This window comes from Chlorocebus sabaeus, chromosome 14 (assembly GCF_047675955.1).
Source record: "Chlorocebus sabaeus isolate Y175 chromosome 14, mChlSab1.0.hap1, whole genome shotgun sequence".
In the NCBI taxonomy this organism is placed as follows: domain Eukaryota; kingdom Metazoa; phylum Chordata; class Mammalia; order Primates; family Cercopithecidae; genus Chlorocebus; species Chlorocebus sabaeus.
In genome coordinates this window covers 53,123,973-53,268,151 of record NC_132917.1, presented here as the reverse complement: position 1 = coordinate 53,268,151, position 144,179 = coordinate 53,123,973, and positions in this window count along the sequence as shown.

Here is a 144,179-nt window from a genome sequence, read left to right as displayed (position 1 = left end):
ATACTTATTTAAAATGATTGTGTTTTCTCCCTATCCCAGAGCTTCTTATAGGGTTTGCCATGGCATGCTAAGATAATGGTCTCCTAAGCCCTTAGGAAGGCTGGGGTGACTGGAACTCCCAGGCAGCTGTCTCTGGAGGGAGCAGTTTTATCTAAGGCTTCTTAGAGGGTGGCCCGGAGCAGTGTCTGCTAGCACACTCCCCATGTGTGTTCGGGGTGGCGAAGGTACTTATCCAGCTTAACTTCTGTACCAGGGCATGCTCACCTCCTCATCTCCTCCAGCAGCCTGCTGCAGGGCATTTTGCTGCTCAGTATGCATAAGAAGTCTGGGCACTACTGAAGGATCTCTTGTTCTAGGTGTCTGAAGAGCACTGGCCAAGCATATAGGTTAAGGTGATGCCAGTGGGGTAGTGGTGGGGCTGGCAGGCTAGATGGAGGTTCCTTGTGACTGCACCTCCAGACAGGAATCAAGAAGCTCTTTCTTGTCAAATATCAGATACTTCTGTCCATCCATGGATGGGCCCTTTTACTTATGTCCAAGCTAGCTACGGGGTTTTGTTCTCTAATATATGTATTCTAAAAATCAAGGCTTCCTCATTATTTTGAAATCCTTGATATGAAAAGTTCATTTGCATTTAAAATGTCTTCATGTTATCACAAGAAATTGAATAGTTATATTTGTCAATGGAAGAGCTCTTAAATTCCTTAAATATAATTTCAGCTGTTGTAAATTTTTGAATGGTTGCATAAAAAGGTTTTCTTTCTTTTTTTTTTTTTAATTGCCTACTAGTAAGAACAGTTTCTCATTGATGGTGTCCATCAAGAATTTATGGAGATCATCATTAAAATGTCTTGAACAGGAATTTAATAAAACCATCTTAATTCTAACCGTGCATACCACTTTTTTATATCACATTTTTAATGGCTAAATGGCTTCATTAAAAAAATGTTGAAATATTTTAAGAGAAGTTTTATAAAAATTCTACATTTAACTCCTTCCCTAACTGTTCACATTTTATTTTTCTTATAACGGTGTAAGGAAATGGTATTGACTTTTTAATGAAATACCAGATAGAGGTCCCTTGGTCCCTTTAGGTTTACTTCTGGCTCTTGCACAAATATTATATTTTCTGTATGTTCTCCCCTACCCGGTCAATCAACTTGGAGATTTATTTTGCCAAGGTTGAGGATGTGCTCAGGAAACAGAAACAAACCACAGGAACATCTGTGATTTATGCTTTTTCCAAAGAGGGTCTGGGGACTTCCGTATTTCGAGGGGAAAGAGTGGACATTAGGGGAAAGAGGAAAGAAAAAAAGTAGGAGAGTAGATAAAAAAGGCAAGCAGTTGCATTCTTTTGATATTTTGATCTGTGTTCACTGAATCTACATTTTACATGTAAGTGGAAGGGGTAGAGTAATAGTCAGTCACTCATTTGTCTCACGTTCAGTGAATCTGCATTTTTACTTAAGATAAAGTAAACATAGAGAAGAGGAAGCAGTCAAATATGCATTCATTTTAGGTGGGTGGAGGGATGACTTTTGATCCTATCTGTCCCATACCGTTTCCTGGCTTCTGGGGTGTCCTAGTGTCTTCCCTGCAGATCTCCCAGTATTTTCAGCTCACGGGGCAACAGAGGTTGTGGTGGAACCACTGGGGAACTCTCAAGCTGAGGAAACAGCAGGAGAGGTCTAGGTTCTTTTATTTAAAACAATTATGGTAAGATACACATAACATAAAATTTACCATCTTATCCATTTTTAAGTATACATTTCAGGAGTGTTCAGTACATTCACATAGTTGTACAACGCATTTCTGGAACTCTTTTCGTCTTGCAAAACTGAAACTATATCCGTTAAACAACTCCTGATTCTCCCCTTACCCCAGCCCCTGGAAATCAACATTTTACTTTTTGTCTCTATGAATTTGACTCTTCTAAGTATTTCATATGAGTGGAATAATAATAGCATTTGTCTTTTGTGACTGTCTGATTTCGCTTAGCACAACGTCCTCAAGGTTCATTCATGTTGTAGCATATGTCAGAATTTCTTTCCTTTAAAGGCTGAATAATGTTTCATGGTATGTATATACCACATATTTATCCATTGTCTGTCAATGGACACTTGGTTGACTTTCACCTTTTGGCTATTATGAATAATGTTGTTATGAATACAGGTGTAAAATATTTCTTTTAGACACTGTTTTCATTTGTTTTGGTTATATACCCAGAAGTAGAATTGATAGATCATATAATTCCATTTTAATGTTTTTGAGAAACCACCATTATGTTTTTTCCACCATTCTACATTTCTTCTGATAGTTCACAAGAGTTCAAATTTCTCCACCCCACATCCTTGCCAACACTTGTTATTTTCTTTTCTTTTCTTTTCTTTTCTTTTCTTTTTCTTTTTTTTTTATAGTAGCTGTCCTAATGAGTGTGAGGTAGTCTCTGTGTTCTTTAATATGAATGCTCAGGAGTGCAGTTGCTAGGTAGTATGGTAGTCGCAAATTTAGTTTTAAAAAATAAACTACCAAACTTTTCCAGAGTGCTTGTACTGCTTTACATTCTCACCAGCAATGTGTAAGTGATCCAGTTCTTCACATCCTTACTAGCATAAGGTGCTATCACTAACTTTTAATTTTAGCCATTCTGAGTTATGTAGTGACATTTCATTGTGGTTTCAGTTTGCATTTCTCTTAGGGTAGGTGTTGAGTTTCTTGTCATGTGTTTGTCAACTGTATATCCCCTTTGGTGAAATACCTTTTCTTGTCTTGTCTTTTGCCTATTTTCTAATTGAATGTTGAGAATGTTCTTTATATATCGTATATAGCAGCCTTTTCTTAGATATATAGCTTGCACATATTTTCTCCCACACTGTACCTCGTCTGTTCATTCTCTTTCCAGTGTGTTTTACGAGTGAGTGTTTTCCATTTTGATGAAATTCAACTTATCAACTTTTTAAAAATAGTTTTTGCATTTGGTGTTAGATATAGAACTTTTGCTTAGCACTAGATCCTGAACATTTCCTCATACGTTTTTACTAAAAGTGCTATAGTAGTACTTTATTCATTAAGCCTGTGATCCATTTGAATTAATTTTTATATATAGGGTGAAACTTAGATTAAAATTTTTTTTTTTTTTTTTTTTTTTGAGATGGAGTCTCACTCTGTCACCCAGGCTACAGTGCAGTGGTGCAATCTCGGCTCACTACAAGCTCTGCCTCTCAGGTTCACACCATTCTCCTGCCTCAGCCTCCTGAGTAGCTGGGACTACAGGCGCCCGCCACCTTGCCCAGCTAATTTTTTGTATTTTTAGTGGAGACGAGGTTTCACCGTGTTAGCCAGGATGCTGTCTATCTCCTCACCTTGTAATCCGCCCACCTCGGCCTCCCAAAGTGCTGGGATTACAGGTGTGAGCCACCGTGCCTGGCCTAGATTAAATTTTTTCTTCTTCTAGATGTCCAATTGCTCCAGCACCATTTATTGAAAAGGATGTATTTCCTCAATAGAATTGCTTTGGCACCTTTGTCAACAATCAGTTGGATATATTTGTGTGGGTCTATTTCTGTGTTTTCTATTTTGCTCCATTGATCTACATGTCTCTCTCTCTGACAATACCTCACAGTCATGGTTACTGTAGCTATAAAAGTCTTGAAATCTGGTAAATGAATTCCTCCCACTTTAATGTTCTTTTTCAAAATTGTTTTAGCCATTTCAGTTCCTTTGCCTTTCCATATACCTTTTAGAATCATATTGTCTATATTTACAAAAAAAATCTTGCTGAGATTTTGAGAGGAATTGCTTTACACTGGCATGTCAATTTTGGGAAAATGGACATCTTTATGATGCTCAGTCTCTTCGTTCATGAACACACTGTGTCTTTATATTTATTTAGATATTTTTTGACTTGTTTCATCAGGGTTTAGCAGTTTTCAGCATACAAGTCCTGTAGTTAGATTTACACCTAAGTATTTGTTTATTATTTTTAGTGACTGTGAGTGGTATTATATTTTAAATTTCATTTTCCATGTGTTCATTGTTAGTATGTATAAAAGCAATTGAGTTTTGTATGATTATTCTGTATCCTGTGATTTTCCTGAATTCATTAGTTTTAGGAAATTTTTAAAATGTTTAGTAGATTCCTTGGAATTCTCTGTATAGATAATCATGTCATTTGCAAATATGAAAAGTTTTCTTTCTTTCTTTCCAATCTGTACACCTTTTATTTCTTTTTTGTTTTTTTTTTTGACTTAATATAATGGTTAGAATTTCCAGTACTACAGTGAAGAAGAGTGGTGAGAGCAGACATTCTTACATTGTTCTTCATCTTAGGAGGAAAGCAGTCAGTCTAGCACCATTAAGGATAATGTTTGTTGTAAATGCTCTTCTTCTTTCCTGGGGAAATGAGGTTCCCCTCTACTCCTATTTTTTAGTTTTTATTATAAATGGGTAGTGAATTTTGTGTAATAATTTTTCTTCATTAGTTGATATGATCATTGTGATTTTTTTGTCTTTAGCTTGTTTGCATGGTAGATTACATTGATTAGTTTTCACATATTGAGTCAGCCTTGCATTCCTGGTATAAACTCCATTGGGTTATAATATATAATTCTTTTTATATTTTGCTACATTCTGTTTGCCAATGTTATGTTAAGAGTTTTGGCATCTAAATCCATGAGGGATATTGGCCTGAAGTTTTCTTTTTTTGGTATTGTCTTACTCTGATCTCGATAAAAGGGTCATGCTAACTTCCTAAGAGAGATTGAGAAGTGTTATTATCTCTTCTAGGTTCTGAAAGAGATTGTGTAAAATCTTACTTAAACATTTGGTAGAATTTTCTAGTGAAAACATCTGGGCCTGGAGATTCCTTTTTTGTAAATATTTGGATTATGAATTCAATTTTCTCAAAAGTTACAGGGTTATTCAGATATCTCTTTCATATTGGGTATGTTGTGGTAGGTTGTGTTTTTAAAGGAATTGGTTCGTTTCATCTAAGTTGCAAAACTTATGCACATAGAATTGTTTGTAGTGTTCCCTTAGTTCCTTTAGACGTTCTTTTTGATGTCTGGTTGTCTGCAGGGTCTATAGTTATATCCCATTTCACTTCTGATACTGGAAATTTGTGTTTTCTCTTTTTTTCTTTGTCAGTGTTACTAGAGGTTTACCAATTTTACTGTTCTTTTCAAGAAATAAACGATTTTTCTTTTCCTATTGATTTTCTGTGTCCAATTTAGTCGATTTATGCCCTTATCTTATCTTTATTATATTTTTCTTCCTGTTTACTTTGGATTTATTTTACTCTTCTCTTCTGTTTTCAGGCTTTTAGGTTGTTGATTTGAGACTTTTTGTTTTCTAATATGTGCACTTAGTTTATTAATTTGGCTCTCAATACTGCTTTAACAAACTTTGATATGTTATATTTTCATTCAGTTCAAAGAATTTTTTCAGTTTCTTTGAGACTTCCTTTTCACTTATGGATTATTTATAAATATGCTGTTTAGTTTTCAAGTATTTCAAGATTTTTTCTGTTATATTTCTTTTGTTTATTTTTCATTTGATTTTATTGCACCAATCAACACAATTTGCATAAATTCAATTTAAAAAAATATGTTGAAGTTTGTTTTATGGCCCTGTATATGGTTTATCTTGGGCCATGGTCATGAGAAAATAATGTGTATTCTGCTTTTGCTGGGCACAGTGTTCTATAAATGTTGATTAGATACAGTTGGTTGGTGGTGTTGTTGAGATCTTCTATATCCTTGCTAATTATCTGTCTGGCTGTTCTTTTAGATGCTGGGACAGGGATGTTATCTCCAACTAAAACTGTGGATTTGTCTGCTTTTCCTTTTGGTGCTGTCAGTTTTTACTTTACATATTTTACAGCTGTCTTGTTTGATACATACTTAAATTTAAGATTGCTGTGTCTTCTTGATGGTTTGACATTTTTATTATATAATAGCTCACTCTGTCAGGTAATTTTCTGTGCTTTAAAGTCTACTTTATCTGATGTTAATATAGCCATTTGTGCTTACCTTTGGTTAATGGTACATCTTTTTCCATTCTTTCATTTTTGACCTGTCTATACAATTAAATTGGAAGTGAATTTCCACAGAACTCCATAGCATTTAGTGAGTTTGTTTTTGTTTAATCTACTTTGTCAATCCCTGTCTATTAATTGGTATATTTAGACCATTTATATTTAATGTAATTATTGATATGTTAGGATTTAAGTATGTTGTTTTAATTTTTGTTTTCAGACTGTTTTTTATTTTTGGCTTCTCTCTTTCCTTTTACATGTCTTCATGTGATTACTTGAACCTTTTTTTAGAATTTCACTTTGGTTTATCTATAGAGTTTTTGAGTTATATATCTCTTTATACAGCTATTTTTGTGGTTGCTCTGGGCTTAACTATATATAGATAGATAGTAGTTGTGGTAGTTTGTATTTTTATAATTTTATATTTATATAATATTTATATAATTATAATTATATAATTTATGATAAACTTATATTTTATATTTATATATTTATTTTATATTTATATAAATATAACATTTTATATTTATATTTTATGTTTATATAAATTTTATATTTATATAAAATTAATGTAAATTTATCAGAGTCTACTGGTGCCACTATTTTACCAGCTCATACAGAAACTGTACTGCCTTTACTGCCCTTTATATCATTTCTTCTTGTTTATAATTTAATTGAATTCTAAATATTTCCTTTCAGATATTTAGGAGCACATCAGATAGTGTTATAAGTTTTGTTTCAACTGTCAAATATAATTCAGAACTCAAGAAGAGAAGGAAATTTAATTGTGTTTACACAGAGTTTTGCTTACCATTGTTTTAATTTTCTATTGTTGTAATAAATCTTCACAAACTTGAATACAATAGCACAATTTTATTATCTTGTAGCTCTACAGGCCAAAAGTCTGAAATAAATTTATCGGGTTGAAAACTGAAGTATTGGCAGAGCTGTGTTTTTTTCTGAAGGCTCCTGGGGAGAATATGTTATGTTTTTCAACGTTTAGAGGCCATTTGCATTTCTGGTCTTATGGCCCATTTCTTAATCTTTGGAGCCAGAATCATAACATCTTTAAATCTCTTTCTCTAACTCTTTACTTCCATTGTCACATCTTCTTATATGACTCTGACCTTGCTGCTTTCCTCTTATTAATATGCTGTGATTATAACCAGCACACTTCAATAATCCAGGATAATCTCCCTGTTTCAAAAAGCTTAACTTAATCATGTGTGCAATGTCCTTGCTGTCATATAAGGTAACATATTTACTGGTTTCAGGGATTAGCATGTGGATATCTGTTTTTGGGGAAAGGGGTCATTATTCCATCTGCCACAGTTCCTTCTCTGACCCCCATGATGATTTATGTCTATCCATATCCAAAATACATTCATCCCACCCTAGCATCCACCACAGTCTCAACCTATCACATAACCTATTGAAAGTTCAAATTGTCATCTAAATCTCATCAGTTCAGAAGCCCCAAACCTCACCATCTAAATCATTTCAATCAGGTATGGATGAGACTCTAAGTGTGATTCATTTTGTAGAAATTTCTTTCTATATGTGGACCTCTGAAATTAGGAAACAAATTTTCTGCTCCGAAAATACAATGGTGGGACATGCATATAATACCAATTGTAGAGATTCCTGCTAAAAAAAAAAAAAAAAAGGGGAGGAAATGGAAGGGGAAAAGGAACGAGAGACACAAGCAATTTTGAAATCCAAAAGGACAAACACTGTTTGTTTTCAAGGCCTGGCAATAATCATCTGTGTCTCTGAACTCTGTGGGCCATTATTCTCTCTACACACTGATACTCAAAGATTCCCTTCTGGTTTTCTACCTGTTTAGAGAACTTCCTTTAGTCATTCTTTTAGGGCAGGTCTGCTGCCAACAAATCCTTAGTCTTCCTTCATCTAAGAATGTCTTGATTTCCCCTTAATTTCCAAAGGAAATTTTTGCTGTGTACAGAATTCTGAGTTGACAGTTCTTTTCTTTCAGTACTTGAAAAATCTGCCATTTTCTCTGGCCCTCATGATTTCTGTGATAAATATACTATTAATTTCATTGTTTTCCTCTTTTAGGTAAAGTTTTGTTTCTCTCTCTCTTCTTTTAAAGGTTTTTGTTTGGTTGGTTTGTTGGTTTTTTTTGTCTTTTGTTTTCAAAACCTTCACCAACATGTTTCCCGGTGTGGATTTCTTTAACTGTATTCTGTTTGAAGTTCAATTTCTTGAATTAATCTTCTTGAATCTCTAGGCTTATGTTGTTTGCCAAATTTGAGAAGTTTTATTTCTTCAAGTACTTTTTCAATCCTGCCTTACTTCTCCTCTTCTTCTGGAACTCTGATAAAAGGAATGCTACATATTTTGGTGTAGTCTCCCAGGTCTCTGAGGCCTTATTCACTTTTTAAGTGTATTTTCTCTCTGTTGTTCAAAATAAGTAATTTTTATTAATCTATCTTCTAGCTTATTGATACTTTTGTCCTCACCATTTGCTATTGAGGCTATCCATTGATGTTTTTTGTTTTTGATTGTATTTTTCAGTTCTAAAATTTTCATTTGTTTTTTATAGCTTGTTTATTTGTTCTATTTCCTTGCTGAGACTTTCATTTGTTTCAAGTATGTTTATAATTGCTCACTGAAGCATTTTTATGATGGTTGCTTTAAAATGTTTTTTAGATAATTCTAACTTTTCTTTCATGTTGGTATTAGGATTCTTTTTTTAAAAAAATTTGGTTTAAGATCTTCTTGGTCGTTGGTATAATGAGTGATATTCAGTTTAATCTTGTACATTTTAGGTATTTGTTATGAGATTCTGGATTTTATTTAAATAATCTGTTTCAGCATTGTTCCAACAGGGGAAGGGGGGCACTGTCTCATTATTGTTGAGTGAAGAAGTCATCCAGCCATTCTGTTTGGCCTTCACTGGCACTCACTTGAGGGAACTCTTTGTTCTTTTTGGGTGTGAGTGGGATTCTGGATCTCTGTGTGACTGCCACTGACATTGCAGGAGGAGAGTGCTTCTTATTACTTGGAAGGAATGAAAGTCTTGACCTTCTCCTTGGTTTTCTTTGATTGTACCCTGGGAAACCAGGAGAGTTTGGTGGTGGTTGGGGTACCTTGTTACAGCCTGGTGAGGGTGAAGGTCTAGGGTTCCTGCTTAGCCTTCACTTTCATTATCCCAGTTATAATGTTGGAGGGTCCCTCATAGCCTCATGAGGATTGAAGTCTAGGCTCCCCACTTGGTCTTTGTTGATGTGGTTGGAATTAGGGCCATAGTTTATTTCTGTTGTATTTGGCTGTAGTAGAGTGGTTATTCTCTAGAATTTTTTTAAAAAAAATCTTCCTAGATTGTCTTTTTCTCTCCATTCTTTGGTTAAATAGAGTAGGCTTTTGTTGTGGGTTTTGTTTGTTTGTATGTTTGTATGTATTTTTTGGTGTGTGCCTATTGATATTTCTGGGTTATCAGCTTCAGGTCTGTGAAATATGAGAAAAAGTGAAAACCCAGGAAACTTTCTGGTATGTTGTTTGGATCCTGACCTTCTTCTCTTTTTCGCTTTACTTTTTAGAGTTTACCTGTGTGTGATGTATAATATGTGGAATTTTAGCTGCACACAGCAGAAGAAATAGGGAACAATATGTCTATTCTATCTCCCCAGAAGAAAAACACCTCTAGGTGATTCTGGAGAAGCACTGTTTAGAATCTCAGGTTGTGCTATCCAGCTGATTATCCTATTACTATGTTTTGACTTTTCTAGGTCTAGTTGTTTATGTGGATATTATATGAAAATATTGTTATATTGTTTAATGCCTTAAAACTCTGAATAACCCAATGTAAATAGCCCCAATTAAATTTGTATGGTCTCCTAATAAGTGAGGTAGATAATCTGCCTGAGTCTCAATAATGTAACTTATAAATTGGGCCCTTGAGGCCACTTAAGCTTCTGGTTTCTCAAATCTTACAGGAACAATTAGATGACATACTCCATCATCGATGGTTGCATATTCTTTAGGCCTTTAACAGAATCATCTTACATCTGTTGATGTCAGAAAATCTTGAGTTGGTCAGTAGTTTTATATAATTCTACCAGAAGATTTTATCACACTTTAAATCACATGTAGACTATTCATATATGCTCTTAACTATGACAAAGATCATTGGATTGAAATTCTTATACTCTTTAAAGACCAAATTTCTTTTTTTTTTTTTTTTAAATTAGGAACTAGTATATAAATTGAAGTATTACAAAAACCTGGGTGATTTATTTCTGTTTGCTACAATGGACAAAGCTGGATCTGGCTAGAAATGTGGATTTGTGAGTCTCAATCATTTTGACATGACAGGGTTTTGAATGAGCTCGTTCAAATCATTGAATTATAGAAATCATTGAAATGCTTTTATAAAAAGTGTGTTTCCATATCTTTATCTCTAGAAATAATAAAAATGGAGCCCACTTTCATTCTAATTCCAAAGCCAAGATAGGGAGTTTACTTCTAAGAATTCAAAATCCTTGAAAGCCTGTTTTTTTGTAATTGCCTTCTTTGATATATTGCTCTCTCAATTCAGTGGGGTTTGGAGAAGATTTCATCTCAAATTTGGGAGATTTGGAAGTTGAATTCAATTTAGTTTCTGATAACCTTCAAATATACTTATTGCCCCAGCAATCCTTTTTTACTCCAATTCCATAGAAGGCTCTGGATCATTTGTGATACTTTTTTATCATTTTACTTGGAAGCTTAGAGTGTCAGCACCTGCATCATCTCTGCATCATCTGCCAACTTCTGAATTTCCACAGATAAGCCTGAAAGTTCAGTCCTACAGTTCTCTTGCAAGTTGATAGTATGAAAGCCATTTAATTGATTTTGTTTTGTCCTTCTCTTCTGGCAAATTTCAACTCTAACTTGTTTCCCCTAAGCCCAGTTAGAAACTTTAGTGCTGGCCAGTAAGTCGGCAGGTAGATATCTACGAATCTTAATTTATTTTCATTTTACTTGCAATTCAGTCTCTCACGTTATGATTTGTATTTCCATCCCTTGTTCCTGAGTTGAGGTTTATCCCATCTCTATGCATTTTGTTTCCTAAGACAAGAGTACTAGTTTTAGACCTGCTACCCTGTTTTTCTCTAGCCACAACCCAGATGATGGGTGTGGATACATCTCCCTGATGATATCCATCTGGTGCCTCAACTCCTGATTTTGTCTATCCCTGGATGCCAGTGGGTCTGTGTGCTACAACCACCTGCCGGGACCCTGCCTTTTCCTTTGAAACACTGCAGGCTCCATGATATCTTGAAAATGAGTGAGCTTTCTACGCCCTTTGAACATTTCCTAACTCTTACTTCTGGGCACATTTTACTCTCACAGTTGAGTTTCATCCAACATTGAATTTTAAATTTCAGGAAGATGGAGAAAACTTTGCAAAGAAACCTAACCTAAAGATAGCCAAATCAACTCTATTGATTTTCTATATACTAAGCTCTCTTTTTAAAAACTTTTAGTGGCCTAACTATAACACATTCTTATGATACAGAAGCTCTGATGTCCTGTGTGGTCCTATACCAATGCTCATCTCATAAATTGTTTATCCACATTTTGGATCTGGAGTTTGAGATTGTAATTTTCATTTCTGACAGTCACAGTGTTTTTTACTCAGGAGGTCATAGAGTATAAATCAATACAGATCCAGTTCTGGAGTCAGACTGCCTGAATTGAAACTTGCCTCCATCATTTATTAAAAGTGTGAATTTGGGCAAGTGGATTAATCATCCTAAGCATGTTTTATTATTATAAACCGGGAAATACGCTAATAGTGGCATTTATATCATAGATTTTTCATGAAGATTAAATGAAATACTGTATATAAAAAGTACATAGCCCAGTTCTTGCCATATAGCAATTTCTCAATAAATAATTTTAAAAATTATATGTAGCAAAAATTCAAATATGTAATTCTGACTAAGCATATCCCTACCAATTAATCTTATCATCAGTTAATGTTTGATTAGACCTATATTTAGCAAATGACTAAATAGGCCTGTTTTGAATAGTTAACCCCACACAGGAAGGATAGTCCTTTATAAACAATGAGGCTATTTATTGGTTACAAATTCCACATAGAGTCTCACTTCCAAAACTAAGCATAGATGTGGTTCTCAGAGTTCATTGCCAGGGAAAGTAATATAAATGCAAATTCTTGGACCCCACTCCTGACGTACTGAACTAGAAGCTCTGGGGGTGAGGTCCAGCAACCTGTCCTTTAACAAGCGCTGCAGGAGATTCTGATGCACACTGAAGTTTGAGAACCACCGTTAGATTAAGATTTGAACCACTATAATGCATTTCTTGTTTTGGGGCTGTTGCTTCTGTGTTGACTGTTCTTCCTGCTGTCATGTTCATCAGATGCCTTTAGCTGGTCAGAAACCTAAAAGGCTCAACGTAGAATTAAATGATTGTGTCAGATTTAGGGGAAAACTACTTTTTTAAGGGTTTTCTTATAAGGAAGAAAAATCTAAAGGGAGAAATAACCAACAGCTGAATCAAGTAGTCACATCTCCTGTGAAGAATCACTGGAATTGTCTTGATTATTTCATTTGATTATTTGCTTTTCTGTTCAATAGCAGCGACCAAGGCCTTGGGATCTTTATTTTCTTTTCTTGGAAATAATCCCAAAGAAACCAGGACTTGTTAGTGTCTGTGACTGCCTTGTCGATCGTTATTTTAAGGAGCCTCTGAATTTAATCTTGGTATAATCTTTTTTTTTTTCCTGTTGATGTTTCAATGCTTATTTCAACACATGAATAAATTTGGAGTGACTGATTAAAAGCATTATGGGCTTCTTAAAAGCATTTTGAGCTTCTTAAAAGCATTTTGGGTATAATCTTGGCAGTTGTAAATACAATTTCACTTATTCTGAGCAGCTAATTTCTGGATAAACAGTAATTCAGTTACTAAAAGCTATCCTTGTTGTATTTCCCATTTTTCTAAGCATTTAAAGTGAATCAAAAACATTATGTAGAATTGAGAAAGAAAATACTGAACATTATATAAATTTAGTACATGAGTGCCCAAAAAATAGCATGTCCTTTACGTTTACTTATATGGGGATACTAACATATTTGAAAACCCAAGGAGAGAAATAGGTTTAGGGCAGATAAAATGTGTGACACTAGCATGGAGTTTGGGTAAGTTGTTTAATATACCAAACCTCGGCTTCTTTATGTTCAAAATGAAGACAATAAGGGCATTTTTGAAGTTGCTGAGGTGTAAGTAACAGAATATAGGTAAAGTATCTGGCATAAAGTAAGAGAGCCAAAAAAATGTTGTCACTACATCTGATGCATTTTCAACATATGTAGTTTTGATTTGCATTTACTACTCTTTCTAATTAATAAGGCTATTTATATACATACCATTTATGATTCCTTGTTTGTCTTTCAATTTTCCTATGAGATATATAAAATAGATCTCTATTCATTTTTTTTTAAACAGAAAAAAATGTTTTAATGACCAGCTTATTACCAGGTCTAACACTGGTTCATAAAACTTTAGAATCAGATATCTAGACATTACTGATTTTGGAGGCCATCAAATTCAAGCTCTCCTTTAACAAATAAACAAACAGTCAGGGCCCTGACAGTGGAAATGTGATATCCAAGACCTCATAGCTAGTTGTTGGCCTGATGTTACCTGTTCCCTGCAAGTTGGTAACCTGCTAGATGGCAGGGAGAAATACATCATTTTAAATGCACAAAACTCTCTAGCTTGGCATATGAGGCCTCTGCTTACTTCTAGCTTCATCTTCATCACTTCCTGCCTCATACTTCATGATTCTGCAGTATGCATTATACCAATGCTTTTCCTTATGCATAGCTCTGCTGATGTTGTCTTTCCCTAAAAGACCCTTATCACTGTTTCCTATTTTCTTTTTCTTTTTTTGAGATAGAGTCTCGCTCTGTTGCCCAGGCTGGAGTGCAGTGGGGGGATCTGCAAGCTCCGCCTCCCAGGTTCACGCCATTCTCCTGCCTCAACCTTCCGAGTAGCTGGGACTACAGGCGCCTGTCACCACGCCCTGAAAATTATTCGTATTTTATTATTATTATTATTATTATTTTTAGTAGAGACAGGGTTTCACCATGTTAACCAGGATGGTCTCGATCTCCTGACCTCGTGATTCGCCTGCCTTGGCCTCCCAAAGTGTTGGGATTACAGACATGAGCCACCACGCCCAGGCTCTTTCCTATTTTCAATTCATTAATTCTAACTTTGAATCACAGGAGTCTTTGAAACTCTCACAATCCTATGTCTTTCGCACTCAAATATACCCCCCAAACCTGCTTTGCTTCCACATACTTTTGTCATAACTCTGTCTATATTCTATCACAATGATGGATTGATATGTCTGTCTCACTTACCATATTATAAAACTCTTCAGTGCTGGGAATATGTCTTATTTATTTTTCTATTTTCAGTATCCAATATAGGTCTGGAGCATTTTATAGGTTCAGCAAATGCTTGTTGCACTGAACTGTTGTTTGGTTTCTGTGAATTGCCTTTTGGATTGTCTTTACTTACATGTCATTGTGATCTTCTCTAGTCTAATGCTTTCAGACTTGAATGAACATGGATCAAGGTTTATTTATACAAGTAGCTACAAAAATGGACCTAAGTTTTCCAGCTTTGCCACCTAAAAGTTATGCAAATACAGAAAACTTAGAATATTTCAGGGCCTTGGTTTCTTTCTAATTTTTCTTGTTGTAAAAAATAACAGGTAAAAATGCACAAAACATAGATTTATCCTTCACATATCGATATAATGCAAATGTGCCTGTCTCCTTCTCTTCCCTGTCTCCACCACTGAGTCTGATGAATAGAGCATTGCTAGCACACAGAAGGTACCTTTCTGTGCCTTCCTGATCACAACCCCTCTCTCCACACTAAAGGTAACCTGGATTCTGACTTTTATGATAATGAAGTTTTTGTTTTTCTTTATACTTTTACTATCTAAGTATATATTCTTAAGAATTTCAGATCGGTTTTGCCTATTTCTATACTTCATATAAATGAAGACATACATTGGGAATCATCCTCTATATGGCTGATATATAGAAATATAATTGATTTTTTATTATGCTAAAAGTATGACATAAAATTCAGTGTTTTAATAATTTTTTAAGTATACAGTTCAGTAGTGATAAGCGTATATACATTGCTATAAAACAGATCTCTGGAACTTTTTTATCTTACAAATCTATAACTTTCTACCCATTAAACAATAGCTCCCCTTTCCCTCTCTCCTCCCAGGCTCTGGTAACCACTCATATTTTCTGTTTCTATGAATATGACCACTTTAGATATATCAGACAAGTGTAATCACACTGTATTTGTCTTTTTGTGACTGGTTTATTTCATTTAGCATAATTTCCTCAAGGTTCATCCATACTGTAGCATGTGTCAGAATTTCTTTCCTTTCTAAGGCTGAGTAATATTCCACTGTATGCATAGGCCACATTTTGTTTATTTACTTATCCATCAATGGACATTGGGTTACTTCTACCTCTTTGCTATTGTGAATAGTGCTGCTATGAACATGGGTGTGCAGATCTCTCCTTGAGATCCTGCTTTCAATTATTTTGGATATATATTCAAAAGTTAGTTTGCTGGGTCATATGGCAGTTTTATTTTTAATTTTTTGAGAAACACCTCTATGTTTTTTATAAAGGTTGCATCATTTTGTGACACTCTCAACGGTGCACAGTGGTTCCAATTTTTCTGAATCCTTGTCAATTCTTGTTATTTTCTGTTTCTTTGATAGTAGTTATCCTAATCAGCAATATCTCACCGTGGTTTCAATTTGCATGTCTCTGGTGATAGTGATATTTAACATCTTTTGATATGCTTGCTCATTTGTATATCTATATTTGGTTTTTATATATTTATTTTGTATCCAGTCACCTTTCAAAATTCACATATAAAATTCAATATTCTTTGTTGATTTATTTGGAACACACACATACTTTTATAATTTGTGAGTAGTACTAGTTTTATTTCTAATTCTCTTAATTTTTTTCTTGCCCCACTTCTTTGACTAGAAATTCACCATTGACTTAGGACTTTTTTATGTTCATAAATATTTTTACCATCTTCCAGGAAAATGCAGATTCATTAAATCTCTTTAAGCCTTTTTATCTCCTGTCTAAAACATGCTATTATTTTTTACATTGCTGAATTCTCTAAGAGTGTGTTGTTTGGAGACCTTGAATGATGCTGTCTTCTCCTAGAAAACACCTGTCAGGTGACTCTGGGTACCAGTAATGTAGGATCATGTTAACCTATTTCAAGTTTTAAGATTATTCTGTGCCAGTTAGATGAATTGAAAATGGGCATGACCTCAAAGTCTTAATCTGATTACATCTACAAATACCTTATTTGCAGACAAGGGTCACATTTTAAGGCACTGGGGGTTAGGACTTCAGTATATCTTTTTGAGGGGCACAATTCAACCCTTAACACTTAGTAAACATTCTTTGTCAGCATTTATTTAATATTTTAATAAATATTTGTTGAACTCATTACTGCTCAAAAATCCCTCTTTTATGGGGCATGCATTCCAGTGGGCAGGGGCAGCAATAGGAAGAAGCGAGTACAAAATATTACATATTTGCTGTAGGTAAAAGAAACACTTGTAGCCACTGTTCAGTTAAAAAGAGATTTAGCACTTCCAACCAAATGGAGGCCTGTAGCAACAGGGATGTCATAAGCCTCAACTGAAGATAGCATCCCAGCTGCTGTGTGGCAGGTCATCTGGGGCTCCTCAAGTGCTTCTTTCCTCATGCCTCCCTGGATAACAGACTGCAGTAGTTCAGACAAGAAAAGGATATATTCCAAGGATTACTGTTAATTTACTAGTGAGATGACATAGAGCTCTGTGGTCCCCAAACATATAAACTTTAATTATGTTGTTTGTGTGGTGTAGTTTTGTGCTTTCTGCAAGTGTGGGTGTTATGGATCACAATAGCCCTGGCTACTTATTTATTGATTTGTCTGATGATCTACTTGCTAGCAATTAGAGTGGGGTGAAGTAAACTATTAGTTAGATTTCAGGCTGCAGAGAAAGCTAGTATTGGCTGAATTATTTTTTTCGAATTTGGGCTTGATGGGCTTTGTATATAGACAGAAGAGATGCTGAAGAAAACTAGGGGAGATTTGAGGTCACGTGAATCATTTGAAGAACAGAGCGCCAGGGCAGCTGTTTCTAATTTGGAGTCTGCAGCCCCTTTGTGGTCTCTCAATCTGTTTCAAAAGGTTTGTGAGGTCAAGACTATTTTCGTTATAATATGAATATGTTATTTGCCATTTTTGCTATACTGATATTTGCACTGATGGTTCAAAAGCAATGGTAAAACTGCTGGCACCTTAACATAAATCAAGGCTGTGGCATCAAACTGTATTCATTACCGCCATACACACACACAATTGAAAGGAAAAGTGACTGTCCTTGATGAAGCAGCAAAATATTTGTTTCATTAAATTTTGATCCTTGAGTGCATGTCTTTTTAATACCTTGCATTAAAAATGACACGTGCCGCATAAAGCCCTCCTGTTGTATGTCAATGTACGATAGTTGTCCTGAGAAAAAGCATTTGTGTGATTGCTTCAGTTGCAAGCTGAACTAGTCACTTATTTATAAAACACCATTTTTACTTGAAACAATTACAGGTAAACTGTGGTTATGCAGATTTGTACATTTGGTCAACAGTCATTTTTGTGAAAATGAATGAAGTGAGTCTGTTTTTTCAACAATAAACAATTCACAGCAATTATTGCCAGTGATAAACTTTAAGACTTCAACTAAATATTAGAATTTTGGAAAACTTGTATTTGCCACTGTGACAGTTCCCCAATAGTTAAAGATTCATTTGGTGAGATTAGTGGTAATATAAATGAATGTGATTTTTAAATAGTATTTGGTAAAAGGCATCAACATTTAGAAGATCTATGTAACTCAGTAAACTAATGTTTTCTCAATGACCAAAGCATGATAGTACAAAACCATGCATCAGAATATACATGATTTAAATGTCAGAGTATGAGAAGTTCATTGATAATGGTTCCAAATTTCGCATTGCAACTCAACGGAGAAACTACCACTTGTCAAGTCTGGATGTTGTTTTGTCCCATATTGTTTTGTCCCACTGAACCCATGCCTGGAATTGCCCCAAAAACAGAGGCAGGGAAGTTCCCACAAGGGAATACCCCAAACTAACCCCAGATGCGGACTGTTGGGATTCCAAAGAAATCAGCACTAAATGCCAGGGTGATCAGTTCAAAGCATTTATTAGGGGAACTTCCTTGTAGAGTGCTGTAGCAATCCTTGAGCTGGATGGTGAGAGAAAAGGGTGTTCTGCCTAGGTATGTCCACAGTGAGGGGATCAGGGGATAGAATTTATATGAGGGCTTAAAGAATTTGACTCAGGGCTGGAGCCAGTTTCTTTCAGTGTTTTGGACAAGCTAGATACTGTTATCAGTGCCTAGGAATGTTCAAGGCCCTGGTTTGGGTTCCAGCCTGCTGGGAAAATATCTGCAGCTGGCTGGGTCACAGAGCTGTCATGATACTCTGTGATTTTCAGTTAAGGCACAGAAAGAAAGTGGGGGAACTGGGAGGCCCTATAGATATAGGATTAAAAAGTAAAATCCACAGTTATTTGAAAAGACTATTAAAATAACCTCCCTTCTCCAACTTCACGTTTGTGTAAGGAGAAACTTTCTTCATATCCTTCAACCGAAAGAACATAGTGAGAATCCAGTAGTTTTCTATCAAGTCTACTATTAAAAATATTTGGAAATTAAAGAAAATTTGCAAAAAAAATCTAATGAAAGGGGTATCATGGAGGCCATTTGAAAATAAGATCCTGTTCACTGGCAGAGAACATGGTGAAGGGGAGCAAATTTCATCTAGATTTTCCAAATGACTGCAAATATCCATAAAGATTTCCTACAAGGTTGTAACACCTATTTTCAGATAGAGGTTTCTTTTAGGACTCCTTCACAGCCAGCTAAAAGATTCTCAGTTTTTATCAACTAGGTAGCACCATCTCAAATATTCAAGAAAATTTGACTTTCATTCTTTTCCCTCAGGAGTTTTGATTTTGTGTTTAACCACCTTCCAAGTAGGGTTAATTATTATTTATGGCTGGAAGATTTTTTAGATGAAGAATTCTTAGAATATTTCATGAGTTTTAGACAGATCTACCATGCTTTTCTTTCTTGACTATGTAAAAATGAGATAAATGGAATGTGAGCTAGTCCTACCTTAAAGTTGAAGTATTAATAAGATGACAACCAGCACACAGAGAATGAATATCACAATTCTATTCACAAAGCCACAGTTCTTAAGAGTCTATATCTGGATCATTATTTAAATTCTTCCCATGGTCATTTTGACAGCTTCCTGATATATTAAGCTATATATTTCTGTGGCCAACTTTTATGCTTCCATAGAAAGAGACTTGGAGAGTCTGGGCTTGGTGGCTCATGTCTGTAATCCCAGTACTTTGGGAGACCGAGGAGGGCAGAACACTGAGGTCAGGAGTTTGAGGCCAGCCTGGCCAAATGGTGAAACTTTGTTTCTACTAAAATACAAAAATTAGAGGGCACGGTGGTGCACACCTATAAACCCCAGCAATTCGGGAGGCTGAGGCAGAAGAATTGCTTGAATCGGGAGGCAGAGGTTGCAGTGAGCTGAGATCGTCCCAATGCACTCCAGCCTGGGCAACAGAGTGAGACTACTCTCAATAAATAAATAAATAAATAAATAAATAAATAAATAAAATAAAATAAAATAAAATAAAATAAAATAAAAAATAAAAGAAGAAGAAAGAAACTTGAAGAAAATTTGAAAATTAGAATTGAAAAATACAATTAGCGTATGAGTAAAATTTTGGTGCAAATAAGCAGAGAGTATTTCTATTGTCCACAGTTTTCTTTCTTGAAATTTGAAATAGAAGCCTGGGGAAGTATAAAGATATGAAAATACAAAGTTAACCATTCAGGTTTTATTATTTGAGAAAATTAAGACTACCAACCTAATCATGTACTTATCAGTACATATTACTGAAATTTTTACCTACCTCCAGTTTAAACTGTAGACTAAAAAAATTCCTACTTTTAACACCTGAATTTTTGGGGATCTGTATCTGCAAGACCTCTCAAGAGACCTCACATAATAGTTTCTAGTCCTTAAATCGTCAGTTGTTTCAAATGCCTAAATGTTGTATAAAGCCTTCATGGAATGACCCTTACCTCCAACCAGTGCCTTCTTTCCCCATTTCTCCATTATTGTAGCCACAATGAACTCACTAATATTTTTATAAACATGCCATTTTTTTTCTTTATATAAACACCCGGTTTATATATACTGCTCTGTATGCCCCAATAGCCCTTCATTTTTTTAGCTCCTAGCCAACATCTAATCATTTTTCAAAACAATAGTAATAACATATAGTGCTTACTGTGAACAACGTACTGTTCTAAGCACCCTTGCATATTTTAGTTCATTTAATACTTACAATTACTCTATGAGGTGGATACTATATTGACCCCATTTTAAAGAAGAAAAAACAGCCACAGAGAGCTTAAATGACTAGTCCAAGATCACCCAGCTTGTAAATGGTGGAGTCATGATATGAACCCAGGCTGTCTGGCTATAGAGTCCACACTTTTTTAAAAAACTTTTAAGTTCAGGGGTACATGTCAGGTTTGCTACGTAGGTAAACTTGTATCATTGGGGTTTGTTATATAGATTATGTCATCACCCAGGTATTAAGTCTAGTACCCATTAGTTATTTTTCCTGATCTTCTTCCTCATCCAACTCTCCACCCTCCAGTAGGCCCCACTGTGTGGTGTTCCCTTCTGTGTGTCTATGTGTTTTCCTTATTTAGCTCCCACTTGTAAGTGAGACCATGTGGTATTTAGTTTTCTGTTCTTCTGTTAGTTTGCTAAGGAGAATGGCCTCCAGCTTCATTCATGTTCCTGCAAAGGGCATGATGGCATTCTTTTTTATGGCTGCATAGTATTCTATGGTGTGTATGTACAATATTTTCTTTATCCAGTCTGTTATTGATGGGCTTTTAGGTTGATTCTATGTCTTTGCTATTGGGAATAGTGCTGGAGTGAACATACATGTGCGTGTCTCTTTATGATAGAATGATTTATATTCCTTTGGGTATATACCCAGTAATGGGATTGCTGGATTGAATGGCAGTTCTGCTTTTAACTCTTTGAGGAATCATAATACTGCTTTCCACAATGGTTGAACTAATTTACTCCCACCAACAGTGTGTAATCATTCCTTTTTCTCTGCAATCTTGCCAGCACCTATTATTTTTTGACTTTTTAATACTAGCTGTTCTGACTGGTGTGAGATGATATCTCATTGTGGTTTTGATTTGCATTTCTCTAATGATCAGTGATGTTGGTCTTTTTTTCATATGCTTTTTGGTTGCATGTATATCTTATTTTGAAAGGTGTGTGTTCCTGTCCTTTACCCTTTTTTAAATGGGCCTATTTATTTTTTCCTGTAAATTTAAGTTCCATATAGATGCTGGATATTAGACCTTTGTTGGATCCATGGTTTGCCAAATTTTCCTTCCATTCTGTAGTTTGTCTGTTTACTCTGCTGATAGTTTCCTTTGCTTTGCAGGAGCTCTTAAGTTTAATTAGATCCCATTTGTCAATTTTTGCTTTTGCTGTAATCAGTTTTTGTGTTTTCATCATGAGATCTTTGTCTATTTTTATGTCCAGAATGGTACTGCCTAGGTTGTCTTCCAGGGTTTTAATTGTTTTAGGTTTTACATTTTAGTCTTTAATCCATCATGATTTGATTTTTATATATGGTATAAGGAAGGGGTCTGGTTTTAATTTTCTGCATATGACAAATCATTTATCCCAGCACCATTTATTGAATAGTGAGTCTTTTTCTCATTGCTTGTTTTTGTTAGCTTTGTCAAAGACCAGATGGTTGTAGGTGCACGGCCCTATTTCTGAGCCCTCTATTCTGTTCAATTGGTCTATGCATCTGTTTTTGCACCAGTACCATGCTGTTTTGGTTACCACAGCCCTGTAGTATAGTTTGAAGTCAGTCAGTGTGATGCCTCCAGCTTTGTTCTTTTTGCTTAGAATTGTCTTGGCTGTTTGGACTCTTTTTTGGTTTCACATTTGTTTTAAAACAGTTTTTTTTCTAGTTCTCTGAAGAATGTCGTAGGTAGTTTGATAGGCATAGCATTGTGTGAGATGGTATCTCATTGTGGTTTTGATTTACATTTCTCTAATGATTAGTGATGTTGAACTTTTTTTCATACGCTTATTGGTTGCGTATATGTCTTATTTTGAAAGATGTCTGTTCATGTCCTTTGCCCTTTTTTACCCAATCTATAAATTGCTTTGGGGATTATGGCCATTTTAATGACATTGATTCTTCCTATCCATGAGCATGGAATGTGTTTCCATTTGTTTGTGTCATCTATGATTTCCTTGAGCAATGTTTTGTAGTCCTCCTTGTGGGGATCTTTCGCCTCTCTGGTTAGCTGTATTCCTAAGTATTTGATTCTTCTTGTGGCAATTGTGAATGGGATTGTGTTCTTTTTTATTTATTTATTTATTATTATTATACTTTAAGTTGTAGGGTACATGTGCATAACGTGCAGGTTTGTTACATATGTATACTTGTGCCATGTTGGTGTGCTGCACCCATCAACTCGTCATTTACATCAGGTATAACTCCCAATGCAATCCCTCCCCCCTCCCCCCTCCCCATGATAGGCCCCGGTGTGTGATGTTCCCCTTCCCGAGTCCAAGTGATCTCATTGTTCAGTTCCCACCTATGAGTGAGAACATGCGGTGTTTGGTTTTCTGTTCTGGTGATAGTTTGCTAAGAATGATGGTTTCCAGCTGCATCCATATCCCTACAAAGGACACAAACTCATCCTTTTTTATGGCTGCATAGTATTCCATGGTTTATATGTGCCACATTTTCTTAATCCAATCTGTCACTGATGGACATTTGGGTTGATTCCAAGTCTTTGCTATTGTGAATAGTGCTGCAATAAACATACGTGTGCATGTGTCTTTATAGCAGCATAATTTATAATCCTTTGGGTATATACCCAGTAATGGGATGGCTGGGTCATATGGTACATCTAGTTCTAGATCCTTGAGGAATCGCCATACTGTTTTCCATAATGGTTGAACTAGTTTACAATCCCACCAACAGTGTAAAAGTGTTCCTATTTCTCCACATCCTCTCCAGCACCTGTTGTTTCCTGACTTTTTAATGATTGCCATTCTAACTGGTGTGAGATGGTATCTCATTGTGGTTTTGATTTGCATTTCTCTGATGGCCAGTGATGATGAGCATTTTTTCATGTGTCTGTTGGCTGTATGAATGTCTTCTTTTGAGAAATGTCTGTTCATATCCTTTGCCCACTTTTTGATGGGGTTGTTTGTTTTTTTCTTGTAAATTTGTTTGAGTTCTTTGTAGGTTCTGGATATTAGCCCTTTGTCAGATGAGTAGATTGCAAAAATTTTCTCCCATTCTGTAGGTTGCCTGTTCACTCTGATGGTAGTTTCTTTTGCTGTGCAGAAGCTCTTTAGTTTAATGAGATCCCATTTGTCAATTTTGGCTTTTGCTGCCGTTGCTTTTGGTGTTTTAGACATGAAGTCTTTGCCCATGCCTATGTCCTGAATGGTACTACCTAGGTTTTCCTCTAGGATTTTTATGGTATTAGGTCTAACATTTAAGTCTCTAATCCATCTTGAATTAATTTTCGTATAAGGAGTAAGGAAAGGATCCAGTTTCAGCTTTCTACTTATGGCTAGCCAATTTTCCCAGCACCATTTATTAAATAGGGAATCGGGATTGTGTTCTTGATTTGGCTCTCAGTTTGACTGTTGTTGGTGTATAGGAATGCTAGTGATTTTTGTACATTGATTTTGTATCCTGATTATTTGCTGAAGGTGTTTATCAGCTTAAGGAGATTTTGGGCTGAGACTATGGGGTTTTCTAGATAAAATTCACCCTTTCATATTAAAAACTCTCAATGAACTAGGTATTGATGAAATATACCTCACACTAATAAGAGCCATCTATGGCAAACCCACAGTTAACATCATACTGAGTGGGTAAAAGCTGGACGCATTCCTCCTGAAAACTGGCATAAGATGAGGATGCCCTCTCTTATCACTCCTATTCAATGTAGTATTGGAAGTCCTGGCCAGAGCAATCAGGCAAGAGAAAGAAATAAAAGGCATGCAAATAGGAAGAGAGGAAGTTGAATTATCCTTGTTTGCAGATGACATGATTTTATATCTAGAAAGCACACTTTTCATTGTATGTAATCCTGTCATCTTTAGGCACAAAAATAATTTTATCTTTGTTCCTGGTTTATACCTTGGTTATAGCACTTATCACATTGCTGCTATGGTATGTTTTCACTCTTGTTTCCCTTACAAGTAGACCATGAAACTGTCAAGAGCAGGAACTGGGTTTTATTCAACTTTGTACCCTCAGCAGATTATCTGGAGGAATGCATATTGAATAAATAAATTGACCAATTTGGTAAAAAACTCAAATGAAACATAAAGTACTAAATATGTTTCTTCTACTTTAAAGCTCTAGATACTTGTCATGGATTGACTGTCTTTCAGCAAAACATTACTTATATGACCTGGGTAGATTTATTAGGAGAACCAAAGACAATTGGACATCCATTATAATTTATGAATATTAGAATAATAGGGCTGGAAGCAGCCTAGTATAGCAGAATGTCTACCACCCTTCAAGCCCAGTGAAGTGACTTGCCTAAAGTCAGAGATTTGTAGCAGGGTAGGAATAAAAACCCAGTCCTCTTGATCCCCAGACTGAATTTTCTAGCAGAAACTGTAAAACTTCTTCTTTAAACTCTATAGTTTCAAGTTAGGTTAGTATTCTCAGTTCCGTGCTTGGGGCATGTTTGAGTTCTACACTGAATGCAGTATGTGAATTTTTAGAAAATAGTTCTGAAAGATTCAATGTTTCTTTACAGGTCAAAGCTGCTTTGTTTGGTTTTTTCTTTCTGTCAAAAAAGTTTCAAATTTACAAATGAATTCCTTTTCGATTACACAGAAGTGCTTTCATGCTATCTCATTAAAGATGAATATTTATTCCTTTAAATTTTAAATGTAACTGGAGGATGAGCTGCCAGAAACCTGAAATGCTGTTACAGAAGCAGATTTCTTTAAGTTCAGAGTAAAATAGAAAATGTTACCTTTTTTTTTTCCCCCAGAAAAAGGCTTTTATTCAAGTTACCAGTTATAATTAATTTTATTAAGGTCTTCACTAATGGGGATACTCTTGGTAACTAAAACATTTCAATAAGAATGTTAAAGAGTAAAAGGAAAACTGATGGTGATAAGAGGGAAAAGCCTGTGAGAGCTTTCTGCCAATGCTAAAAGAAAAAGTATTGGAATGAACTGTAAACTTAATAAGAGCATAGATTAGAAGATATTATTTAAAAAGCTATAATTACTTCCTGTCTTTGATGCCATGGTCAATGTAGTGGCTACAGTGGTTCAGTGTAACTTGACTGGAATTAGCAAAGGTATGGTTTAAAGTAACTGAAATATTAAAGTGCTGTTAAAGTATAGATGAGGATTTGCAGCCACTCACTCCTACCACTTTAAATGATTCAAAAGGCTTAATCTTCAAAATCTGGTAGGTTTTGATGCAATGTGAGGACTGCTTCTCTAAGCGTCTGATGTCAGAAGAGTATTCGGATTTCTTTAAAAAAGTCAGTAAATATTAAATCAAAGAAGATAATAAAGTCAATTGCAATGTAAATTCCCAATTTCTATGTATGTATGCTTATATTTCGGTTTCAGTGACGTGTTACCTCTTCTGTTCTCCTCAACAAAATGTTTTCAGTTCCAAGTGTAAGAGGAGGTAAAATGCTTCCTTTCATGTTCATTAAAATAACACCTTTGTTTAAAGAGACGACCATTCCAATGGAAATCCAACTGTTTAAATGAGACTTGGAGTAGACAAGACCGTCTTTCTTTCACTTAAATTCCTTAATCCAGAGAATTTTTAAAAAAGCTTCCTTCACCCTCGCTCTTTAGTTTCAATTTCCCAAGGCAGATAAAATTGGAGTCCCCTTTGGGGAAAATTTTGTCTATGTTCAGCAAATTTTGTCTACATTCAGCGGAAAGTCTGTTATAGAAATTCTTACCCCGGGCTATTTGGACAAATCAAGAGTGTATTTTAGTGCACTCCCATTGCCTACGGACAAGAGATGACATTCTCAAAAATGTTTTGAAAGTTGGTATTTGAAGGAAGGTTTGGGATTTTCTGTGTGTAGAGTATTCTGTAAAAAGGCATATATCTTCTTGCTGATTTAGATTAAAGATCTACAGCAGGCAGAAATAAGGGATAGTTAGAGATATTCTTGTAGAAACACAACAGATAATAGGCAAAAGTGAGCGAATCTTACTGACTGGATAAATAATTCAAGTAAATCTCATTTGTATTTATTGAGTGCTTTCAATTCAAGCATTGAATTAGGTACTTTAACCCTAAATGGTATGAACGGGGCCCCAGGAATATGAGAACCAAAATAGGAAATAGCAATGTAGGATCCAAGAGAAGAGAAAAAAGAATTTGGGAACCAAAATAGGAATAAATATATGGGAATAACAACAACAACAAATAAGTGAGGAGAATAAAAAATTAGGAGTTAAAGATTGATTTTTGTACCACTTCTTTCACCATCCATGTGCCCTCAGACTTCTCTGTGAGTTATGTATAGTCATACTTAATCTACTGATATCTTGGGATTGTGGTAAGGATAATAGATACAGAAATATCCTGAAAAATTAATGTTGGAATATAAATATAAGATAATACTCTTTTTATCCCTTTCCCATCTCAACTCACACACCCTAAAGCAGGATCACTTACTCCTCTTGCTGCCTTCCTAACACATAATATGCTTTTCTTTTTTTGTAGAAACAGGGTCTTCCTGTGTTGTTCCAGGCTGGTCTTGTAATCATGGCCTCAAATAATCCTCCTACCTTGGCCTCGCAAAGTGCTGGGATTACAGATGTGAGCCACTGTGCCCAGCCAATAATATTCTTAATTATTATTTGTTAGCTATCCTTTTTTCTTTACCTTTCAGTAATTTGAAGAACATGAAGTTTAGATCCCATTTCCAGAAACCCTTTGTGCAACCAAAGATTTCCAATGGCTACATAATGGTCACTACAACTTTATTCCAGAGAAACAGTATTCTGACAGGATTTGAGCTGTCAAAGCAAAAGTAAATAGCACTCAAGAGCAAGCAAGTTTCATTAAATTCATTTCTGTAGTGGAGATGGACGTGTCTCCTAAGCTTTATTTGCACTATGCCGATCTATTTCAGCACACGATAAATGTGCTCAATATTTCAGCGGTTTCAGTCTCTTAAACCTTGTATCATTGCTTCAGGCTGCCCTTGTTGTTTAATCAAAGCCACAGACTAAAGTCACTGCTGTAATACAGTCAGATGAAGCAGTAAAAGTAAAGAAGGCTGTTATAAGAAAAGGATAGAAGAGGTAACCCAAGGTGCTTTTTTATAGTCCAAAGCTAGATGGTTTCTTACTGATCTGATATGAAGTAGGATCTGTTTTTCACCTTTGAATTTCTTCATTTCTTCAGAGTTTTATGCATTTAAGCAATGTGGAATTATCCAGAATTTTTTTTTTTTTTTTTTTTTTTTTAAATACAGAGTCTCATGCTGTCACCCAGGCTGGAGCACAGTGGCGCAATCTCGGCTCACTGCAACCTCCGCCTCCCGGGTTCAAGCAATTCTCCAGCCTCAGCCTCCCAAGTAGCTGGGACTACAGGCGTATGCCACCATGCCTGGCTAATTTTTATATTTTTAGTAGAGACAGGGTTACACCATACTGGCCAGGCTGGTCTCGAGCTCCTGATCTCGTGATCTGCCCGGCTTGGCTTCTCAAAGTGCTAGGATCATAGGTGTGAGGCACCATGCCCATCCTTTTTTTTTTTTTTTTTTTTTTTAAATAAGAAATTTGAAAAGAAGAATGGAGGAAAAAAACATGCTCAAAAGATTTCTGTATATATCCTCTTATCAACAGAAACAAGCCCTTTCTCATAAGGCAGCATAAAGTCAAAGTATCCAGGCAAGTAGATTCTTTATAAGAACAAAAGTAGAAAGTAAAAGGGAGAGGAAGAAATACATCACCACTACCAGATGAAAAGAAAGTAAATGTTACTCTTTATAATAAGTAGTCTCCTTCTAATTGTTTATAGATTTCTCTTGAATGAAATTCTAAGATAAAAGACAAATATATACAAAAGCTAAATGCTTAGAATGAATTATGTGAATTCTAGGTGCAGGGGTTTGAGAAGACTAGAAAGGAAGGCTGGAAAGTGAAAATTCTGATTGTCTTAACTAATTCAAATAGATTGCAGTGCAGCCCTGTCCTTATGCACTTCCTCGTTATTAACACCTTCCATTAATTCTGTTCAGAACTAAAATAGCACAGCCACTGCACACTGGTACCATAGAATGAATTTGGAAAAAGAATATATAACATAGTAGACTGGAAGTATCAGTGGTCTTATAGGAAGATCAGGTTGTCAGTTTACTTTTTTCATGTAATCTCTTCTTTAAATTCAAATTTCTTTATCTGTAAAGTGGGAATGAAAGCTCTTTACTTTTCTTAATGCAGGAAACTTGTTCAGATGATGTCTTCAGGACAATAACTTCAATCTCTATGATATATTCTGTGTCTAAATCTGGATAAAAGGCCATTTTTTATTAGGCTAAACTTAAATCAAATACAGAAAAAACGTTTTCCCTGTCCATAACTTGAGTAGAACTCAAGCTAGCCATCCTAACTGAAATAAAAATTGTAAATTTTCTGAGTTTTTAGTCATCTGGCCTCTGTGGCTGCTGCAGGATTCATCATTAATTATACACTTATGAAAGACAAGTCTTGAAGTCATCAATTCCCAGACGTTTTGCAGGTAAGACATAGTTGGACATTGTTTTAAAAAGTATCAATTAAACATTTTCTCATTTGTTTATAATTCCTTGATATATCCTGAGCTATATGAAACTTTGGAAAATCACAATGATGAATTACTATTCTCATTAGATGTGTGCCCCACTCTAACAGGATATCATTAGCCTGTTGTTTATCAAATGAATATGGACAAGGTATTCAAAAAAGTCTAGTCCAAGCTCAACAATTAATAAATAAAATTGTATACCCTTTTACTTTAACCATTTGACGAATGTACTATTTTGGCTGCTGTAATTTTTACTGTAGTATTTTCTTCTGGTAATTTAGTGTTTTAGTATCATCTCCTTAATGGTTAATAGTTGATATTTTTGAATTGAGGCAGGATTCTCACCTTTACTTTCTCATTAAATGATACATTCTGCTTCATTTTAGTTTTCCCTTGGTTCCGGATTTTATTGCCAAGTGATCAAATTTTATAAAGAAGAGTGACAAATTCAAAGGGATAACCATTTCTTTTGATGAATTTAAGTAGGAGAGATTCACTTTTGCAAGATTTGATCCTTTACATTTTAAACTTTCAACCTAGAATGTTGGAAACAGAAGGATGGCAACTCTTAACCCAGCTAAGTAGTGCTGGCATGGAAATGGAGAGGCGGGGCTGTGTGGTTCAGGATGGCCATTTCCTCCTTCACCCATGTCCTTGGTTCTTTTTACTTATTTTTTAGGATGGTTTTATTGCCAGTCTATAGTGATATAGAATAGATTCCTTTTGCCTTTTACTTATCACACAAAAAATAATTCCCAGAAAATAATTGATACATTATTGTTAAAAACTATGATTCTTCCTTCTGTCTTCCTTACTGACCTAGAACTCTTTATATATCTTTAAAAGGAAAACAATTCATCATGGCTTACACTTTTTACTGATTATTAGTGCTTGCAACCATTTCCATGTTAGAAAATACATGTAGATGTTAATTCACTTTTTTTTTTTGAATTAGGGTTTTGCTCTGTTGCCCAGGCTAGAGTGCAATGGCAGGATCATAGTTCCCTGTAACCCTGAACTCCTGGGCTCAAGTGATCTTCCTGTCTCAGCCTTGAGTAGCTGGGACTACAGGCATGCACCACCATCTTAGGCTAATTAAAAAAATTTCTTCGTAGTGATAGGGTCTTGCCATGGTGCCTGGGCTGGTCTTGAACTCCTGGTCTCAAGTGATCCTCCCTCCTCAGCCTCCCACAGTGCTGGGATTACAGGTATGGGTCACTGTGCCTAGCCAGTTCACTGTTTTTTTTTTTTAAAATAAAAACATACAGCCATATACATTGCACTGGTACTTGTTTTTGTTCAGGCAATATTTCAGAAATATTTCTTCCAGTTAATGTATATAAATAAATGCACCATAACACAGCCACACAGCTGTTAAAAGATAGTTGTTTCTAATTTTTCCTGTTAACAAAATGTTCAGTGATAATATTTTATATGCATCTTTGTTACTGGGTTGAGTAATATTAAGAAACAGATTACTACATGTAGAAATAAACGGTCAAGGATATGAACATTTTAAATTGTGTTAGGTAATGCCACATTGTTTAGAGAAGAAATTATTAATTTACATGCCTACTGATAGTGAATGAGATTTTATCAGTCACATTTTTTTTTTTTGATCTGATAGGACAGAGATAATGTATTATTGTTGTCTTAATTTGCCTTTCCATGATTACCAATGAGTTTGAGAATCTTTCTCTTTTTTATTTCTTTGGCATACTATCCTTTCATAAACTTTGCCCGTCTTTTCTAGTCAATTATCAGTTTTCTTGATTTAGGGAAGTTCTAACCATGGTTGGTATCAGCCTACCACTTGTTTTTAATTTTGCAAATAATATCCTTTAAATGTCAAATACTCTGTCCTTTCCTGGAGTTAATTTTCATGTATGACATTAGCGGTATAGGTGTGTGTAGTATTTTTCAAATGTGATTACTATTAAGTTTGCTATGCTTTATCCCACAGATTGATTCTAAAAACTAAAATTCAGTAAGCAGGTTTTACAATATTATAATTACATAAGTGTTGTTTACTTCAAAATCAAGTAGTATGTTTGGGCTTTTAAGAAAATGTAATCCGTAAACACTAACCCATGCCACTCAAGAGGACATGTTGCTAGTATCAAGAACAAATGGATTCTTTATGTCTCTTTTAAAATAATACTGCAACCCCTGCTAAAAAATCATACATTTTAGTTTGCTTCATATGTAGACCATTAATTTATCTTACAGCTTTTTGTATTTTTTTGGCATTTTAAACTATTTCTCATTTGAAAATATTACTCTGGTTATCAGTATAGAAAGGAAGGTCAGTGGTCAAAGTTAAAACAAACTTAACTTTGAGATATCTGACTTTAATTTCTATATGTCTATTCATAGGACTCAATCAATAGATGTATATGAAATATTCATGTATTAAGACATTGAAGATTTCAGATCTGAGTACACAGGGAACCAGCATGGTTAAAAGCAGGATCTGTGGTCATTCTTGGTCAAATTTCAAGAACTTCTCTTTACTACTAGGTCTTCTACATGTGAGTACATCATCAGTAACTTCTGAAATTCTGTATTCAGGTAGAAACCAAATAAATCTCGCATTGCTATTGAAAGGTGAGTTCCACAGATACAGAGACCCACAGAAGAATGGTGTAGGGACAATGGAGGCAGATTGGAGTTATGCTGCCACAAGCCAATATATACCAAGGATTGCTGGCAACCACCATACCTAGGCCAGAGGCGTTGAGCAGACTCTCCTGCTGTGCTTCAAAGTAGGAGCCAACCCTATGGATACCTTGATTTCAGACTTCTGACCTCCTGAACTTGACAATAAATTTCTGTGGTTTTAAGCCAAGAAATGAAAACAAAAAAAATTATAAAAATAAAAAGAGAGAAAGTTGAGTTCTAAATTGAGTGGGATCCACAGAAGCCATTCGTTTCTTAATGGGGCATGAGGGAAAGGCATTGAGAAATGTACATCCTCTCCAGGTGGCTCAGAGAAATGAGGAGGTTTTTGAAAAAGCCATTACATTTCTGAAAAGCCCTGTTACCAACACAGCAATGTAACTCTTAAGTGACACAGAATAATGTACAGTAAGGCCGTTCAAAATCAGACAATTGCCACAGTTAGAGTTATTTTAAGATATTGATATTCCTTTATTTTTTTCAACACAGCATTATGTTTAAAATGATAGATTACTTGTTTAGAACAGGGGCAGGTGGGAAGAGAAATGGGAATGCCAGCTTTAGAGCATAAATTAGCAGAAATGTACTTCTAAAAGTTCTTCCCTGAAAGATGAAATAAACTAACATGCTTCTTGGGCTCATTTGCTCCAATTTTCTCCTCTAATTTCCTGTTACTGAAAGGTCTACTAACCCTTTGTACTGCCTGTGGATTGTGGATCCTCACCAATACCCTAACACAACGGTCAGCAGCTCATCTCATTTACATCTCTCTCTTGCTTAGAACAAGCAACACAAACAAAACAAAAAACAAACCCTGAATTGAAATTCATGCTCTTTTAGATGAGTTGAGGATCCTATGCCATGTTGTCCATGCCAGAAATCTATACATAGAGCCATGGTTTTAATGTCTCCTAAGAATAAAGCATGGATTCTTGGCTTAATATTTGGTAGGCTATAACTCAGCATGATTGTTATCATCCTCTGTTAAGGAAATCTGCAAACCATGCTGAGGCTGGGCAAACTTGAATGGCAGTCATAAAAATTATATTTTACAAAGTGGGAATGGTTGTCATGGTTGTCTAAGTTTATGTGCTCGTTAAGTCCTGGAAAAGCTACCAATTACCACTTTGCTCTGTCCTTGGAGGTAGGACCAAATTAGTAATCTAGGGGAGGAGTAGATAGGGTTGGTAATGTACTTTAATTAATACAGTTCATTTCAGCATGTCCTTTGAGTTTAAATACTTGGGAGTGGCTGTGGTTGACATTACACAGCAACAGGAATGAAAATATTTTCTGTAAAAAATTAATGTCTGAGATTATTAAACTAGTTTTTTTTTTTTTTAATGAGAGAAATGTGTGCTCTTTCACAGATACCACTGTTGAGCGCTTTAAGAACAGTATGAACAATGGAGTGAATTGTCAAATTTTTATAAATTGACATTTAGGAGTACTTTTGATTTAAGAGTGACAATCGAAAGGTGGTTAATGACATGTTAGGAAAAACAGAGACTCTTATATATATATATATATATATATATATATATATATATATATGTATATTTTTAGACAGAGTCTTGCTTTGTCGCCCAGGCTAGAGTGCAGTGGTGCAGTCTCCGCTCACGGCAACTTCTGCCTCCCAGGTTCAAGTGATTCTTCTGCCTCAGCCTCCCGAGTAGCTGGGACTACAGGCGCCCGCCACCACACCCAGCTAATTTTTGTATTTTTAGTAGAGATGGGGTTTCACCATATTGGCCAGGCTGGTCTCGAACTCCTGACCTCATGATCCACCCGCCTTGGCCTCCCAAAGTGCTAGGATTACAGGCGTGAGCCACCATGCCCTATACTACACAGAATTGTGGCTATAAAAAAGAAAACGACTTCAAATTATAAAACAAATTATGTTATTTTCAGATATCCTCTAAAGAAAAAATAAGCAAGCATTGGAATTATTACATTAGAAAAACTGAAAACCAATTTGTGAAAATTAAAGCAACCAATTGCTATGTATTTCTGTCTCCAACTTCCACCCAGATACAGATATCCTCATCTTTAACAGTGTAACAAAATTTATTTAGCCCCAAATAATTAAATATTATTGTAGATGTTTACAAAATATATGGTAATTGTCTTTCTTCTTTTTTTTAATCCAACACATGCTGCACTTCAACCCAGGATGTAGTATTTCACTACGTAAAAGAAAAATAACAGATGCTTCCAAGGAACTGGTTGGTTAGATCTGCCTGGAGCAAAAGCTGTTACTCAGAAACCCCAAACATATTTTCTCATGTAAAATACGACCTCTAGATCAAGGAAAGATAGCCCTCAGGATGACTTATTAATACGGTAAAATTTTGTATTATGAAAAAATGGTCCTGGATTGGAATGCAGTGGGTTCTATTTTTCTGACGACTAGATGACATGAGGTGGGACAAGTCGGTACATACATCAGAGTTCTGTTCTTTGAAAGGAAAATAATAATCCTAAACTCCTGTCAATGACAGCATTAAGAACAAATAAGATTAGGAAGACACAGATCTTGCCTTGAACACCCAGGTGTTCCAATCTTCTGGCACTTATTGTGGCCTTTTATTGTTAATTATGTTTCTATGTGTTTAGTTGTCAAAAGTTATAGAGTTAAGTAAAGGATCTTTTCTTCCCCCTAAAAGACTCATAATTATATCAAGGAAATAAAATATGTGGCTACCAAAAAAAGAAAAAAAAGATTGTTTGCATTGGAGCTTATGTATGTCACCTTATTTCCTGGTTTCTGGTCTTGAACTCCTTCCTTGTTTGAGTCTAATTTTTATCTATTTACTGGTTGTATACAAACTAGGTAAGTTACTTAACTCCTCTGAACAGTTGTTTCTTATAAAATGGAGTTTACAAGGTGTCCTTTACTAGGGAGATGCATTTGGTAAACTGTACAGCATTTTAGAAAAGCAAGATGTTGTTGCTGAACTTTGATATTAATTCCTGTCTCCAAGGCCTTTGACTGAGTTTCTTTTTCATTCTCAATATTCAGCTTTAATATCTATCTCTCTAAAATGAGTCCTTCAGTTTTTTAGGCCAGACTTTGATAATTTGTTCTAAATTGAGATCACACCATGAATATTGTGCCTGCCTAGTAAGTCGCCAGTCTCGTCAGGGTAGGGTCTATATTTGTTCACTCCTATTTTCTACCTTGTTGTCATTCAACAAATATATATTATCTGATAATTCTAAAGAGTGCATTGAGTTATTTGATAATATCAAAATAACAAAATTACTTCTATATACGATCCAAATGTCCTCAAAGGTGCTTATTTAGTGTTCAACACTTAAATTCATTATTAACATTTTCTTGCACATTGATATGGTTTGACTGTGTCCCTACCCAAATCTCATCTTGAATAGTCATTACCATAATCCCTACATGTTGTGGGAGGGGACGTAATTGAATCAAGGGGGTAGTTACCCCCATACAGTTCTCATGAGTGAATTCTCATGAGATCTGATGGTTTTATAAGGCACTTTTCCACCTTTGCTCAGCACTTCTCTCTCCTGCTGCCATGTGAAGAAGGACATGTTTACTTCCCCTTCTACCACGATTGTAAGTTTCCTGTGGTCTCCCCAGCCATGCAGAACTGTGAGTCAGTTAACCCTCTTTGGTTTATAAATTACCCAGTCTTGGGTATTTTTTCATAGCAGGATGAGAACGGACTAATACACACACACACACACATCTGTGTGTGTGTGTATGTGTGTGTGTGTGTATATATATATATAAAAAATTTGATCACATATATTAAAGTACTTCTTGGATTGATTTTTTTTTGAGGTAGTATTACAGGACAAAAGCCATGTATATTTTTGTGACTTTTGCTATATCTTACTAACTTGTTTATATATATTTTCATTCTGATTAAGTGATCAACACTTTTAACTTGAATCTACTAATAATGAAACTAAAGGAAAAGAATGAAAGATTATATTTCAATAAGGATAATTGGAAACATAGGTATATGCCATGCCCGACAAGTGGTCATATTAGGACTAAATCACAGGCAAATGAGAGGCAGATACGTAGACTACATGGCCAGCAGCATTTTCTTTCTCCTTTATTTGCTGGCAGAGTGTGCTTGGCTGAGCCTGCCTTCCACAACAGAGACTGAACATGCAAGAAACTTGGTTTCCCAGGCTCATCAGCAAGCAAGGCATAAACACAGGACCCAGTCTCCAATCCTGAGGATATTTATTCTGGTGGATTCTAGAAAAGGAAATCTTAGAACTGCTGTGTTTGGTCATCTCTGTAGGTTGCCCTACTCATTGTGGGTTGTGTGACTTTTCCTCTGGGTTTGTGAAGTATGCAGCCCGTGTGGTCACATACAGTGGCTACGGGCTTCTCCCCCTGTTAGAGACTTGTGAAGTAGCTGACCTACTAGACTTTGGACCTGGTGGTTCATTGGGTTGATTCTTAGAGCAATGGCAGTCATCTTGTGATCATGACGAAACAAATTTTCAAATGAAAGCAACACTCTGAGAATGACAAAGTACAAAGACAGAGAAAGAGAGTTCTTCAGACCCTTGATTATGTTATTCAGCTCCAAATTAACCAACTCTGGACCAACCTCTTTCCAAAGTTTTGTTCAGTGACGTAGTAAATTCCCTTATCCTTTAAGACCCATATTGTTATAGCTTTTGTTACTTATCACAGAAACACTTCAACTGGCACAGTAGGTAATTCATCTTTGGACTTTCTCCCCCAGCTAAGTTACTATTTGTCTTATATATAATTATAATATAGCATTGTTTAGTACCAGCCATTGGCATGGCTCAAAACCCTTTTTATTTGGAATTGGTTTTATGTATTTGAAGTGAGAGGGTGGTAGCACTGGTAGCACTTGAAAATATTGCAAAATGAATTTCAAGTCTTGTGAAAGATATATTCTAATTTGTTTTTACAGAAGGCAGCTTTGGTCCAAATTTGACTTTACAGGATTCATTTTTCTTTCTGGAGGTGCATACCATGCCACTAGAGCTGATGACAAAGATACATTTGATATTTTAAAATCTTCTTTTCAACTCCCACATGAACTTGTTCCAGCTCTGTGAGGTCAAGAGCTTCTTTCACTTGCTCTTCCCATCGGGTAATGTCTTCATTAATCAGAGCAGCTCTGACTGTGTGTGATGGCAGGTCAAAACCAAGCTGATTTTCTTATTTTTCTTCCTCCCACATTATTTTTCAAACAAAATTGGATCTAATAATTTTGTAAAGAGTTTAAACTACTTTAACTTAGTTTTTAACTTTGCAGAAATAAACAGGAACTTACACCTGCAGACCCTGAAGTTGACTGTGACAATACAGCACAATTAGTAGAACCAATCATCTCCTAATTGTTATAAAACACTTAGGTTTATGTAATAATGACAAAGTTATCTTTGTTTAGTTATCTGTTTTTTTGTATCAGTGTTAAAAACTTAGTTAAGTATAGATTTGTTACTCAGTTTTTTTTTTTTAACGTTTACTCCAAATTGTGTTGGGTTGAGTTACACTAAATAGGCAGGAATTATCTGACCTTTAATAATAATCCTTACTGAAATATAATCTTTCATTATCTGAAGTCAGTGTTCTCTCTACCTAGAAATATTCTCTGCACGAGGTCTAGTTATAATTTCCTACTCATTCTTCATGACTCAACCTAAATTGTTGACTTTTAGATGAAGTTTCTACTTATCTTCTCTTTTCCTGCAGTCTAAGATAGTACTATATCTAGCATAGTAGTAGCAAATTGTATATGCTCAACAAAAGCTAGTTTCTCTCCTCTTTCCAGACTGTACCCTTGTTAAGGGTGTATATATGGTCTTATTCATTGGTATTTAGTAGATACTTTATAAATATTTGTTGACTGAATTAATAAAAAATGGCCCTGTGTACATCTACTTTGAATTTCCATAACAAATTATGCAAAGTCACTACAAGGAAACAAAACAACTGTCATGTCCTGTTGTACATACACTATCCTCTGAATTCAGGCAACACTATATGGGTGGAGATCATCTTCCGAATTGGTGGAGTGTGGACCTTGTTGAACTTGCTTTCCCTTAAAAACAAAGAAAATACCAGCAAAACTAAAGGCAACCATTTCAGAGCTCTAGAAATTAACCAAAGGCACAGAACAAACTGAAAAGGAAAACAATGCACTGAATATCGAATAAAAAAAACCCAGTAGGGTCTTTGATTTTTTTTTTTTTTTTTTTTGAGACAGAGTCTTGCTCTGTCACCCAGGCTGGAGTGCAGTGGCATGATCTTGGCTCACTGCAAGCTCCGCCTCTCAGGTTCATGCCGTTCTCCTGCCTCTGCCTCCCCAGTAGCTGGGACTATAGATGCCTGCCACCATGCCCGGCTAATTTTTTTGTATTTTTAGTAGAGATGGGGTTTCACGGTGTTAGCCAGGATGGTCTCTGTCTCCTGACTTCATGATCTGCCCGCCTCAGCCTCCCACAGTGCTGGGCTTACAGGCATGAGCCACTGCACCCGGCCAGTCTTTGATGTTTTAACTTGACACTATTCTTATCTCCTCTTTCCTAGCTCAGTGGCATGGTAGTTGCTGGTAGTCTTGTAACCAAGAAGGACTGACAATTTTTGGAGCTCCATTAAACGTTCTTACTCCAAAGCACAGTAGATATTTTGTCCAAAATATGCAACTTTATAGAAAATCTCTGTTCCTGGATATTATAGCTATTTGATCTGACTGAAACCTCAGCTTAGTAAAAATGCCCTACCTTCCAGGCATTACTGAAAAAAGTAGCAGTTCTTTGCCTTGTGGCTGAATTTCAGTTGGGGTGCACAAGAGCCTAAGTGGAAATTTAAAAGGATTGTATACTAAGACCAAGTAGAATTTAGCCCAGGAATGCAAGGTTGGTTTAACATAAGAAAATCACCACATAAACAGAATAAAGGATGAAATGTACATGATCATCTCAATATATAAAAAAGAACAGTTGATGAAACAGTATCCTTTCTTTATTAAAAACAATGAACTAGATATAGAAGGTATCTGATACAGGACATCTGGGAAAACCTACAGTTAACATCATACATAATGTTGAAAGCCTGAAGGTCTTCCCCACTAGGATAAGGAAGGAGACAAAAACACTTGTGCTCATCACCTCTATTCAATATTGTACTGTAGGTTCTAGCCAGGATGTTTGGCAACAAAGGAAATAAAAGGCATCTATATTGGAAAAGAAGAAGTAAAACTATTTCTGTTTACAAATGACATGATTTTGTATATAGAAAATCCTGGGGAACCCACTAACAAACTGTTTGGACTAATTAACAAGTTCAGTAAAGTTGCAGAATATAAGATCAATAAAATTAATAAAATTGATTTTATTTTCACATACTATTGACAAAGAATCTGAAAAAATTAAGTAACCAATTCCATTTGTAATAGCATCAAGAATCATAAAATAGTTGGGAAAAAATTTAACAATATAATGGCAGGACTTATATACTAAAAACTACAAAACATTGTTAGAATAATTTTTAAAAGATCTGAAAGAATGGAAAGATATCCCCGTTCATGAGTTGGTACACTTAATGTTGTCAACATGGCAATACTCCCATAATTGACCTACACATTCAATATAAAATCTCTATCAAAATATTGCCTGTCATTTTTTGCAGATATTGCCAAGTCAATCCTAAAATTCGCATAGTATGCGAGACGCCCAGAGTAACCAAAAAATCTTGAAAAGGAAAAGCTACTAGAGGACTCACACTCCCTGATTTCAAAACAATTCAATGGAGAAAGAATTACCTTTCTAAGAAATAGTGTTAGACAACTGAATATCTGTATGCAAAAGAATAAAGCTGGATCTCTATCTCATACCGTAGAAAAAATTAACTTCAGTGGATCAAAGTCTTAAATATAAGAGCTAAACCTATAAAACTTTTCAATAAAAACATAGGAGTAAATTTTTATGATCTTAGGTTGAACAATGGTTTCTTAAGATATGACACCAAAAGCACAAGTAACAGAGGAAAAATATTTAAATTTCCTACCTCCAATTAAACATTTTGGGTTATAAGTATATAATCAAGAAAGTAAAAAGTAGACCCACAGAATGGGAGAATATATTTGCAAACATATATCTGATAAGAGACTTGCATGCAGAATATATCAATAACTGTAACTCAGTGATGAAAAGACATTCTGGTTAAAAACTTGGTAAACAATACAAATAGCTATTTTTCACCAAAAATACAAATGGCTTATAAGCACATGATAAGGTGATCAGCATCATTAATCATTAGAAAAATGCAAATCAAAACCTTGAGACATCACGTTATAATCAAAGAGGCAGAAAAATAACAAGTGTTAGTAGACATATGGAGAAAATGGAACCCTCTTCATTGCTGTTGGAAATGGAAAATGGAAAACAGCCTGTCAGTTCTTGAAACTGTTAAACGTAGAGTTAACCTATGATCTAGCAATTCTACTCCTAGGTACATTCTCAAGAGAAAAGAATAAATATCTCTACAAAAAAACCAACATAAAAATATTTTTAGTATTATTCATAGTAGCCATAAGGTGAAATCAGCCAAATTGTACATTGTTTTATGAGCAGATAAACAAAATAGGGTATATCTATATGATGAAAAAATTATTTAGCCATAATAAGGAAAAGAATTACTCATAGAAGATACAAAATGGATTAATCTTAAAATAAAAATAGTGCTCTAAATTTAGATTGTGGTTATGGTGGCCCAACTCTGTATATATACAAAAAACCACTAATTCATACACTTTAAGTGGGTGAAATTTTTAGTGTGTGAATTCTCTCAATAAAACTGATAACATCTTTGTGTTATAATAGAGGGTTGTTTCATTTCAGCAGTGGCAATAGAGACAGCGACTTCTACCTTCACTTTGAGACTTTGTGAATCCCAAAGCAATGTAGCTGAAAAATCATTGCAGTGTAGTTTTACAGGATTTACCCCTTATGGTTCAGATATTAGTTCGTAGCAGAAGGAATGTCAGTCTCTCAGTTTATAAGGTTGTCTTCACTCTGAACATCGATTGATAATGCTTTTTTGTTCATAGCCTCGGACTTTAGAAAATGGTAAATTATGCAGAAAACTAATTTATATCAAAAAACTTGTAAAAATAGATGGAGCCCTCCCTTTTTTTCTGTAAGCACTTTAAGAATAAATTTTTTTGACAAAGTATTTCCAGGTTCTGATTTCTTTACAATGTCTGGATGGATATAATAAAAGGAAGAAAGGAAGTCTTCCATTTACTCGTTATTTACTTATTTATTCAAGAAATGTTTATGAAATACATCCCAGGCATTGTGCTAGGTTTTGAGAAAGCAGAGAACACTGTGTGAACTGAGACTTCAAGGATTCCTTAATCTAGTGTTGTCTCAGCAAGATAGACTTCTTAAACGCTCACTGCTAAGTTAAACAACAAGAAACTAGTGAACCTTTTTGGTCACTCTCCTTAAATCATGTTTCCCAGGATTCTTAGCAGTTCACACTATATTTTGTAATTGTCTAGTGATGAGGCACAATTTAATCACCTGGGTTAACGACTCTCTTAAAAACTCCCAAACTCCTCAGGATGTAATACAGAAAAACCATCAGAGATAACATTACCTTTTAAACTATGAAGTGAAAATAACCAGTCCAGATCTTTGGAACTAGAAATACTGAATCCTTTGTGAGAAGTAAGTTACTATAGGTAGCAGATATTCTGCCTTCACCTCTGTATAATAAATTCAAGGGTTTTTGACTTATGCTTCTTGGTTGTTTTCCATGTAAAGGTGGTATGCTGGCAAATTTGTGATAAATATCATACATGTAATACATTCTGTCACAATTTTTCAACCTCAAAAAGTCATCAAAGTTTCTTTTCTTTTCCTTTTTTTTTTTTTTGGGGGGGGGGATACAGTTTCACTCTTGTTGCCTGGGCTGGAGTGCAATGGTGTGATCTCTGCTCACTGCAACCTTCATCTCCCAGGTTCAAGGGATCCTCCTGCCTCAGCCTCCTGAGTAGCTGGGATTACAGGCATGTGCCACCACACCTGGCTAATTTTTGTATTTTTAGTAGAAATGGTGTTTCTCCATGTTGGTCAGGCTGGTCTTGAACTCCCAATCTCAAGTGATCCACCTGCCTTGGCCTCCCAAAGTGCTGGGATTACAAGCGTGAGCCACCACACCTGGCAAAGTTTCTTTATTACATAAAATATTGAGTAGAAACATTTTACACAACATGAGTTAGGCATAAAGAATAACGAACACCTATGTGTGTCCCACCCATTTTAAGAAGAACATTAGCGTTAACTTTAAAGTCCTTTGTGCACTCTCCTTGAAGCCTATCTTCTTCCCAGAGGCAGCCTCAATCCTAAATTTGTATTTATTTTGTTTGCTTTTCTTATAGTTTTATTTTCATTTCTCTCCAAAGAAGAGAATGTAGTTTTGCCTGGTTTTGAGCTTTATAGAAATGGAGTCATTCTGTTTGTATTCTTTTGTATTTCCATTTTTTAAAGAGCTCAAGTTTATGTTTGTAAAAATCATCTGTATGATTGTAGGTAGCTCTAGTTTGTTAAATTTTATTGCTCTATAACATTCTTATGCATGAATATGATAAAGAAAATTTATCTTTTTTACTTATGACTGACATTTGGGTTGTTTATACAATGGGATTGTTTTGAAAAATGTGCTAAATTTCTTATTTATGACTTCTGGGCTTGGAAATACACAGTTTCCTATGCCATGAGTGAAACAACTGGTAGACATCTATTTAGTAGATAGCAACACTTTTTTTCCTACATAGTTCTATCAAGTTACATTTCCACAAGCAGTGTTTCTAGGCCTCCATATTCTCTCCAATAAATGCTTACTTTTCCAGGTGTGAATTTATTTTTTTCAGTCCAATGAGCACGTAGTGGCAACTCATTTGGGTTTTAATAGTGTTTCACTGATTCTTACTGAGGTCTAGTGCCTTTTCATATGCCTATTGCCTGTTTGTGTTCATTCTTTCATGAAGGGCATGCCCAAGACTTTTGTCTACATTTTTAAGTTGTCTTTCTTTTTCTCAATGATTTGTAGGACTTCTCTGTGTATTCTGTATATGAGCTCTTTGTTGATGGTGAGTGCGAATATCTTCTACTCAGTAACTATTGTTTGTCATTGCTAGAAGTTATTTTAATTTTTTTAAAAATTTACTGGTCATTGTCTTCATCTTTTTATATTTATTCATATTTTTCATCATTTAAAAACATACTAATATTTATTTCATATTCTATGTTTGATAGTTATGATATAAACAAATTTTGAATCTGTTTGTGCTGTTGTTTCTGTTGTCTTTCCCTCAAGATTCCTTGTTTCCTTGCATTTTTTATGATTTTTGAGTTTAAGCTCATTTTTTACAGCTTTACCTTTGTCTTTTGAGATTTCTTTTTGGAAGTGGATTTCTACAAAGAAGATTTGCACCATTTCTATCACTTTTCTACTCCTGCGATCACTGTAAGTTAAGGTAGCATCAATTCAGGTTGTAAACCCATGGGAAGACTACTTTGAGGTAAAAAATATTCAATACCAAGTCTCTTTTAGGTTTTCGTTACATTCCATGGTGGAGTAGGTTTATTTCTAATCAATATTAAATGAAGCCATATGTTGCCTTGGCTTTTTGAGAATGTTCGAATGTATTAAAATTCCTATTTGGACAGATCCTGCACTTTATTTCCTGTCTTCTGTTTTTTGTGATGCTATGAAAACTCAAGTTCACCCAGTTTGGCCTATGCCCTCAAGGGAGAAACCAACTTTAGTTATTTGTCTTATTTTTCTAGGTTCTTCAAAGTATTCCTTATTTTCTTGTCAGGTTAATAATTCATAAAGGAAGACTGTAAAACTATTTTTATGTAGTATACATGTTTTTTTTTTCATCAGGATAGTCAGGGTTTCTGCTCTGCCTTGTTACATGAAAGAGACAGAATACCCTACATATACTTCACAACACCATTGTGAAATCAATTTCTACTTGGCTACTCCCATTTATTACACATTAACAATGGTCCTTATGAGTAGGATGACCATTAACTTTGTTACCCTAACTGAGACACTTCTGAGAGTGAAAGAAGGCACACTTAACAATTATGTAGGAATCACAGGCATAATGTGGAATTATTGTAGACAAGCAAAAATTAATATTATTCTACTTATTGGTAGAGGTCATATAATGGGATCATGGATGAATTGATTTTCTCATCTGTTTGTCTATGCAGAATATATTTAGTTGATCATCTTGACAAGATAGGAGGTCTTCCTAGTAGAGGTGATAAAATGTAATTAATTTAGAGTTGGGGAGGTTCCAAGATAGCCAAATAGAAACAGCTCCAGTCTGCAGCTCCCAGCGTGAGCCATGCAGAAGACGGGTGATTTCTGCATTTCCAACTGAGGTACCAGGTTCATCTCACTGGGGCTTGTCAGACAGTGGGTGCAGCCCACAGAGCAGGGTGGGGCATCGCCTCACCCAGGAAGCGCAAGGGGTCGGGGAATTCCCTTTCCTAGCAAAGGAAAGCTGTGACAGACTGTACCTGGATAATCAGGACACTCCCACCCTAATACTGCACTTTTCCAACGGCCTTAGCAAATGGCATACCAGGAGATTATATCCCGTGCCTGACTCCAAGGGTCCCATGCGCACAGAACCTCACTCACTGCTAGCACAGCAGTCTGAGATCAAACTGCAAGGTGACAGCGAGGCTGGGGAAGGGGCGTCCACCATTGCTGAGACTTGAGTAGGTAAACAAAGCAGCCGGGAAGCTCGAACTGGGTGGAGCCCACCGCAGCTCAAGGAGCCCTGCCTGCCTGCTTCTATAGACTCTACCTCTGGGGGCAGGGCATAGCTGATCAAAAGACAGCAGAAACTTCTGCAGACTTACATGTTCCTGTCTGACAGTTTTGAAGAGAGTAGTGGTTCTCCCAGCATGGAGTTTGAAATCTGAGAACGCACAGACTGCCTCAAGTGGGTTCCTGACTGGGAGTATCCTAACTGGGAGACACCTCCCAGTAGGGACTGACTGACAATTCATACAGGCCGGCGCACCTTTGAGACGAAGTTTGCAGAGGAAGGATCAGGCAGCAACGTTCTGCAACATTTCCTGTTCTGCAGCCTCTGCTGGTGATACCCAGGAAAACAGGGTCTGGAGTGGACCTCCAGCAAGCTCCAATAGACCTGTAGCTGCAGGTCCTGACTGTTAGAAGGAAAACTCGCATACAGAAAGGACATCCACAACAAAACCCCATCGGTACGTCACCGTCATAAAAGACCAAAGGTAGATAAAACCACAAAGATGGGGAAAAACCAGAGCAGAAAAGCTGAAAATTCTAAAAATCAGAGTGCCTCTACTCCTCCAAAGGAATGCAGCTCCTCACCAGCAACAGAACAAAGCTGGACGGAGAATGGCTTTGACGAGTTGAGAGAAGAAGGCTTCAGACGATCGGTAATAACAAACTTCTCTGAGCTAAAGGAGGACGTTCAAACCCATTGCAAAGAAGCTGAAAACCTTGAAAAAAGATTAGATGAATGGCTAACTAGAATAAACAGCACAGAGAAGACCTTAAATGACCTGATGGAGCTGAAAACCATGGCACGAGAACTACGTGACACATGCACAAGCTTCAGTAGCCGATTTGATCAAGTGGAAGAAAGGGTATCAGTGATTGAAGATCAAATGAATGAAATGAAGTGAGAAGAGAAGTTTAGAGAAAAAAGAGTAAAAAGAAATGAACAAAGCCTCCAAGAAATATGGGACTATGTGAAAAGACCAAATCTACATCCGATTGGTTCACCTGAAAGTGATGGAGAGAATGGAACCAAGTTGGAAAACACTCTTCAGGATATTATCCAGGAGAATTTCCTCAACTTAGCAAGGCAGGTAAGCATTCAAATTCAGGAAATACAGAGAATGCCACAAAAATACTCCTTAAGAAGAGCAACTCCAAGACACGTAATTGTCAGATTCGCCAAAGTTGAAATGAAGGAAAAAATGTTAAGGGCAGCCAGAGAGAAAAGTTGGGTTACCCACAAAGGGAAGCTCATTAGAATAACAGCGAATCTCTCGGCAGAAACTCTACAAGCCAGAAGAGAGTGGGGGCCATGTTCAACATTCTTAAAGAAAAGAATTTTCAACCCAGAATTTCATACCCAGCCAAACTAAGCATCATCAGTGAAGGAGAAATAAAATCCTTTACAGACAAACAAAGCTGAGAGATTTTGTCACCACCAGGCCTGCCTTACAAGAGCTCCTGAAGGAAGCACTGAACATGGAAAGGAACAATCGGTAGCAGCCACTGCAAAAACATGCCAAATTGTAAAGACCATAGATGCTAGTAAGAAATTGTATCAACTAACGAGCACAATAAACCAGCTATCATAACAATGACAGGATAAAATTCACACATAACAATATCAACTTTAAATGTAAATGGGCTAAATGCCCCAACTAAAAGACACAGATTGGCAAATTGGATAGAGTGAAGACTCATCAGTGTGCTGTATTCAGGAGACTCATCTCACGTGCAGAGACACACATAGGCTCCAAACAAAGGGAGGGAGGAAGACCTGCCAAGCAAATGGAAAACAAAAAAAAAGCAGGGGTTGCAATCCTAGTCTCCGATAAAACTGACTCTAAACTAACAAAGATCAAAAGAGACAAAGAAGGCCATTACATAATGGTAAAGGGATCAATTCAAGAAGAAGAGCTAACCATCCTAAATATATATGCACCCAATACAGGAGCACCCAGATTCATAAAGCAAGTCCTTAGAGACCTACAAAGAGACTTAGACTCCCACTCTCTACCATCAGAGAATACCATAAACACTTCTACACAAATAAACTAGAAAATCAAGAAGAAATGGATAAATTCTAGTACACATACACCCTCCCAAGACTAAACCAGGAAGAAGTGGAATCCCTGAACAGACCAATAACAGGTTCTGAAATTGAGACAATAATTAATAGCCTACTAACTGAAAAAAGTACAGGACCAGATGGATTCACAGTTGAATTCTGCCAGAGGTAAAAGGAAGAGCTGGTACCATTCCTTCTGAAACTGTTCCAATCAATAGAAAAAGAGGGAATCCTCCCTAATTCATTTAATGAGGCCAACATCATCCTGATACCAAAGCCTGGCAGAGACACAACAAAAAAATAGAGAATTTTAGACCAATATCCCTGATGAACATTGATGCAAAAATCCTCAATAAGATACTGGCAAACCGACTCTGGCAGCACAGCAAAAAGCTTATCCACCACAATCAAGTTGGCTTCATCCCTTGGATGCATGGCTGGTTCAACATATGCAAATCAATAAATGTAATCCATCATATAAACATAGCCAAAGACAAAAACCACATGATTATCTCAAGAGATGCAGAAAAGGCCTTTGACAAAATTCAACAGACCTTCATGCTAAAAACGCTCAATAAACTAGGTATTGAAGGTATGTATCTCAAAATAATAAGAGCTATTTATGACAAACCCACAGCCAATATCATACAGAATGGGCAAAAACTGGAAGCATTCCCTTTGAAAACTGGCACAAGACAGGGATGCCCTCTCTCACCACTCCTATTCAACATAGTGTTGGAAGTTCTGGCCAGGGCAATCAGGCAGGAGAAATAAATAAAGGGTATTCAATTAGCAAAAGAGGAAGTCAAATTGTCCCTGTTTGCAGATGACATGATTTTATATTTAGAAAACCCTATCGTCTCAGTCCAAAATCTCCTTAAGCTGATAGGCAACTTCAGCAAAGTCTCAGGATACAAAATCAATGTGCAAAAATCACAAGCATTCTTATACACCAGTAACAGACAAACAGAGAGCCAAATCATGAATGAACTCCCATTCACAATTGTTGCAAAGAGAATAAAATACCTAGGAATTCAATTTACAAGGGATGTGAAGGCCCTTTTCAAGGAGTACTACAAACTACTGCTCAGTGAAATAAAAGAGGACACAAACAAATGGAAGAACATACTATGCTCATGGATAGGAAGAATCAATATTGTGAAAATGGACCTACTGCCCAAGGTAATTTATAGATTCAATGCCATCCCCATTAAGCTACCAATGACTTTCTTCACATAATTGGAAAAAAACTGCCTTAAAGTTCATATGGAACCAAAAAAGACCCCGCATTGCCAGGACAATGCTAAGCCAAAAGAACAAAGCTGGAGGCATCATGCTACCTGACTTCAAACTACACTACAAGGCTACAGTAACCAAAACAGTATGGTACTGGCACCAAAACAGAGATATAGACCAATGGAACAACAGAGCCCTCAGAAATAATACCACACATCTACATCCATCTGATCTTTGACAAACCTGACAAAAACAAGAAATGGGGAAAAGATTCCCTATTTAATAAATGGTGCTGGGAAAACTGGCTAGCCATACGTAGAAAGCTGAAACTGGATCCCTTCCTTACACCTTATACAAAAATTAATTCAAGATGGATTAAAGACTTAAATGTCAGATCTAAAACCATAAAAACCCTAGAAAAAAACCTAGGTAATACCATTCAGGTCATAGGCATGGACAAGGACTTCATGACTAAAACACCAAAAGCAATGGCAACAAAAGCCAAAATGGACAAATGGGATCTAATTAAACTAAAGAGCTTCTGCACAGCAAAAGAAACTACCATCAGAGTGAACAGGCAACCTATAGCATGGGAGAAAAGTTTTACAATCTACCCATCTAACAAAAGATTAATATCCAGAATCTACAAAGAACTTAAACAAATTTACAAGAAAAAAAACCCCATCAAAATTGGGCAAAAGATATGATCAGACACTTCTCAAAAGAAGACATTTATGCAGCCAACAGACACATGAAAAAATGCTCATCATCACTGGCCATCAGAGAAATGCAAATCAAAACCACAATCAGATACCATCTCACACCAGTTAGAATGGTGATCATTAAAAAGTCAGGAAACAACAGGTGCTGGAGAGGATGTGGAGAAATAGGAACACTTTTACAATGTTGGTGGAATTGTAAACTAGTTCAACCATTGTGGAAGACAGTGTGGCGATTCCTCAAGGATCTAGAACTAGAAATACCATTTGACCCAGTAATCCCATTACTGGGTATATACCCAAAGGATTATAAATCATGCTGCTATAAAGACACATGCACACGTATGTTTATTGCAGCACTATTCACAATAGCAAAGACTTGGAACCAACCCAAATCCATCAGTGATAGACTGGATTAAGAAAATGTGGCACATATACACCATGGAATACTATGCAGCCATACAAAAGGATGAGTTCATGTCCTTTGTAGGGACATGGATGAAGCTGGAAACCATCATTCTGAGCAAACTATTGCAAGGACAGTAAACCAAACACTCCATGTTCTCACTCATAGGTGGGAATTGAACAATGAGAACAGTTGGACACAGGGTGGGGAATATCACACACCAGGGCCTGTCGTTGGCTGAAGGGAGTGGAGAGGGATAGCATTAGGAGATATACCTAATGTAAATGACGAGTTAATGGGTGCAGGACACCAACATGGCACATTAATACATATGTAACAATCCTGCAGGTTGTGCACATGTACCCTAGAACTTAAAGTATAATAATAAAATAATTTAGAGTTATACTTGGTTTACATCCTGATTTTGCTATTTACTTCCTATTTTTCCTTGGGTGAATTATTGAATTTTTCTGAGGTTTACTTTTCATGTATGTCATGTTTATATAATATGGGGGGAGTAAGCTATCTCACGGTGTTGTCATGAAGTTTATGTAACATGCTTGATAGAGTAATTCACACACTGTCAATAATAGTAGTTGTTAATAATGCAATCATGAATTCTTTACAAGATGACTTAGTGACTCAATATTCAATATTATACTTTTGGACCTTGAAGGTAATGCACAGCAAAAGACTCAGGAACTGTGAATGAGACATAAGAAAGAAGATGTAAATGTAAACAAAGAGTTTAAAGTGAGGCTTGTGATCAATATTGTTAGTTAAGACACATGTGTAGAGTAATTATAAAGCTTTTTGATTTCTGTAATAAAAACTGCCCAATTATGGGAAGTCATTTCTCTTCTGTAGATCATTGCTTTATAAGCTATTGTTGAGCTTGAATGTTATAGTCTTAAGGCACTATATATTTTCAGTTTAAAAAATGGTACCTTCATCAAGCTGTTGATCTAATTTACACATATGTTCACAGAATTCTGACTATTTATTGCATTTCTTAAACTTAGATAAAGCAAGTACTCTGAGAAACTTGTAGCACATATTCAGGGCCCTTGATTTTGAGGAATCCTTTGTTTGCTTCAGGATAGAATAAAAGCATATGAATTCCCAGAAGAGGCTAACATCAAGCCTTTCGATATGGCTCAAAGCTGTAATTTGATACCTTATGTCAGAGTTGTGTGATTCTTAAATTTTTAATTTAATTTAACATTTTTATTTCCAAAGGTTGTTGGGGAACAGGTAGTGTTTGGTTACGTAAGTTCTTTAGTGGTGATTTGTGAGATTTTGGTGTACCCATCACCAAGCAGTATACACTGCACCCTATTTGTAGTCTTTTATCCCTCACCTACTTCCCACTGTTTCACTCTGTGTCCCCAGAATCCATTGTGTCATTCTTATGCCTTTGCATCCTCATAGCTTTGCTCCCACTTATGAGTGAGAACATACGATGTTGGTTTTCCATTCCTGAGTTACTTCACTTAGAATAATAATCCCCAGTCTCAACCAGGTTGCTGTGAATGCCATTAATTCATTCCTTTTTATGGCTGAGTAGTATTCCACAGTACATATATACCACAGTTTCTTTATCCATTCGTTGATTGATGGACATTTGGGTTTGTTCCACATTTTCACAATTGTGAATTGTGTTGCCATAAACATGCATGTGCAAGTATCTTTTTCGCATAATGACTTCTTTTCCTTCAGGTACATATGCAGTAGTTGGGTTACTAGATCAAATGGTAGTTCTACTTTTAGTTATTTAAGGAATCTCCACACTGTTTTCTATAGTGGTTGTACTAGTTTCTATTCACACCAGCAGTGTAGAAGTGTTTCTTGTTCACTGCATCCACTCTAACGTCTATTATTTTTTGATTTTTTGATTATGGCCATTCTAGCAGGAATAAGGTGGTACTGCATTGTGATTTTAATTTGCATTTCCCTGATCATTAGTGATGTTGAGCATTTTTTCATATGTTTGTTGGCCATTTGTATATCTTCTTTTGAAAATTGTCTGTTCATGTCCTTAGCCCACTTTTTGATGGAATTGTTTTTTTTTTTTCCTTGTTGATTTGTTTGAGTTCATTGTAGGTTCTGGATATTAGTCCTTTGTCAGATGTATAGATTGTGAAGATTTTTTTCCCACTCTGTGGGTTGTCTGTTTACTCTGCTAACTTTCTTTTTACCATGCAAAAGCTCTTTAGTTTAATTAAGTCCCAGGAATTTATCTTTGTTTTTGTTGCATTTGCTTTTGGGTTCTTTGTCACGAAATCCTTGAATAAGCCAATGTCTAGAAGGGTTTCCAATGTTATCTTCTAGAATTTTATAGTTTCAGATCTTAGATTTAAGTCTTTAATCCATCTTGAGTTGATTTTTGTATAAGGTGAAAGATGAGAATCCAGTTTCATTCTTCTAACTATGGTTAGCCAATTATCCCAGCACCATTTGTTGAATAGGGTGTCCTTTCCCCACTTTACGTTTCTGTTTGCTTTGCCAAAGATCAGGGAGCTGTAAGTATTTGGGTTTATTTCTGGGTTCTCTATTCTGTTCCATTAGTCTATGTGCCCATTTTTATACCAGTACCATGCTGTTTTGGTGACTATGGCCTTATAGTATAGTTTGAAATCAAGTAATATGATGCCTCCAGATTTGTTCCTTTTGCTTAGTCTTGCTTTGGCTATATGGGCTCCTTTTCAGTTCCATATGAATTTTAGAATTTTTTTTTTAATTCTGTGAAGAATGATGGTGATATTTTGATGGGAATTGTGTTGAATTTGTAGATTGCTTTTGGCAGCATGGTCATTTTTACAATATCGATTCTACCCATTCATGATTTTCTATTTGTGTATTTCTATTTGTGTCATCTATGATTTCTTTAAGCAGTGTTTTGTAGTTTTCCTTGTAGAGGTCTTTCACCTCCTTGGTTAGGTATATTCCTAAGTATGTTTTTTGCAGCTATTGTAAAAGGGGTTGATTTCTTGATTTGATTCTCACATTGGTCATTGTTGGTGTATAGAAGTACTACTGATTTGTATATATTAATTTTGTATCCAGAAACTTTGCTGAATTCTTTTATGAAGAGTTGTGCAATTTAATATTTAGGAGTGTTTATACTACTGTTATTGTTTGTCTACTTTTTTTGGAAAGAAATATATATTTTCTGAACACTATTATAAAAATGGTAACATAAAATTTAAAATAAATTTTATTGGCTAATAGATTAACATATTTCTATTTTTAAAATATTTGCAGCCTTTTACACTCCCATTTGTAATCTTTCGATGATGTAATTACAGGGTAGATATAGTTTTGCATTTCATTCTGTTGACATAGTATAATTTTTAATGGCCATATGGCCATTTCTCTGCTGTGAGAGGAGCTTTATTGTTAAAGGTATCTCATCTTCACCACCCAAAAACATCATGTGCTATTTCAGGGGACAACTAGACTTAGACTTTCAACAACTGCCTTGCATTGAAACAGAAATGATTGAAACTAATCCTGTCATAAATATCTGTAAAAAAAAAACCACATTATATTGCTCTCACATACACAGATGACAAGACGAAGCAATGCTAAATGACTCTCCCAAGGAACAAAAATCCCTACTTTGCAACCCAGTGTACTTTGGATACATAACATGTTTCTGGGTATCTCTGCCTCAGAAATCAAGATAAACAAAACTCACTTTATTTTTAAAATTATTATTATTTAAAATGGCAAGCTAGTTCCTTCTAGCTTAAGACATAATGTAATTCAGAATGACAATAGGGGAGGAGAAATGGTTTGCCTTTCCTATGCTGTTTCCTATCCTAACTGGCAGTGTTTAATGCCAGAAGCATCTAGGAAAGGCTTAAAGCTCCATCATTACACACTCAGTTGTCCAATCTTACATAACAGTAATGGCTGGGTATGTGGTTATAATAATTTTTTTAAAGCCAGTAATCAATGCATGAAACCTGAGGCTGTGAAACAGCTTTTTTTCTCAGTAACCACCCTTTTGAGTTAGTAGTTGAGAGCAAACCTAGTCTATGTGGTTTTCACCTGCTCTTCTCCATCTACCTCCTGTATCAATATGATTTTGTCTTTCACTCACCTCTCAAACACACTGTTCAAATTTGTACTGAAAGCCTGGTTAGTATTTTTAGGATTTTGCTAAGTTGTTTGACTCAGTAGTATCTAGTGGGTACAATAAGGCCCTTGCTATAATTACTATGCCTTGCGTTATAAAGAAAGGTTCCCATTTCCTGACTTTAAATTTAACCTAATTCCTTATTTATTTCATATAAAACAAACAAGTAGAAAAGCTTAATAAATTTCCGATTTGTCATTCTGAAATTTTGAACTTTTCATCATGGTGGTTTTCATGCCACCAATAATTTAATGTTGATGATTAAACAACCTTTACAGTTGGCCCTCCATAACCACAGATTCTGCATCTATGTCTTCAACCAGCTGTGGATCATAAATATTATAAGGAAAAAATAAAAATTAAAAATTCAACAAAAAATAATGCAAATAAAAAACCAATACAGTGTAACAAACATCTACACAGCATTTACATTGTATTAGGTATTATAAGTAACCTAGAGATGATTTAAAGTAGATGGGAGGATGTGCATAGGTTACATGTAAATACTGTGCCATTTTATATAAGGGATGTGAGCATCCAGGGATTTTCATATCCTTAGGAGTCCTGAAAGCAATCTCCTATGGATACCAAGTGATGACTGTAGTTTATTAAATCATCTATCACTTTAGTTTTTCAAAAAACTATACATTTATCTATCAGGTATCTATATCTGCATAGCAAATCACCCCAAAAACTCAGTATTTTAAAACAATGGCTATTCTATTGGCGGGCAATTTGGGTTGGGTCAGCTGGTGGTTCTTCTTGTCTGGGCCTTATTTGGCTGGCCTCAGCTGGTCTGGCTCATGAGTTTGAGTTCAACTTTTGGGCGACTGGGGCTCACTGGTTTTTATCATACCTCAGTTTGGATGGCTGGGATAACTGAAGCACTCTCCGTGGAGTGTCCTATTCTCCAGCAAGCTAGTTGGATCTGTTCTCCTGGTGACCAGTTTGCATGAGTGAGAAACAAATGGGAGAATAGAAACTATACAGCTTCTTGAGGCTGAAGAGACCCACAGCTCACCAGAATGGCATAAAGAGTACTTTAAACTGAAACCATTTGAAATAAAGCAGATGTAGAAAGAAGCCTTTTCTGAGATTTCCTTGTCTTGTTAAGGACAGTGTTTCTTAGGGTGAAGCTGTTATAAATCTACTCTCTGGAAAAGCTTCTAGCCGGGATGGAGACTAACCATGCACTTTGATGAAAAATTGCATGAACAAACTTTATTAAAAGCTTACATTTTTTTCCCCATAGAAGCCCTATCTCTCCCTTCTTCTCCTTCTAAGCTGATCTATAACCCTCAATCACCTACCTCCATTCTTCCTATTTGGGGAGCCACTCTTTATCAAGTATACCCACTTGCCTCCATGGCCTAGGCTATGATTTTTTTGCAGAGGCTGTGTTGGAGCTTTGCTGGTGGTGAGGATTCCAGATGGGCTGATTCTTGTGTTCCAAGGGACACAAGTGAGCACACAGCAACTCCACCTCTAAAGGGGGCATGGTCACTGGTAGTGGCAATGGGACCCAACCAGGACAGTCCTTGGGCCCCTGGAGGGCCTTAAATAAACATCACGGTAGCCAGGCAGTAATTGCCACAGGCATTGAGTGAGACCCAGTACCATGCTGGCTTCCGGTGTGAACCAGTGCATCCCAGATGTGGTGGCCATGGGGACAGACTCTTTCTGCTTGATGAAAGGAGAGGGAAGAGAACTTGGTACCAGTTCAGCCACAGTAAAATAAAGCACCAAGCAGACTCCTAAAGTCCCTGATTTCAGGCCTTAGTTCCTGGACAGCATTTCTAGGCCTGCCCTGGGTCAGAAGGGAACTCACTTCCCCGAATGGAAAGAACAGGCCTGGCAGGATTCAGCACCTGCTGATTAAAGAGCCCTCGGGCCTTGAATAAACATTAGCGGTAGCGAGGTAGTAGTTGCCATGGACCTGGGGCAGTGGTGGCACAGGGGAGAGATACCTTTTGCTTGAGGAAAGTGGAGGGAAGTGTAGAAAGGGCTTTGTCTTGGAACTTGGGTACTAGCTCAGCCACAGTAAAGTAAAGCACCAAGTAAATTCCTAAAGTTCCTGATTCCAAGTCCTGGCTCCCAGACAGCATTTCTAGATGCACCCTGAGACACAAGAGAATCTTGTTCCCTGAAGGGAGAGACCCAGGCCTGGTAGGGTTCACCACCTGCTGAGTAATAAGCCCTTGAGCCTTGAATAAACATCAGTAGTAGCCAGGCAAGTTATCACAGGCCTTGTTGAGACTGAGTACTGTTCTGGCTTCAGGTGTGACCCAGCACAGTTCCAGTGGTGGTGGCCATGATAGTGTTTGCATCATTCTTCCCCTAATGTCAGGCAGTTCAGCATGGAGGGAGAGATTCTCTTTGTTTGGGGTGAAGTCAGGGATGAGAACAAGAGACTCAGCCAGGCAATCCAAAGAGTTCTCCCAGACATTACCCAAGATCACCAAGTCAGTATCTCTACGAGTCTGTAAGAGTCACAGTTATTGGGGTTTGCGGTGACTTCTAATGCAGATATTGCTATAGTGGCCAAAGACTTAGGTCTCAACACTCAATTCCTTATGAATACTTGGAAAGTCTTCTCAAGGAGGATGGGTATCAACAATTTCAGACTGCAAAGATTAGAATAAATACCCAACTTTTCAATGCTTAGACATCAGTGAACATTCACAAGCATCAAGACCATCCTGGAAAACATACCTCACCAAATGAGCTAAATAAGGCACCACTGACAAATCCCAGAGTAACAGAGATATGTGACCTGTTAGAAACAGTGTTCAGCAGTTTGAGGAAGCTGAGTGAAATTGAAGATCACCTATAGAAGGAATTCTGAATCCTATCAGATAAATTTAACAGGAAATGGAAATAAATTTTAAAAATCAAGCAGAAATTCTGGAGCTAAAAAATTCAATTAAAAATTTACATCACAGTCTCTCAAAAGAAGAATTAAGCAGAAGGAAGAATCAGTGAGCTTGCAGACAGCTATTTGAAAATACACAGTCAAACAAAAAAAACAATAAAAAACAAAGCATGCATGCAAGATCTAGAAAGCCTCAAAACGGCAAATCTAAGAATTATTGGCCTTAAAGAGAAGGTAGAGAGATCAGGGTAGAAAGCTTATTCAAAGAGGTAATAACAGAGAACTTTCCAAATCTAGAGAAAGACATCAATATTAAAGTACAAGAACATTATAGAACACCAAGCAGATTTAACCTAAATAAGACTACCACAAGACATTAAATAATCAAACTTCCAAAGGTTAGGGATAGAGAAAAGATCCTAAAAGCAGCAAGAGAAAAGACCCAAATAACATACAATGGAGATTCAATATATCTGGCAGCAGACTTCTCAGTGGAAACCTTACAGGCCAGGAGAGAGTGACATGACATATTTAAAGTTCTGAAGGAAAAAATAATCCTTATCACAGAATATTGTGTCCAGCAAAAGTATCATTTCAACATGAAGGAGAGGTAAAGTCTTTCCCAGGCAAACAAAGGCTGAAGGATATCATGAATAGTAGACTTGTTCTACAAAAAATGCCAAACAAAGTTCTTCAATCTCAAAGGAACATATATTAATGAGCAATAAAAAGTAATCTGAAGGTATAAAACTCACTGGTAATAGTAAGTACATAGACAAATACAGAATATTGTAATACTATAATTGTGGTGCATAAACTACTCATATCTTGAGCATGTAGACTAAATAAAAAACCTATCAAAAATAATAACTATGACTTTTTAATACATAGACAATATAATAACATATAAGTAGAAACAACAAAAAGTTAAAAAGTAGAAGAGATAAAGTTAAAATATAGGGTTTTTATTAGTTTTCTCTTTGCTTGTTTGTTGGTTTGGTTTGCAAAAAATAATATGTTATAAAATGTTATTTGCAAGCCTCATGGTAACTTCATGTCAGAAAACTTACAACAGATACACCAAAAATAAAATCAAGAAATGAAAACATACCACCAGAGAAAATCACTTTCACAAAAAGGAAGACAGGAAGGAAGAGAAGATCACAAAACAACCAGAAAACACATGCAAAAATGGCAAGAGTAAGTCCTTACTTATCGATAGTAACATCAAATGTAAATGAACTAAACTATCCAATCAAAAGGCATAGAGTGGCTCAATAGTTAAAAAAAAATAAAATAGACCCAAATACCTGCTGCCTACAAGAAACACACTTCACCTATAAAGATACACATAGACTAAAAATAAAGTGATGGAAAAACACACTACATGCCAATGGAAACAAAAAAGAGCACGAATAGCCATACTTAGATAAAATATATTTCAAGACAAAAACCATAAAAAGAGATGAAGAACACCATTTTGTAATGATAAAATGTATTTCAAGACAAAAACCATAAAAAGAGACAAGGCCATTATATAATGGTAGAGGGGTCAGTTCAGCAAGACAATGTAACAGTTGTAAATATATATGCACTCAACACTGCAGCACTCAGATATACAAGGCAAATATTAGAGCTAAAGAGAGTGATAGACCTCAATATAATAATAGCTGGTACCTCAACACACCACTTTCAGCATTGGACAGATCTTCCAGACAGAAAACCAGTGAAGAACCATCAGACTTAATCTGCCCTATAGACCAAATGGACCGAATAGATATTTATTGAACATTTCATCCAATGGCTGCAGAATACACATTCTTCTTTCTCAAAAGAAAACCTACAAATGGCTAATAAATATATAAAAAATGTTCAATGTCACTAATTATCCAAAAAATGCAAATCAAAACCACAATGAGATTATTTCTCATCCCAGTTAAAATGGTTACTTTTAGATGACTTGATGACTATATGTCAAGGTGATGAACTTTTGGAGATGAATTTCCCAGGTGTTCTTTGAGCTTCTTGTATTTGGATGTCTAGATCCCTAGAAAGGCTGGAGAAGTTTTCTTCGATTATTCCCTCAAATGTGTTTTCCAAACTTTTGGATTTCTCTACTTCCTTGGAAGCACCAATTATTCTTAGGTTTGAATGCTTAACAGAGTTTCAAACTTCTTGAAGGCTTTGTTCATTTTTTAAAATTCTTTTTTCTTTGTTTTTGATGGATTGGGTTAATTTGAAAGCCTTGTCTTCAAGCTCTGAAGTTCCATCTTCTGCTTGTTTGATTCTATTGCTGAGATTTTCCAGTGCATTTTATATTTCTGTGTGTCTTTGGTTTCCAAAAGTTGTGATTTTTAAAAAATGTATGCTATCTGTTTCACTGAAGATTTTTCCTTTCATATCCTGTATCATGTTTTTTATTTCTTTAAGTTGGACTTTACCTTTCTCTGGTGCTGCCTTGATTAGCTTAATAATCTACCTTCTGAATTATTTTTCTGACAATTCAGAGATTTCATCTTAGTTTGGATTCTTCCTGGTGAGCTGGTGTGATCTTTTAGGGCTGTTAAAAAACCTTGTTTTGTCATATTAACAGAATTGTGTTTCTGGTTCCTTCTCATTTAGGTAGAGTATGTCAGAGGGAAGTTCTGGGACTCAAGAGCTCCTGTTCAGATTCTTTTGTCCCAAGGGGTGCTCCCTTGATGTGGTGTTCTTCTCTTTCCCCTAGGGATGGGTCTTCCTGAGACCCAAACTGCTATGATTGTTTTGCTCTTGGGTCTAGTCACCCAGTGGAGCTACCAGGCTTCTGGCTGATATTGGGGAGTGTCTGGTCTGCAAAGAGTCCTGCGATGTGATCTACCTTCAAGTATTTCAGCTGTGGATACCAGCACCTGCTCCAGTGGAGGTAGCAGAGGAGTGAAGTGGACTTTGTAAGGGTCCTTGGTTGTATTTTTGTTTAGTGTGCTGGTGTTGTGTTGGTTGGCCTCCAGCCCGGTGGTGGTGCTTTCAAGAGTGCCTCAGCTGTGGTATGATAGGGAGGATGCAAACTTGCCCTAGGAATAGCTGGCCAAGTATTCAAGTTTCTCAGGTGGTGGGCAGGGCCATAGAGCTCCAAAGAGATTATGACCTTTGTCTTCGGCAACCAGGGTGGATAGAGAAAGACCACCAGGTGGGGGCAGAGATTGACATGTCTGAGCTCAGACTCTCCTTGGGGAGGGCTTGCTGCAGCTGCTGTGGGGGATGGGGGTGTGGTTTCCAGGCCAATGGAGTTATGTTCCCAGGGGTATTATGGCTGCCTCCACTGAGGCATACAGGTTGCCAGGGAAGTGGTGGAAAGCCAGCAGTCACAGGACTCATCCTGCTCCCACACAGCTTGCGGTCCCAAAGGCCGATCTCACTCCCACTACGCCCCGCTCAACAGCACCAAGTCTATTTCCAGGCAGCCAGTGACCAAGCCTGAGAACTCCCCTCAGACCACCAGCCTCCCTGCTGAGAGAGCCAGCTGACTCAGAGTTTTTCAGCATGTCAGGGAGCCTGCAGTGACAATCCAGTTCCTTCAAAGGGTCGGTGGATTCTCTCAGCTTTTCCGGTATGTTCCTGCAGTAGTTCTTGGAGCAAAATTCATGATGTGATTCTCTACACACTGCTCTGTCTGTCCAAGCCTTAGAGCTGCAAGCTAGTCCTGCTTCCCATCTACCATCTTAATCCTTATGTCTCAGAATGGTTATTTTTAAAAAGACAAAAAATAACAAATGCTGACAAGGATGCAGAGAAAGTGGAATGCCCATATGGTGTTAGTGGGAATATACAGTAGGACAGCCATTATGGAAAACAGTATGGAGGTTCCTTAAAAATTAAAAATAGAAATGTCATACGATCTAGCAATCCCACTACTGGCATTTATTCAAATAAAAGGAAATCAGTATATTGAAGAGATACCTGCACTCACATATTCACTGCAACACAATTCGCAGTAGTCAAAATATGAATCAACTTAAGTGTTCATCAACAGATGAATGGATACAGGAAATGTGGTACATATACCTAATGAAATACTCTTCAGCCATAAAACAGAAAAAAATTCTGTCGTTCTCAGCAACATGAATATCTTGGAGTACATTCTGTTAAGTGTCAGGTACAGAAAGATAAAGGCTGCATGGTCTCTCTTATATGTGGGAACTAAAAAAGTGAAGCTCATAAAAGCAGAAAATAGAAGTGTGGTTATTAGGGCCAAGGGAGAGGATGTGGAAATACTGCTGGTTAACTGATACAAAGTTATACTTACATGTATATTTATTCCTCCCATATGTGAGGACTATAAATGGGAGGAATATGTGTGTGTGTGTGTGTGTGTGTGATATAAATATTTCTCTCCATATATATATGGAATGAGTTCTTGTTTTCTATAGCACACTATATGGTGACTGTAGTTAACAATAATTTATTGTGTATTTTCAAATAGGAGAAGAGAGAATTTTGAATGTTCCCAACACAAAGATATGGTAAATATTTGAGGTGATGACTATATTAATCATCCTGATTTAATCATTACACATTATATATATATACACACACATATATGTATCAAAATATCACTCTGAACCCCATGAATATATACAATTGTTATAAGCCAATTAAAAATGAAGAAAATTAAGTCAGTCTGCATATACTAACATGCAATAAGACAAAGGTCTAATATGTAAATAAATGTAAATATGTGTATATCAAAATACCTTTAGTATGATTAGATACATCAGAAAATCTGTTAGTTATAACTTTTTCTTGAATACATTATTCTTAGAGCTATCTCTAGGCTTTCTATAAATTATTGCCATTCATCATTATCCCAGATATCCTCTTTGCCTGGATCCTGAGTCATATTTCTTATTTCCTGGATCTTAAGTTTTTACATTTATTACTTTATTTTACATTTTTGGGTGCAATATGTTCTTCAACAGCTTTTCAAGAAATAATTAGAGAAAACGTATTCTTGACAAGCTTTCGTAATTGTAAATGTTTTTATTTTTGTTCACATTCAATAGTTTGATTTGGGATAGAAATACATTGGGAATATTTTTTTCCTCATAATTTGGAAGTTATTTTTCTATTGTCTTCTAGCTTCCAGTGTTGTTGCTGAATCTTTTTCTGCCATTACAATTTCGAATCTTCTGTGTGCACCCTTTAACTTATCTCTAGAAACTACTATTCTTTATTCCTGGTGTCTTGATATTTCATGACTACATACCCTAATCTAGTTCTTTTAAAATCATGGTTTTTTTTTTGGTTATGCTGTGGGTCCTTCCAATCTGTAAATTAATGACATTAGGTTCTGTGAAACTTTCTTGAATTACTTGACAAATTTGTCCTGTTTATTTCCTGTTCTTTCTGTAAAAGTTCTATTCAAAGGTTGAACCACTTTGCAAGATCATCCTATGCTCATATTTTTTCTTTATTATTTCTAAACACTCTTGTCCTCATTTATTGGAGATTTTCTCAGTGTTATATTAAACTTTTCTTAATATTTTTTGTAATTATCTTTCATCATGTTTTTTCATATTTTTCAAGGCTTTCTTACTGTCTTTGTGTCTCTGAATCTTCTTTTTCTGCCTTTTTCTCATTTAATAACATTTCGTTCTTTCCTTTTTGGCTATAACAATTATAGATTTTAAAAAGTTTTATTCTTCTGCCTTCATTATTTCTGTGTCATCCACATTCTTATTTTTGTTTTCTTTTGGTTTGTTTTTCTTTGGCCTCTGCTTTATGTGAGAGGTGTGCATCAAATCCTTTCATGATCTTTTTCTCCATTTATATGTAGGATTGAAGGCTGAATGTTTGGGAAGTGTGCATTTGGGAAGTCTCAGTGCTTGGGAAGGATCAGACATTTCTTATGAGTGGGGTAGGTCGGGGTAACCAGGCTATTTTGTTAAGAGATCTTCACATTTTAATCTCAATCTCTTTTCTTTTGCTTAAGTCAGTTTCCTTAGAGAAGACCCCTCAACCTGTTTTCCGAGGTGGTATGAATCTAGGATTCATAGGGGTCAGGGAAGTGTAGTGTTCACTGTACCAAATTCAGACTTATGATTATTTACCCTATTTTCAGGAAGGGACCTCAGCTACACTAATTTTCCCACAGTTCAGAGACTCTTTCATTTAGTCTCTCCAGAACACAGCATTGAAACATTCATATTATTATTTTTAAAACCAGAGATGGCTGGGTGCGGTGGCTCATGCCTGTAATTCCAGAACTTTGGGAGGCCGCGGGGGGCGGATCATGAGGTCAGGGGATTGAGACCATCCTGGCTAACACGGTGAAACCCCATCTCTACTAAAAATACAAAAAATTAGCCGGGTGTGGTGGCAGGTGCCTGTAGTTCCAGCTAATCGAGAGGCTGAGGCATGAGAATGGTGTGAACCTGGGAGGTGGAGCTTGCAGAGAGCGGAGATTGTGCCACTGCACTCCAGCCTAGGTGACAGAGCGAGACTCTGTCTCAAAAACAAAAACAAAACAAAACAAAAAACCACCAAGAAAACCAAAAACCAAAAACCAAAAAAAAAACCCAAAACCCCAGAGATACCTTTCTGGTGTGAGGATTTCAAAGAGACGTTGCATGCATAAAGTTTTCATGCAAAATATTGAGGTCAACTGCATGGAGCAAGTATATTTTTAGGGACATTTTTCCCAATTAGCCCAATTATGAGCTCTAGTTTTATGGTTTTGACATTTGAACAATAACAGAGGCTCTAAATTTAGATTATGCAGAGCCTATCACTTTTGAATCTGGCAAAATGTAAATACAATACTACCTATTATATGACATTTATTTTATATAAGGGCTCATTTACATGTGAAGTAGAAATCAAAGCAATCTACCAACATATGTATGTGTACTGCCATTATCAGATTCTCAGTTGGGGGAGCTTATTACAAGAGTGAGTCTCGGTGTGAATATATGAATGGGAGACTTATATATAGGTAATCCAGATGAATTTGGACCAAGATGAGATGAGCAGTCTGACTGAAATGCAGAGGAGATGCATGCTTTGATCTCCACTGGCTGGGCCCCAGGCACAAATCCATCCATTTTCTAAGTGGGTAGTGGTCTGGTCAGGTTGAGGAAGACATTGCTACATTTTTATTACCTTTTAATTATGAGCAGACTTGAGAAGAACACACTAGAGATGTTACTAGTTTACTTCAAATTATTTATTTGACTGAATTTTGTTAGGATCTAATATATTTTGATAAAGATTAACAATAATTTGGTACTAATTTTAATTTGGATCTGCGTGTTGTTATTGGTTAATTGATTGAATTTTGAAGTAACAGATGTGTTCTAGGTTATTGAGCAGCTTGCTTTACTGAAGGTCCACTTTGGAACATCCTGAGAAGCACACTCAAGTTAATAATGGGATATTAATGAAGTCTTATAGTGACTTTAATGATAAGGTGAGCAGGATAACACTTTGGGCAGTAATATGATCTGAAAATACAATATTTGTTCTGAGCCAGCTCAGTCAGGTCCAACTAGCCATCCACTGTATTTAGGAATCTAAGTTATTAGGAGTCAGGGTGAGGCTGGGACCTATTAGGAGAGATATTATAAAACAGACTAATGAGGAAGATCATGATTGAAGCTACAAATGCATAACAAATATACATATAATCAAGCACGTTAAATATTTCACTGACAAGATTAATTCAGCATTGCTTGGCCCATCTCATACACAGTATGTTTGGCCTGCATTACTAGGTGGTTTTTCACATTTCTTTCATCTGTTTTTTATTCAATTGTAAACACCATCTTAATCCTAAAGAACCAGAGTGTTATGAAAAGATATCAATCATTTACCAAAGGTGAAGTTCACAGTGTACCTCTTTCAAGTGCTGGCTTTCCAAGAAGAGATAAGATTCCCATTAAAGTAAGTTGTAGAGGAGCTTTGTCAAGTGTTAGTGTTACTATATTCACTATCTGATGAAAAGAAAGCATTTGTACACTAGGTCGTAAACTGATACAGAAACTTCCTTTGCAGTGGGATGTGTTTCCAGGTTCCTCTCTATGGCAATTTATGGCAGTGTGAGTTGTTAAGAACACTTGGTGTGGTTTAATTCTGAAAGGATTAAATGAGACTTTTTAATACATGCCCCTTGATTTGGGGTATCAGTATCCAGGTTAAAGTTTGGGACTTGGATGGGTTTGACTCTTTGCAAAGGCAGATTTGGCGTATTAATAATAAGACCAAGAAATATTTATAAGAGCTTGACAGTATGAAGTGCTATTATTATCAGGCAACTGTAATGGAAGGATTTTTAGGGTAGATGCAAAAGATTTCTTAGGCCTACTCTATTGTTTGAGTAAAATTCAGGTTGCCAATTTGGTCTGGCTCTTTAGGTCATTAAATTTGTGTAAATCAAATCTTCAGACCAAGATAAAGTGACATTGTCAGAAATTTTAGAAAATTTACTCGTTAAAATGCTTTATTTCCTCTTAACTGCTCCTGCAATATGAAGATGATATGGATAGTACAAGAATTTTTATACATTAACAAATTGACCTTCTTACGAAAACCAAAGACACAACCAAAAAGGAAAACAAAAGGCAAAATCCCTGATGAACATAGGTGCAGAAATCCTCCACAAAATACTAGCAAACAAAATTCAACAACACATAAAAAAAAAGTCATTCACTGTGATCAAGTAGGATGCATCCCAGGGATGCAATCTATAGACTCCATGCAACCCCTATCAAAATACCAATGATGTTCTTCATATAAATGGAAAAAATAATCCTAAAACTTATATAGAGCCACAGAAGACTCAGAATAGCCAAAGCCATCCTGATCAGAAAGAACAAAACTAAAGGAATCACATTACAGCTGACTCCAAATTTTACTACAGAGCTAGAGTAACCAAAACAGCATGGTACTGACATAAAAACAGATATATAGACCAGTGAAACAGATTAAAGAACCCAGAAATAAAGCCATGCATCTACAGTCAACTCATTTTCAACAATGGCACTAAGAACATACATCTGGGAAAGGACATGCTCTTTAATAAATGGTGCTGGGAAAACTGGATGTCCATATACAGAATGGTAAAACCAGACCCTTGTCTCTCACCATATACCAAAATCAAATCAAAATGGACTAAAGACTTAAATTTAGGACTTGAAACTATGAAATTACTAGAAGAAAACATGGGGGAAATGCTACAGGACATTGGTCTGGATGAAGATTTTTAGGTAGGATCTCAAAAGCACAGTCAAGAAAAGAAAAAAAAAATAGATGAATGGGATTACAACAAGCTAAAAAGCTTCTGTACAACAAAGGAAATAATTAACAAAGTGAAAATACAACCTACAGAATGAGGCAAAATACTTGCAAACTGTTCATTTAACAAAGGATTAATAACCAGAATAAATAAAGAACTCAAACAAGTCAACAACAACAATAACAACAACAACAAAAATCTAACTTAAATACAGGCAAAAACCTGAATAAACGTTTCTGAAAAGAAGACATACAAATGGCCAAAAGGTATATGAAAAAATGCTTAACATCACTAATCACCAGGAACATGCAAATCAAGACCACATTGAGATATTATCTCACCCTAGTTAAATGGGTATTATTAAAAAGACAAAAAATAAATGCTGGCAAGGATGACAAGGAAGAAGAACATTTATACACTGTTGGTGGGAAAGTAAAGTAGTACAGTCGTTATAGAAAATGTGGCAGCTCTTTAGAAAACAAAAAATAGAACTATCATGGGATCCAGCAATCTTACTGCTGGTTGTATATCCAAAAGAAGGGAAAACAGTATATCAAAGAGCTATCTGCATTCCCATGTTTATTGCAGCACTACTCACGATGGCCAAGATGTTGAAATGTCTATCAACAAATGAACAGATTTTAAAAATGTGGTATATACACACAATGGAATATTATTCAGCCATTAAAAGAATAAAATCCTGTCATTTGCAGCAACATGGGTGGAACTGAAAGTCATTATGTTAAGTAAAATAACCACACAGTAAAACAAGTATTGCATGTTCTTATTAAATGTGGGAGCTGAAGAAGTGGATCTCATGCGGGTAGAGAGTAGACTGGTAGCTACCAGAGGCTGAGAGGGGCAAAGGGGAGTGGGCGATGAAGAGAATTTGGTTAATGGGTACAAAAATACGTTAGATAGAATAAATAAGTTCTAGTATTTTATAGTACAGTAGGGAGACTGTAGTTAACACTCATTTATTATATTTTTTCACAGCAGCTAGAAGAGAAGAATTACAATGTTCTCAACACAAAGATAAATGTTTGAGGTGATAGATATTCCAGTTACCCTGATTTGATCATTATACCCTGCATACCTGTATCAAATATAATATGTACCCCCAAAATATGTACAATTATGATATATCAATTAAAAAATAATGGACCTTTCTCCCAATCTGATCTGTGAGATGGTTCAGTATAATAGAAACAGAAACAGGCGATCCTTTTGTTATTGCAATAAAACCACCTTTCCTTTAAGGATGGTGCTCTGTGAATGTAGAGATTAAACATACTATCACTTGATAATAGTCATATCAATTTACCTTAGAATATTAAACACATCTGTAAGTTTAGGGGAGGTCTCAAGGACCTAAACTTGTCATAATTCTTACAGTATTTTCTACATCATCTACTTGACAAACCAGGCATAGGAAATGATAGTCCTTAGCAATTTTTGTAAAATTAGAGGTAAATCAATATTTCTTACCTGATTTATTATCTTCTTTGCTTATTTCAGACGTACACCACATGAACAAGATGTGGAAGAACCACCTGAGGAGAAATCAGGCTATTATCTGGGGCTTGCTGCAGATATTCAACATTTTAAAAATACAGATAAACTCTAGACCAGGCTTCCAGGTGAAACTCCCAGGAGAGCACCTAAGGGAAATATTATGTCTTTGATTATTGGGAAACTGGGAATTAGATAACTTTAGACTCTACTCTGGTTCCAGAATCATACCAATTTGGTTTAATACAGAGATCAGAAACTGAGAGTGCCACTGTTTGCTACAGGAATACCTTACCTTCATTTTACAACCAAGAAATCAGCTACTACCATTCCCATCAAGAAAACTCTCATGGTCTCTCTCTCTCTCCACATGTCCTAGTTCCAAATGCAATTTTCGTAACAGTATATGGGATAGGCAGAATCTAATTCATATCTGGAACCTAAACTTCATGAATGTGTTTAAATGTTCCTAAGTTTTCTATTCTACGCAGTCTAGAAGATTGGCATAGATGCTGAACAAACCTGACTATTGGATTGGGCGTCCTTTATCATTTTACAATTTTAAACTATGAGATTATATTAGTTATTTAAAAAATTAAATAAAAATTCAAACATCCTGACGAGTGTCTACTACTGGCTGTGATAAAGTGCTCTACTGCTAAACCTAGCCCTACCACCGTCAACAATTATAAGATTGGACAAAATCTCTGAAACAAGTGTTTCAAAGGCAGTGCAGGACTTTGAGCCTTGTGAGAATATAATCCCATGAGTCCAACTTCTGCCTGGGTCACTTTTTTGGATTATGGCACAGGGAAGTGGAGTACAAACAGCAGTAACTTATCAAGGAACTAAAAGTCTGCACTGAATCTTCCAGGCCTTTAGGAAAGAAATCATATTAAAATTATACAGAGTCCTTCAGAAAATAGAAAAATAGAAATTAGAAAAGAAGAACACATTTTGAGAGATCAACTTAACCCTAGTGTCTACCAATAATACAACAGAGCATTGCAAGACAAGAAAATTATAAACCCATTTTCTCATTTATATATGCAAAAACTCATAATATATTAGCACATTGAATGGATAATGCATCCTTACCAAGAGGGTTTAATCTAATGAATGCAAGATTGGTTTAATATTTGAAAACTAATTAATAAAATTTACCACATTGAAAGACTGTAGGAGTAAAATCATGTGATCATCTCAATAGATTCACAAAAGATAATCGCTTGACAAAATTCAACACCAATTCATAATAAAAACACATACACACACACTGAAAAGTAGGAATAGAAGGAAACTTAATGAAGGACATTTATGAAAATCCTATGACTAATATACTTACTGAAGACCAAATGATTTCCCCTAAGTTCAGGAAAAAAGCAAGGATGTGTGGTCTCCTCATTTTGATTCCATATTTTTTGAAGGTTCTAGCCAATACAAAAAGCAAAATATAGAAGAGGCATCAAGATTGGAAAGAAGAAAGTAAAATTGTCTCTATTCACAAAAAAGTGAGCTAAAAAAATAAAATAGACAACATTAAATTGTATTTGTATACTATGGTTATCTTATTCCTTATTCTACTAGAATATAAGTTTCACAAATGAAAAAGAAGTAAACATTAATTCCATTTACAATAGCAAGAAAAATGTAATACTTAGGGATAAATTAAAGATGTACAAAACCTTTACAATAAAATTATGAATTTTTGAGATAAATATCGAAATAAGTAGAAAGTTACACGATATTTATGGTGTGGAAAAAATCTGTAGTGTTAAGATGTTAATTATCTACAAACTAATTTCTAGATTTAATGCAATCTCAATCAAAATCTCAGCAGATGTTTTGTTGCTGAGATGGACAAATCAATTCTAAAATTTATTTCTAAATGCACAAAACTAGAATATCTAAAACTATTTTAAGAAAACAAAGTTTAAGAATCATAATTCTATTCTCTTTCTATCAGATAAGCTTTTTCAGATTCCACATATGAGTGAGATCATGCTGTATTTGTCCATCTGTGCTGGGCTTATTTTACTTAATATAATGTCTTCTAGGTTCATCCATGTTGTTGCAAATAAAAGCCCTTTTTTATTTTATAACATTCTAGTAGAGGGTGGAATATATATATTTTTTGTGAATCTTTTTATAACTGAATAGCATTTCATTATGTATATGTACTACATATTAAAATTCCATTCATCTGTTGATAGACACTTAGGTTGATTCCATATCTTGGCTATTGTGAATAGTGCTGCAATAAATATGGGAGTGCAGATATCTCTTTTACATACTGATTTTATTTCCTTTGAATATATCCTCAGTGGTGGGGTTGTTGGATCATGTGGTAGTTCTATTTTTTACTAATATGTAATAGTTATACATATTTTTGGGGAACTTGTGATTTGATATATGTATACAATGTGTAATGATCAAATCAGGGTAATAGGATATTAATCACCTCAAACATTTATTTTTTCTTTGTGTGGGGAACATTACAATTCTTCTCTTCTAGCTATTTTGAAATATACAATAAATTATTGTTTACTATAGTCTGGCTATTGTACTATCAAATATTAGAACTTATTTCTTCTGTCTAGCTATATTTTTGTATCCATTAACCAACTTCTCTTCATCTTCCATTTCCTCCTTCCATTCTCAGCCTCCAGTAACCACCATTCCACTCTCTACCTGCACAACATCCACATTTTTAGCTCTCACATGTGAGAGCATGCAATCTTTATCTTTCTGTGTCTAGCTTATTTCACTTAACATAATGATTTCCAGTTCCATTCATGTTGCTGAAAATGACAGGATTTCATTCTTTTTATGGCTGAATAATATTCCAGTGGGTACATACCACATTTAAAAAATCCATTTGTTCATTGATAGAAAATCTCATATTTTGGCTTGTGAATTGTGCTGCAATAAACATTGGAGTGCAGATATCTCTTCAATAAACTGATTTCCTTTCTTTAGGATATATATGCATTAGTTCTATTTTTAATTTTTTTGAGAAATCACCATAACGTTGTTTATAATGGCTATACTAATTTACTTTCTCACTGACATCCTTGCCAGCATTTGTTGTTATGTCTTTTTGTAACAGTAATTCTAACTGGGGTAAGGTGATATTCCATTTGGTTTTGATTTGCCTTTCCCTGATGATTAGTGATGCTGTGTATTTTTTTCATATCCCTGTAGATTATTTGTATGTCTTATTTTAAGAAATGTTCACACACCCTCCCAAGACTGAGCCAGGAAGAAAATGAACTGCTGAAAAAACCAATAACAAGCTCTGCAACTGAATCTGTAATAAATAGCCTGCCACCCCCAAAAAACCCAGGACCAGACAGATTTGTAGCCAAATTCTGCTAGATTTACAAAGGAGACCTGGTACTATTCCTACTGAGACTATTCAAAAAAATTGAGGAGGGACTTCTCCTAACTCATTTTATGAGGCCAGCGTCATCTTGATACCAAAACCTGGCACAACAACAACAAGAATAAAACTCCAGACCAATATCCTCAATGAACATAGATGCAAAAATCCTCAGCAAAATACTGGCAAATGGAATCCAACAGCACATTAAAAAGTTTATCCACCACAATCAAGTAGATTTTATCCTTGGGATGCAAAGTTGGTTAAATATACACAAAAGTAAATGTGATTCCTCACATAAACAGCACTAAAGACAAAAACTGCATGATTATTTCAATAGATGCAGAAAAGGTTTTTGATAAAATTGAACAATGCTTCATATTAAAAATAAACAACCTCAATAAAGTAGGTATCGAGAGAACATACCTCAAAATAATAAGAGCCATCTATGACAAACCCACAGCCAGCAACATACTGAATGGCCAGAAGCTGGAAGCATTCTCCTTGAAAACGTACACAAGACAAGGATGTCCTCTCTTACCACTTTTATTCAACATATTACTGAAAGTCCTGGCCAGAGCAATGAGGCAAGAGAAAGAAATAAAGGGCATCCAAATAGGAAGAGAGGAAGTTAAACTATCCCTGTTTGCAGATGACATAATTTTATATCTGGAAAGCCTCATAATCTTGGCCCCAAATCTCCTTATGCTGATAAAAAACTTCAGCAAACTCTCAGTATACAAAATCAATGTACAAAAATCACTAGCATTCCTGTACACCAACAACAGTAAAGCTGAAAGTCAAATCAGAAATGCAGTCCTATTCGCAATTGCCACAAGAAGAATAAAATACCTAGGAATACAAGTAACCAGTAAGTTGAAAGATCTCTACAGGGAGAACTACAAAACCCTACTTAAAGAAATCAGAGATGACACAAAGAAATGGAAAAAGATTTCATGCTTATAGATAGGAAGAATCGATATTGTTAAAATGGCCATTCTGCCCAAAGCAATTTATGGATTCCTATCAAACTGCCAATGATATTCTTCTAGAAAAAAGTATTCTAAAATTCATATGAAACGAAAAAGAGCCCAAATAGCCAAGGCAATTCTTTTCTTCTTTCTTTCTCTTTCTTTCTTTCTTCCTTTCTTCCTTTCTTTCTTTCTTTCTTTCTTTCTTTCTTTCTTTCTTTCTTTCTTTCTTTCTTTCTTTCTTTCTTTCTTTCTTCTTTCTTTTTTTTTTTTTTTTTTTTTTTTTTTGAGATGGAGTCTCACTCTGTTACCCAGGCTGGAGTGCAGTGGCGTGATCTCGGCTCACTGCAAGCTCCGCCTCCTGGATTCATGCCATTCTCCTGCCTTAGCCTCCTGAGTTGCTGGGACTACAGGCATCCACCACTATGCCTAGCTATTTTTTTTGTATTTTTAGTAGAGACGGGGTTTCACTGTGTTAGCCAGGATGGTCTTCATCTCCTAACCTCGTGATCCACCTGTCTTGGCCTCCCAAAGTGCTGGGATTATAGGTGTGAGCCATTGTGCCCAGCCTAGCCAAGGCAATTCTAAGCAAAAAGAACAGAGCTGGAGGCATCACACTACCTGACTTCAAACTATACCACATGACTACAGTAATCAAAACAGCATGGTACTGGTACAAAAACAGACACATAGATCAATGGAACAGAATAGAGGGCCCAGAAATAGGACCATGCACCTACAATCACCTGATCTTCAACAAAGCTGACAAATCAAGCAACAGGGAATGGACTTCCTGTTCAATAAGTGGTGCTGAGACAACTGGCTAGCCATATGTAGAAAATTGGAACTGAACCTCTTCCTTATACCATATAAAAAGTTAACTAGAGATGGATTAAAGACTTAAATGTAAAACCCAAAACTATAAAAACCGTGGAAGATAAACTATACAATACTATCCTGGACATAGGAACAAACAGATTTCTGAGGAAGACACCAAAAGTAATTGCAACAAAAGCAAAAATTGACAGATGGCATATAAGTAAACTAAGAGCTCTGCACGGCTAAAGAAACTATCAACAGAGTAAACATACAACCTACAGAATGGGAGAAAACTTTTGCAAACTATGCATCTGACAAAAGTCTAATATCCAGCATTTATAAAAAACATACAACAACTTATAAGCAAAAACCCAACCCCATTAGAAAGTAGGCAAAGGACATGAAGAGACATTTTCAAAAGGAAACACACATGTAGCCAACATGTGTGTTTGAAAAAAGAGCTTAACATATGAAAAAAAGCTTAACATCACTGATCATTAGAGAAATGCAAATCAAAACAACAGTGATACACCATCTCACACCAGCCAGAATGGCTATTACTAAAAGTAAAAAAATAGGTTCTGGTGAAGTAGTGGAGAAAAAGGAATACTTATACACTGTTGGTAGGAGTGTAAACTTGTTCAACCATTGTGGAAAGCCAGGTGGCAATTCCTCCAAAGGCCTAAAAACAGAACTACAATTTGACCTAATAATCCTTTGGGTATATAAGCTGCTGCCAAACTAATTTCCAAAACGTGTAATCCTTGAGCAGATCAATAACAAGCTCCAAGGCTGAATCAGTTTCCAAAATGTGGAAACTAGTCTGGCGGTATCTTATATATCTAAAGGAATATAAATTATTCTGTCATAAAGACACATGCACACAAATGTCCATTGCAGCACTATTCACAATAGCAAAGACATAGAATCAACCGAACTGCCCATCAATGGTTGACTGGATAAAGAAAATGTGGTACCTATATACCATAGAATGCCACGCAACCATAAAAAAGAATGAGATCATGTCCCTCCTAAGGGATGGAGCTGGAGGCTTTTCTCCTTGGCAAACTAATGCAGGAACAGAAAAACAAATACTGCCTGTTTTCATTTATAATTGAGAGCTAAATGATGAGAACATACGGACACATAGAGGGAAACAACAGACACTGGGATCTAGCGGAGGGTGGAAAATGACAGGAGGGAGGGGATCAGGAAAAGTAACTATTGTGTATTGGACTTAATACCTGGGTGATGAAATAATTTATACAACAAACACCCCGTGACGCGAGTTTACCTTAACTTAAAATAAAAGTTTTCAAAAAGAAAAGTCTAGTTAGATCTAGCCCATTGAAAAAAAATCAGATTATTTGTTTTTTGAGAGAAGGGGAAGTAGGATGGGAAGAGGTTGGTCAATGGGTATAAAGTCAGAGTTACATAGGAGAAATAAATTCTGCTGTTCCATTGCATAGTAGGGTGACAATACAATGAAAATGTACTGTACGTTTCAAAATAGATAAAGAGAAGATTTTGAATGTTTTTACCACAAAGAAATGACAAGTTTTTGGGGTGGTGGTTATGCTAATTACCTTGATTTGATCATTACACAATGTATAAATGTATCAAAACATCACACTGTACCCCATAAATATGTACAATTATGTGTCAATTAAAAATATAAATTTTTAAGAGACTAAGAGAAACAAAACAAAACACCAAAGTTTGAATATTTTCACTACCTTATTTTAGATTGTTACAAAGTTATAATAAGCAAGATGGTATTGATTTAAAAACAAATATATTACTGAAATCTGTTCCAGTGACAAACATAGAATCTTGAATTTGTGCTATAATGACTTTTTACAAAGCCATCAAATTCCGTGAAGGAAAGGACAATTTTTCGACAAATAGTGAGGGGACAACTGGATATCCATATGGAAAAAACGCCACAATTCCTATATCATAGCATTTATAAGAATTAATTTGATATGAATCATAAACCTAAACATGAAGTGCAAAACTCTAAGGGTTATAAAATAAAACATGGAAGAATATTTGATGACCTAGAAATTCTCTTGACAGTACTCAGAAAGCACTCACCTTATAAGACAAAAGTAATAAATTGAACTTTATCAACATTGAACAGTTTTGCTCATCAAAAGACATCATTAAGGAAATGTACACGAAAGCCACAGATTAACATAAAACATCTACAATATAGAAATGTAAAAAATAATTTTTTTTTTTTTTGAGACGGAGTCTCGCTTTGTCCCCCACGCTGTAGGGCAGTGGCGCGATCTCAGTTCACTGCAAGGTCTGCTTCCCGGGTTCACGCCATTCTCCTGCCTCAGCTTCCCGAGTAGCTGGGACTACAGGCGCCGGCCACCACACCCAGCTAATTTTTTTATATTTTTAGTAGAGACAGGGTTTCACCGTGTTAGCCAGGATGGTCTCAATCTCCTGACCTCGTGATCCACCCGCCTCGACTTCCCAAAGTGCTGGGATTACAGGCGTGAGCCACCGCACCTGACCAAAAAATAATTTTTATTTTGATTACATAGACAATTTATAATTTAATAACAAAAATATTTCCAATCCTCCTAAAATATTTCCTTATCCATCCTAAAAAATGGATAAAAGATTTGAATAGACTCTTCACCAAGAAAGCTAAGCAAATGGCCAATTAGTCCATGAAAAAGGGTTTAGCATTATTGATCATGAGAGAAATCCAAACTAAAATCACTATGACATATCACTACACACTGAAGCACACTAATGTTGAGATGGCTAACAGCAGCATAAAAGACCATGCCAAATGTTGGGGAGTATATGGAGCAACAAGAACTCTTAAACATTGTAGGTCTAAAATGAAAACAAAACAAAATAGAACACATTTTGGAAACGAGTTTAGCAGCTTCTTATAAAGTTAACGATACTCACTGTATGCCCTAGCAATCCACTTTTAAGTACTTAAGCAAGAAAAGCAAAAGTATATCCTCACAAATAGAGCTGTGCAAAGGAAATGCACCTAATATCCGTATTGGAAAGGAAGAAGTAAAACTATTTGTTTGCAGATGATATGATATTATAGACAGAGTATACTAAAACCTCACTAAAAATCTATTAGAACTAATAAACAAGTTTAGCAAGGTTGTGAGCTAAAACATCAAGATGCAAAAATCAACTATTTTTATGTACTAGCAGTGAACAATCTGAAAATGAAATGAAAATATTCTATTTACAATATTATAAAATGGAATGAAATGCTTAGGAATACATTTAACAAAAGAAGTTTAAGGCTTATACTTTCAGTACTACCACACATTGTTGAAAGGAATTTTTAGAGATCCAAATAGATAGAAAGAAATCCATGTTGAAAAAGTGGAAGACTTAAATTTTATAAGATGGCAATATTTTTCTACAGATTCAATGGAACATAATCAAATCCCAGCTGCTGTTTTGGGGGACAGAAATTGACAAGGCAATCCAAAATTTGTGTGGAAACTGACAGGACTGAGAATAGCCAAAGCAATCTTGAAAAAGAAGAACAAAGTTGGAGTACTCATGTTTTATGATTTCAACACTTATTGTAAAGTTACAGTAATCAACATAGTGTGACACTAGAATAATTATAGGCACATAGGTTAACAGAATAGAATTGAGAGTCCAGAAATAAACCTTTATGTTTTTAGTCAACTAATTTCAACAAAGGTACCCATATCATTCACTGGGGGAAAGAATCGTATTAAGTGATTCTGTGAAACGGGTTATCCACAGGCAGAAGAATTTAGTTGGCTGCCTCAACCCATACACACAAATGAACTCAAAATGGGTCACCAGCTTAAATGTAAGGATCAAAAGAATAAAACCTTTAGAAGAAAAGAGGAGTAAATATTTATAAGCTTCAGTTAGGAAATGGTTTCTTAATTATGACACCAAAAATACAAACAACAACAACAGTAATATAGATAAACTGGATTCACCAAAATTAATAACTTTTTTGCTTAAATGCTATTAAGAAGGTAAAAAGATAGCCCATAGACTATGCAATTTCCAAATCATATATTTGATATGGGATTTTTGTACAGAATGTATAAAGAACTCTTACAACACAATAATGAAAAGGTAAGTAACCCGATTAAAAGTGGGCAAAGGATCTGAATAGATACCTTTTCAAAGACCATGTGCACATGGCTAACAGACATGAAAAGATGCTCAATATCATTAGTCATTAGGGAAAGTGCAAATGAAAACCATGATAAGATACAATTTCATGCCCAGTAGGGTGGCTGTAATAAAAAAGACAGACAATAACAAGATTATGGATAAATTGGTACCATTTTACTTTGCTGGTGGGAATGTGAAATGGTGCAGCCACTTTGGAAAAGAGTATGGTGGTTCCTAAAAATGTTAAACTTAAGGTTACCTTATGACCTAGTAGTTCCGCTTTTAGGTATCTTTTCAAGAGAAATAAGAAAATAGTTCCACAGAAAAACTTGTATACTGCTTGGCTGATGGGTGCTCCAAAATCTCACAAATCACCACAAAAGAACTTTCTCAAGTGACTAAACACCACCTGTTCCTCAATAACCTATGGAAATAAAAAATTTTTAAAAAAATTTTTAAAGAGAAAACCCTGCAGGCAATTGTTCATAGCAGCAATATTCAGAATAGTCAAAACTTGGAACACAGAATATTCTATATTTGAGGAAGAATAGACAAATAAAATGTGTTATATCCAGATAATGGAATATTACATGATCATAAAAAGGAATGAAGTAGTGATACATGCTATAACCTGGGGGAACCTTGAAAACATTTTGCTAAGTGAAATAAACCAATCACAAAAGATTACATATTATATGATTACATTTATATTAGGTATTCAAAATAGGTAAAGCTGTAGAGACAGAAAGTAGATTAGTGGTTACAAGGACCCAGAGCAGTGGGAATGTGGTGGGGGTATTGGGGAAGAGAATGGGAATTGACTGCTAATAGGTATGAGGCTTGTTTTGGAAGAGTGAAATGTTCTTCTAAACTTGATTATGGTGATGATTGCACAACTCTGAATATGCTGAAAACCACTGGATTGCACACTGGGTGCAAATTCCCCATTAAATGGATGAATTGTATGCTGTGTTACTTTTATTTAATAAAGCTATTAAAAAAGAAAGAATGACCACTTACCTTTATTCAAAATAGCCCCAAACTAGAAAGAAAATCTACCAATAGGACAATAGGTAAAATAATTGTGGAATATTCAGTGAATTCTACTGACTAATAACAATGAATGTACTACTGATACAAGCAATGGCGTGGATGAATTTCAAAAACATGGTAAGTGAAGAAATGTAGACGCATAAGAATACATGCTAAAACAGGCAAAGCTAGCCATTGGTGTAAGAAATCAGAACCCCAGCAGGGGTTGAGTGAAAGGGTATACTAAGGAACTTTCTGGGTTGAAGAGTTCTGTACTTTGAAAGAGATTTGGGTTACACATATGTTTACATTTTTAAAAACTGCCTGAACTATCCTGTTAAACTCTGTGCATTTCACTGTTTGGAAATAACTCAATAAAATATCCCATAACATTAAACAATGAAATATTACTTTTAATGAGAAAAGAGGATTTAATCTCTGTTAAGGGGAATTCTATAGGACACTAGATTTTAGAGCACTTCATGTCTTAGAAAGTTTTTTTTTTCCCAACCAATAAATAATAGAAGGAAAAAGGACTGTGTAGAGCAATAATAACTTTAAGATTTGCCTAGAATGCTTTTTAATTTTTTTTTTTTTTTTTTTTAGACAAGGTCTCACTCTGTTGCTCAGGCTAGAGTGCAGTGGTGCAATCTCAGCTCACTGCAGTCTCTGCCCCCTGGAGTTCAAGCAATTCTCCCACCTCAGCCTCCTGAGTAGCTGGGACTATAGTCTCATGCCACACCTGGCTAATTTTTATTTTTATTTTTTGGCAGAGATGGGGTTTCACCATGTTGTCCAGGCTGGTCTCAAACTTCTGACCTCCAGTGATTTGCCCGCCTTAGCCTCCCAAAGGGCTGGGATTATAGCCGTGAGCCACTGTGTCCAGCCACTTTTTAAGTTTTTTATTTTTTAACATATAATTTTCATTTATCTTATGACATGTGGATTTAGTGTTGAACTCAATTTTTAAAAGCCTTGAAATCAATACAGAAATTTATTGCCTTCAGTATTCTATTAGCCTGATTTTGGGGATGCACTGCAGATGTCAGAAATATAATGAAATGACTAGCAAGGATTATCAGAAATTTAAAAACCTCGACTCAGAATTTTAGGTGAAATAATTTTTGTATGTGATCCAAAGCACCTTTGCTTTGCACACTCATTCATGTATTGATTTTGTAAATATTTACTGTGTGCCTATTTTGTGCTGGATAAAGTTCTAGGAACTGCAAGTATGCTTCTAAACAAGAGAACAAAAAATACTTCTCTGTATAAAACTAACATTCTAGAACAAAATAGCCATTGCGTATAGATACATTTTTATAGTAGCTTGGACAAAAATAATACAGACTATTGGACGTTATTGAAATCTTAGCGACGTCAGGATAGGCCTCACTTGAATGATATTTAAGCAAACATTCGAGAAGTGACACATTTGAATATTTAGGGAAAGGCATCCAGGCAGAGGAAGCCAGACCTGAAAAGCCCCGAGATGGAAGCGTGCCAGGTATTTTTAAGAAACAGTAAGGAGGCTAATGTGGTTGTAGCAGAGTGAACAAGTGGATAAAATGGTAGGAGATTAAGGTGAAGGTGAATTCTGGGAGAAAGGGGTAAATATCATTCGGTGCCTAGTGGAATAAAATTTCCTTTAGTTTTTACTCTGAATGTAATGGGGAGCCATAGGACATGCTCTGACTGACATTGTCCTAGGATCACTTGTCCTCTTGATTACTGTTGAGAGGCAATGCCAGAAGCAAGGAGACCAATTAAGAGGCTATTGCAATACAGAGAGAGGCTGTTGGTGTGGTCCCAGGTGGTAGTAATTGAGGTGAGGCGAAACGGTCTGATTGTGTAGACGGCAGGTGGAGCAGGTCTGTTGTTAGTGGGTGGTGATGGCAGTGATGAGGAGACTGAAGTCATATTTCGGACACACTAAAACGGACATCCAAGTGTATTTCCAGGAAGTAGTTTGATATATCAGTATGGAAGCCTGGGGAGGAGTCTGGATTACAGATATACATTGGTATTATTGTTTACTCACAGTAATATGGCATGTAATTGGGTGAAATCAGCAATGGAGAAAGTACAGAGAAAGACGAGCAGTTTCTCTCCTTGGGAAGAGAATGGAGCACCTTGTTGATGTTAAAGGAAGAGCTTTAGCATTTCACCATTCAATGTTTTCTGTAGTTTTGTCATTGCAGGTATCCATGATCAGGTTAAGGAAGTTCTTGCTAGGAAATTAGACTAATTTTTTTTAAAATTATCGATTTGATATGGTTTGACTCTGTGTCCCCATTTAAATCTCATCGTGATGTGAAGTCCCCAGGTGTGGAGGGAGGGAGATGATTGGATTATGGGGGTGATTTCCCCATGCTGCTCTCCTAATAGTGAGTGAGTTCTCACGAGATCTGTTGGTTGTATAAGCGTTTGGAAGTTCCTCCTCCCCTCTTCTCTTTCTCCTGCCACCTTGAGAGGAAGGCGTTTCTCCTTTGCCTTCCGTCATGATTGTAGGTTTCCTGAGGTCTCTCCAGCCTTTCAGAAGTGAGTCAATTAAACCTCTTTTAATTACCCAGTCGGACTAATATACAATTGACGCTTAGTTTTTATGAAATAGTTGTTCTGTACCTATTAAGATAATTATATGTTTTTTTATTTAATCTGTTATTTGATTTTTTTTTTTTTTTAATTAAACCAACCTTACATTTCCTGGGATAAACCTAACTTGGTTAGGATATATTATCTTCTTTATGTAATGCTGAATTAGTTTTGCTAATATTTGGTTCAGGATTTTGCACCGGTGTTGATAATGATTTAAAATAGGCCTGTAATGTTCCCTTTTGTATTGTTCTTGTTGGATTTGGCATAAAAATTATTTTAATCTGGTAAAGTGAGTAGGGGAGTGTTTCCCCTGGAACAGTTTTGTGAAAGCTTGAAACTTTTTGTATCTTCAATGCTGGTTGAACTTGCCGGTAAACCTCCCTGAGCCTAAAGTTGTCTTCATGAAAACATTTTATACTGCTGATTCAATTTTTTTTAATACTTACATTTTAAGACTATTTAGATTTTCCATTCCTTATTGAGTTAATTTTGGCAAGTGATATTTTTATGGGAATGAGCCCATTTTGTTTAAATTTTCAGTGTAGTTGTTAATAAAATTATTTTACCACATTTTATATGCCTGCAGCGTCTGTAGTATGTCCCCCTTTTCATTCCATATATTATTTTTCTTTTACTTGATTGACCTTGCCAGAATCTTGTCATTCCTAGCAGTCTCTTCACAGAACTTTCAGCTTTTATTCCTCTATACTATTTTTATTTTCTACTTAATTGACTTCCACTTATTTCTCTTTATTTTCTAGTATCTTTGGGTGTATTTTATTATTTTTTCTAACTTTTTAAGAGGGATGCTTAGTTCGTTGATTTTTATCTTTTTTTTAAACCAATATATTTATTTATGACAACATTTTCTTTCTGATTATTGCTTTCGAAATATCCAAAAATTCTATTAGGCAGCTTCTTGTTCTATTCCTTTCATAATATTTTCTATTTTCTGTTATTTCTTCTTTAACCTATTTTTGAAGTTTCAAAACACAGGGATGTCTGATTATCTTCTTGTTATTGTATTTTCAAATTAGTGCACTGTGGTTTAAAATGTTACTGTAGATCTTAATCCTTTAACGTTTTTGAGACTCCTTATTGGTCCTTGTGTAGTCAATACCCATACACATTCCAGGTGTGCACAAAAAGAATGCATGTTTGAAATATTTGGAGTGGAATTTTCATTTGTTCATTAGCTCAATTTTAATAATATTGCTCAAGTAAACTATTCTCACTGATATTTTGTCAGCCTGTTCTATTGTCAAATACATGTGTTATAATCTTCTATCATGATTTACCTATTTATTGTTTCAGTTCTATAAATATTCTGTTTTGATATATCTTGAGAGTGTTGTTTGTTTAAACTTTTTATTTCCACTAAGTTCAAAGAGGTAGGTTGTAATTTTTAAAGGAATTATCCATTTCATTTGGGTTGTCAAATTCATTTGACTTAGAGTTATTAAAAGTGGATTTTGTAATTAAAAGGAATTCTTCATGTTTAAAGATAATTTTCCCTTTTGCCATCATTTAAACATTTCTTCTATCTATGCTTTACTTTGTAAATTATGTTTTCTGGTCACTTATTACACTGATTTTTTTAAGATAGTTTTTTTTTAACCTTACTAATATCTAATTTTATTTACCTTGTTTGACTAGCTTTTTTGAGTTGATAATTTGTGTACTTTTATTTTTCCATTTTTATTGATACAAGAATCTAAGACTGTGAATTTTCATCTGATCACTGCTTTTTTTTTCTATATAGAAATTCTGCAATTGTAATTTGAATTTTCCTGCTGACCTAAGCATTGTTTAATAAAAAGCTTCTGAATTTCCGGATGAAAGGACTGCTTTAAAGACAATTTTTATTATTTATTTTTAATTTTATTTCATGATCACCAGATAAAATATATTTTTTGTTTCTATGGCATGTAATTTAATGTTTATACATGTTTGAAAAGAGGATGCATTCTTTGTTACAGGGTGCAAAGAAAACTTCACAAATCATACATTATTAATCATTTTGTTCCCTTAACCTTCTTATAACATGACGATGGTGTTAGTGTCTCTTATTTATCAGTCTGTTACTATCTTCTTGCATTTATGTTGCTTATTTGGTATGTATATTCATACATAATCTTTTTATGTTTTCATTGTGGACTGTGGCCTTTAGCATTCTAAAGTATCTTTCTGTGTCTCATTAATTGTTTTGGGGCCAGAATTGGACTTCCTTTGTTAATATTAAAATCACAACCTCTGTTTTCTTATTTTTTTTCCTTTTGCCAAGTACATCTTTATCCATTCTTTAGTTTTAGCTTTGCAAAATCATATTGATTGAGATGTTTTTTATGCACAGAGTAGTGTTGGATTTTTCTTTGTTAGCCATTCTAAAATATTTAAATAGGAGAGTAAAGAATTTACATTTATTGATATGATTGCTGTCTTGAGCCTTACCCCGTCATACTATTCTATGTAATATTTAATTTGTTTTTCAATTTTTAAATTTTTTTGATATGTGTTTGGTATTTAGGAAGGTATGTAGTTTTTATATACTGCTTTTCTTTATATTAATATTTTTGTATTGCTTTTAGACCCTTTTCCTCTTTAGGATTCTACTAATTGGTTTGCCTTCTTAAATAATTTCCTTCTGCTACCTCATATTAGTCAAGTGGAAATAGTTAGCTTGTTCTACTTCTTTCTTTTACTGTTAGACTTCGTTATTTCTCCTTTTCCTGTACAGATATCATTTACATGGCATTCTTCTTCCTATATTATGCCTTTGTTTTGGTATTACAGTTACAATTAAATGTTGTAATGTTCTTCATTAATTGTTTTACAGAAGTGTCCCCAGTAATATTGTGGCTGGGTAAAGATTGTTCCAGGGAAGCTTTGTTAACACAATAATCTTTTAGTTATTGTATGCTTAGTTTTACAGTTGGACAGCTTGCTTTGATATAAAATTCTTGATTCACACTGTCTTCCCTTGCATTTAAAAAATACTGCTACATTATTAGCTTTAAAAATATACATATATGCTGCTGGCAGCATGATCTTTAAAGAAATTTGTAGGTGACACAATCATTTTACTAAGAAGTTTAGAGGATTAAAAAATTCATGTTTAAAGTCTAAGGGTTTATAATATGCCGTAAAGTTGACCATCGTTGTTCATTTTCTCAAGTATATGGTGAACTCTTACTAAATTGATTCATGCTTTTTCATTTCTGGGAAGGTTTATTTGGATATAATTTAAAATACTCTGTTCTATCCCTTTGTTTTTCTTCATAGGAAGACCTAACTGTATGTATGTTGTATCGTTTTGCCTTTCTTCTATATTTGTCTCTTTCTTGCCTCTATGTTTATATCATTTTGTATTCTAAGGTTCCTTTTATTTTTATCCCCTGTATCTCTTACCATACCTTCAATTTTTAATCTATTATCCCTTGGGCATTTTGTAGTTTTTGAGACAGAGTCTTGCTATGTCACCGAGGCTGGAGTGCAGTGACATGATCTTGGCTCACTACAACCTCTACCTCCTGGGCTCAAGCAATTCTTCCACCTCAGCCTCCTGAGTAGCTAAGACTACAAACACGTGCCATCGCACCTGGCTAATTTTTGTATTTTTTTGTAGAGACTGGGTTTCACCATCTTGGCCAGGCTAGCCTGGAACTTCTGGGCTCAAGTGATCCGCCCACCTTGGCCTCCCAAAGTACTGAGGTTACAGGTGTAAGCCACTGCTCCTGGCCTTTTTAATGTTTTTAGTTTTGAGCTGATTTTATCTTTTTCTTCAATTTCTTTCTGGCATTTGATCATCTCTTTTGTCACACCTTCCTATTTTTTGTCTGTTTCTATTTGAGCTTTTTAATTTGAGATTTGTGATTTTTTAATCACATAATGCAATCATTGATTTATTTATTTGCTTTTCGTTGGAGAAGGTTTTACTCGTGTGTGTGTGTGTTAACAATAGTCTGGGTCATTTTTTTTCCACATCCAAGAATGTCTTGGAAGGTGACCTTAACTCCTTGCAACACTGTTTCTGAAATTATATCAAGTTGATATAGATTTGAAATGTTAACAGTATCAGGACTTTGTTATTGCTTGATATACAACAACTGATTTATGGACTATACCTCAGCTGGTGGAATGTTAAATTGACACACAGACCCTGCTAGGCTACATGACTTAGGACTGTACAAAAAACCAGTGAAGAACATAGTTAGCAGATGTTCTTTGTGGAGCTGGTCCACCCATGTAAACATTATCTCTTGCAACCAACTGTGTCCATCTAGGGCTGGAGTCTAGAAGCTGTACCTAGGGTTTTAGAATACTTCTTGATGAAAATGCCAATTATTTTCTGCTACATTTCCTGAACTATATTCCTTCAAAAGGTACATAAACTTGGTGCTTGCTTGGTTAAACCTATTTTTTCTGTGAATTTTATTTTCAAATATTGTTGACAATTATGCCTGGAATATTTCTAGAACCTCAAACATTTTCATTCTTTTTTTCTCATATTAGTCTTGCATGGATGTTATATGTCCTTTTGTTGTTATGCATGATGTTTTATTTTCCAGGACCAGCAAAAACAGCTGTTTCTCTAGTAGGTTATTAAGAGTTTGGGTAGCTCTGACTGGAAAAAACACAGAGTATTATTTTTCTGCTTTCACACCACAACAATCAACACAGAAGACTTTTGTGACCAAATATGTATGGCTTTTTTCCCCCATATGCAAGCAAGCAATCAGTTCTGCAGTGGACACCAGCTGGGTCTCCTCCAGTTCAATTCTGACACTGTACCTATAGATAGTGTCTGATCCCACAGATTGAGGGCTCAGTCCCATAAGACTGCCCCTGCCCACACCTTCAGATATCAGTTGTAAGTCCAGGACTCCAGAATTTCTGATGGACCGGCTTCAACTTGGGATTCCCATGACCCCTCTTTGGGTTCAATTAATTTGCTAGAGTGATGGTTAGAACTCAGGATAACATTTGCTTACATTTTATTGGATTATCATAAAGGATACTACAAAAAATATAGATGGAAATATGCCTTTCTGGGGAACTGCCATCCTCCAGGAACCTCCACATGCTCAGCTCTCCAGAAGCTCTCCATACTCTTGCTCATTTGGGCCTTTTATGGAGACTTCATAAGATAGGTATGATTGAAGCATGAACAACCGTATAGAAGTATGATTAGATAAAAAGAGTATGAGCTAATAGTAACAGACTGAATGAGAAAACCCAGCAAGGCTTCTTGGCCTCTCTGTGCAGCATTCCTTCTTCCAGGCTATGAGGCAGGGCCCCTTCTGAAATGGGGGTCTTTTAACCTACAATCAGACAAGGTAGGTTAGCGAATTTCTTCATGGCCAACTCCAAGACTGAAAGGTGGGGTAAGATTTCTCCTTTGGGGGAAAAAAGGAGCAGGGGAAAAGAGGTCAGGAGAAGGTCAGAGAGAAAGAAAGACAGAGACAGAGATTCTGTTTTCTGAGGCCTTCTCTTGAGGCCTAAAGCACTCCAACATTATAACAAGGGCTATGAGCCAGGAACCATGAGTGAAAACCTACATATATATGTTTATTTATATATATGTATTTTATATAATTATAATATTTTATACAATTATATAAAATAATTGTATAAAATATAATTATAAATATATAATTATTTTATATAATTATACATTTTATATATTTTATATAGACATATGTCTTTCTCACATATATATCTATATAAAATGATATATATATACACATCTGTCATAATACCACAGTAGTACTTAGTTTGTTATTTCCAAGGTTTAGTTCAAGTTACCTCTTTGCTGTGTTCCAGATACTATGGCTGTATAACCCAGGGGTCCCCAACTCCCAGGCCGCGGACCAGTATGGTTCATTGCCTGTTAGGAACCAGCTGCAAAGCAGAAGGTGAGCAGCTGGTGAGTGAGCATTATCGCCTGAGCTCTGCCTTCTGTCAGATCAGTGGCAGCATTAAATTCTCACAGGAGCCCGAACCCTACTGTGAACTGTGCATGCGAGGGATCTCAGTTGGGTGCTCCTTACGAGAATCCAATGCCTGATGATCTGAGGTGGAACAGTTTCATCCCCAAACCGTCTGCACTCCTCCTCCTGGTACATGGAAAAATTGTCTTCCGTGAAACCGATCCCTAATGCCAAAAAGGTTGAGAACTGCTGGCATAACCAACACCCTCTGAATTCAGTGACTGAAGACACTGACAACATTTATTTTGCTCGTGAAACTGCAGTTTAGGCAAGGCTCAGTGGAGACAGCTCATTTCTGGTGCACTTTGTCATCTGGGGCACCTCAAACCTAAGGGGCTGGAATAATCTAAAGCAAGCTTGTCCAACCTGTGGGCTGCATGCAGCCCAGGATGGCTTCGAATGCAGCCCAACACAAAGTCGTAAACTTTCTTAATTTAAATATGAGGGGTTTTTTGGTGATTTTTTTTCTTTAGCTTATCAGCTATTGTCAGTATTGGTGTATTTTATGTGTGGCCCAAGACGATTGTTCTTCCAATGTGGCCCAGAAAAGCCAAAAGATTGGATACCCTGATCTAAAGTCTTGCTCACTTACCATGTCTAGTGTTTGATGATAACTATTGAAAGAGGTCTCAGATCCTCCCTATGTGGGTCTCTTTTTATAGTTTTTCTGTATGGGCTAGTTGAGATTTTCTCAGAGATTGGTGAGTTCTAACAGCAAGCATCCCAAAAGCAAGAGACAGGTGGAAACTTAATAATCTTTTATGACTTAGTCTTGGAAGTTATACAGCATCACTTACAATACATTTTATTCAATGAAGCAGTCATAAAATTACACCTAGGTTCAAGGAGAGGAGAAATAGACTATACCTCTTGACAGGAAGTGGCAAAGGTCTAGAAAAGCATGTGGGACTGGAAATATTGATTTGGTTATTTTGGGGAAAATACGAGAGGAAGACAATTTTAGAATTAAAAGAACAAAGGACCAAGCTGGGCAGGTAACCAACTGGCACTTCAAATGAATGACAAGTTAGGGAACTCACATCTCAGAATAGATGGCAAGATACGATGAGAAACAGGAAAATAGGAGAGAAATGAAAGATTCTGAAATCTACAAGTATTCAATGTTCTGCAGGTGTTCATTTTTTTTTTTTAAATAACCTCCCTGTGTGAACATACTTTTTGTATATTTTTAAATATATTTTTGTATATTTTTAATATATGATATAATATATTTTTATATATTTTAAAATATACAATATAATTTTGTATAATATGTATATTTAAAAATATACAAACAGATTACCAATTTTAGATAAACAAGTTTATAGAGTAAAAATGCAAGCATAAAATTTATAAAGTTAAAGCATTTTTACTTTATTTAATTAGTGGGATGATATTGTTACCAGCAGCAAATCTACACGAGTCTGCGGCAACTTCAGTTCTTGCCTCCTCAGAAGAAAGAGTTTGACTTCGGGGCACAAGGCAGAAGGAGAGATGGGGAAGTTTTAGAGCAAGAGTGAAAGTTTATTGAAAAGCTTTAGAGCAGGAATGAAAGGAAGCAAAGTGCACTTGGAAGAGGACCAAGTGGGCGACTTGAGAGATCAAGTGCACGGTTTGACTGACTTGGGGTTTTATAGATGGGGGTGTTTCTGGGGTCTTGCATCTTTTCTCCCCTGATTCTTCCCTTGGGGTGGGCATCTGCCGGTGCAGTGGGCTGCTATCACGTGGGAGAGGGAGTATGTGCAGCAGGTTTACTAGAGTTGTACACATGCTCACTTGAAGTGTTCTTCTCTTCCTTGTAGAATGTCATACCCAGTTAAACTTCACCATTTTGCCTGTTGATGTGCATGTTTGAGTCCAGTTGCCCAGCTCCTTAGTTCTTATTGGGAGGCTGCTGATCATGTTTCAGGTGTTTTTTATCTATTGAGAGCTGCTGTTCCCTGGTGCCAGCTGTGACTAATTATTATTTTAGCTGACAGTTAACATCTACCTGATCATCTCTTGATGATTGCCTGGCATTCCTGGTGTGTGTTGGTGGAGGGAGGGGGACAGCACTGTCCTGCCCTGCTCGTGCTGAACTAGCTACTCATTGTACCCATATCATTTTAGTCTTTGAATAATATGTGTGTAATTAAATTATAGCTGCCTGAAGCCATAGGTCACATCTCATATGTATTTTTTTTTCTCTTGTTCCTTCTATGCTTCTACTTTAGAAAACATCAACTATTATAGATCATCAAAAAAGGCAACTGTCATATGGTGGCATTGTCAGACAATTGAACTTTTTGGCTGGAATATGCATTTCAAATTATGTAGAGATCTTTCAGCAAAGACTTTAGCTTTTGGTCAAATGCTTGAGTATTTCAATGAGCCTATCACCCTTGAAAATAGAAAGACTGAATACTCCTTAGAATAAATGGTGGATGATTTTCAGTCTTTGGTTTTATTCAGCTTTGTAAAATTTCACATTCTATTGAAATATTTGGTTACCCTTAAAAATATATGCAGTGGTGCATCGTTATCTATTTTCCTCAGCAGTGAAAAAAGCAACTATTAAGAAAAATACGAAATGATCTTATATTGAGTTATTTATATTGTTTTGATCCTTTTAAGAAAAGCGTAGTTTTATCCTCTATATTAAAAAAAAAATCATACCATTTTAGAATACTTCGGTTCCGACTATGAAATATTTTGAATGTATTACTGAGATATACTACTTAATGAAGTCACATAAAATAGAATTATTTTTATCTAGTTTTGTCGTAAATATTTTTTCTTTAATTTTAAAAGTGCATATGAGTACCTTTCCGCTTAAGAGTCAGCATAAACCAGTGTTGATCAGCAGTCACGTATTCATGCTCATTTCTTTGTAGAGTCCACTGAAACGTCATATGCTCAGTGGCTTCAATTTGTTTTTGCATCTGTCCTATTTCCTTTAACACTGAATTGAGAGCAGTTGACTGAAACTTGTCTTTGAAAGGGCTGCATCATTCAGGAGAAACTTTTAAATTCTCTTAGTAATGTTCTTCTTTGCTGTATATTCCATAGATGATGTTGATCAGTTCTGGTGCCAATGCATTTTTTCTCCATCTATGTTGCAACTCATAGGTTTTCAGCATTAAAGAAAACAGGTACCTGGCATATCTCCCTTGTATAAGAATAATATCTTTGTCAATAACAGATTCATATTCTGAGCATCAGCAATTTTATTGAACTCCAAATTAAAATGTCTTCTGGAACACCCATGTGACAGTAATTGTCTCCCCTCATTGTTTGTATGGCATAATTTCCTGCTGTAACAAATTACTGCAAACTTTGTGGCTTAAGACAGCACACACTGATTCTTTTACAGAGGCCAGAATTCCAGAATCAGTTCTACTGGGCCAAAATTAAGGTGTCACCAAGGAGTTGGCTGTTTCCAGAGCTCTCTAGTAGAATCAATTTCTTTGCTTTTTCCAGCTTCTAGAGCTCATGGCTTGCATTCCTTGGCTGGTAGCCCCTTCCTCCATTTTCAAAGGCAGCAGTCTAGCATTTTGCTTCAAAGTCACATTTCCTCCTTCTGTGTCAAATCTCCCTTTGCCACCCTCTCTGAAGAACACATGTGATTACATTCAGGGCCCACCCAGATAATTTAGCATAATCTCCACATCTCAAGAGCATTAATTAATCACATGTCCAAAGTCCCTTTTGCAATATAAGGTTACATTTAGAAATTCAAGGGATTAGGACTTGAATACATTTGAGGGCCATTATTTAGTCTGCCATATATAATTATATTGTGGGATATTTTAATAGATTACTTAATGTTGATATTCTACTCTTTTTCCACGTACAGTGTTTTTCATTAACTTTTGGAATGCTTTTAAAAGCTGCTTGGCTATGGTGTGACTGATGCATGCATTTGCTCCATGGAGCACATCTTTGAATAATATCTCTAGAGTCTAATATTTTTGGTCTTTTTTTTTGACTTTATTTACCACTTCTTATTGGAGCACATTTTTTGTAGTAGCCGTTTGTTGCTTTTAGCTGTCCACATCCATAAACACTCCTCCTCTTGTAATTAAGAGCTGGTGCCCCTTTTGGAGGTTCTCCTATAGACTTGGTGGTACACAGTGTCCTACCTTCCCCCAAGAAAGTTGGAGGGATCAGATACTCTTATGCACCCCACTGGCATACTTAGGAGCAGGTATATGACTCAGGTCATTTAATCAGTTGCTATCTATTAGGACTTTGAAAATGTTGTGAACCATTTTCTTGCATGTATCCAAAAACATTTATTATATTAAATACTGTTCTAGGCACTGAGAACATAGCAGTAAACAAAACAATGCCTTGTCATCCTAAATTTTACATTCTAGTAGGATGATACAAGTAATGGAAAAGTAAATGAACATATTATATGTCAGATGGGGATAAATGCTATGAAGAAAAATAAGGGCATTAGAGTAACTGGTGGAAGATAGCTTTCTAGACAAGGTAGACAGGGAAAGTCTCTCTTATAAGTGGTATTTGTGCAGAGAACTAAAACAGATGAAAGACTGGGACATTCATATATTGGAAGGGTATAAGAAGCAAAGGAAATAATCAGAACAAAGGGTCTTATTGGGTATGTGATTGACTTGTTTATAGGAAAGCTGTGGGGCAGGATTAATGGAGAGGTCAGGATAGCAGATAAAGTCAGAGCAGCAATGGGGGGTAAGATTATGTAAAGTTTTGTGAACCATGGTAAGGAGTTTGTATTTTGCATCAAGGGTTAGTGGGAAGTTTTGAAAGATGAGGAGAGGAGTCACATAAACTGATTCACATTTTAAAAAGCATTCTAGGCTGGGCGCGGTGGCTCATGCCTGTAATCCCAGCACTTTGAGAGGTCGAGGTGGGCAGATCACCTGAGGTCAGGAGTTCGAGACCAGCCTGACCAACATGGAGAAACCCCATCTCTACTAAAAGTACATAATTAGTTGGGCATGGTGGCACATGCCTGTAATCCCATCTACTCAGGAGGCTGAGGCAGGAGAATCGCTTGAACCTGGGAGGCGGAGGTTGCAGTGAGCCAAGATCACGCCATTGCACTCCAGGCTGGGTGACAGAGCAAGACTCCGTCTAAAAAACAAAAAATGAAAACAAAACAAAACAAATAAAAAGCATTCTAAGCTGTTGTTTGCAGAATAGTATACAGGAGGCAAAGGTAGAAACAAGGTGGTGCCTTAGAAGTCTATTGGGCAGTCTGGCTTAAAGGTGATGGTGGTTTAGCCTATGGCAGTGGTTCTCAAACTTTAGTTTCAGAATCATCTAGAAGGCTTGTTAAAACATAGATTGCTGATCTCCATCCTGACTTTTGATTCAGTAAGTCTGGTGGGGCCAAAGAATGTACATTTCGAACGAATTTCCATGTGATGCTGATGCTACTGGTCTGAGGTCTATACTTGGGAACTATTCAATGGTAGTTAGTAGTGGAAGTGTGATAAGTAATTAGATTCTGGATTTATTTCAAGAGCTCAGGCAGAAGTATTGGATGATTGATTGGATGTGTAGTGTTAGGTAAGAGAATCAAAGATGACTCCAAGATTTTTGTCTGAGAAACTGAAGAAAGTAGGTGGGTGAGAAGAAGATTTTATTCCGTAAGGTTGAATCAAAACATCCAGTGTTGCGTATGTTAAAGTTTGAGACCCCAGTTGGACTTCCAAACCCAAATGTCAAATAGGGACTTGGAAAATGTGCTTGATATTCAGTTGAGAGGTCAGGGCTAGGATATGAGAAGTCTGTAGCACATGAACAGCATTTAAACCTATGGGACTGCATGATTTACCTAGGGACTGAGTGAGGACAGAGTAAAGAGAAGAAATGTGGAGACTGAGACCTGGGAAATGCCCGTATGTGGAGATCAAGAAGATGAGGAAGAACTAGGAAAAGAAAAAAATAAATAAATAAATAAAGAATGTCCAGTGAGCTGGAATAAAAACAGAGTGATATCCTGGAATAGGGAGAAAAAAATAGGGTGGAAGAGTGGAGAAAGAAGTAGGATGTTATCAATGGTGATAAATCATCTTAATAGGTCAAATAAGGTGAGAGTGTGGAATTGACCAATGTATCGGGCAAGGTGGAGGTCATTGGTGGCTTTCATAGGTGTAACTATTTTGGAGTGAATGAATAAGGCCTATTTGTGGTAGGTACAAGAAAAGAGTGAAAACAGCAAATATAGATGGTATTTTCAAGGGATTTTTCTGTAAAGGGGAAGAGAGAAATAGAAAAATGGTTGGAGAGGATTGGATGAAGGGATATCTTTTGTTTTTTTAATATGAAAGATACTACATGTTTTACTGATGAATGCATCATCCTTTATAACCGAAAAGAAGGTCAAAAATGTGGGTCTGATGCAGATAGAATGGCATATTTGGTCATGAGAACCTAAGTAACTTTTAATTCTGCTTTTCTTATTGAGGCATCAAGGCTATCAATAGAAAGAAGAGAGCATTAGAGTTTTAAGTGAAAGAAGTGGGAAAGAGAAATGACTAGGGAAACACAGCACGACTGTTAGGCAATAGGGAGGCCCACTGACCATTTGTAGTAAGGAATTCAGGGTGAATCTGGTCAACCTAATTGTATGTTTCTTCTTAAGGCACATGCAACTCTTCAGGCAGGGATGAGAAGGACAGGGAGCTAGGGTTGGGATTTGCCAGTCTTATCGGATGAAAGAGAAGGGTATGGACATAGATGGTATATACAAAGAGTGATACAGGTTGAACATTCCTAATTCAAAAAACCAAAATCCAAGTGCTCCCAAATCTGAAACTATTTTAAGCACTGACATGATGCCACAAGTGGAAAATTCCACTCCTGACCTCATATGATGGGTCACAGTCAAAATGCTGTCAAGCCTTTGTTTCATGCACAAAGTTATTAAAAATACTGTATAAAATTGCCTTCAGTTGATGTGTACAAGGTACATGTGAAACATTAATGAATTTGTGTTTAGACTTGTGTTGCATTCCTAAGATATCTCATTATATATATGCAAATTCTCCAAAACGTGAAAAAATCTGAAATCCAAAGCACTTCTAGTCCCACGCACTTTGGATAAGGGATACTCAACCTGTATAATGACAGGCCCTGGAATCTAAGCCAATTTAGGAGTAAAATGGAGACTTCTCGAGGTGATGGACAGTGAGAAGGTAGTAGGATCAATGCATTGTTGTCCCAAACAAATAGTTTGGGTCCTTGGGGAAGTGGAGTGGATTGATAGGGGAAGCTGGTTACACTGTGGGATTTTGCAACTGAGATCATAGAGGATGCTCAGTTATGAGTATGACAAGGATCAAGATATAATCAGAGAGTAGGTGGCTAAGGTGGGTAGAGGACAAGATGACTGGAAATAGGTCAATGAACTTAGAGGGCAGAATAGTATTAGAAGCACAACTTAGGTGAATACTGAAATAATTAAGAATTTTGAAGAGTAGTGGTAGAGAGTGAAAATCAGGAGCTGCAACATTCTGGGAATGAGGGCGAGTGAGTCTGAGGTCTGTAGTTAACTGCAACCATGAAGGATCAACTGTGTTCATATTTGATGGCACGAGTTTCTAAAAGGATTTATAAAGGTTTTCAGAAATGGCAAGCCCCGTATGAGTTTGGAAAAAATAGTAACCACTAAGTTAGGTTGTTGGGAGATAGCAAAGTTTTACTTGGAGCAAAAAGGTGAAGAGAAGATTTAGAGAGAAGGGCTATAATAGGTATTTGCTGATGGCAGATAATTACTGTGATGGTCAGGAGTTTTAGTGTGGGTGAGGTGGCTGTTCTATATCGGGCTGTGTACAGAGCTGTATGGGTGTGAAAGTCCAGGTGAAAAGAGATGGACTCTGAGACTAGGGCTTCTTGTGGTGCCCCTCACATGATGTCAGATGTGAAGGTAAGTTTCGTGGCAGGAAGGCGGTGTAGCAATTCCTCAAACACCTAAAGATAGAAATGCCATTTGACCCAGCAGTACTATTATCAGATATATATCCAAAGGAATATAAATTGTTCTATTATAAATACATATGCACATGTATGTTAATTGCAACACTATTCGCAATATAAAGACATGGAATCAACGTAAATGCCCACTAATGATAGACTGGCTGAAGAAAATGTGGAACATATACACCATGGAATACTATTCAGCCATAAAGAATGAGATCATGTCATTTGCAGGCACATGGATGGAGCTAGAGGCCATAATTGTTAGCAAACTAATGAAGGAACAGAAAGCCAAATATCACATGTTCTCACTTATAAGTGGGAACTAAATGATGAGAACACATGGACACATAGAGGGGAACAACAGACACTGGGGCCTTTGAAAGGTCGGGGGTGGGAGGAGAAGAGGATCGGGAATAATAATAGGTACTAGGCTTAATACCTAGGTGACAAAATAATCTGTACAACAAACCCCATGACATACGTTTACCTACGTAACAAACCCGGACATGTACCTCTGAAGTTAAAGGTTAAAAAGGATTCATGGGAGGGTTGAGGCAGCGTTGGCAAGCACCCGGACTCTTCTGTAGTGTGACCTTTGTAACAGAAGACATTCAGTCCCACATTTCTTTGATGTGAGAAACCTTCCTGGTGTTTTTTGTGACACTGAGCTTGTTCTCATGCCTGTTGGGAAGAAGACTGTTTTGACTGTTTATGCTAAATTCTTACATCATTTGTGAATTTTGAAAGAAGGAAATGGGTGTGTTCAGCTCAGCCTCATCTTCTCTTCTTCACATCTGTCTGTCTGCAGAAGGGCTCCTGCCTTAGAATAATGGCCTTGCCTCTGTCTGTCTAACTGAGGCATAAGAGGGGTGTAAATCTGACTGAGGGAGCCTCTTCTGTCTGTAACAATTCTAACTTAGATTTTTCCCTAATAATTTGATAATTTACCCTCAGGTCTTTAGCTGAGGCAGAAGGAGGGTGGTGTTCCAGCCTTGGCTTCTAATGCAGACCCTCAGATACGCTTTTGATTTTACCCATTTTTAAGCTTGGTTCTTCAGCCTTGGGCTGATTCTTTATAAACTCTGAACTGTCCTTTAAACACATTCCCATTTTGCTTATTATACATAGAGTCGGTTACAGTTGCTTTAAACCAAGCCCCGTAACAAATACGATCATTTAGTTCTTGTTCTGGACAAACTTCATTGGTTTGCCAGAAAGGTCATCTTGCTTTGTTTGAAAATGGCTAAAATGGTTGTATGTTACTTTTTGACATTTTATTACAGACAACGAACAGGGGAATAAATCATCAGTCTAGGAAAACCCAATTTTCAGATAATTATCATTGTACTTTGTATTCCCACTCTACTGTTTTGACTGTTTATGCTAAATTCTTACATTTGCAGATTCACTTGGATGAGCATGTACGGATTCACTTTCTGTAGTCTTTCTGGAGTTCAGGTTTAACTATGTTTATGATATCCTTCTGGGCTGTACTTTTTACATTATAGTTTTGGACTTATTTTTTTCTATTCATGCACAATATTAGAGCCATTATTTCATTTGGAGGGATTGGTGGCATAACGATATACTGTAGTACACACAGAAGTATAAACTTAACAACTGTAAACAATTACATAGAAATATGAATCCATTGGCTCAGACTGCATACTGTCAACAAATATGAGCCAAAATAAACTGACCAATACTGTCTTCAGAGCACTTATATGACCTTTGCAGATTTAATGATTAGTAAGATCTCAAGGCGGTTGTGTGAAAATCATAAATAATCTTATTCTTCTGGTTACATATTGTTATGTGACAAACTATCCCAATGCTCAGTGGCTTAAAACAATACCATCAAGCTATATTTCACAGTTCTGTGGGTTGAACTTTGGGGGCACGGCTTGGCTGTTTGATTTTTCTGCTCCAATGGCATTGGCTGGTGTTAGTGGTATTCAGTGATGAAGGCTGGGCTGAGCCAGAGATTCCAAGGTGCTTTGCTCACATGCCCACTGATTCTGTGGGAATGACTGGAAAGCTAGGATCAGCTGGTGGCCCCCACTCTCTCCAGGGTAGTTTTAAGGTCTTTTCTAGTGGTATGTAAAACAGGGTAGGTGGATTTCTGACACAGCAGTTTAGGGATCCAAGAGCAATGGTCCCAAGAGACTCAGGTGGGAGATTCAGGACTTGTTATAACATAGCCTAGGAGGTCCCAAAAAGTGACTTGTATATTCTATTGATCCAATAGGTTACTAAGACTAGGCTGACTTCAAGGGCAAGAGAATTAGACTACCGTTTAGTGAGAGAAATGTAAAACACTTTATAGTTATCTTTAGTCTACGTTATGAAATTTATTAACTGAATATGAACAACATTGTTCCATTGTTTTTGTCTCTGAAATGAATTGTGTATGGACTGCTTGGGCTCACCAGTACTCCAAAGACCACATTTAAAAAAAAAATTTTGTCTAGAAAATGAGGTTTGTCCTTAAAATATTCCTAAAACTCACAAGGACAGTTGCTAATTAAAAGCTGATCATATGATGTTTAGCCCTGATTGGGAGGTAGTATAACATAATGGATAGTGTGGTCTGTAGAGTGAAACTGCCTGGAATTCAGAACCAGGTGCTAAAACTTACTAGCTATATCATATGGACAAGTGCCTTAATTGGTTTGCTTTTTAGTTCTCATTTTCTCCTTCTCTATCTGGAAATAGTAATATATTCTATTTCACCAGGTTGTTTTCAGAACTAAACAAAAAAAATGGGAGCAAAACATTTACCTCAGTTAAACTCACTTATCACTTGGTAAATGTTAACTATAATTATTATTATTGATAAATGTACTTGACCTCTGAAATCTCATTGGTAATAGGCATTGCCTTAAGAACAACAGATATTTAAGATATCAGCTATTGAAAATGTGTGAACCAGTGCTTTGCAATGATCCTTTTATACTGCTGGTTAGATTCTGTTCTCTTGATTTCTTTAACAGTAAATTGAAGGCCAAGAGAAGATTGGCCTGTAGAGACTCTTCAGGCCAATGAACTAGAATGGAGGCATGCAAACAATGGGTCAATATTTTAAGAAACAAAAACCAAACCAAACCAAATCAAAGCATGCTCTTGTTTCAGGTAGATTAAATGTATTCCTCTGTTTTTTTTTTTTTTCTTCCAATGTGAATTCTGTCATAGACATTTTTCCTAGGCCAAATATTTTGACCATAGCATGGTTAGTAAAAAAGTTCCATATTAGGATCTTAAAGCTTTCATTTTAGTGCTTGTCGTACGATTAGGGTTTAGAATTGGCAATGTGTGTGACAAACCTATAAGTGTGCCAGCTTAGGCAAGTTAAAAGATTCTTTACATCTCACGTAGTGTCTGGGGATAGGTAGTCCAGAACTTATATGGCAGCTTGTATTGATAGTTTATGATCCCAGGTTCCCTCCATCCTGTGACTCTGTCATGTATCATTTCCATTCCTAAGGACAGTATCCATGATGACTTCTGGAGCTCCAGACATCAATTTGCTTTCCTACTCTCAGAAAGAAGGAAGGAAGGAGAGAGGATATGCCTCCGGACTATAAGGATACTTCTTATAGAATTCAAATAACGCTTTTGTTTATGAAGTTCTTTCTGACACCAAATATGTGGTATCTTTCCACGTCAATTATCTGGCATCACCTGGATGACCAACGATTCAACTCAATTCTGTCACTTTTTACCTGGAGTTAGTGTGCGACTCCACAAGTTAAAGGGCTCTGTCCCACAAGACTGCTCCTACTTCCGATGCCAGCCACATATGACGTGCCCAGGCTGCCAACAGTTCTGCTCTACTGACTTGAAATTTGGGGATTCTCACAACCCCTCTCAGTTTTGATCATTTGTTTTAGCAACTCAGAGAACTTGGGAAAACACTTTACTTATGTGTATTTGTTTACTATAAAGGATACAAGTGAACAGCCAGATAAAGAGGTATGTGGGGTGAGGTCTGGTTCCAAGTGCAGGAGCCCCTGTCCTAGTGGAGCAACCTCTCCTCATGCGGATGTGTTTACCGACCGGGAAGCTTCCCAATCTCATTCTTTAAGAGTTTTTATAGAGCTTAATCTTCAGGTCCCCTCTTCTCTTCCTCAGAGGTACTGAAAGTTCCCACCCTCTAATAACCTACTCTATCTGAGACTACCTGCAGACCACCCCCATTCCACTCCCTGCCCACCCTATCTAAGTCATCTCATTAGCATAAACTCGGATGTGCTTGAAAAGGTCTCCTTATGAGTAACAAAAGATACCCCCATCTCTCAAGAAATTCCAAGAGTTTTAAGGAGCTCTGTACAGGAACTGGGCATAAAGACCAAATACGTATTTTTTATTCTGTAATAGCCCATTGACCATAATTTAGTTACATGGTCTCATCTAGCTATAAGGGAGTCTTAGAAATGTGCTCAATGGGGATTTTATGATCAAAGAAGGAGAAGAATGGATTATGGGACAACCTCCCTGCTCCTTCATGAATGAATTTTCTATTCATTAATGGAAGTTTCTGGCAGTCAGCCTTAATGATTTGTAGTAAAGACCTGGGCCCCATGGGAATGGTTTTCCAGATGTTGGCATTAGCCTCACTATTGTTGGAGTCTCTGAACATTTGGAGAAGACTCATCATTACTAATCAGTCTGGACTTCTATCTGGGGTGTTAGTCTGTGACCCTGCTTGTCCCTAAGTCAATTGTGACCTCATTTGGTTTGGTTTGTTAGGCTTTAAGTTCTGCAGATAGGGACTGTATGCAATTCTAAAGATTATGCCTACTTACTTGACATTTTGTGTAAACGTTTGTCTAAATATTCAATGTTACTCATAATACAATAGCTTGTCTTCTAGTTAACCAAAATGAATTAGTCTTTTGGAGAACTATCCTTCAACTTATAACATCTTGCCTTGTCTTTGATTTTGCTTGTTATCTCTGTGACTTGTTCATTTACTACTGATACGCTTTTTAATCTCTTAAACCAAGGCCTAATTTGCAAATTTCTGTAACACACCAACTGATTTGACTCATCTAAAGGACTTTATCAAAAGCCCACTGGGAGTCTAACTTCATATGAAACCACACATTCTTGTTTGTTTCTCTGCAATCTCCTTATCTCTTAGCTTTTCCTGAAATGCTATGACAGGGGAGCTACCTTAAGATCCTTTCAGGAGGTTCAGATTTTAGGCTTATTTTAAAATATTGTTGGACTTTGTATTTGGGCAAATGATTCATCACCGTATTGGCTCTCAGTTTTATCAGTGAGAGCACCTTTTATATGAGTTTGGCATGTTCTGGACTCCTTCTATTGTTATTGAACTTAGTAAATGTTTCTTAATTGTTGACCAAAGTCAGTGTTTTGTTTTATAAAAACATAGAAATATAGGATTATTGTTTGTGATGTATTTGAGAAAGATTTAACTGTTCTACAATGTTGGGATGTATTTTGGTGATGGGAATGTTTGGACTTTGCCATGCTGTGACAAACGGTAGCAGGAAGACTGAAAAAAACCTGTTACAAAGACAGCTGTGGTCTGGTGGGGTCAGCACAAATTTTGTGTCTTAACACCTGGATTACTGAGAGAATTTAATTGAGTGGTGTTTGCCACAGTGTTGGGGAGAGTTTCAAAATGTTGTAAAATGAAGTCTAATAAATGCTTTCTGAGAGCCCTTTCTGACTTGGTGTTTTGCTGGTCTTGCAGGAAGCACTCAGCCTCTTATGGGGATCAGTTCACAGGCATCAGTAGCTATTGGATACTAACAGTCAAATTCTGTGGAACACTATGACAGGAGATATAAACAAAGGTATTCAATAACACGTTTCACAGCTCTCAGGAATATTAGTCCTGATCCTTTGCCGTTATTCATCCCCCTTTCCTTTTCCTCTTTCTCTATTTCTCTCTTCTCTCTCCTCTCTTTTTTCTTTTTCTTTCTTTCTCTCTCTCTCTCTCTCTCCACCTCCTTCCCTCCCTCCCTCTCCTTCCTTCCTTCCTTCTCTTCCTTTCCTTCTTTTCTTTTCCTTCCTTCTTTTTCTTTTCTTTCTTCTTTCTTTCTTTCTTTCTTTCTTTCTTTCTTTCTTTCTTTCTTTCTTTCTTTCTTTCTTCTTTCTTTCTTTTCTTTTCTTTTCTTTTCTTCTTTCTTTCTTTCTTTCTTTCTTTCTTTCTTTTCTTTCTCTCTCTCTTTTTCACTTTCTCTCTTTTCTTTTTTCTCTTTTCTCGCTTTCTTTCTGTCTCTTTGTCTCTCTGTCTCTCTCTTCTCTCTCTTTCTTGACACAGTCTCACTCTGTCACCCAGGCTGGAGTGCAGTGATGTGATCTTGGATCACTGCAACCTCAGCCTCCAGGGTTCAGGTGATTCTCCTGACTCAGCCTCCTGAGTAGCTGAGATTACAGGCATGTACCACCACACTGGCTAACTTTTGTATTTTAGTAGAGACATGGTTTCACTATGTAGGTCAGGCTGGTCTCGAACTCCTGACCTCAGGTAATCTGCCCACCTCGGCCTCCCAAAGTGTTGGGATTACAGGCATGATTACTTGCCTGGCCTATTAATCTATTTCAGTTTTACTTTTTCATGATTTTAGTGCTTTACTTCCTTTGTATCAATTATATTAATTGGTTTGATTTCTTGGATTGAAAAGGACCCATGGAACTTACTTTCTTCTTAGCACAGTTAGTGGTCTTTTCTGCCATAATAACTTGTGAAGACAGCAGGATCAACTTAACTCACAGCTCTTTATTAGTCACTTTAGACATGTAACCGAATTAACTCTCCAGACAGTAGAATGTTGAATGATGTATTCAAGTCCTTTAAAAATTGTTAAGTCACAAATAGTCATTTCCCTTGTAACATGAAAATATATCAGCCAACCCACATTTTTGAAAACTGTAAATTTTTTGCCTGATTATTTATTAACAATTTTATGTTTATTATGACTTTCTTTGAATTCAGATACTGTGATGGTTAATTTTAGATATTAACTTGATTGAATTCAGTAATATCTAGAAATCTGGGCCGGGCGCGGTGGCTCACGCCTGTAATCCCAGCACTTTGGGAGGCCGAGGCGGGTGGATCACGAGGTCAGGAGATCGAGACCATCCTGGCTAACATGGTGAAACCCCGTCTCTATCAAAAATACAAAAAATTAGCCGGACGTGGTGGCGGGCTCCTGTAGTCCCAGCTACTTGGGAGGCTGAGGCAGGAGAATGGCGTGAACTGGGGAAGCGGAGCTTGCAGTGAGCCAAGTTGGAGCCACTGCACTCCAACCTGGGTGACAGAGCGAGACTCCGTCTCAAAAAAAAAAAAAACCTGGTGACTGGTGAAGAATTTCTTTTTAATTTTTGGGTGTATCTGTGAGGGTATTTCCAGAAGAGGTTAGCATGTGAGGCTGAGTGGACTAGCCGGGGAAGATCTGCCTTCATTGTGGGCGGGTACCATCTAATCTGCTGGGAGCACAGACAGAACAAAAACAGAGAAAAGACAAATATGTTGATCTACCTGCTGGAGCTGAGATAGACTCTTCCTCTCCTGTTCTTGGACAAAATCTCCAGTCTCCCAGGCCCTTGGACTCCAGGACGTATACCAGCACCCTTCTGGGTTCTCAGTCCTTTGGCCTTGGACTGAGAATTACACCATCTGCTTCTCTCGTTTTAAGGCCTTTGGACTTACACTGATCCATGCTTACAGCATCCCGGATCTCCAGCTTGCAGATAGCCTATTATGGGACTGCTCAGCCTCCATAAGTACACAAGCCAATTCCCCTAACAAATCCCCTCTCCTGTCCATCCATCTATCTACCTACCTACCTACCTACCTACCTACCTACCTACCCACCCACCCACCCACCCGTCCATCTGTCCTGGTCTGTCTGTCTAGAGAACTCTGACTAATACAGATTTCTTAATTTGCTGCATCTTCCTTATTTTTATGTGTTCCTTGAATCTTAGTGTAACAGGGGTACCAGTTTGATCTCATGCCAGGTTTAATCATATCTTGGCATGACTGGGAAACTGTTAGATTGGTCCCATCATTCATTCATTCTGTCAACATTATCTGAGTGCGTAGTATATGCCAGACGCTGTTCTGGTCATTTGGGATAAAGCAGTGGCCAAAACAGAAAAAAGAATTATATCCTCACAGAGCTTATGCTTTCTTTTTGGGAGAGTGTGTGGGTATGGAAGAAGCAGTTAGTAATTTCTGGAGCTATTTCTTTCTTTTTTTGAGATGGAGTCTCACTCTGTTGCCTAGGCTTGAGTGCAGTGGCATGATTTTGGCTTACTGCAACCTCTGCCTCTGGGCCTCAAGTGATTCTTCTGCCTCAGCCTCCTGAGTAGCTGGGACTACAGGTATGCACCACCATGTCTGGCTGATTTTTTGTATTTTTAGTAGAGACAGGGTTTAAGCGTGTTGGCCAGGTTGGTCTCAAACTCCTGACCTCAAACAATCTGCCCACCTTGGCCTCCCAAAGCACTGGGATTACAGGTGTGAGCCACCATGCCTGGCCAGAACTATGTTTTATTAGGCTCTACACAGCCTGCATAGACAACACTGACGAGAGGACAGAGGAGCCTTTTGCCAGCAGTTAGACACCTGAACCTGACTGAGTCAGAAAGCCTTAGTCATTAGAGGGGAGGGGCTGTCTTTGGCTGAGTTCTGATTGTTCTCAGGACTGACTGTGTGCATGCGAGTGAGTGTGTGTGTGTGTGTGTGTGTGTGTATGAGAGAGAAGGTGGGAGGGAGGGAGAGAGAGGGTGAGAGAGAAGGAAGGGAGAAGAAAGAAGGGAGAAAGGGAAAGGTAGATCTGTTAGTTTGAAAGTAAAAGGGAAAATAGTCCATTTTATAATATATAAGAGGGAGTACACTTCATGTATTTATTATGAACACAAGTGAGAGAAAATGATTGGAAATATGCCAGACTGGGAGGACTTTGCAGGAGGTTAATATCCTGTGTGAGAAAATGGGGAGAGACAGTAAAAGATCTTAATGAACCTAACAGGCTGGTAAGAATGTATTTTCCTAGATATTTCTTTTTTACTCTAAGCTGAGCCAACAATCCTAAGTTCTTCATGTCTCTGAAGAAGCATCATCTTTTTTTAGAAAATTATCATGGTACCTAAAAGATGGAAGTACATGCTCCTTATATTTGCTCCCATTGTGCTCATGTATTATCATCTATTATTCTGTGCAGTAATTGCATGCTCTGTGTTGTAAGACTGTTAAGCAGGACCAAATATGAAAGCTTTTTAAGCTCTTACTACATGTCAGGCATGCTACCATGCACAAGGGAACAGAGTGCTTCTTGAGGTCCATGCTTGGTAGGGTGCCTGATGTGTAGTAAGAGCTTAATAAAGACTTACTGAATATATACATTTCTATTCTTTGTCTATCGCTAAACATTTCTGCTACTCTATTTCTTGGCCATTTTTATACCATAGTAGAAGGTTATAAAATGATGGCATTGTTTTTTAGGAGGTTTACTTAACATATTGTATACAACTATGAAAGCAGTAACTACCATATTCAGAATATTAAAAAATTATTTAAATTGGCAAAATTTGCGTATATTTAAAATGTACAACACGACGTTTTGAATATGTATACATTATGAAATGCAAGTCAAGCTAATTAACATATGCATTACCTCACTTATTTTTTTTTCTGGTGAGAACACTTATAATTTACTCTTAGTGATTTTCAAGAGTACAATACGTTCTTAATAACTATAGTCACTGTGTTTTATGGTGGATCTCTTAAATGTATTCCTCCTATCTAACTAAAGTTTTATGTCCTTTGACCAACATTACCCAATCTTCCTCACCCCTCATTCCACCAGCACATGGTAACCAACATTTTGCTGTCTGCTTTATGAGTTTAACTTTTTAAGATTCCACATATAAATGAGACCAGGAGGTATTTATCTTTTTGTGCCTGGGTTATTTCACTTAGCATAATGTCTTCCAGGTTCATTCACACTTTCACAAATGACAAGATTTCTTACTTTTTAGAAGCCGAATAGTATAGTATTCACATACTGTATATGTCACATTTTATATGTGTCACATTTTCTTCATTCATCCATTGATGGACACTTAGGTTGATTCCGTATCTTAACTTTCATGAATAATACTGCAATGAACATGGGAATGCAGATGTCTCTTGAACATACTGAATTCATTTTCTTTGTACATATATATAGTAGTGGATCATATTGTTGTTCTATTTTTAATTTTTTGAGGAACCTCCATACAATTTTCCACAATGGTGATATTAACTTATATTTCCATCAACATGATATGAGAGTTCCCTTTTCTCAACATCCTTGCCAAAACTTATCTTTTACCTTTTCTAGGCTAGCCATCCCAACAGGTGTGAGCTGATATCTTACTGTGGTTTTGATTTGCATATCCCAGATGATTAGTGATGTTGAGCACTTTTTCACATAGCTGTTAGCCATTCTGTGTCTTTTTTGGAGAAATTTCTATTTAGCTGCTTTGTCCATTTTTAATTGGGTTGTTTTCTTGCTATTGAGTTGAGTTCCATATATATTTTGGATATTAACTCCTTATCAAATATATGATGTGCAGATATTTTCTCCTGTTTCAAAGGTTGTTTCTTTATTATGTTGATTGTTTCCTTGGCTGTGCAGAAGCTATTTAGTTTGATATAATCCCATTTGTCTATTTTTGTTTTTGTTGCCTGTGCTTTTGTTGTCATATAAAAAAAAATTGCCCAGACCAATGTCATAGAGATTTCCCCTAGTTTTTCTTCTAGTAGTTTTACAGTTTCAGGTCTTATGCTTAAGTCTTTAATCCATTTTGAACTGATTTTTGTAGACAGTGTGAGATAGGATCTAATTTTATTCTTCTGCTTATGGATATCCAGTTTTCCCAACACCACTTATTAAAGCAACTGTTTCTTCCTCATTGTGTGTTCTTAGCACGTTTGCTGAAAATGAATGGATTTGTAAATACATGAATTTATTTCTTGGTTCTCTATTCTGTTCCATTGGTCTAGATGTCATTTTTAATGCCATTGTCATGCTGTTTTGATTACTATAACTTTGTGATATATTTTAAAGACAGATAGTATGATGCCTCCAGCTTTGTTCTTTTTGCTCAAGATCGCTTTGTCTATTTAGGGTCTTTTGTGACCTAGAAATTTTTTTCTATTTCTTTAAAAAAGTCATTTGAATTTTGATAGAGATTGTATTGAATCTGTAGACTGCTTTGAATAGTATGGACATTTTAGCAATATATATTTTTTTCAATCCATAAATGTCAGATATCTTTCCATTTAGTTATGTCTTAGTCAATTTCTTTCATCATTGTTTTATAGTATCAGTGTACAGGTCTTCCACTTTCTTGGTTAAATTTATACATAAGTATTTTATTTTTTTTTTAACTATTGGAAATGAGATTGTTTACTTAATTATATTTCTGATAGTTTATTGTTAGTATATAGACTACAGATTTTTAAAAAATTATTTTAATTTTTGTGAGTATAAGATATATATATATTTATGGGGTGTATGAGATGTTTTGAAGCAGGCATGCAATGTCTAATAATCACATCATGTAAAAAAGGGAACCCATCCAATCAAGCATTTATATTTTGTGTTACAAACAATCCACTTACACTCTTGTGGCTATCTTAAAATGTACAATTAAATTATTATTGACTATAGTCACCCTGTTGTGTTACCAAATACGAGGTCCTATTCATTCTTTCTAACTATATGTTTATTTGTGGCCATTAACCATCCCCACCTTCCTACCACCCTCCCACTACCTTTCCCAGCCTCTGGTAACCATCCATATACTCTCTATCTCCAGGAGTTCAATTGTTTTGATTTTTAGATCTCACAAATAAATAAGTACATGTGATGTTTATCTTTTTGTTCTTGGCTTATTTCACTTAACATAATGACCTTCACTTCCATCCATGTTGTTAAAAGTGACAGGATCTCATTCTTTATTACGGCTGATTACAACTCTGTTGTGTATATGTACCATATTTTCTTTATCCATTCATCTGTTGATGGACACTTAGGTTGCTTCCAAATCTTAGGTATTGTGAACAGTGCTGCAAGGAACATGGGTGTGGAGATACGTCTTTGATATACTAATTTCCCTTTTTTTAGGGTAGATACCCAGTAGTGGGATTGCTGGGTCACACAGTAACTCTGTTTTTAGGTTTTTGAGGAACTCTTCAATGTGTTCTCCATAGTGGTTGTGCTAATTTACATTTCCACCAACTGTGTATGAAGGTTCCCTTTTCTCCACATCCTCTTCAGCGTTTGTTATTGCCTGTGTTTTGTATGTAGGCCACTTTAACTGGGGTGAGATGATACTGCATTGTAGTTTTGATTTGGGAAGCACTACTGATTGTATGTTGACATTGTATCTTGCAACTTTACTGAATTTGTTTATTAGTCCTAATGCTTTTTTTTTTTTTTGGTGGAGTCTTTACAGTTCTTGTTTTTGTTTTATTTTGGTTAATAAAATGCTTTCTACATATAGTTTTCTTTAACAAAAACCTATGAGGTAATAATGTTCTTGATATCTTCTGAATGAGTTGGAGGAATTAAGGATTTGGTCTTTTTATAGTGTGCGTTCCTATCTTTTGCTCGTGTTGTGACTATATATTTATTCTTTGCTGATCTATTTGTTCATGGTACATAACATGATACATTTGTTTTTGGTACATAAAAAACAGGGGATCATTTTGCCTTGGCTCATTTCCAATTGTATTAAGTTCTTCATTAATGCACTTAAGTTAAACTAGTACCACCACTATCTTAAGACAAAAAATTATATTAATAATAGTGGTAAATCTTATAAAAGCCAAGTAACATTTCAACAGGCAGCTACAGATTTTTACTCCAGATTCCTGTCATGTTGGTGACTCTACTATCATCAAGTCTTTGTAATTTTAGTTTGAAATTTCAAATTTGAGGAGTTTAAATGCAGTGATTCATCCACACTGAGTCAGGTATTTGCCCTTGAAATGAACAATTATGAGCAGTGGAAGGTCATTGAGTAAAAATATATCTACCAAGAGTCCCCTCTTTTGAAAGTTGTGATAATCTCCAGAGAAATGAAGCTAGTCAGACAATCCAATAGTTTTCATTGAAACTCTTAAAGACCAACCCATCAATGACAAATTTGGGTAATATTCATCTGATTGCCCTTATCTTTACAGTAATCATATTTTAGTGTCATGGACTAATTGGTCTAACAAGATAAGATTATTTGCAGCTAAAATGTAAGAATTTTCAAATAAAGAATTAAGCCGATTTTAGAGATACCAAAATTGAGGCTCAGAGAGTTTAATTGTTCATGTACAAAGAGGTATTCAGTGGCATAGCCGGAATTTACCCCTTAAACTCGAAACTTCATATTTTCCCATCATCATGCTATCTCTCTCCATTATTTTATTCATTCCTCACAATAAGTCTGTGCAGCTGGTATGTTATCTTCATTTATACCACTTGGGGCAGTAAGACTTGGCAGAGAAGTCTTTCTATACTTTAGGATATTTCAGAATGTGACAAGTTATTGTTGGCTCATTGTAGGAAATTCCATATCTTGAATACCTGGTAAATCAGTTCACTTAAAAGATGATATTCTCGGCTAGGCGCAGTGGCTCCCGCCGATAGTTCCAGCACCTTGGGAGGCCGAGGCGGGTGGATAACGAGGTCAGGAGATCGAGACCATCCTGTCTAACATGGTGAAACCCCATCTCTACTAAAAATTAAAAAAAAAAAAAAAATAGCTGGGCATGGTGGCGGGCGCCCGTAGTCTCAGCTACTTGGGAGGCTGAGGCAGGAGAATGGTGTGAACCCTGGAGGCAGAGCTTGCAGTGAGCCGAGATCTAGCCACTGCACTCCAGCCTGGTCACAGAGCAGGACTCCGTCTAAAAAAAAAAAGATTCTCCCATCTTGTATTGTTAAAGCTCACATGAAATATAAGGAAATAATATTTAGAAAACAAAGAATATGCCCTTTAGGTCTTGGTTTTGGCAATGTGTAGTAAATAAATTTACTTGGTGTATTTCCATAGAATGTTTTAATATATTCCACTGAAATGTATATATAATCGTTTACTAATTGTAAGACACTTTCCCCACTAAAATTTCAATATCACTGAAACTGGGCTTGCTGCTCTCAAACAATATCATGTTGTAGTATAATTGGCAACATTTAAGAATTTCTTAATTGTATGTAAAATAACAGGGACTCTTATATTTGATGGATTCTTAGATTTAAGAAAATAATGTATATATGCACACATATTGAAATGTAATGTGAGGACAACCGAAGACAATTCCAGCTGCCTAGATTCTTGTATTAAAGATTGCTTCCCAAAATAACACAGAACAGTAAGAAAAAAAAAAGACACCAAAATCACTTAAAATAACTCGAAGACAGAGAATGCCCAAACTTCAGAATAACATAAGTTTTAAAAAAATCAAACCCCATTAAGTAATCTCTCATGTTCCTGCCCTCCTGCAAAACTCTGAGGCAAACAAAGGCAGGCTTTAATAACTACTACAGGGAAGATTAAAGAAGAGAGGTGCTAGCAACTAGCTTAAGGTTGATTTAAAAAAAAAAAAAAAAACAACCTGCAGAAAGAGTTAAGTTCATGTTAAGTCTGAAAATGTAAAAAGTGTTTTGGGCATATCAAGACATGGTCTACAAGGAAATGACTTTAAAACCAAGTGTAATTTGTTCTTCTGTTTCGCTTTTCTGCCTTCTTTTGGATCATACAAAAAATGCCACTGTATCTTATATCCAAAATCGAGAAATGCTCTGAAAGACAGGTATGTTGCCTTCGGTTAAAACCCTTTGATAGATAAAGATAACTTCAAGTAAATGCTTTCATTTGTGGGTCATGATTCTCCTCCAGGTGGTTGATAAGCTCAAAGTACCTAAAGTTAAGTTTGGAGAGAAAGAAGCAAGTTTCAAAAAGAAATGTGTATGTGTCTTTTGGCAAGTTGAGCTGCCTGGAATCAAACAGTTACAAAGTTATGTTTTGGTAGAATGTATATAGCCAAAAAAGAAAAAAAAAAGCCTCTAGCCTGGATTAAAGGATACCGTGACTATTCTACACTTAATATAACCTTTGAGCCTCCAACATTATATAGGCAAGAAGCCTTCTAATGCCCTTTTCACTTGTTGTAAAGGAAAACAATGGAACTGGAAGGACACAGCAGAGTATAGAGCTAAGAGCCACAGAGAACAATGAATTATAGTGGCAAAACCAGGCTGCGATAGAAACATTTCGTATCCCCAGAGTAGAGTCCTTGATGATAAAAATATTCCCATTAGGGTTTCAAAACTGCTAAGGACCAGGGACTGCTGTGTGCCTTGCATTCTTGCTTGTGATCAGGAATATTTGTTTGCAATGAAATTTCCATTGCCTTCCTTTTCACCCTATTCCTGTGGAGTTTAGTGATACTCTTTTTAGTTGTAGGATATGAGTGTAAAACAGTTCAGAATAAAAGAATACATGGAAGCAGAGAAGCAGCTGACCTGCCGTTGATATATAACATGAGGGAAAAACAAAGTTTTATTGTTGCAAGCAATTTAAACTTTAGGTTGCTTGTTATGATAGCATAACATAGCAAAAGCTGATTCATACATACAACCAGATTAATATTTTTAAAAGATCACTCTGGTTGTAATGAACTAAAGGGTTAAAAAGAATGAAGTTGGAAAAATACTAGAAAATTATTTCAGTATTCTGAGGGGAAATAATGATGAAATCAGAGCATGAAAATGGAAAGGAAAGGGTATTTGATTATATGTGGTGATGTGAGAAATATATCAGAAGTTAATTTTAGTTTTGGTAGAAATAACTGAATGGGTGATGATAATATGGTCAACAACAAAGAGTACATATGGGGCAAGAAAAGAAGCATATTGGACAAATCCCAATAGAGGAACATTCTATAAAATACTCTTTAGTACTCCTCAAAAGTGTCACGGTCATCACAATCTGAGAAATTGTCCCAACCTAAAGAAGCCTAAAAAGACCTGACAACTAAATATAATGTGATATCTTGGATGGGATGCTGGAACATAAGAAGGACATGAGATAAAAACTGATAAATATGAAAAATGTATGAACTTTAGATAATTCATTAATTGATTCAATTAATGGATCAATAGAAATAAATGCAACCCATTAATATTAGGTGAAACTGGGTATGTGGTAGATGGAAAATCTATTATCTTTTCAACTTTAAAACTTTTCTAAAATACAAAGCTTATTTCTAAGAAAAAACTATCCAACAAACAACAAAGAAGCACAAAGTGAATAAGAAAAATTAAACCCAAAATGTTTTAGTTGGTTTTGTGTTGCTGTAAGAGAATACCACAGACTAGGTAATTTATAATGAACAGAAATCTATTTGGGTCATGGTTCTGGAGTCCGGGAAGTCTAAGAGCATAGCCTCAGCACCTGGTGAGGGCTTTCTTGCTGTGTCATTCCTTGGCAGAAGGTGAAAGGGCGAGAGACTGGGAGTGAGCAAGCAAAATGAGGCTGGAGTTGCTCTTATAACAACTACTCCTGCAATAACTAACCCACTCCTTCGATAATGGCATTAATTCACTCATGAGGGCAGAGCCTTCGTGGCCTAATCACCTCTTAATGGTCTCACCTCTTAATACAACAATCGCAATTAAATTCCAACATGAGTTTTAGAGGAAATATTCAAACCATAGCACAAGATATGGAAGCTAAGTAAAGGGAGTAGTCCAAAAAATTACAAGTAATAAATTTTCTGTCTAAAGATCATCAGCAATGAAGTTGATAGAAAATTATTATTATTTTTTATTTAATAACGTGGAGGTCATCTATGACCTGAGCAAGAGTAGCTTCAGGAAGGGGTGGAAATGGAAGCCAGATTGGAGCATGATGAAGAGTAAACGTGATTTAAAGGCAAAAAGACATTACTTGGAGACTTTGTTAAAACAGATTGATTAATTTGCTTAATCAATCTGTTTTAAGGTGACAGATAATTGGGGGAGACAGAACAAGTGGGCTCTATGTTTTAGGAAGGCCTTTGTTTTTTAAAAAATAAAAAATGTAAGCTCAATGTGAATGGAAAAATAGATGGTAATAATCCAATATAAAGGCATATATTGGAAATACAGAAGTGTGGAAATTTAATCAATGGCATAATGAGGGATGGGATGTGCAGCACACCTGATAGATCAGCCTTTCCTAGGTGTCAGGGCATGCCCTTAATTGAAACAGAAGACAGGAAGGGAGGATAAGTGCTGAAAGAGGGATTCTAGTGGAGATGTTAACTCTGGGTTAAAGGAGTGCCCATCTGTTATGGGTTAAATTTTGTCCCTCCAAAAATGTTAAACTAATCTCTCCTACTTGCGAAAATAACTTTACTAGAAAATAGGGAGGTGATCAAGTCAAGATGAGGCCATTAGGGTGGTACCTAATTTAATAAAATTGTGTCCTTATCAAAAGAGGACACTTGAACACAGAGACATGCACAGAAGGAGAACACCACGTGAAGATGAAGGAGAGATCAGGATGATGCATCTGCTTTACACGGAATGCCGAAGACTGCCGGCAACCACTCACAGCCCTCAGACAGAACCCATCTGACACCTTGATCTTGGAGTTTCAGCTCCTAGAATTGAGACAATACATATCTGTTGTTAAGCCACTCAGTTTGTGGTGCTTCGTGTTACAGCAATCCTAGGAAACGAATACATTGTCTGTTGGTTTTTTTTTCTCTGTGGGATGAGGCAAGAAAAGGGGATGGAGGTGGGATAGAGTTGAGGGTGTAAAGAGAGTGGAGAGGGAATGAAGGAAACTTTATACTGGATATAAAAATTTGACAACACAGAAGTAAAGCAAAGTAGTAAAAACCATCTCAAATATCACAACCCTGTGATAACCACTATTGCTGTTTTGGAAAACATCTTTTTGAACCTCTTTCCCTACTTTCTTTATGGCCTACTTTTTTTTCAGTCAGCAATATGTCATGGGCCCCTTTGTATGGCAATACATATTGGTAATTTTAAATGAAGCATAGCATTTTATTGCCATATAAGTTGTTTGCAATTTTTGATAATTGCATGCATGTGGGGCTACAATGAATTCCTATATCCTCAAATTAGATTTTGCTCTCATGTTGTTCCTCCTTATGCTGAAGTCACTTAAGTGAGATTGCTGGATAAGGTTGCTTTTGAAATGAGAAAATCCAGGGTCAGAAAGATTTTTCAGGCATCAAAAAGAGTCTATGTGTGAACTTGCAGGCAAGGTCTATTTTTTTTTTTTTTGTATAGACTACTGAGTAGTTTTTCTTATACACGTCTCACTGGAGAAGTTCCATTCACTGTTGCTAATTTATATAGTCTACTGAGGCCATATCTTTCACAGAGCCTGGAATTTTATTTACTGTAATCACCTACTAGAAGAAAGAAGCAAATCTTTTGGTGGAGTAGTTTCCACTAACATTTTATATTTATATTTTAAAAGATGATAGAGGGGGCGGAGCAAGATGGCCGAATAGGAACAGCTCCAGTCTCCAACTCCCAGCGCGAGCGACACAGAAGACCGGCGATTTCTGCATTTTCAACTGAGGTACTGGGTTCATCTCACTGGGGAGTGCCAGACGATCGGTGCTGGTCAGCTGCTGCAGCCCGACCAGCGAGAGCTGAAGCAGGGCCAGGCATTGCCTCACCTGGAAAGCGCAAGGGGGAAGGGAATCCCTTTTCCTAGCCAGGGGAACTGAGACACACAACACCTGGAAAATCGGGTAACTCCCACCCCAATACTGCGCTTTAAGCAGACAGGCACACCAGGAGATCATATCCCACACCTGGCTGGGAGTGTCCCACACCCACGGAGCCTCCCTCATTGCTAGCACAGCAGTCTGTGATCTACCGGCAAGGCAGCAGCGAGGCTGGGGGAGGGGCGCCCGCCATTGCTGAGGCTTAAGTAGGTAAACAAAGCTGCTGGGAAGCTCGAACTGGGTGGAGCTCACAGCAGCTCAAGGAAACCTGCCTGTCTCTGTAGACTCCACCTCTGGGGACAGGGCACAGTAAATAATAACAAACGCAGCAGCTCTGCAGATGCAAACGACTCTGTCTGACAGCTTTGAAGAGAGCAGTGGATCTCCCAACACGGAGGTTGAGATCTGAGAAGGGACAGACTCCCTGCTCAAGTGGGTCCCTGACCCCTGAGTAGCCTAACTGGGAGACATCCCCCACTAGGGGCAGTCTGACACACCACACCTCACAGGGTGGAGTACACCCCTGAGAGGAAGATTCCAAAACAAGAATCAGACAGGTACACTCGCTGTTCAGAAATATTCTATCTTCTGCAGCCTCTGCTGCTGATACCCAGGCAAACAGGGTCTGGAGTGGACCTCAAGCAATCTCCTACAGCTACAACCTACAGCTGAGGATCCTGACTGTTAGAAGGAAAGCTATCAAACAGGAAGGACACCTACACCAAAACCCCATCAGTACATCACCATCATCAAAGACCAGAGGCAGATAAAACCACAAAGATGGGGAAAAAGCAGGGCAGAAAAGCTGGAAATTCAAAAAATAAGAGCGCATCTCCCCCGGCAAAGGAGCGCAGCTCATCGCCAGCAACGGATCAAAGCTGGACGGAGAATGACTTCGACGAGATGAGAGAAGAAGGCTTCAGTCCATCAAATTTCTCAGAGCTAAAGGAGGAATTACGTACCCAGCGCAAAGAAACTAAAAATCTTGAAAAAAAAAGTGGAAGAATTGATGGCTAGAGTAATTAATGCAGAGAAGCTCACAAACGAAATGAAAGAGACGAAAACCATGGCACGAGAAATACGTGACAAATGCACAAGCTTCAGTAACCGTCTCGATCAACTGGAAGAAAGAATGTCAGCGATGGAGGATCAAATGAATGAAATGAAGCGAGAAGAGAAACCAAAAGAAAAAAGAAGAAAGAGAAATGAACAAAGCCTGCAAGAAGTATGGGATTATGTAAAAAGACCAAATCTACGTCTGATTGGGGTGCCTGAAAGTGAGGGGGAAAATGGAACCAAGTTGGAAAACACTCTTCAGGATATCATCCAGGAGAACTTCCCCAACCTAGTAGGGCAGGCCAACATTCAAATCCAGGAAATACAGAGAACGCCACAAAGATACTCCTCGAGAAGAGCAACTCCAAGACACATAATTGCCAGATTCACCAAAGTTGAAATGAAGGAAAAAATCTTAAGGGCAGCCAGAGAGAAAGGTCGGGTTACCCACAAAGGGAAGCCCATCAGACTAACAGCAGATCTCTCGGCAGAAACTCTTCAAGCCAGAAGAGAGTGGGGGCCAATATTCAACATTCTTAAAGAAAAGAATTTTAAACCCAGAATTTTATATCCAGCCAAACTAAGTTTCATAAGTGAAGGAGAAATAAAATCCTTTACAGATAAGCAAATGCTTAGAGATTTTGTCACCACTAGGCCTGCCTTACAAGAGACCCTGAAGGAAGCACTAAACATGGAAAGGAACAACCGGTACCAGCCATTGCAAAAACATGCCAAAATGTAAAGACCATCAAGGCTAGGAAGAAACTGCATCAACTAACGAGCAAAATAACCAGTTAATATCATCATGGCAGGATCAAGTTCACACATAACAATCTTAACCTTAAATGTAAATGGACTAAATGCTCCAATTAAAAGACACAGACTGGCAAACTGGATAAAGAGTCAAGATCCATCAGTCTGCTGTATTCAGGAGACCCATCTCACACACAGAGACATACATAGGCTCAAAATAAAGGGATGGAGGAAGATTTACCAAGCAAATGGAGAACACAAAAAAGCAGGGGTTGCAATACTAGTCTCTGATAAAACAGACTTTAAACCATCAAAGATCAAAAGAGACAAAGAAGGCCATTACATAATGGTAAAGGGATCAATTCAACAGGAAGAGCTAACTATCCTAAATATATATGCACCCAATACAGGAGCACCCAGATTCATAAAGCAAGTCCTTAGAGACTTACAAAGAGACTTAGACTCCCATACAATAATAATGGGAGACTTCAACACTCCACTGTCAACATTAGACAGATCAACGAGACAGAAAGTTAACAAGGATATCCAGGAATTGAACTCATCTCTGCAGCAAGCAGACCTAATAGACATCTATAGAACTCTCCACCCCAAATCAACAGAATATACATTCTTCTCAGCACCACATCGTACTTACTCCAAAATTGCCCACGTAATTGGAAGTAAAGCACTCCTCAGCAAATGTACAAGAACAGAAATTATAACAAACTGTCTCTCAGACCACAGTGCAATCAAATTAGAACTCAGGACTAAGAAACTCAATCAAAACCGCTCAACTACATGGAAACTGAACAACCTGCTCCTGAATGACTACTGGGTACATAACGAAATGAAGGCAGAAATAAAGATGTTCTTTGAAACCAATGAGAACAAAGATACAACATACCAGAATCTCTGGGACACATTTAAAGCAGTGTGTAGAGGGAAATTTATAGCACTAAATGCCCACAAGAGAAAGCAGGAAAGATCTAAAATTGACACTCTAACATCGCAATTAAAAGAACTAGAGAAGCAAGAGCAAACACATTCGAAAGCTAGCAGAAGGCAAGAAATAACTAAGATCAGAGCAGAACTGAAGGAGATAGAGACACAAAAAACCCTCCAAAAAATCAATGAATCCAGGAGTTGGTTTTTTGAAAAGATCAACAAAATTGACAGACCACTAGCAAGACTAATAAAGAAGAAAAGAGAGAAGAATCAAATCGACGCAATTAAAAATGATAAAGGGGATATCACCACCGACCCCACAGAAATACAAACTACCATCAGAGAATACTATAAACACCTCTACGCAAATAAACTGGAAAATCTAGAAGAAATGGATAATTTCCTGGACACTTACACTCTTCCAAGACTAAACCAGGAAGAAGTTGAATCCCTGAATAGACCAATAGTAGGCTCTGAAATTGAGGCAATAATTAATAGCCTACCAACCAAAAAAAGTCCAGGACCAGATGGATTCACAGCTGAATTCTAGCAGAGGTACAAGGAGGAGCTGGTACCATTCCTTCTGAAACTATTCCAATCAATAGAAAAAGAGGGAATCCTCCCTAACTCATTTTATGAGGCCAACATCATCCTGATACCAAAGCCTGGCAGAGACACAACAAAAAAAGAGAATTTTAGACCAATATCCCTGATGAACATTGATGCAAAAATCCTCAATAAAATACTGGCAAACCGGATTCAGCAGCACATCAAAAAGCTTATCCACCATGATCAAGTGGGCTTCATCCCTGGGATGCAAGGCTGGTTCAACATTCGCAAATCAATAAACATAATCCAGCATATAAACAGAACCAAAGACAAGAACCACATCATTTTTTTTTTTTTTTTTTTTTTTTGAGACGGAGTCTTGCTCTGTCGCCCGGGCTGGAGTGCAGTGGCCAGATCTCGGCTCACTGCAAGCTCCGCCTCCCGGGCTCACGCCATTCTCCTGCCTCAGCCTCCCGAGTAGCTGGGACTACAGGCGCCGCCACCACGCCCGGCTAGTTTTTTTTTTTTTTGTATTTTTTAGTAGAGACGGGGTTTCACCATGCTAGCCAGGATGGTCTCGATCTCCTGACCTTGTGATCCGCCCGTCTCGGCCTCCCAAAGTGCTAGGATTACAGGCTTGAGCCACCGCGCCCAGCCGAACCACATCATTATCTCAATAGATGCAGAAAAGGCTTTTGACAAAATTCAACAGCCCTTCATGCTAAAAACGCTCAATAAATTCGGTATTGATGGAACGTACCTCAAAATCATTAGAGCTATTTATGACAAACCCACAGCCAATATCATACTGAATGGGCAAAAACTGGAAAAATTCCCTTTGAAAACTGGCACAAGACAGGGATGCCCTCTCTCACCACTCCTATTCAACATAGTGTTGGAAGTTCTGGCTAGGGCAATCAGGCAAGAGAAAGAAATCAAGGGGATTCAGTTAGGAAAAGAAGAAGTCAAATTGTCCCTGTTTGCAGACGACATGATTGTATATTTAGAAAACCCCATTGTCTCAGCCCAAAATCTCCTTAAGCTGATCAGCAACTTCAGCAAAGTCTCAGGATACAAAATTAATGTGCAAAAATCACAAGCATTCTTATACACCAGTGACAGTCAAACAGAGAGCCAAATCAGGAATGAACTTCCATTCACAATTGCTTCAAAGAGAATAAAATACCTAGGAATCCAACTTACAAGGGATGTAAAGGACCTCTTCAAGGAGAACTACAAACCACTGCTCAGTGAAATCAAAGAGGACACAAACAAATGGAAGAACATACCATGCTCATGGATAGGAAGAATCAATATCGTGAAAATGGCCATACTGCCCAAGGTAATTTATAGATTCAATGCCATCCCCATCAAGCTACCAATGAGCTTCTTCACAGAATTGGAAAAAACTGCTTTAAAGTTCATATGGAACCAAAAAAGAGCCCGCATCTCCAAGACAATCCTAAGTCAAAAGAACAAAGCTGGAGGCATCACGCTACCTGACTTCAAACTATACTACAAGGCTACAGTAACCAAAACAGCATGGTACTGGTACCAAAACAGAGATATAGACCAATGGAACAGAACAGAGTTCTCAGAAATAATACCACACATCTACAGCCATCTGATCTTTGACAAACCTGAGAGAAACAAGAAATGGGGAAAGGATTCCCTATTTAATAAATGGTGCTGGGAAAATTGGCTAGCCATAAGTAGAAAGCTGAAACTGGATCCTTTCCTTACTCCTTATACGAAAATTAATTCAAGATGGATTAGAGACTTAAATGTTAGACCTAATACCATAAAAATCCTAGAGGAAAACCTAGGTAGTACCATTCAGGACATAGGCATGGGCAAAGACTTCATGTCTAAAACACCAAAAGCAACGGCAGCAAAAGCCAAAATTGACAAATGGGATCTCATCAAACTAAAGAGCTTCTGCACAGCAAAAGAAACTACCATCAGAGTGAGCAGGCAACCTACAGAATGGGAGAAAATTTTTGCAATCTACTCATCTGACAAAGGGCTAATATCCAGAACCTACAAAGAACTCAAACAAATTTACAAGAAAAAAACAAACAACCCCATCCAAAAGTGGGCAAAGGATATGAACAGACATTTCTCAAAAGAAGACATTCATACAGCCAACAGACACATGAAAAAATGCTCATCATCACTGGCCATCAGAGAAATGCAAATCAAAACCACAATGAGATACCATCTCACACCAGTTAGAATGGCAATCATTAAAAAGTCAGGAAACAACAGGTGCTGGAGAGGATGTGGAGAAATAGGAACACTTTTACACTGTTGGTGGGATTGTAAACTAGTTCAACCATTATGGAAAACAGTATGGCGATTCCTCAAGGATCTAGAACTAGATGTACCATATGACCCAGCCATCCCATTACTGGGTATATACCCAAAGGATTATAAATTATGCTGCTATAAGGACACATGCACACGTATGTTTATTGCAGCACTATTCACAATAGCAAAGACTTGGAATCAACCCAAATGTCCATCAGTGACAGATTGGATTAAGAAAATGTGGCACATATACACCATGGAATACTATGCAGCCATAAAAAAGGATGAGTTTGTGTCCTTTGTAGGAACATGGATGCAGCTGGAAACCATCATTCTTAGCAAACTATCACAAGAACAGAAAACCAAACACCGCATGTTCTCACTCGTAGGTGGGAACTGAACAATGAGATCACTTGGACTCGGGAAGGGGAACATCACACACCGGGGCCTATCATGGGGAGGGGGGAGGGGGGAGGGATTGCATTGGGAGTTATACCTGATGTAAATGACGAGTTGATGGGTGCAGCACACCAACATGGCACAAGTATACATATGTAGCAAACCTGCACGTTGTGCACATGTACCCTACAACTTGAAGTTTAATAATAATAAATAAATTAAAAAAAAAAAAAAAAAAAAAAAAAAAAAAAAAAAAAAAAAAGATGATAGAAATCCAGAAGCGTCGCTTAGGAACCTCTTTTGGTGTGAGTGGATGAGGAGCTTCTATGTGACTGCCTCTTGATCATTTTAATGGCAATCTATATGCAGAAAGACAGGTCACATTACCAGTGCTTGCTGATGGGGAAGTAAAATTTTGTGAAACAGTAACATTTTATATGGAAAAAGGCCATAGAGTCCATAAAGAGAGCAATGGATATACATGGGGCTCTAATGAACAAGCTTTCCATCTGAATCAGGATTTTGAGATTATTGAATAGAATCGTTTACGTTTCATTCAATCAGCTAATCAGCAGGTGTTTTTCTTTTTCTGTTTTCTTTTTTTTTTTGTGAACGAGTTTTGCCCTTGTCGGCCAGGCTGGAGTCCAATGGCGTGGTCTCAGCTCACTGCAACCTCCACTTCCCAGGTTCAAGCAATTCTCCTGCCTCAGCCTTCCAAGTAGCTGGGATTACAGGCGCCCACCACCACATCCAGCTAACTTTTGTATTTTTAGTAGAGACAGGGTTTCACTATTTTGATCAGGCTGGTCTCAAACTCTTGATCTCAGGTGATCCGCCTACCTCAGCCTCCCAAAGTGCTGGGTTTACAGGCTTGAGCCACCACACCCGGCCAACATATTTTAAAATTTAACCTTTGTGAGTACTTTAACTCCTTTAAATATAAATATCTGGGTATCCAGCCATCAACTTACACAATAGATACCCAATAAATATTTACTGAAGGAAGTGAAAATGAATTAATCTGGTAAGGCTGGGTTATTTATATTCATCTATGTTGCTAATAAAAAGGTGTTGGTCTTTCTTGTAACTGAGAGTTTAGTAGTGAACGTGTGTTTATCTTATCCCTAGAAAATAAAACTAGAATTAGTTTACAGACTGGCACTATTCAGTACTGTAGCCACTAGCCACATGTGACCATTTAAATTAATTAAAATTTAAAATTTAGTTTCCGTATTACAATAGCTGCATGACAGAAGGCTTCGTAACCTCATATGGATAGTGGCTACTTTATTAGATAGCACAGATATCAGGCCTTTCTGAAAAACACTATTCTAGGCTGTGCTCAGCTGTGAAAAATTTTTGTAAATAGCAAGCAAAAAGGAATCATAATGAAGCAATGTCAACAATTATTCAGTGCTCACTGACAATAAGCTGTTTTTTTTTTTTTTTTTTTCCTTTAATTTTAGGCTGCTGCTGCTACGGCTCAAGATGTTTACGCATGTGATTAGTTATCTTTAGATCTGAAAAACTTTTAATTTTTCTGATTTACATAATCTCCACCTATGCTTGCTACTATTTTTCTCTTTTATCTAGCCAGCCTCTTCTTTTCAGTGTGAATATTCTTTAATTTACTGAAAATTACTGCCTGCAGTGAATACTCTTTAAATTTTGCCCCAATTCATCCCCCTTCAAAAGTCTAGTACAATTGCAGAAGAGGCCGAGCTCTTTAAATACTATGGGAATCCCAGAATTTCAGTTCATGTGGCTCATTGAAGCTTCTGTTATGAGGTTCTTTTCATGTGATCTTTTAGAATTACCCAATTTTAAATGTGGCTTATTTATACATGCCTAAAAAATGCTTTCGTTAAAAAAACCCCAGATTAGATATTTTAATTTGGAGATTAAGTCATAATTGGCATAGTGAAAAAAGACCCAAGAGTATGAGTTTATTTGGCAAAGGCCTTCTTCCCAATTATAGATATGAACAAGCAGTGGGTTTCTGAATAGGTACCAGCACGCTCACTGCATCCAGGTAGACAGATAGTGTCTTCTTTGTCTAAGATTGCATCTCTTTTCCTTTTCTTCCTCATATCAAGGAAAAGATCCAGTTGTAGTATGAAAGCCAATTTATTTTCAAATTCTTTATTCATAAGATAAAATTTAAAAAGCTTTTTGAATTAATTTAGAGAAGGATTCATGTTTTATAGCTAATGGGTTTTTCTCCTTCCTTCTCCCAATTTTTCAGGAGAATGAGATCATTCAAGCTAAATGTATGAAGAGAAACAATTTTAACTGATGTAAAGACTTTATCTTTTGCTTTGGCCCAAACAGAACACAGTCATTTGTCAAGGGATAAAAAAGCAAGGACATTAAAATTAGCTTGTACTATTCACAAGTATTAATTTTAAAAAAAACTCTGTCTGAATTATTTGTAATTTTAAATCATCCTTCAACATTCATATTCTCTTGTAGATCTTTTCAGAAAGAACACTATAAAAATTGTTAATGAATTATGAAGTTTATTAGTCTGTTCTCACGCTGCGAATAAAGCCATACCTGAGACTGGGTAATTTATAAAGGAAAAAGGTTTAATTGACTCACACTTCCACATGGCTGGGGAGGCCTCACAATCAAGGTGGAAGGTGAATGAGGAGCAAAGTTGTGTCTTACATGGTGGCAGCCAAGAGCATGTCAGGGGAACTCCCCTTTATAAAACCATCAGATCTCGTGAGACTTAGTGCCATGAGAATAGCATGGGAAAGACCCACCCCCATGATTCAGTTACGTCCCATGAGGTCCCTCCCATAATACGTGGAGATTATGGGAGCTACAGTTCAAGATGAGATTTGGGTGGGGACACAGCCAAACAACATCATGATCTCTACCTTTAGTAGGAACCGTTATATCATGTTGCCAGATTTATTTTCCATTTCAAATTAGAGATGACCAAGGTGAATATTGATATGGTCACTTTCTTTTTGAGACCTGAGCTTATTCCTTGCACAAAGTCCTTATTTTCCATTTCAAATTAGAGATGACCAAGGTGAATATTGATATGGTCACTTTCTTTTTGAAACTTGAGCTTATTCCTTGCACAAAGTCCCATGTAAAATTAGGGAAAAAGTGAACGTGTTAGTTTTTTGTTTTGTTTTTTAATTCTAAATTTGTCTCTTTGCAAGATGTGGTACACGGACACCACAAAATACTATACATCCATAAAAAAGAATGAAATCATGTCCTTTGCAGTAACATGGATGGAACTGAAAGCCATTATCCTAAGCTAATTAATGCAGGAAAAGGAAACCAAATACTGCATATTCTTACTTATAAGTGGGAGCTAAACATTGGGTACTCAGAGACATAAAGATGAGAACAATGAATGCTGGGGACTAGTAGAGGGTCTATGGAGAAAGGGGGGCAAGGATTAAAAAGCTGACTACTGGGTACTATGCTCACTACCTGGGTGACAGGATCAAATGTACCCCAAACCTCAGCATCATGCAATATACCCAGGTAACAAACCTGCACATGTACACCTTGAACCTAAAATAAAAGCTAAAATTACAAAAACAAATAAATACATTTGTCTCTCTGCTTATACAAATAGGAATTAGGTATGCATACATGGACATTGATTTCCCAGGACACTCTTTGTAGAGCTCTGCCTGCCATGGGGGAAAGAGTGTAGCCTTTAAAATAAGAGCACCCTGGTTTGCTTTTTACTAACTGTTTGACCTTGAGTAAATTATTTAATTTCTCAGCTTCACTTCCTTCATCTCTAAAACAGGGATGGCATAATTTACCTTGTGGGTATGGTGAGAGGATTGTAACATAATATCAAACATCCAAATAGCATCTGGCCAATAGAATGGACGCGGTGGCTCACGCCTGCAATCCCAGCACTTTGGGGGGCCGAGGCGGGTGGATCACGAGGTCAGGAGATCGAGACCATCCTGGCTAACATGGTGAAACCCTGTCTCTACTAAAAATTAGCCGGGCGTGGTGGCGGGTGCCTGTAGTCCCAGCTACTGGGGAGGTTGAGGCAGGAGAATGGCATGAACCTGGGAGGCGGAGCTCACACTTACAGTGTGCCGAGATGGCTCCACTGCACTCCAGCCTGGGCGACACAGCGAGACTCCATCTCAAAAAAAAAAAAAAAAAAAAAAAAAAAAAAAATCCTCAGTAAAGGAATGCTACTATTTTTAAGGAGATTAAAATATTTATACAATCGCAGAGAACCTACAATAGTGTAAAAGATTAAACATTTTCCAAGATTTCTTTTAAAAAATGTGAAATGATTGCACTGTGGTGCCAGGGAAAATGGAGGCTCAGAGAAATATCATGTTTCCTTATCTCTTTCCAAGTATCTGAAGCTAATACTTTAAGCTGGGAAGAATAATTAGCAGCTTGATGTGTCAAGTTGCTATCTTCAGAGATACTTTGGAAAATGGCAATTTGCTAATTTAAATGAGATCCTGTGTGGTGATTACCATCATTCTTACATGAAAATATTGACTTACTCTAGGTTCTGGCTGACAAGTGAAATTGGGGCACATTAATATAAATATAGTCAGTAGGATGACTATTGAGAATTGAATCAAAAGTATAGGAGTACTACTTAAATGATTTAATTTGATGAACAAAATGTAAACAGGATACTAATTAATATATTCATTGGTCATTTAAACTTTTAGCTATTAGCTTTTATTTGTGGTACAGTTCCTAGTAATACCTTTTGGGTACAAGTTAACAATTAAGAAATGACTATACATATATACTGGAATGGAACACTTACATAAGTGGCTAGTAGACATTTCTTGTTGTTGGAGTGGGATGCTACAGACAAGCAATAGGAGAAAGCTAGAATGAAAGATGTAGTAATGAATTAGAGTTGGAGACATTAGAATAAACTGTTTTTCTTGATATAGATACATATAGACACATATTTATAAATATGTGTATATTCATGGTTTGGTAGGCACATGTATTTCCTTGCTTTGTTGGCTAGGAGACCCTAGAAGCAATGACACCCCAGCAGTAATGAGCATACCCAGTGAGCAGATCTTTCTTTCTAATACCACTCTGCAATAAAACCTGGGGCTTCTTGGAGAAATGACTGATTCCAGGCTGAAAAAGGAATATATAAGATGAGCCTGGGGCAACTTGTAGTACCAGAAAGTAAGAAATGCTCAAAAACAAAACCACAGTGATGAAAGCATCTCAAAGGGGCACAGGAGCCAACTGAAAAGAGCTCGTAATTGCCAAAGCTGAAACAACTGAGCAACAAAATAAAGTAATATTGGGTTATACTCCAAAGTATAAAATAAATATCCATGAATTTATACTGATATAAATAAATAAACAGGGAGAATTGACAAATCTCCCAGGCAAGAGAATCCAAGCAATATGTTCTTAAGGATAACACCTCACCCCATTAGTGCGGGCTGTGCATGGTGACTTCCTTCCCAAGAATAAAGCAAGGACAGGGTGGAGAAGTGGGGAGTAACTTTACAGTGGAAAAACATGATAAACACTATCGTAGCCAGGTGGCTTACCTAATGGAAAGGAAAGCTAAAATATGAAAAATGTATGAACTTTAGTTAATGATAATATACAAATTTAATTAATAACAATGTAACAGAGCCAGGGCACTACCATCCACTCATATTAGATAACTGGTGGCGAGATGGAGGTATAGCTTGGAGCTGGTAACTTTCCATTTATATAAGGCATTTCAAGATTTTTTTTCTCTTATATCATTGGTATTTTCTTCAGAATTTTTCATGTTTTAAAAAGACTATTTTTGTTCTAAATAATTCTAAAAAAATTATAGTTATCTCTTTGCTTGACAATGTTTTTATAAATTTTTTATTTTGCAAAATGGATGAAAACAATCTCCTCAAAAACCTGTAAACATTTTAGTAATTGGCCTACCCTAGGTCTTCTTTATAGTTGCGTAGTTTTGCAAGTTACCAACTAAGTGTTCTGTTTCATTTTTTTTTTCTAGCTGTAAAGTCTATTTTTTATGCTTTGCTTTTTCTTGGTATTATCAGAAATATTTATTTTAATTAGCCTAAATTTGGCTTAAAGAAGAACAAGTACAACTGTACTGTTGAAGTAAATAATACGAATGTAATCAATTCATGAAAATTGTCTAACACATGTGATGTGTCAAGCCCTGTGCTAGGCATTGGATATGGCACAGGGAACAATATAGTCAGTTGCTTTCCTCACTGGGTTTCCATCCTAATTGGGACTAAAACTTTGAAAAGCCAATTACAGATATGTCAAGGGAGCGGAACTGAGAGGGGTCTGGGGTGGGGTGGAATTTAAGCCAGTCCTTAGAAACTGTCCTTAAGGAAGTAATTATGTATGTTTAATCTGAGGATGATAGCAAGTGACTTGATCAGTGGTTCTCACAAGGGCTGTTTTGGAAATTTGTGGGAGTGTTCTAGGTTGTTGTAATAATGTGGGTTGCTACATAGCACTTGGTGTGTGGATCCAAGGACTGTTAAAAGCAGTAGTGTATGAGATGATTGCACAGGACAAGGAATTAGCTTTAATTCTATACATTTCTTAACTCCTGCTGGACAATTTTTGTTTGTTTGTTTTTGAGACAGTCTTGCTCTGTGGCCCATGCTGGAGTGCAGTGGTGCGATCTCAGCTCACTACAACTTCTGCCTCCCGGGTTCAAGCGATTCTCCTGCCTCAGCCTCCTGAGTAGCTGGCACTACAGGCATGCTCCACCAAACCTGGCTAATTTTTTTGTATTTTTAGTAGAGACGGGGTTTCACCATGTTGGTCAGGCTGGTCTCAAACTTTTGCTAGACATTTTTATATATGTTGTGTAGCTTTTCTGCAAGAATACTATACTACTTATATTTCTACTTTGACAATCTGTCATTTGTTTTGGCCTGTTACTCCCTTTTAAATTAAGGTCATTTTGCTTTCATCATATATAAAAGTACACTCAATTATGATGTATCCTGACATAAGTTTTCATTTGAGTGCACGTCTTTATCTTTGTTCTTTCATTTTCCTATACCCCTACAAGTGACAAATGAGTAAATTTAGATTTACTCATTAATGTAGGAGTAAATATTAGATTAGGTCTTGATGGCTTCCAGCAAAGCCATGCTCAAGCATTTACATATAAAAATATGTAATATTTTATTATAAATTACTTTCCTGTTGTTTCTCCTTTATATTAAACCTCGGATGTAGATACTATATTGAATTTTAAAAATTCATATGCATACGAGCTTATATGTGATCTATGACTTTTGTTCCAGGAGAATAATGGGGGCATTAGATGACGTTTGTTCTAAAAAGCGAAGATTGGATCTGATAGAGTTTGGGATTGCCACTATGACAAAGGGTGCTTGCTCATTTTGTGTGTGGGAGCCAAGGACGCTGAACATCTTGCCATGCATGGGACACTTGTGCACACTAAAGACTAATTCTGCATCCCACACAGATTTTTAAAGTTTTATAGGCTTTCATACAGGCCCTATTTTTTTTTCTGAAAGAATATCATACTCCCTTATTTTCTCCTGTCACAATCTATAATTTGTTTGGCGTATTTTCTGTATGTCAATTAAGGTTATTTTGATCTTTCTCTTTTCACATACAGATAAGTTTGATTTGTTATGGCTGATTCTGTCACTAGATTTTATTCTCCCTACTGGTCCCTCTGTCTCTTCATTTTCATATTCTTCAATGTACAGAATAACTTTAAATTTTCATCTTTTAAATTCAGACTTAACTAATTACGGTAAGCTTAAACATCTGAGAGTACTTTGTTCTGTTTTTCAGTAGACATATAAGGCATTAGTGTATATTGAAATACATATTATTTTAATTTCCTTTTTACTTTATATTAACATTTAGTAAGTTATAAAAGTTGTGTTCCCAGATCCAAAGCTTTCCCTGTCCATCTTACATTGACTGAAACCCACTTCTCAACTCTGTCTCACTGATAAGTAAAGATCATGTCTTCACATTACTTATAACTCAATCCCAGACTCAACAGGAATGCTGCTATCTGTAGTATCAGGCCACCCTGCTAAGAGGAAACCAGTTTCCTTCATTGCCTAGTTTTCCTGATTCCAAAATTCCTTTCCTTTCTACTCTTGAAACACAACTGCTTTCTGTAGATGTCAGTTTAGAAAATGATTACATAAGACATAAAGATTTTTACAAATAATTTCGTGTAAATGATTTTAAAAGTATTTCATGCTCATTGCTAATGATTTAGAAGGTTGGTAAATATCAATAAAGAAAAGATTTAACAAAATCTCACACCCAATTATTAACATTTGGGTATTTTTTTAGTTTTATCAATATTTATTTGTTCTAAATTTTTATTTTTTATCTTTGTGGGTACATAGTAGGTGAATATATGTGGTACCTGAGATATTTTGATACAGGCATGCAATGCCTACCAATTGCATTATGGAAAATGGGGTATCCATGCCCTCAGGCACTTATCCTTTGTGTTACAAACAGTCCAGTTACACTCTTTTAAAAGTTATTTTAAAATGTACAATTAAATTATTTTGACTATATTTACCCCGTCGTGCTATCAAATACTAGGTATTCATTCTTCCATTTTTTCTGTACCCATTAACCATTCCCACCTCCTCTTCATATTCCACTCCCCTTCCCAACCTCTGCCAACCATCCTTGTACTCTTCATCCCCATGAGTTCAATTGTTTTGGTTTTTAGATCACACAAATAAGTGAGAACATGTGATGTTTGTCTTTCTGTGCCAGGCTTATTTCACTTAACGACCTCCACTTCCAATCTATGTTGTTGCAATGACAGGATCTCATTCTTTTTTTTTAATGGTGAAGTAATACTCCATTGTGTATAAGTAACATTTTCTTGATCTATTCATCTGTTGATGGACACTTAGGTCGCTTCCAATTCTTAGCTGTTGTGAACAGTATGGCAACAAACAATAAATATGCAGGTATCTGTTTGATATACTGATTTCCTTTCTTTTGGGTACATATCCAGCAGTAGCGTTGCTGGATCATATATGGTAGCTCTATGTTTAGTTTTTTGAGGAAACCCCAAGCTGTTCTCCCCAGTGGTTGTACTAATTTACGTTGTACTACTCTTAGGAGTGTAGGAGGGTTCCCTTTTCTCCACATCCTTGCCAACATTTGTTATTGCATCTTTTGGATATAAGCCATTTTAACTTGGGTGAGATGATATCTAATTGTAGCTTTGATCTGCACTTCTCTGATGATTAATGATGTTGAGCATCTTTTCATATGCCTGTTTGACATTTGTATGTCTTCCTTTTTAGAAAGGTCTACTCAAATCTCTTGCTTATTTTTAAAATCAGATTATTATATTTTTTCCTGTAGAGTTGTTTGAACTCCTTATAATATTCTTGTTATTAATCCTTTGTTAGATGGGTAGTTTGCAAAAATTTTCTTCCATTCTGTGGGCTGTCTCTTCACTTTGTTAACTTTATTCCAGAAGCTTCTTACCTTAATGTGATTCCCTTTGTCCATTTTTGCTTTGGTTGCCTGTGCCTGTGGGGGATTACTCAAGAAATTTTTGCCCAGACCAATGTCCTGGAGATTGTCTCCAATGTTGTCTTATAGTAGTTTCACAGTTTGAGGGTTTTATAGGGTTAGGGTTAGGATTCGATATTTATATATGGTGAGAGAGAGAGGTCTGGTTTCATTCTTCTACATATGGATATCCAGTTTTCCCAGCACCATTTATTGAAGACACTACCTTTTCCTCAGTGTATGTTTTTGGCGTCTTTGTTGAAAATGAGTTAATTGCAGGTGTGTGGATTTGTTTCTGGGTTTTCTATTCTGTTTCATTGGTCTATGTGTCTGTTTTTATGCTAATACTACCCTGTTTTGGTTACTATAGCTCTATATAGTAACTGTAGTTACTATTTGAGGTTAGGTAATGTGATTCCTCCAGGTTTTTCTTTTTTATATATTCCCCTTTATTCTAGGCAGTTTTGTTCTTTTTGCTTAGGATAACTTTGGCCATTCTAGATGACAGATGACAGGCAGAGTCAACTATTTGAAATCATCACATCGAAAAAGCATCAGACTTTGCGTAAAGAAGTAGGAGGAGAAAGAAGGGGTTATTATATTTACTGAAGCCAAATTAATTGCAAAAATATAATTAAAATATAGCAAAAGGAAATTCTGATAATGTCTAGGTGTACAAAGGATGATAAGTGAAAGTTTATGAAATGTCCATTGTTCCTCTTTTATGCTGCCTACAGTTTTTTTTATGGATGGTGGTGATGATTTATTTCAGAAGATTAACAAATATATACAAAGGCTTTCATAATGTTGTATGTAAGTTCATTCCTCGCCTTTATAGTCCCCAAAACATCTTTCATTTTTCAACTCCAATTTTTTTTTTACCATAGAAATTCTCAGGACCGTAACTCTTAGGTTTTGAATACCTGCTAATCTATAGAGTTTATTAAGGTAGTTACAAAATTAAACATGACTCATATTCTAAAAATTAGCTGAAAGCCAGATAGATATATAGAATTAAGAAGCATAGCTGTATGTATAATGGCAAGTCAAATTCCTAGCCAGCCTTAAACTGCTCATACATTATCCACTGAGTAAATAATATCAGTTATTTAAAAAAAATTTGGAACAAGAAAAGAAAGGAAGAGGAGATAAATGGTTTATTTTCCTGATTCTGTCACAGTCTCCTAGGACAATTTTGAAACTGAAGTTCTTTCAAATATCCTCCCACTTTCCTTCTGCACCACCCCACTCATCTCCAAATAGTGCTCTGCTCAGGCACCCTGGTGTTGCCTCTGTGTTCCTCACTGGGGATTCTACTGGGGGATGCCTTAGTGCACCACAGGGAGTCATAAACGGTAGTCCAGAATTGCCTTCCTCATTTCCTATTCCCCCTTTCTTCTCCCTTCACAAAACTTACATTACATTTGCAAGTCAATGTGAGTAGAAAATAAAGGCTCAACTCTTTCAGAAGGGTTTGCATTTTTGAAAGAAGATGTCTAATAACTCAAATGCATGTCTATTTAGTGGAAGTCTAGATCGATACATTAAATGAGAGAATATACATAAAGCATTGAATACGGTGCCAAGAACTTCCTAAATGTTCATTCACATCCTATTTCTAATGTAACAAAGTGAAAATTTAAAAAATGATTAAAATGAGAGAAAGATACGATGGTGCATAGGAGGTGTCATATTTTAGACTGTGTGAATCACTGTGAAAAAATGACTGCTGGAGAGGGTGGAGCTCAGGTAATTTGAATATGGCAGTGGTAAATTTCTCAACAAGGCAGCACTCATAATCTTTGTTTATTTTTTATTTCCCTCGAAGAAATAGAACGTTGTTTCTTTCTTATTTATTTCTTGAAGTGATAGAACCAGCTGTTTTTATGATCCTGAGAGAATGTTTATATTTCTGTCACTTTTATACATTCTGCTGGAACGTTAGTTAGGAATTCCAGAACCCTGGCATTCTTCAATATTTTACTTTTACCTTGAAGTTTACTACAAGCATTTAAATTTCTTCCCTTCCTCATCGGAACCCATACAAGTTTAAATTCCACACACTTTGGCAGTTTTTGATAGGCTGAAGTAGAAATGGAAGGAGGCATTTTTACGAGTTATACATGGTTTGGAAATGTCCTGTATTTTTTGTTTTGAAGGCTTTGTTTTCATATGCCCATTTTAAAATCTCTGAATACCCAGGCAGAGTATAATGTGCAAACGTAGACCCAATTTAGGAAAAAAATGTGAATTGAGGAGAAGCAATAATATTTATGTTTTTAGATATACATTATATTGGAAGGGTCGGGGATTGTTTTGGTCATGATTATACCTTTTGATTTCTTTAGAGGATACCACAATGTTTCTGGGTAAGTTGCATTTTCTTTGTTAAAAGTTTCTTTTATGGATCTTAAGATCCTTTAAATGTATTATTAATAAGTAGCACAATTCAATATTTATGTGTACTCCACATTATACAAGTCAGAGTGCACTTGTATATTCAGTTTTATAGGAAACAGTTCTAATTTTTCTACTTCATTTAGCCCCTCTCAATTGCCCATTGCAAGTTTGGCTATTCTATTAAGCTTCATTCAGTTTTCTATTATAAATTCCACGCCTTCAAAAACCCTTCCCCCAAAGTCCATCATTTCTCATGCTATACTCTTTCTGCAGACACTCATGAATATTTGAAAGCAGCAATATTATGAATTTTGGCTGTCTGAGCTCTCTAACTTAGATATCACATCTGGTCCATTTCTAGTTATAATTTTGTCTGACCTTCTGACTCTTCAACAGTCTGTGTAAGGAGAAATCTTATATTAGTTTCACAAAACTGCTTTACTTTGTCTTTTCTCATTAATAAAGGGATACCTCCAAGTCACATTATAATTTTTTGTGGACTTTAAAAAAGAGCACTTTCCAGAATGCTGGGTGATCATTGATAACATTTATAATGAACACCTGGAAGTTAATCTGGTTCAATTTAGAATGTTGTTTAGCAGATTATTATCTTGTTTTTGCGCTTTAGTATTGATGGTAAAAATGGGAGAACCTACTTTTTTTGGTACTGTACAAGCTACATTCATTTCTGAACAACAATCATGTTTTTCTGAAACGTTTTTTAAATAGCTATCAGTCTATGTTCATTATAGTAAAAGTAGAAAACAGAGAAAAACAAAACTAAGAAAAGTACCAGTTTTCTTTCCAAACAGGTAATAGTTATGAAGGTGTTGCAGTGTAATCTTTCAAAAATTTATGGGGATATAGAAATATTTTTATTTAGAAAATGGTAATATTGTAAAGAGCAGTTTTCTTTAATTCAGAAGTATATCACTATTTGAATTTGTAGCATGGAATGTTTCCTACATTTCTAAAATAAGGATCACATCAAAGGGGTCAATTAGGAACTCATTTAGAGATTAAGTATATGGTGTTAATATGAGGTTAAAGCGATTACAACTCCATTGTAACCTCATAATGTGCTCCATGATGTCATAACAGAAGGCTTACCATTTACAGGGTCCTTAGTGCCCTATGTTGGTAACAATATCACTGAAGAATTATTAGGGGAATGTATTGAATTAAAGCATTTATTCTGTCTCACTGTTCAGCAGAACATGCTCACTAACCTCCTCTAGTCAGTGTAAACAGTCCTATGCGTTTGTCTTATTAATATTGAAATTCCTGAGTTCTGAAGAGCACTTTGTTCACAGACAGCATTCTCTATTGCAGTCTGAAGTGGTTTTTATCGTTTGCTTAGATTCTACTGATGAAGGAAACTGTGCAACTTCATAAAAGATAAAGATTCTGTCTCCATTAAAGATGGAGAGCAGAGGAAATGAAGATGATCAAGCATATCTCCTGCCTGTAAATCATTTTTCTGTAAGCAAAATAACAATAGTCATGTGCCACATGGAATTTCAGTCAATGATGAGCCACATATATCATGGTCTTCCCATAATTTGGTAATACCGTATGTTTACTGTAGCTTTTCTAGTGTAGATATGTTTAGATACAAAAATATTTGCCTTTGTGTTATAATTGCCTACAGTATTCAGCACAGTAACATGCTGTACAGGTTTTTAGTCTTGGAGTGATATAGCTTAGGTGTGTAATATGCTCTACTGTATAGCCTGGGTTTACAGTAGGCTATATCATGTAGGTGTGTGTAAGTACCCTCTACGATGTTCACTCGATGAAATCACTAATGACGCATCTCTCAGAACACACCTCTATTGTGAAGTTATGCATTGACTGTAATTATGTTTTTATAGTGGTCAAGTCTGATGCTTATGTCATCTGAGTAAATTTGTGGTGATGTCACCATGAATTAATTTTATTAATTTTTAAGTGCTGTATGAAAGCTTTTCTATAATTAGCTAAGTTAACTAGTTCTTTTACTAACTGAGAATAGGAGTAATAGGCAAAACCTGGTTTTTAAAATTCCAGCTGTATATGATTTTACATAGTTGTGATTAAATATCTCATAACATTACAGATATTACCCTAGGATAGTGACTGACTAAAATAAACTTAATTTCTACTTGGCATTTACCTTCTAATTGTTTAATATTTCATTATAATATTCTTCACTAACAGCAGAGTTTCTGAGAGACAGTGCATAGCTCAGTGTAGATTAGCTACTGGAATTTGTTGAAATGTTTCTAAAATACTTGGAAACTGAGAAAATATAAGAGATTAAGCATAAAATTAGGAAGTTATATTACTTTCTAATATATCAGAAATGTATCAAATTAATGGTTGTATTAGTCTGTTCTCATGCTTCTAACAAAGACTTACCCAAGACTGGGTAATTCATAAAGGAAAGAGGTTTAATTGACTCACAGTTCCAAATGGCTGGGGAGGCCTCACAACCGTGGCAGAAGGAAAAGGAGAAGCAAAGTCATGTCTTACATGGCGGCAGGGAAGACAGCATTTGCAGGAGAACTCCAATTTATAAAATCATCGGATCTCGTGAGACTTACTACCATGAGATCAGTAAGGAGGAGTCCGCCCCCCATGATTCAATGATCTCCACCTGGCCTTGCCCTTGACACATGGAGATTATTACAGTTCAAGGTGAGATTTGGGTGGGAACACAGCCAAACCATATCAATAGTGAAATTAGAAATTTTTTAAAACAATTTTGCTGAAATATAAAATTAACAATTTCTTTACCTGTTTTGATACTGTACAGTCAGGAAATATTGCCTACTTTGTTTTAATACGTGCAAGGAAAAATCTGACTTTGTCAATAGGATAGATGTGCAGTCTTTAAGATGAATGGAGTTTCAGTTTTTGAGAGAGAAATAATTATTGAGGTCTATAAGAATCTCAAATAGGAATGGTTGTGGAATTTATGCTCACTCATTCATTCACACTTTAAGGTTGTTGAATTTATACTCACCTCTGTGCTCCTGTCCTCAATACTTCCTGAGTACCTTGTAGTCATTAAATTAGTGCAGATTTCACATCCTCAGACCTTGCCTTAAATAAAGTATGTATGGATGCTTCAGGTTAGATGATTGTTCCTTGTCATCTTGAAAGATGTATAGAAGAAAGGGTCTTCTTAAAGTCAGAATTGGGCCAGGAAAGTCCCATAGTCTTTAAACTTGTAGACAAGATAGGTAAGACCTATTTGAGAACATAATCATTAATAGATGTTATTTACTGGGCATACTCTATGTTTAGTTCTGCAAATAACTGTGAGGTAAGCATTTATTTTTTGCGGGGGAAGGGTAGGGGTGGGAATGGAGTCTCGCTCTGTTGCCCAGGCTGGAGTGCAGTGGTGTGACCTCAGTTCACTGCAAGCTCCACCTCCCGGGTTCACACCATTCTCCTGCCTCAGCCTCCCTTGTAGGTGGGACTACAGGCACGCACCACCATGCCTGGCTAATTTTTTGTATTTTTAGTAGAGATGGGGTTTCACCATGTTAGCCAGGATGGTCTTGATCTCCTGACCTCGTGATCCACCTGCCTTGGCCTCCCAAAGTGCTGGGATTACAGGTGAGAGCCACCACGCCCAGCCAAGGTAAGCATTTCATTAAAGGGGAGACTGATGCTCAGAGTAGTAAGGTGTACTGTTCATGGTTTCATAGCTAGAGAGTGGCAGAACTGGAATCAAACCTAGGTTGAACTGAGTCCAAAGATCGTGTGCACTTCCATGCTACTTTGCGTTTGTGGAGTGAGGAAGTATGCAAACCGGAATAGTAAATGCCTGGGAGATAAGGATGCATATTATCACAATAAAATAGGATTCCTCTTTGAAAGCTAGGCTGACTATGAATGTGCTTGCACCATCATAGGTATTGTTAGATAAAAACATGGGTTTGTATTTATGTGTGAAGAAGATCTTTAGAAACCAACTCATCTGCCAGCTAAGACCTGGTTCATGAGTTGATGATGATTCCATTCTGAGGCAGGGACAGATACCACAATGTGACAGATTGACACCCAGATTGTGTTACACTCTAGAAAATGTGTCCTAATTTGTTTTGAATTTTGTGTGAAAATACTTCCTAACTCATTTCTGTAAAGTGCCTTTACACTTCACAGCTAATACAGGCACCAATGCCTTGAAAATGTCACTGTGAAGAACTGTTTTCTTCATACTTTTCATCCCCCAAAAGATTTACTATTCTAATCATGCAATTGTGCAATAGAAAAATCTACTACAGAGATGGAAAGAACTCTTTAGACAAAGACAAGCTATTTTTCTAAAACTGTGAGATGGAGACCAAGACAGTTCAAAAAAGAAGTTGACTCACTGGTTCACCTTGCAGTAATCGCATCGTCAGCATCTAGCTCTGCCATGCAGCCTGAGAACACAATTCATCTTGTTGATGCTATTCCTGCTCTTAAACTTGTGCTCGTGCTTTGAGATGAACCTTACTGGTCAGATAGCAATTCAGTTAAATGAATTCAATTTGTTACTCACTCTACAAGCTTTACCTCATTTCATTCTCCACAGGGAGAGACTTCTGGTAGGGATACGTTTGCAGCTTCTCCCAAGATGTTTGGCAGGAGAAATTTCCATCCATAGACTGAGGAAGAAGGTCAACAGGATAGTGGTCAGTTATGTTCAGAAGAGATTAATGACTATGTACTTGCTTTCCTGGGGAACAAATTCCATCAGAGTGCATAGCAAGATTAGAGGGAGAGCGGAGCCTGTCTTTTTCTCTGTATACCTGGAGTAAGAATTTAGACATGTCTCTTCTTCAATAAAGATTAATTTTCAAGTAACTCATTGAAATTCTCTGTGAGTATTGATTAACTTAGAACGTACCTGACCAGAATGCTTATAGTTTTTGTTTTATTTCAAATAATAAAAGATCGGAACCAGAAGAATAAACTGCTTTTGTTAATGCAACAGAACTTTTAGGAACACAGACTGGTTCCTATGTATTATTAGTGCCTGCCAGTAATAAAAATAAATTTGATAAAACCTTTAACTTTAATTTCTTTCTTTGCCTACTTTGTCCTGGTTTGGGTTCTTAATACATCACAGTCAAATTGGGTTTAATTGAACTTTTACTTTACTAGAGGGATTCCTGTAGAAAATAACAAATGGATATGTGGATTTTGATTGTAGGTTTTTCTTTTTCCTAAATACGTATTACATTTTTGCCTCAAATTCCCTAACTGAGGGCCTAGGTGCCCCAAGACACTGAAGTAAATTCACAGGGGCACCTCAGGATGTTTTGAGTCACTGAAGGAAACCACTATTCAATATCCGTTGGATAGTGTATCGACTACTCAATCAAGGTAGTTCACATTTCCAACTTTAGATGGCACTACATTCTTCTTAGTTATATCACTGAAGATCAGAGGTTCCAGTGATAAAAAAACAAGCACAAGCACCTCAGGAAAATCAAGGTGGAACAGCAAATGAAGGTGGCAGAGTCTCATCTAATTCCAAAGTTTGAGAAACTCTAAAGCCCGTGAAGTACATACCTCACATTGGTCAGTGTGAAAATGTAATTTTTCTTTCAAGTTATATGTGTTATATTTCAAATATTTACTTAGTTGTGAGGACTTGTTGTTTGGATAGATACTTGTTGTTTGGACCTAATCTTAATGAAAAGGTTAGATATTTCTTTTGGCCTATGAAATAATTACTGAGACATGAAGGGTGCTGAACCAATACGTTTGGGGTCCTTTGATCTATGCCAACAATGTAGTGGTAGATGAAATCAAAATGGTTTGAGGCATAACTTTTTATTGACTACTTTTAGCATCATTTTTTCCTCTTATAAAATTAGAACATTCATTTTAATATTCTTGTCAAAGACAAAATTGGTAAATTATATGAAAAATTTATTTAAATATTGTTCATTATGAGGAGTGATGCAATGTTGAGCACGTAATAAGAACTCCAAATATTTGTGGAATGAATGAACAAAAGTGTATGAATTATATTTAATCACAGAATAATTATTCCAAATTATCAAACTCTTTTCAGTTATTGTTAGACTGGCTTATTTAATCAGAACATCCCAGAGAACTGGGGCCATTGTACAAATAACTGAGTTAAACAAACATACTCCTGTGCTCTCCATTACATCCTAGCATGTCGTTTTGATGATGGAGAAACAGTTGCCTCGCCTATGGCTTTACCTTATACCAAGAGAGATATAACCTTCTGTCTGCTTGGGAAAGTGCTAATTCCATCGTCTCCCATCAAAGCAGGAACAGTGTGAAAATATTTACCAAAAATAACAATTAATGCATGTGAGGGATCAAAATGCAAATTACTTGAAAAGATGTAAAATAATAGGGACAGTCTTCCTTCCTAGACCCTGTAGCCCTCAACCCGAAATATGCCCTATTACTAATGTTTTGTGTATTATGACAGACTCTATGATGGCCCCAGTGATTTCAACCTCCTCTATGCAAGCCTCAGTGTAATCCTCTTCCTTTGAGTGTGGGCAGCATCTGTGACTTGCTTCTAAACAATAAGATATGGCCCAAGGTAAGGGAATGCCACGTTGGTGGTAACATTACGTAAGATTGTAACTTTGGTCCTGCTGCTAGGCTCTCTCAGTAGAACTCCCCTTGCTGCCTTTGATGAAGTAAGCTGCTATACAGATGTGAAGAGGTCCACGTGGAAGAAATTGAAAGTGACCTTTTGCCAAAAGTCATCAGGAGGCCCTGATTCCAAAGACCTGTAAAGAATTGAATCTTGCCAACAGCTGTTTGTACTTGGGAATGGAACCTTGCCTAATGGAGCTGCAGATAAGATCCCAGCTCTGACTGACAGCATGATTGCAGCCTTGTGAGAGACACTGAAGCAAAGGACCCGGCTCAGCCAATTCAGGATTCCTGACCCACAGAAATTGTGAGCTAACAAATGAGTGTAATTTAGAACTAGTAACCTTGTGCTGATACTGTTAAACAGCAGAAAACAACTAATACATGTATCCTTCCAGGAATATTCACAAATGGAATCACATTATGTATACTCTCTGGCAATTTGCCTTTTTTGTCTCTTTAAAGAGATTTAACTTAAAGAGATAAAAGAGAAGGAAAGAGCAGAAAAGTTCATAGGAAATACTCTATTTTCCTGTTCTTCTGAATATTTCTGGACAAGAATGTTATTAACTTTTGGTACATGGAGGGAATGAGCTTTCACTTTTCTCTGTGATTATTCATACACTAGTCTTCTCTAAATTCTCGAACAGTCCATATTTTTTTCTTGCTATAAGCCATGTCCTCTGACTGGAACATGTTCACCCATACCTCAGTTTTGGTTATCCATGCAACTGATGTTTTTTCTTGAGATCTCAGGCCAATCATCATCACTTCTGGGAAGCCATCGCTGATCTCCTTGACAAGGTCAGGTTTCTTGATTTTTATGCTGTCACATGACAACACGTTTTTCCTTCATAGCATTTAGTACTTAGAACAATGGCAATTTTGTATTTGTGTAATTAAAAAGTCTGTTTCCTTCACAATACCTACCTCCTATAACCCTCTAGATATTTGGTCACTTTCAGCAGAGAAAATAGTTGATTCTGTGTATTTTATAAAACCTTTAAGGTATATAAAACCCCAGATAAAATGTATTCTGGATGAATTTGGGTTGGTCAATAAGATGTTTATAATTTTTCCACAAGAACTTTTTGTGCTCACCTGGGTTTTTAAACAATATAATTGAAATCAGGCATAATGAGGCCAACATTTTTGTTTTTACTATGTTGAAGAACATGGATCTTTCCAAGAGGAAACATAGAAGACCATTCCCCAGATTTCCTCTGCTAAAATATTTTAAGAGGACTCATAATTCATTTAGTTTTATTTTAAAAATCAGTTAACTATTTTAAATAAAAATTATATATGTTTATCATGTACAACATAATTTTTGCAATATGTATATATTGTGGAATGGCTAAATCAAACTAATTAAAACATGCATTGCCTCATGTACTTATTTTTTGCTGTGAGAATACTTAAAATACACTGGCAATTTTCAAGAACACAGTACATTACTAACTATAGGCACGGTGTTATATGATAGGGTTTCTTGAACTTATTCTTCCTATCTAACTGAAATTTTATAATCTTTGGCCAACATCTCCTCAAACCTTTCCCACTACCCAGCCCCTGGTAACCACCGTTTTACTCTCTACTTATATGAGTTCCATGTTTTTAGATTCCATATATAAGATCATGTGGTATTTGTCTTTCTGTTCCTGGCTGATTTCGCTTAACACAGTGTCTTCCAAATTCATCCATGTCACTGCAATTGACAGGAATTTTTTTAAAGGGGTGAATAGTATTCTGTTGTGTATGTATACCACATTGTCTTTATCCGTTCATCTGCCTATGGGCATTTAGCTTGATTCCATATCTTGGCTGCTGTGAGTCTGTTGCAAAGAACATGAGAGTCAAGATATCTCCTTGATATGCTGATTTCATTTTCTTTGTGTATATATCCAGTAGTGGCATTGCTGGGTCACAGAGTTATTTTAGCTTTTTGAAGAATGGTCATTCTATTTTCCATAATGCCTGCACCACTCTGTATTTCTGCCCACAGCGTACATACAAGAGTTCCCTTTTCTCCACATCCTCTCCAACGTTTGTTATCTTTTATCTTTTTGATAGTAGCCATTCTAACATGTGTGAGGTGATGTCTCATTGTGGTTTTCAATTTTATTTCTCCAGAGATTAGTGAAGTTGAGCATTTTTTATGTGCCTGTTGGCCATTTGTATGTCCTTTTTTTTTTTTTTTTTGAGACAGAGTTTTGCTCTTGTTGCCCAGGCTGGAGCGCAATGGCATGATCTTGGCTCACTGCAACCTCCACCTCCTGGGTTCAAGCGATTCTCCAGCCTCAGCCTCCCAAGTAGCTGGAATTATAGGTGTGCAGCACCATGTCTGGCTAATTTTGTATTTTTAGTAGAGATGGAGTTTCATCATGTCGGTCAGGCTGATCTTGAACTCCTCACCTCAGGTGATCCACCCACCTCGGCCTCCCAAATTGCTGGGATTACAGGTGTGAGCCACCATGCCTGGCCTGTATGTCTTACTGTGAGAAATGGCTATTCAAATACTTTGCCCATTTTTTAAAATCGTATTGTTTTATTGCTATTGAGTTTCTTTTATATTTTATATATTAACCCCCTATCAAATATATGATTCACAAGTATTTTCTCCCATTCTGTAGGTTCTCTATTTACTCTGTTAATGGTTTCTTTGGCTGTGCAGAAGCTTTTTAGTTTGATATAATTCCATTTGTCTACTTTTGTTTTTGTCCCTTTTCCTTTTAGGGTTATATCTTCAAAAAGAAATCATTGCGCTGATCAATGAACTATTAAATTAGTTCCTGGATGGTTTTGGTTTCCAATATGCAGAAATCTGTACATGTTTACAGAGCAGATAGTGCTCACATTTGTGTGTACTGATTCTTACCTCCCCTTCCACCACAGTAGAGGTGAGGAGGTGTTTCCAGTGACATCAGGGAATAAGCACAACTTACCTTAACTTGTCTGTTTCCCCTTCTTCACTCTAGTCCCCCACAACTCACCTACATTCTTGTAAGTTACAGAATGGAGAAAAAGTTTATTTTAGACAATGTTTATATTACAAAATATTTATATTACTTAATTATGGTACAGAAACAAATAATCTAAATGCTCAGCGGTTGATCTAATAAAGGTTTATTTTTTCATTTGCAATCCATGTTTCTGCAGGATTATTAGGGCACTGAGTCCTGCATTGTCACTTAGGGACCCAGCCATCACCACCTTCTGGCTCCCCATCTGAAACACTCAGCCTCCTTAGTTTTTCAGTTATCATGATGGAGGTAAGAGAGGGCTGTAGGATTTCATATGGGATTTTTATTGCCTTAGACTAGAAGCAGCATATATCAATGTCACCTCCACTTCACTGGTAAGAAATGATTGCATAACTTCACCTAATTGCAAGGAGACTAGGAAATACAGGGGACAATGGGGATCAAATGGAATATTTGGTAAGTGTGTCTGCCATGAAATTCTCTTCCTAACCGTCAACAGCAAAGGAAATTCCTAACCATCAACAGCAAAGGAATGTTTTTAAGGATATGACTGAAGTAGATGGTGACATAGGTAGAAACTGGAGCATTACTCATTTCAGTGCTAAGTCGGGGACATTGTGTTTTTATAACATTTGGAGATTTTGTTAAAGATGTAGAAGATTGTGAGCTTTCAGGTTAAAATTCTGATATAGTTTGGATATTTGTCCCCCCAAATCTCATGCTGAAATGTAATCACCAATGTTGGAGGTGGGAACTGGTGGGAGCTGTTTTGATCATGGGGGTGATCCCTCATGTCTAAGTGCTGTTCTAATGATAGTGAGTGAGTTCTTGGGAGATCTTGTTGTCTACAAGTATGGTACCTCCCCGCACAATCTCTCTCTTGCTCCTGCTCAAGCCTTGTGATGTGCCTGCTCCTGCTTTGCCTTTGGCCATGAGTAAGATCTCCAAGGCCACCCGAAAGCCAAGCAGATGTCTGTACCATGCTTCCTGTACAGCCTACAGAACCACAAGCCAATTAAACTTCTTTTCCTTATAAATAACCCAGCCTCAGGTATTTCTCTGTAGTAATGCAAGAATGGCCTAACATAAATTGTTAGAAATTGAGTTGTTATAAAACACTAGGGGAAAAGATGTATCATCTTTTATATTAATACTCTTGCATTTTTCTTGTTTTTGGGTGAAACTCTGTATATATTTTATTTTGATCCACTCATCATGTAAATGAGTGTTAAGATCTGTTAATACTCCTGTTCATCTTATTTATTTAAGTTTAAATTACCCACTTCAAGTATTAGTGTATAATTTTATCCATACAGGCACTGGTCATTACTGCTGTGATTAATTCATTCTTCAGATTGTGGAATAATTATTAATTCATAATTACTACCTTTCAAAGGTTTCTATCGATCACTTTTAAGTCACAAGTTGAAGGCTCTTTAAGAAAACTAAAGGCCACTGGTATCAAGTGACTCTCTAGTGTTTAATATTTTTACTATTGAACAACAGATACTCCTATTTGTTAATGGACCAGGAATGGTGGATGCAGACATAAGTAAAGAGTGGTCCTGACACATGAGGATTTTAGTTTATGGTAGTGGATCTCAAACCTTGCTGTTTATGATAATCCCTTGGACTGCTTGTTAGAAATGTAGTATCTCAGATTACCTGCAAGGATTTGGATTCAGTGAGTCCAGGGTCTACATTTTAGTAAACACATCCCAGATGATTGTGATGTAGGTGATCTACAGACAACATTTGGCTAAATGCTGGCTTACTGGATCACATGAAGCATCAGTGTAGTGAGAGACCCTTATCCCCATGCCCCATCAATTCCCCTTTTCCCATTCTTTTCCCCCAATTCCCATTTATTCTTATCAGAGGAATGACCTAGTTACTATGCTCTTTCTCTACTTTCAAAATCTGCTTCTTTGCAGAGTCAGTGTTTCTGTCTGCTATATGCCCTGTGGTAAGAAGCCTATCTCTGTGGGATACCTTGAGGCTGTCCACCTGTGCCAGAGCCTTATAAGTAAATATGTTCATTCCATGTAGGGTATTAATAGACCTATTTGACTCTGCATGTCTCATCATTGATTCTCAGCTAGGAGATATTTTGGCCACCCATTTCTCCCCCAAGGTACATTTGGCAATGCCTGGAGATATTTTTGTTATTACATTTGAGGGTAGGAGAGGGTTCTATTGGCAACTAGTGAGTAGAGGCCGGGAATGCTGCTAAACATCCTACAGTACACAGAACAGCCACTACTCCCCTAACAAAGAATTTTTCTGCCCAGTATGTCAGTAGTACCAAGGTGGAGAAACCCTGATCTAAACCCTATTCTTCCTGTACATTCATAAAAAGGTAATATTTCTATCTCTAGTTGTTTGGCTCCTGAGTTTGTCTCTGGTTAGCTACAGATTTTAGTGGGGAAGAGAATGGCACTATGTGTTGGGCCCCCTAAAAGTCCATCAAGAAGGAGTGGACAGAAGATGGGAAAGAAAGCAGAGGGCGCCGTGAAAACCAGGAAGATCATGTTCTTAAGAGGGTGAAGCCTTCAGAGTCACCTGCTTCAGAGAGGTCTAGTGAGGCAGGAACTTAAATGTATATTTAGGAATTAACATCATGACTTCAATGATCTCCTTTATCAGAGGTACTTAGATGAAAGAATGGAGCAGATTGCCTTGAGGAGTGAGTGAGTGATAAGGAGATGGAGGTAGTCAGTGCTGGATTCTCTCTCTCTCTGGCTTTTATGGGGAAGCAAGAGAAAGGATGACAACTAGAGGGAAACACAGGAACCGACAACACTAAATATGTTTGTATAATAAATAGAGAGGCTAATAGAGAAGGAGTATTTGAAGACCAGATAAAAAAAGAGAAATCATCTGGTGTGAAGTTGCTGAGAAGGTCAGAGAAAGATGAAATTCAGATCACGGTTGGAAGAATCTTCTTCAGAAGTGATTATGACTATGATGATGTGGAAGATAGTAAACAAATGGAAATAAGTTTGTAAAACTTGGGCTTGGTTGGGGTCAGGGGAGGAGGGAGATGGAGCAAGTCTTCCTTGATGGCCTCTTTTCTTCTTTGCTGAACTGAAAGGTGGTGCCATTTTCTGAGACTTCAGAGAGAAGTGGTACAGTAGGGAGCTCAAAGGGGACAGTAAAAATTTCAAATGAAAATCAAGTGGGAGAAGGAACCAACTAGAGACCATTGCATCAGCTTTTTTTTTTATTGTAGTTCAGAAGTTGGAAGGGAGGTGAATCTACTCACTCTTATTTTACAAGTAACTCAAGCTCTACATTCCAGGCTGTCACATTCTGTTGCCCCTGGTAGTTGTACTCCTGGTTGTCAGGGCAGGGGGAGACCAGTGCAGTGGGATGACAATACTCTCACATTCCTGCTTCTTCCTTGCCTCCCATGACCAAAATTCTGGAAATATAATCTGAGGAGTCTGACTTTTGTCCAGAACAACTCTCATATATCATGTGAATTTGCCCTTCTGCCCTCCCACAGCTGGTACCTTAGCAGGAAACCCATTTCATGTCTAGCAATTGGACCCTGGCAAACAGTATCTGTTGTGTCAGTGATTCAGAAAGTATGATGACTACATGTGATCTTGTTTGCCTCCTACCTTGTTTGAATTTCAGTGAGCACTTTCACGTCCCATAGAGACAGCAGGATGAAACATTTGAAATGGGTGTCATACTGGGATACCCAGGAAAAGGCAGCCCTAAAGGCAACCACCTGCTTCACCTCCTTGCAAGTGTGTCTTTTGAATACTTTGCTTCATTGATTTGAGTTTCTGAAATGCTCATGATACTCATCTCTATTCACAATGCTAGTACAAAGGGAGCTTGAATGTTTTCATTTGCATCTCTAAACTCTTGCAAAGGTTGTAAAGTTATTTTACCCACTGGTAAATGTAATAAACAGTGATATTCAGATAGTGCACATTTAAGTTTGCCTTTCCTCTCTACATAAAAGTGCATGCTAATGGCCGCTGGATAATTAAAATTAAACCACATTCAATAGATAAACCAATTAAAGCAGAGCAAATTG